This window comes from Myotis nattereri (genome assembly GCF_964212035.1).
Source record: "Myotis nattereri genome assembly, chromosome: 10".
Lineage (NCBI taxonomy): Eukaryota > Metazoa > Chordata > Mammalia > Chiroptera > Vespertilionidae > Myotis > Myotis nattereri.
In genome coordinates this window covers 73224159-73326412 of record NC_138085.1, presented here as the reverse complement: position 1 = coordinate 73326412, position 102254 = coordinate 73224159, and the positions used below count along the sequence as shown (strand labels likewise).

At 41.0% G+C, this 102254-nt stretch overlaps 1 protein-coding gene across 2 annotated transcripts; it reads right to left on the bottom strand.

The window, feature by feature from the left end:
- Positions 1-227: 227 nt before the first annotated feature.
- Positions 228-79542, bottom strand: ASXL2 (ASXL transcriptional regulator 2; the record flags this gene model as incomplete). 2 transcript variants are annotated; one of them, XM_081101279.1, is made up of 12 exons in its annotated part: positions 79226-79297; positions 60559-60641; positions 41338-41446; positions 37886-38033; positions 21294-21406; positions 18918-19044; positions 17020-17163; positions 11296-11459; positions 9476-9572; positions 7992-8097; positions 5379-6093; positions 228-2693 (listed from the first exon to the last, which is right to left on the bottom strand). In XM_081101279.1, exons 1-12 carry the CDS (start codon positions 79280-79282, stop codon positions 228-230), a joined length of 4329 nt encoding a protein of 1442 aa, XP_080957405.1. In that variant the 5' UTR covers positions 79283-79297. The 2 variants fall into 2 exon arrangements, with proteins under 2 accessions (XP_080957405.1, XP_080957406.1); XM_081101280.1 differs by lacking the exon at positions 17020-17163 and having other exon boundaries at positions 79226-79542.
- Between the last annotated feature and the right edge of the window lie 22712 nt (positions 79543-102254).

The window sequence follows — 102254 nt, the reverse complement described above, 5'->3', positions numbered from 1 at the left end:
TGTAAGTGCAAACTTGTCACAAATTCACAAAGTCTTGTGGGCTTAGACTATAAAGGTGCTCTTCCTCTAAAACGTAAGATCTGTACTCTGTATACCTGATTAAGTAACATCTGTCTCTTGACAACTGAAATCTACTTGTTTATTTCTGTGATTCCACAAGGACACAAAAAAACAGCCTGCCAACCCTTCCCTTCTGCCTCCTTTACACTGTGTTCTTTCTCGTCTTGTTACCGAACCACAAGGCAGGAGACACACAGTTTGGAGGGGCCAATGCAGTCATCATGGCAGAAGGCGCCACACCCCTTGCACATGATCATGGCTTTCAATCGGCAGTAACATTTCGAAGGCGTGTCCTCTATGCTGTTGTCTTCAGGAAATGCCTGAACAGGAATGGTCTGGCCATGGCTGCTGGGATTCATGGCTTGGCTAGCAGGGATGGTAGTGACAGTCACTGAAAAGGACATGACATCACCTACATTGCTAGATACCTGGCCACAGTCAGGCATCCCTGGTACAGCAGAGTTATGGTCCATGTCAGACGAGGTGGAGACATTGATCATGCCTCTGTAGCTGGGCCCAATCTGTGTGGGGCTCCCATACAGCTTTGGGGTTTGCAGTGGTGGAAGGAGGAGAGGCTGATGAGTGGGACTGTCTGCAGGTGGAGGAAGAGCAGTGGCACTGAAAACCTCAGGGCTGCTATGCATTGCCTTCCCTCTCACTGCATGAGCCATCTGCTGCTGCGCTGCCTGAATAAGATCTCTGGCTAGGGTCTTTTCATCAAATGTTTGGCCTCTAGTGAACAGATAATTCTCCTTACTGAAAGCGGTTTGCACTGGTGTCTCTACCTTCACATTCTTTTTAGCTAAACAATCAGTGGATAGGGCTTCTCTAATGTGGGGTCCTGAACTTGCTTCACACTTGCCAGAACTCTGGGAAGCCTGGGGCTCCTCCTTCACCATGGCCGATTCTTCTTCATCAGCAGTACTTTCCTCATCAGTATCTTCTTTGTCACTGCTATTGTCTCCCGTTTCATTTTTACAGTCTGTATATCCCATTTTCAAGGCTTCAGTGGGACTACTTAGACAAAAACGATCTTCAGGGTTTACAGAATGGGTCCTCCTAAAGCTCTCTGAACCCCGGCCATAGGTGGAAATGTTAAGTAAGTAGTGACCTGCCATTGCAGGCTTCGAAGTCCTTCTGCCAGCAAAGCCCAGCATGAACCGCTGGCTTGTGGAGATGTCTTCTACCTGCAAACCTGAGTGAGCGAAGTTGAACTGGGAGGGCTGCACAAATGAGAGAACATTATGCCTCTGGATATGAACCCTCTGGATGAGAGTCTGAAGGATCTGATCTTGGGTTGCTTTACTTAGTCCTTCTTGGTGTGTGTCAATGCTGGAGTCCCTCAGATCCTTACCTGAAAAGAGCTGAAGGGGCCTGGGAACCTGGGAGAGATGATTACTTTGCAAGGTTTGACCCAGTTGCTGTGTAGCTGGATGAGAAGGCCTCTCATGAACTTCCTCTCTGGTGCTATGTTCTGTTTTGTTGGCGCCTGTGGGTGCTCCCATCCCTATTTCCTCTTTTGCAGTCAGAGGAACAGTTTTCATTTCAACTTTGGTGAGTGGTTTAGGCAGAATTTGCTCCATGGGAACATCTTTGCCCTGGAGCAGCTGAGTGACCAGAGGATTATTAGCAGGGATACTTGAGCTTGGCCGTGAAACGGGTCCATTCATATTTGAAGAAGTTCCTGGAGTTTTAAGGCTAGAAATTGCTGGCAAAGTGCTTGAGGATGGAACTGGTCCGGAAGGTGCTACAGTTCCACTAACCTGGGGTATGGAAAGCTTTTCTAAAGTGGCTGCTATTAATAAAGATGTTAAAGGGGAGGAAGTCATATCCACTGAAGCCCTGGCAGTTGTCTCTGCTGAGGCTGAAGTGTTTGGTGTATTCTTACTACAACCTGCTTTGGGCTCAACTGTGCCATCAGCTGCAAAATGAACAGGTGTGGCATCTGAGATTAGAGCAGGACCCGCTGGAGCAGAAGGTAACTTCTCCTGCCTGCAGTGACTGGGCCCTGGTGGGTGGCTCAGAGAGGCCCCTGCGGCTGCTGCCCTGGCGGCATTCAGTTTCTCAATATTCAGTTTCCCTAACGTCGGTGTGGGTGAGTCAGTGTGAGCTAGTGATGGGACACGTGTGCATGCTCCACTGATGGCAGACGCTGGAGGCACTGAGGAGGTTTGCTGTAGTTGTGCTCCAGAGACACTAAGAGGCTGTGGCTGGCCTGGGGTCTTGGTCTCAGATTGGGGCTGAGTCTCTGAACCACAGGGTAAAAGCTCTCTCGGACCTCCCCTGCTTCCAGTTCCTGCCAGTTCCAGTGTGGGGCCCTTTCCAGGTTCTCTGACTCTGTCTGAGTCTGGATTCCCTCCTCTAGCGGTTTTCCTCTCACCACCCTCTCCTGGGCCTTGTCCACCCCCTGGGCCAGGTCCTGGAATGGTCCCTCCAACTGAGGCGGCGGCAGCAGCTGCGGCGGCAGCGGCAGCTGCTGCCCTCTGTGCTTTGACCAGCTGGGCTTTTGCTTTGATGTCGGCAAGAGTTCTGGCTCCTGTTCTGTTAGGACTAGTGATGGAGACTGGAAAACGAGCCCTGGGAGAGACCTGCGATGTAGGAAACAGCATGGGGGAGATTCTGGAGACCGGGATCTGAAAGAAGTAGGGGAGGGGGAAACGGGACAACAGAGCTTAGTTTCCATTTATAAGAATAACAAAACGTTAATAACATATTTTTAGAATAGGATGAACACTACAACACCTGTGACAAAGATGGGAAGTTTCTGATGAGAGACCAAATCATGCAGACAGCAACACAATTTTTATACACATTTATAACATTTGCAATAAAATTCAAATTTTGTTTTTCTTTTTAAATTTTGTTTAAAAGGTATTTTGTTATAAATGACTTTAAGCTTTGTCTAAGAAAGCGGGATTTGAAATAGAGTCTAAGATAAAATTATAGTTACTAAAGCAACTTCTGGTACAAATTCTTTTTGGGGGGATGAAGAAGGAGAAGAAAGTAGAAGGAAAAAAGTTAAATAGTATTAGCTTGGTGACAATGGATTTAAGTTTTCAGCATTGAGCCTCTTTGGATTGGTAAACTATGATGTAATTCGGCCTCTTTACAGATTAGGAAATAGAAAGGATAGATCTCACCATGTGTCATTGACATAAAGTAAAATCTAAACATAACTCAGCTCTCAGGTCTGAAGATTAGTTCTGATTAACATTCATTAAAAAAAAGTTTCTAGCCCTAGCTGGTTTGGCTCAGTGGATAGAGCGTCAGCCTGCGGACTGAAGGGTCCCAGGTTTGATTCTGGTCAAGGGCACATGCCGGGGTTGTGGGCTCAATCCCCAGTAGGGGGCATGCAGCAGGCAGCCAATCAATGATTCTCTCTCATCACGATATTTCTATCTCTCTTTCCCTCTCCCTTCTTCTCTGAAATCAATAAAGATATATATTTTTTTAAAAGTTTCTACTATCTTTATAAGAATAGTAAAAATAATTATCATATAAATCAGAATATCTGGCAAAGCACGACAGAATGTTAGTGGTAGAAAATTGTCAAAAATAAGGAAAGATTCCTAAGTAATGAAACCATAAATGGTAAAAATAAAAAGTAATAAGGAACATCATACTTTTAGTAATAAGAGGCAAAATGAGAAACAGAAGTCATGTGGTACGTGAAATGGGTCAAATACTAGTAAATGAATGTTTCCATAGGATATTTCCTGACAGAACTAACTCTGATTCACCTAAGTTAAATAAAAGGAGGGACAGGGAAGCAGTATTTCTATATGGCTTATTTTTCTACTTATATACTACAGTGAATGAATACCCAGTGCCTGGGCTCACAGTAGACACAATGGTTTTAATAAATACTATTAATAAAAACATATTAATAAATATTATGTATTAATTAAATAAGTGAAAGGACTGCAACCTGATATTAAGCACAAACCCGAGAAGTAATAAACCTTTAAATCAAAAGTAAAAATGTATTTGGGTTTTCAAAAGTACACTGCTGATTAGATGCAGTCTTTATATACTGAGAGAGACACTGCCATAGGAATTTGAAAGATTTGACAAATAGAAATATAAGGTTAATATAGAAATTAAAGACATATCCTAACAGTAGAGCTTAGCAAGACTATGCCATCTTACCAATGTCATTCCAGTAACCAGTGGTGACCCATGGTGGCCACACATTTCCTTAAAAGGATGGACTAGCCCAGCCAGAGTGGTTCAGTGGTTGAGAGTCAACATATGAACCAGGAGGTCACAGTTCAATTCCCAATCAGCACATGCCTAGGTTGTGGGCTCAATTCCCAGTAGGGGAGGATGTGCAGGAGGCGGCCGATCAATGATACTCTCTCATCATTGATGTTTCCATCTCTCTCTCCCTTCCTCTCTGAAATCAATAAAAATACATTAAAAAAAAAAAAAAAAAAAGGATGGACTAAAGGTAGCTCTAGAAGTACACATCACATCAGTTATAGTAGTAAGAAAAAGACCAGGGTACACTTAAATATCATGGTTTTTGGTACAAATATATGATCTTTGGATCACAACAATGGCCTCATGTTTATCATTATACTTCTTACTAGAGGCCCGGTGCACGAATTCGTGCACAAGTGGGGTCCCTTGGCCTGGCCTGTGGCATCAGGCCGAAACCGGCTCTCTGATGTCCCCTGAAGGGTCCCGGATTACGAGAGGGCACAGGCCAGGCCAAGGGACCCCGCCAGTGCACGATCAGGGCCAGGGAGACACAGGAGGTTGGCCAGCCAAGGAGGGACTGTGGGAGGGCTATAGGACATGTCCGGCCAGTCTTGCTCAGTCCCGATTGGCTAGACCCCAGCAGCAAGCTAACCTACCAGTCAGAGCATCTATCCCCTGGTGGTCAGTGCACATCATAACGACTGGTCTGCCCCTGCTGGTCAGTTCACGTCATAAAGAGCGGTTGAGCAGTCTTAGCATATCATGCTTTGATTGGTTGAATGGCTGACCAGTCGACTGGACACTTAGCATATTAGGCTTTTATTATATAGGTTTTGCTACATGAGACAATAATTTCCATAACTGTCTTAAAATACAAAAGTAGCCATCAGATATCCAGGTACCTTACTTAGTCAAATAATAAAGATCTGTAGGAATGTAGTCTAAATAGTTGTTTATTGACAATTTTATATATATAAGACCACAGTTGTCTTATATGAATATATATAATTGCTTCAGCATTAAAAAATACCACTAATTACTTCAAATTTGGTAGGCATGACCAAAAACTTAGTGTTCAGGCCACCTCTCTCTTTCAGTTCGGTAAATGCTCTTACCTTGAGAGGTGGTACTTTTCGCACTTGGATCCTGTCCCCTCTATTAAGAAAGGGCTGTGGAGAGACTTGAAATGGCTGCTGGTGCTGGCGATTCTCAGTGACACGCGGCCTTTTCTCCCAGCTTGTAGGGGCCTCTTCTTCGGTGAAAGATTTCCTCTTGAGGCTTTCTGGGCTGTGATCAACCAGAGTTGATGAAGGCTCTTTCATAGTGGCCTCCTGTGGACCTGCTTCTATTATGGGCTTCATTATTGGTTTCTCTACTCCAGGACTCTTGGGTTTGCTTGGAGACTTAACTAAAGCTTCTTGACTTTCATTTTTGTTATAATTAGATGCTGTAGTGAGATGATTCTCTTTCTCAGATTCCTGTTCAGCAGAGGCAACTGGCTTCTGCCCCGAGACATCTTCATCCTTTGGGCACTTGATGGGAAGAATGCTGCTAAGCTCATTTGCTTCGCTGGGAGAGGAAAGAAGGGGCTCTGTGGACTCAGGGTTTGGCTGCACCTTATCTTGGCTTTCGTGCTCTTCTTTTCTGACTGGTGATGGCATATGCACTACTTCTTCTTTAGATTCTACCTGGGGAATTACAGGGATTATACTGACAGGAGAGGTCTCTGAAGGAAGCATGGATTTTGGTTGCTCAGCTGAGGGTCTCTTTACTTTGGGATCGCTGGGTGAAGCTGTCAATTTCTTTGAATCCTCTAGGCTCAGGCCAGAACTAAAAGGTGGAAGAAAGAAATATTCTAGTTGAGAAATGGCCCGTGTTATTGAAAACATTATGAGATAATGGTATATGGCAATGCCTAGAAGAACCTGATGCATAATATGTATCCTTCTTATAATATCTTCATCATCATCATCATCATCATCATCATCATCATCAGTATTATTATTATTATTATTATTGAAGGTTCTGGAGCCAGAGTGCCTGGATTCAAATCTTAGCTCTGATACTGACTAGCCATGTTATATTAAGTGACTAGACTTCTGTATCTCAGTTTCTTCAAATGTGCACTGAGGTTGATCATTTGATAGCATTGCTATAATCATTAACTAAGTTAATGCATGTAAAATACTTAAGATTAGTACCTAGCCCATAATAGAAGTGCAATAATGTTCATTATTATTATTACTTCCTGTTATAAAGGGGCCACACTGTCTAGAGACATGCATCACAGACTATCCTCGAGGGAAGCAAAAGAAGGCCAAGATCGACACACCCTGAGATTGTGGGTTTAGACTGGATCACTGTGCTCTGCAGCATCTGCAGAAAGACTAGTCCCTAAAACCTAAGAGACCCTGAGGAGATAATAGGAGAGTTGGCTGTCAATGTTCTCCAGAGGATGAGAATTACAACTCTGAGTTTTTGGAAATCCTATTTAATTTACTTGATATAGCTCTGTAATCCAGTGCCTCTGAGTTATCCTGGGAGTGAAGGACAATTGGGACTACCGTAGTGTGGCCTGGCTAAGAACTAGGCTACTCTGTAGGGGTCATAGGGACTCCTTCTAATGTTTGAGAATATTGTTTAATGGGAAGCATTGGTGGTTCGGTGGTAGAATTCTTGCCTCCCATTTGGGAGACCTGGATTCCATTCCCAGCCTATTGGTTCAGTTTCTGGCCTATATATTCTAGAATAATCCTTAACAGACAAAAACAAGGCAACCCTCTTTGGTGACTTCAAATAATCAGTACTGCACTTCTGAGATGAAATGGCTAATTACAAAATTGGACAGTAATAAAAAACAGCCCTTCTATAAAAGTTGGCAAAAAGAGTTAAATACCGAAGGATCCAAGAACTGCTGTAATGCTCTATCTCCCTGAGGAGAGAATGAACAATATTTTGGAATACCTGGTATCTGTAATAATGGTCTAAATGTATACATACCATCATTTCTGTAGAACTCAAAACTCATACCAAGAACATAGAAAAATCTGTATATGAGACTCTTAACCCCAATAGGAATCATTTCCTAAATGACCATGAAGATGTCAATGAACATCACTTAGAGAAAGGGAAGAGAGCCAATAGTTCTCAAGCTGTGGTTATGGAGTCCCCTTAAGGGTTCCCATTAGTTATGCAAAAGAAAGGGAGACTAACAAACAAATAAGACTGGGTGTTCAACCCTATTTCAAACAACACAGCTCCACTGTCTCCTATTTCAATGTCCTCCATTAAGACTTCATTTGGATTTTTTGTTAGAAAAAAACTGATTTAGACTACAGCTTCTTGAGAACAGGATTTATATCTTGTTTCAGAGTGCCTCTACAGAGGAGAGGCCGTTTAATTAAACATTGGATATAACAGACCTTGTTACAGGATCCCTAGAATTCCTTAGTGATTCATATTGTGGAATTAAAATTACTGTATGAAATATATAGGACTTCAGTATTTTTATATTTTATAAAGATACTGGAAGAAAAGCCAATCTACTTAAAGAAAGAGACTTTAATTCAAGATCATTAAAATCTTTTTTTTAAAAAAAAAACCCATCCCATCCATAACCAACTCTGTGTCCTTGAGAATTGTAAAGACATAGAAGGAAATTAAGGACTAGATTTTCTGGGACGGTAATAAGATGAAGCACCACATGACAGAATCTATTTTGATATTACCTCTGACCATAGTAGCTTTCAAAGAATTGCTCCTTCCATGGCTCTACTTTTTTCTCCTTCTCAATTTCTTGTCGAATTCTCACCTGCATCTCAGGTGTAAACTCACCTATAAATGTAAAAAAAGAAGAAGATATTCAATAGGTATACTGTTTGCCACTTCTAACTATTTGTAAATCATGAAAGACTCAGGAAGGAGTCAGAATACAGTCCTGTGAAAAGAACAAAAATTTGCCCAAATTCCTCACTGTTAGAGTGCCATTAAGAGCAATAAAAATACGTGTGCACCACTCCATGCAGTTTTCAGTATGCAGCTGAGGCCAACTGGGCCTCTTTTCTGGACTTTCCTTGTAGTACCTTCCTCTTGTTCCAAACATATATTTCCCTACAGATTTCTTTTATCACGAACCTTGAATTTGTAATTGCTTCCCACTAGAAAAATACTCATGAGCTTTCAGTAAATAATGCCACTGAGCATTTGGTCATGTATTTGTGGTGTCATTCCACACATCCACTGATCTGATCGGGAAGGAAGGACAACAGAGGACTGTCCTAAAGGATGCCGGGCTTTCTTATTCTAACAGCTGTCCAGTGTTGTTGATTCCAGAGGACTGTATCTCTGTGAAAAATACAATGTTGCCTTTTTGTAATTCTATTTGAGCAAGTTGAAAGTTTAATTAGCTTTCCAACCAAGCAATTTTTTTTAAATGCTTTTAGTGATTTGAGAGAGAGAGAAATAATAAGCAACCAAGGTTAAGAACCGCTAATATGACTGATACTGTGTGCTGTCCAAATGTAATAAATCAATCGCTCTTTTATACTGTATAATTTACTCTCAGTAACTTTGTTAGATCAGAATTAAAAGCAAGGCATACATGGTAAACCAGTGACCACAGTCAGCAACTCTAAGTCATAACCTATATTTATTAAAACGCTCTGCCACTAAACTGTACACTTCTAATGGTAAGTTTTACAGTATGTAAACATTTTTCAATAAAGCTGTTTTTTAAGAAGTTCTTATTGATTCTTTTCACTGTTAGTGTTACTGAGTTTGGGCAGTAATAAAGAAGTTATCTCACTGCTTACCAAACCATAATTCATACCATCATAAAATAACTCTAATTCTATACTCTACTTTTAGGGAGCTTATTAGAATTTTAATTCCTAGGAATTCACCTAGAATTACTGAATCAGAATGTTTGGGAGTAGGGACTAAACATATGTACTCTTTAGTTTCCCAAGTGACTTTAAACCCTTACAAGAAACATATTGTTGAACTCCATCTGGAGCCAAACCTGGATACATAGGTTCTTGATACTAGTCTAGCAGTGTATTTCACACAAGATAGCTACTTTAACCCTATGGAAATACCCTGTCCTTTGCCTTCCAAAATTGCTCAAATACCCACTGAGGTGCAGAGGTGCCAATATGCCCTCATAGTGGCTCGAAGTGCATACACATGCGAGGAGACAAGGTGGAGCACTTACCTTCTGAGAGTCTTTCCTTCCAGCCTTGGGCTGCTGAAGTGAAGAACTCATTGTTAAGGGCTGAACCATTTAGCTTCATCAGACCATCTGGACCAACCTGGGTCAAAGAGTAAGCCAAGGAAAGCTTACAAAGAAAGCCAAATGTTTCAGGTGGAATGTGGCTTTTTCTTTTTAGAAAAGAATGTATGTACATTCACTTTTATAGAAACATGACTATATCATACTATGCTGCTTATTATGGACACAACCGTGTTATAAAGTAATCTTGTTTTCTAAAAAAACTTCTTTCCTTTTTACCTCTTTTCCCTTCCTCTCCTTCATTCCATTCCCCATTGATTAATTATACTAAAAAGAAAACATCTGCAAACAAAAACATAAGAGTTTTTCTTCTGAGAGATTTATTATTTTTTTTATAAAACTGTGACAAAGTTATATACACTGCTCTGAATCTCACTTGGTTCAAGAATACATTGTGGAAGTCTTTACAAGTCCACTGATACAGTTTGAGAAACTTTGTAATACCTGCATATTATTTCATTTATAATGTACCTCAATTCATTTACCAATTTCCTCTGCATATATATATACTTTGTTTCCCATGTTTTCCCATAATCAGCAAAGCTTCAATATGCATTCTGGTAAAGATGAATATACTAGTGCTTTTATTTCTGTGGGAGAGGTTCCGAGAGCAAAGAAATATTTATGTGTTACTAGATATTATTTTCTAAAACGGCTAAAACAATTCATATGTCTACTAAAAATATATGAGCATACCTTTTAACCTATAAATAATAGATGTGAAGATGCTATTTCATTTTTGTCAACCTAATGGGTTTGAAATGGTAAAAATTTCCTATATCCTGTCTACTAGAGTGTTGTGCATATTTTTGTACTTTCATTGAATATTTTTATTTGCCATCTCATAATATGCCAATTCCTATAATTTGCTCATTTTTCTATGTGGCTGCTTATTTTTATTATCAACTTGTGAGAATCCTTTACTATTCATAGTAAAACTGTCATGTCAAAAATATTTCACCCAATCTATCTATTGACTTGATTTGTGATGTCATGATGTCTTGCTAAAGGTTTTAAGATTCTTCTTTATATTACAGATTTCTTATTTCCTGTCCTGGTTTAAAAGCACAAAATCTCATTTAAGGGCATAAAACACAGTATCTGAAAAAACCTGGATGAAAAAACTTAATAAAACTGCCATTCTCCTCAAAGTTACTATCTACATTCCTATTAGAATCCCAATAAAGATTTTCTTATTAATAAAATGACCTTAATATTCATATGGAAAAAAAAATAACAAAATTGAAAAGGAGGGAAATTGCCTTTTCAATTGCACCTGTAAAATACATACCACATGTAAATATATAGAACATATAACACAAATGGTATTTCAAACTGTAAGAAAAAGACGGTTATACAAGTATGTAGTTTTGGAACAACTGGTTATCTATTCAGTAGGAAATGAAGTTGAATCCCAATTTTGGGGCAATACAAAAATAATTCTAGATGACTTAAAAGCCTAAATGTTAGTTTGAAGTAAAAAACAATTTTTTGAAGAAAATTTAAGTAACTACTTGGACATCCTGGGAGTGAGCTTGTAAAGAAAAAAACAAACTCTTGTCAAAATGTCAAGATTATAAATTACATAAAAATATTCTTATTTTTTTGTTTAGTACCTTTGATAACATTTCTTTATAGGTATAAATAAAAAGCTATTTTAAAAGATTTAAGGATTTCAAAAGGGGATGAGTGAAGGAAGCTTTAGAATGGTTATAAAACTGCTTCTGCTTGAAATCACGCACCTGTCGATCCACCTCTGGAAGAAGCAAAAGCAGTCGCTGTTGGCAATCTCCAGGAAGGACTGAAAAAGTGTGTTTGTTGATCAGTGCTCGAAGATTTGTATTAACCAGAATGGAGTCTGGTGTCTCAACATCAATTTCAGCACATTTAGTCCTTTTCATTTGCCCTACAAAAATATGAAAAAGAATCATTTGGGCCTCCTTCAAATTCCTGTTTCTATCTAAGCTACAGCATGTTCTGTAAATAAAACAAACAAACAAACAAACAAACACATCTACAATTGTAAGTATTTTAAATGTCACACTATGAAGAAGGTAACACTTAGGCTTTTAGAAATAGTGCTTCTAAGACTAACAAAGCAAGTTTTGTTCATTCATAAAGGATAAAAAAATATAATTTATCTTGTCTGCAAAAATAGAACAAGGTCTATGAAATTGAACCTTTTGCTATACTAAAAGTACATTTTATGTATCTTTGAGAATTGGTTATTTCCCAAATAGAATTGAGGAAGTTTATAATAAATAACACGTATACAAAATTTGATTTAAAAAATAGAAAAATTCAAATCTATATAGTGTATATCCCGCGTTCAAAGGTTGTTAAATCGAGTTGTTTACCCATATCTTCAAAAAAAATCACTTCTACTATCATGGTAAACAACCTGCTTCCATATTTATAATGGTCTGGCCCTCTAGCAACTTCAGCGTGAAATTATAGCTAATTTGCCTACAAACGTCAGGTGGTCATAATAATCTGGCCACTCAGTGTATAGAATACAGGATAGCTATGTATAAAACAATTTAAAATCTAAAAGATGCCATTGTAAAGATGAGGATAATTAGTAGTGAATGCAAAGATTTGAAAAAATAAACAGGACTTCCACAAATTAGAATAAAACTAGTTGAAATCAGATACTATGACTATATTAAAGAGCAGTTTAGACACTGTTTAAGGGGGGACGGGGGGGGGCTATAACCTATATATAGCCAAGCAATTTACCCAGAATATAAGAAAGATAAGATTAAATATTTTGAGAGCTTTAGCAGAAACATGATAGAATGAATGAATGATCGAATGAGATCTAATAAATGCTTGATTGAAGACAAGGAGAAAATTAAGAGAAAAAAGCAATATTTAAAGAACTGACAGTACATTTATCAAAACTGAAGAAATTATAGGAAGGATGATTATTACAGAGAGATGGGCTGGAATACAATGAAAACAGGTAAACATTTAGATAAATGTACATCAACATTGTTGTATAAAAAAATAGTAGTCTAGTGCCTGATTTGTGAGATTAAGAAGAGAAATGTCAGACAATATTATTTAAGTCCAGATATAAAATATCAGTGCTAAATTGTTATAAAGCACTTCTGTTTTGGAGAAAAATCAAGATGATTACTTTTAAGAGTAGATCTTAATGTTCTCATTACAAGCCCAAGCTGGTTTGGCTCAGTGGATAGAGCGTCAGCCTGAGGACTAAAGGGTCCCAGGTTTGATTCTGGTCCAGGGTACGTGCCTGGATTGCAGGCTCAATCCCCAGTAGGGGGCGTGCAGGAGGCAGCCGATCAATCATTTTCATCAATGATATTTCTATCTCTCCCCCTCTCCCTTCCTCTCCGAAATCAATAAAAATATTTTTTGAAAAAGAAAAACAGAAGACAAAAATCAACAAATAAACAAGACTGCAGAAACTAGTCCAAATAGATTAGCAATTACAATAAGTGTAAATGGATAAATCTCACTGAATAAATGAGATTGTCATATTGATTTACAAATTTTAAAAATTCAGCTAGCTATATGCTCTCCAGAGAGACATACCTAAAACACAAAGACACACAGAAATGAACAAAGTAAAGATATATCAGGGAAAAAAACTAATCAAAGGAAAGCTGGTGTACTTTTTATGATACGTTAAGTAAAAAACCTAATCAGTGACTGATAAAGTAAATAAACAGTGATAATGATAAAGGGTTCAATCCATCAGGAGGATTTTAAACATGAAAATATCTAATACATTTTAAAATGTGACATAAAAAATGATAGAACAACAGGGAGAACTGGACAAAGCCACCAATAAGATTTCAACGCATCTCTCTCAATTATTAATAAATCAAGCATATTAAAAGGAGCCCCAAAAAGACTGGATGGGGGGAGGAGGGAAGCTGAGCTATTTTTCAGATTGACAGGCTTGATCCAATAAACACAGAATTCTATACTTATAGTATTTATTCCAAAAACGGTCTGAATAATTTTTCTTTAATCCTCACCCAAGGATATGCTTATTAATTTTAGAGGGGGATGGGAGGAGAAAGAGAAATACGAATATGAGACAGAATATCGATTGGCTGCCTTCCATATATGAACCCAAAACCTAGGTATATGCCCTGACTCAGAAGGGAATCCACAACCTTTCAGTTTATGAGTCAATGCTCCAACCAACTGAGCCACAATGGCCAGGGCACATCTCAGTAAATTTAAAGTATTACTAGTAATAACAAAAATAATGATAAAGAACAGCAACAGTAAACACTTATATAGGGCCTCCTACGCACCAGGCACTACAATTGTGACTTTAATTAAAGATAGGCCCCCAAAGGAAGAAATTTTGTTCTATTCATTGTCACGTCTCTAAGGCCCTAAACCTGGCATATTAGTATACCTTCTGCAAGTATTTGTGTAATAAATAAGTATTTTTAATCTCTGGCAGTGGAATTAATGATCAAAGGGCATATTCAGTTTATGGCAGATACTATCTCTAAGGAAAATACAACAATTCATTACCATACCTGGAATCTAATCATATTTTTATAAATAAGTTGTCTGGGGAAAAAAAAGTTGTCTGAAATTCTATTCTCAAACGTAATAGTTTGGAAAGGTCTGGAATGTATAAATGAGTGTCGAATAGCTTTTCTTTATAATTTTGTCAGCATTTCTATACAATCTTTTAGCTTTTATGTTGCTTCAGAGATGTCTGCCGTTCCAATTCTTGAATTTTTTTAAAATATATTTTATTGATTCTTTCTACAGAGAGGAAGGGAGAGGGATAGAGAGCTAGAAACATCGATGAGAGAGAAACATCGATCAGCTGCCTCCTGCATGCCCCCTACTGGGGATGTGCCTGCAACCCAGGTACATGCCCTTGACCGGAATCGAACCCGGGACCCTTCAGTCTGCAGGCCGATGCTCTATCCACTGAGCCAAATAGGTCAGGGCCAATTCTTGAATTTTTATAAATTATTTTTTTCTCTCTGGAGGTTTTTTGTAAATCATTTCATGTCCTGGATGTTTTGAAATTTCAAAAGAATGTGACTTGGAATAGGTTTCCTTTTATTCATATTTCTTGACACCAATTATGTACTTCCAGTCTGAAATCTGTGGCTTTCAAGTCTATCGAATTTTCTTGTATTTCATCTCTTACTAGAGGCCTGGTACATGAAATTTGTGCACTGGGGGTTGGGGGATTTCTCAGCCCAGCCTGTGCCCTCTTGCAGTCTGGGATCCCTCAGGGGATGTCCGCCTGCCGGCTAAGACCCGCTCCCTGTGGGAAGTGGGCCTAAGCCGGCAGGTGGGCATCCCTCTCGCAGTCCAGAACCCCTCGCTCCTTACCGCCCGCCTACTTGCTGCTCCCTACCGCTTGGGTCATTGCTCCTTAGTGCTGCCACAGAGGCTTCTGCCACCCCTGCTGCTGCACTTGCCAGCTGCACTTGCCAGCTGTGAGCCCGGCTTCTGGCTGAGTGGCGCTCCCCTGTGGGAGCGCACTGACCACCAGGGGGAAGCTCCTGCATTGAGCGTCTGCCCCCTGCTGGTCAGTTCATAGCAACTAGTCATTCTACTGTTCAATCGATTTGCATATTAGGGTTTTATTATATAGGATTACTTACCTTTCTTTCAATTTATTTTTTATTTCTGATAGTCCTATTATTTAAGACACTGGACAGCACAGTTTAGCATTCTAATTTTCTTACCTCCTCATATGAAACTCGCCTTAGACCTACCTATGCTCTGAGAAATTTCTTCACCTTTAACGTTTTGTATTTCTATCAGAGTTTTTTATTTCTGCTACCACATTATTTAAGAACTCTATTTTCTGATATTTAATACTAGAGGCCCGGTGCACAAACATTTGTGCACTCGGGGGGGGGGAAGAGAGGGAGTCCCTCAGCCTGGCCTGTGCCCTCTCACAGTCTGGGACCCCTCAGGGGATGACCACCTGCTGGCTTAGGCCCACTCCCCGGGGGATTGGGCCTAAGATGGCAATCAGACATCCCTCTGGCAGCCCGGCAGCCCTCGGGGGATGCCCACTTGCCAACGGGGAGCAGGCCTAAACTGCAGTCGGACATCCTTAGCGCTGCTGAGGAGGCAGGAGAGGCTCCCACCACCACCGCTGTACTGGCAGCCATCAGCCTGGCTTGTGGCTGAGCAAAGCTCCTCCCATGTGAGAGCGCCCTGACCACCAAAGGGCAGCTCCTGCATTGAGCGTCTGCCCCCTGGTGGTCAGTGTGTGTCATAGTGCCAGTCATTCCCAGTCCTTCTGCTGTTAGGGTCAGTTTGCATATTACCCTTTCACTATATAGGATAGAGGCCTGGTGCACTGGTGGGGGCCGGCTGGTTTGCCCTGAAGGGTGTCCCGGATCAGGGTGGGGGTCCTGCTTGGGTGCCTGGCCAGCCTGGATGAGGGGCTGATGTCTGTTTGCAGCTGCTCACACCCGCTTCAGGGTGGGGGTCCCCACTGGGGTGCCTGGCCAGTCTGGGTGAGGGGCTAAGGGCTGTTTTCAGGCTGGCGGGTGACTGAAGCTCCCAACCTCTCCTTTTTTTCTTTTTCTTTTTTTATTCTGGGATTTATTTACCTTCTATGGCTGTCACTGGAGCTGAGAGCCGGCTTTAGCTCTGAGACCTCGGCTGCTGAAAGCAGTTATCTGGGCTTAATTTCACTTCAAAATAAATCTATCTCCTACTAGGGGGTAAGGCATCAAACTGCTTCTTACTAACTTTTTATTTTTAATTGATTTTTTAGAAAGAGAGGAAGAAAGAGAGAAAAAAACATTGACTTGTTATTTCACTTATTTATGCATTTATTGGTTGCTTTATATGACCGGAGATCAAACCCACAACCTTGGCGTACTGGGATGATGCTCTTAACCAACTAAGCTACCCGGCCAGGGTCTTAAAGAAGGTTCTTCTTTTCAAATCTATGCCTCACCCTCTCTATCCGGATCCTTTATATCTCCAATTCTGGAACCTTTCTGGTATTCTACAGCCTTAGCTGTCTTGCTTATTACTGGCATCTGCTACTCAGCTCTATGAAATACCCATCCAGTTTTCATCTTTCAAAGTTGTTGACACTGCCTACCCATCTGCTATCTCCTTGTTTTCTTCACCCTTTTGTATTTCCATATTCTCATTTTTGTGGGATTCAGAGGGAGCAGGAAAAAAAGGTTCAGTTTGCCATGTTTAAGTATAAGCCCTTTCTGTACGGTTAGAAATAAAATGTAAATAATGCCAGACAAAGCAACTTATGATCAGAAAAAGAAATAAACCACAAAAATGGCCTGATAACAGATCTTATTCTGAATAAAGTTTGGTAAGGACATGAGGGACATGAAAATGGTCAAGACCTCATAGGTGAACAGGAAGTAAATTTAAGCCAGGTAGCTGATGAATTTCAGACACTGGGTTGATAAAATAAGTTGATAAAAACATGAAGTCTTTGTAAATTAACTTACTTGTGTGGAGTCTGTCAGACCTTTGGAATGACTTCTTCCCCAAGCCTAACAAAGGGTTTTCCACTTTAACTGAAGAAGAAAAGCTAGAGTTTGAGTTCTGGGAGCTGCTTGACTGTCCATCTGATTGCTTTCCTTCCCATACTGCTAGGGAAAAATATACAAAAGACTGGTGACATTAAGGTTATAGATAGAAATCAATTAATGAAACAAACCATTCAATACTAACTAAAAGTAGTTATATATGAGGTAAGTTGACCTTGCAAATATGTTCTGAGTCTGAGAATTAAGCCTAGAAAAAAAGTAAAATCCTGTCCTGTTGGTATGGTTTAGCAGTTAAGCGTCAACCCAGGAACCAAGAGGTTGCTGGTTCGATTCCCGGTCAGGGCACATGCAAGGGTTGCGGGCTCAATACCCAGTGGGGAACATGCAGGAGGCAGCCGATTGATGATGTTCTCTCATTGATGTTTCTATCTCTCTATCCCTCTCCCTCTCTTTAAAAAATCAATAAAAATATATATATATATTTTTAAAAATATATATTTTATTGATTTTTTACAGAGAGGAAGGGAGAAGGATAGAGAGTTAGAAATATCGATGAGAGAGGAACATCGATCAGCTGCCTCCTGCACACCCCTCACCGGGGATGTACCCGCAACCAAGGTACATGCTCTTGACCGGAATCGAACCCAGGACCCTTCAGTCCACAGGCTGACGCTCTATCCACTGAGCCAAACAGGTCAGGGCAAAAAAAATATATTTTTTAAAAAGGTAAAATCCCTTATTTCCTCTCAGCACATTATTGGCTTTTGGTGGTAAATTTCCTTCCTAACATAAATGCAAAGTTCTGCAAGACACAGTTTAAATCTGGCAGGCACATATAATTAACTGGCATCAAAATGAATTGCATAATAAAACACAAAATCTATATCCAGACCAGTTTAGATTAAAAACAAAGTAAGCGACAACAACAACAAATCTAAAAGCCTCAGGTCTGTCCAATGGAAATTCAAAGGCTGCACATATTTTTAGTTTCTTTATTTTTATTGATTTCAGAGAGGAAGGTAGAGAGAGATAGAAACATCAATGAGGGGAGAATCACTGATCGGCTGCCTCCTGAAAGTTCCACACTGGGGATCGAGCCCGCAACCCAGTCATGTGCCTTGACCGGGAATTGAACCCGTGACCTTCTGGTTCATAGGTTGACGCTAAACTACTGAGCCACACCAGCTGGGCAAAACCTTTTCTTTTTAAAGGATGTAATTTGTGAAGAGTTCAGTTTGAGCATCTTTTGGAAACATCAGCTTTCTAAGGTTACTGATTAGCAGCTTCCAAATATTTCTAAGACATCTTGGAAGTTACATTACTCATAGATCTCACTCTAACATACAAATCCCACTTACGTATTTTTTAATAACTGCATGAATATTTGCATAAATTTTCTGTTTACCTTGGAAAGATTACTAGTAAGTCAATGATTTGGCAGTACAAGAATTATGTAAATAAACACAATAATTTAAAAATAAATTCTACAGTATACAAATTGGAAAACCAACATGAAACTATCAGAAAAAGAAACATCCATTGATGAAAAGATTAAGCAAAAAAAACAGAACAGACAAACAAAACCCCCCTCAGAGACAGACAATAGTACAGTGATTATCAGAGGGGAAGGGGGTAGGGAGAGGCAACAGAGGGTAATGGGGAGGATAAATGGTGCGGAAGGAGACTTTACTTGTGGTTGTGAACACACAATACAATATACAGATGATGTATTATAGAACTGTTTCCCTGAAACCCATATAATTTTATTAACCAATGTCAACCCAATAAATTCAATTAAGAAATAAAATAATAAAAATAAAGAAACTTCCATTGCAAAGACACTCCCATCTACCTACCAGATTTGGCAGTCACAGAGTCACTGGCAGCTTTGACAGCCTTCAGAGAGAGATGCTGACTGGAGGAGAGGGCCATACTTGGCCGGCATTGCTGCTGCTGCTTCCGCTGCTGCTGCTGCTTCAGAGCCTAGAAAGAGAAAACTGACTGTGAGAAACAAGACAATCATTTCAGTAATAAGAAAAAGTAAATGACTTATTAAGTGGAAAAGAGCATGCAACTTTAATGCAAATATTATTCTGTGTGTTTATGTGTATATATATATGTGTGTGTGTACGTATTTTTCTTAATATTAGTTCTAAAATGTTATGGGGTATATACTTAAAATTTTAATAAATACACCCTGGCTGGTGTGGCTCAGTTGGTTGAGCATCTTCCTATGCACTGAGGGATTGCCAGTTCAAATCCAGATCAGGACATATTCCCAGGTTGCGGGCATGATCCCTGGTAGGGGTATGCAGCTGATCAATGTTTCTCTGTCTCATCCATGAATCTCTCTCTTTCTCTTCCTCTCCCTTACTCTCTAAAATCAATAAAAACATATTTAAAAAATAAAATAAATAAAAAATTAAGTTTTAATAAATGTTACAAAATCTGTCTCCTAAGTAACTACAATAATTTATATGCTACTGACAAACTACAGTAGCCATTTTCCCACACACTTGCCAATGCTTGATATAATTAAGATTTTTATACTGATCTGAGAATTAAAGTAGTCCACTATTTTTATGTTTTCTTAACTACTAGTGAGTTTCTATTTACTGACCATTTGCATTTCAAAAAATCAAAAGCTAGTTCTTAGAAAAGCCCAATAAAATAGACAAACCATTGGCTAGCAGCATTCAGGGGGCGAAAAAAATCCTATATAATAAAACCCTAAAATGCAAATCGACCGAACAGTGGTATGACCGGTCACTAAGACATGCACTGACCACCGGGGGCAGATGCTCAATGCAGGAGCTTCCCCTAGTGGTGTGTTCCCACAGGGGGAGCATCGCTCAGCCAGAAGCCAGGCTCACGCCTGGCGAGTGCAGCAGTGGTTTTGGGAGCCTCTCCTGCCTCTGCAGCAGCGCTAAGGACGCCTTGGCAGACATCCCCGCAAGAGGTTCTGGACTGTGAGACAGCACAGGCCAGGTTGAGGGACAATCCTTGCCCGCCCCGCCCCCCCGCAGTGCACGAATGTCATGCCCCAGGTCTCTAGTACATTATAAATGAACAACACCGAAGAACAAAAAAGAGACATATAAGAATACTATGTACAACTTTATACCAATATTTGAAAAAAATCAGGTGAAATGGATCACTTTCTAAGAAAAATAAATTTCCAAATTTAGCTCCACAAGCAGAAAACCAAGAGACTAGTAAAAGAAAATAAATTAAAACTGAAATGCTAGGAAAACAATTTTAAAAAGTGAGATTTACAGAATTTTCAATAAAAAGATAAACTACTCAAAATTTCCCCAGAAACCTAGAAAAATACAGGGTGTTCCAAAAAATGTATACACACTTTGAATAATTATTAATTCCAATAAGTTAAATCTGAAAAGAAAGAAACATCAATGGAGCTATCAGCTGTTGAAGTGTGTATACATTTTGGGGGGACTACACAATTTAGTTTAGGATGTTAGAAGAATCTTGATTCCAAAACTGTTTCTGGATAGCACAAAGAAAAAAAAACTCCCAACAAAATCCAAGCTAAAATCTTTTTTTCCCCAAGCTAGTATCTTAAAAAAGAAAATTCCATAACATATTTAAAAATATGTAACAAACATACAGTTTATTTTAGAGAGCTAAGTATGGATTAGCATTAAAAAACCTAGCTTGGCTGGTGTTGCTCAGTTGTTGAACATCGACCTATGAACCAGGAGGTCACAGTTGGATTCCCAGTAAGGGCACATGACAGGGTTGCAGGCTTGATCCCCAGTAGGGGGTGTGCAGGAGGCAGCTGATCAGTGATTCTCATCATTGATGTTTCTATCTCTCTCTCCTCCCTTCCTCTCTGAAATCAATAAAAAATAAGTCTAGTCGTGGAATTTTGTATGATACTAGATTTAAAGAAAAAGGCTACCTGATTATCTCGATAAATGCTGAAGAAAACCTGAAAAATTCAACAACTATTCATAATTTTCAAAATGAACACATACACAAAGAAAAACCTGTTAGCAAATTAGGAACACATAAAATGTGATAAAAAGAGTATATACCACAAACCAATGACACAGAGATACATACATTATTAAATCCTAATTGGGAAACTGCATGAAACGTCTCCTTAAAAGAACATAATATCCTTTCAAGAAATTTTTAATGGTTGCCAGAGTCATGCATTTTTAATGTAGGAGATTATACTTCTGATAAACAGAGACTAGCATAATTACCTGCTTTAGTGCCTTCTTGCTGTGCTTCTGTGATGGAGATATGACTTTACCTGCTGGAATTGTGGGTGATGGGCAACCTGACTGGGGAGAGGATGGCTGTGACAGTCTTGATACTAAGGAGGAAAATGACAATGATAAATTTGTTATCAGAGTTGATATCAAGCACCATGCCTTCCCCAATCATATTCTGCTACCTGTATTAAGAACTGTGACCAAACACTTTTGGGAAGGATCTTCTTTTTGGAGTTCTACGGCAAACAGCCTCCCTTTTCAGTTTATTTCCTCAGAAAGCTCTAGTGAAGGATGATAGGATGGGGAAGGGGTGGGTGTTAGTATTCATACCTTCTCATTCTTTAATTTTTCAAAAGAATTGATTGAAGAAACAGGAAGCAGAATATAAACCATTAGTCACCAAATTAGATAAACTTAGAAAAGATTCTAGAGCCTGTTGGACAGTATGTATGTTCTTAAGGTAAATCTAACAGCATGATATAGTGGAAGAAACCTGGATTGAAAGAATAGGTCCCAGTTTTCCCTATCTTTAAAATAAAGGCAATAAGGCCATTCCACCTCAAAAACTCTACTACAGCTTTAATACTGATATTTCCACATCTCTTAAATCAGCGGTTTTAGGGCTACTAGGGTGAGAGGGCACTTGAGGATTTCTCTAATGGAAGCAATGTAGGTTAACAAAACATAAACCACTCTCTTCTTCATTACTAGCTGTTTTATACCCCAGAGCTTAGCCCAACCTTGGTCTTACATGAATGAGGGTCTTCCCCTCCAAGAGACTATACCTCTTATAATAAAGCACATTTGATCTTTATGTTTTATAGAGTTTAACAGTGCATTATCTATGATGAGATAAATTGTTGATTCAGACCCCTTAACAATAAAAATACAATACCTTGACCATCGCTACTGTTAGTGATGACTTTGAAGAGTACCTGTTTACTAATACCTTTTCCTTTCATAGTAGTTGGAATGAAAAGGTTTAATAGCAAAATGGAATCCCATAGTGTGGGCTAAAGAGCTTTAACATACCAAACCAAGTATGTTGGTAGGTAGCTACCTAACATGAAAATGCAGAAGCATTGTTCATTGGAATACAAAAGTTTTGAAACAGAGCATTTCAATTGTCTCTTAAATATCTTAAGAAAAGAATACACAGTAAATAACACTTTAAAGAGGACAAGAGCAAACAATATTAAAATGAGTTACCTACGTAGCTTTAGCTTTATATCTCAACCTTTATGATACAGTTCAGCGGTCGCAACCTTTCGGAGCTCACGGCCCACTAAATTCATAACCTTAAATCCCAGGGACCACTAATGTTTTTTTTAAAAAGATAAATACATTTGTAAAATAATGAACAGAGCACTTCCATTTTATTAATATGAAATGCACCTATTTAATATAACATTTTAAATACTTATTTAATCATAACAAAATCTTCAAAGGTTGTTTAATTGTAACAAATTTATTAAAGTAAGTTTAATTTTTACAAAATAATTGAAGCTTATTTAAGTACTAGAGGCCTGATGCACGAAATTCATGCATGAGTAGGGTGCCTAGGCCTGGCCAGTGATCAGGGCCAATCTGTGGGGTGACAAATGGGGTAATCGGGGGATCCCCGCTGGCACCTGCCTTAGCTGGCTTGGGGCCTGCGGACTGGGGGGCAGTGTCTGCGTTGAGCGTCTGCCCCCTGGTGGTCAGTGCGCGTCATAGTGATGGGTTGTTCCACCATTCGGTCGATTTGCATATTAGGCTTTATTATATAGGATTACACAATTTTAGAGTGTGATATTTACTCCTGTTTGCTTGAAATAAGTTTATGGATTTTTGGCTCCAATACCATTACTGCAAGATGGAGAGCCGTATTTATTTCAAGCCAAGACTGGTACCGAGTTTTAATTGCTGTGACAGATGAAAATGTTTTTTTGCACTAATATGTTGTTGAAAACTGAATCAAAATTTTCATTACTTTCTCACTCCCCAAGGGGTATTCACTTTTAATGGAGATAAAAAATGAGGTTTTGATAAGGATGACTGGAATTTAGCTTTGAACTATAGTCAGATGATAGACCGATGAGGCTTTCTTTTTCATTCATGCTTAAATTGCTGTCTTCAATGTTTGCTGCAGATGGATCTATTATCCACGATTGCCATATCTGGGATCTTCTTTCTTTGGGTAATAATGACCAAAGATTCTGTGCATGATTGTACGTGCTGTTGAACAATGGTTACCACCTGCCGGTTGATAACCTTCTCTCTCATATAGTCATCAAAGTTTGAAAACATTTGCATATCTTCTTCAGCCAATCATGACTGCCACAGTAATATTTTCTTTTGAAAAGCATCCATTTTACCTCACAGTGTGAACACATCCTTAAGTTGTCCTTGTAAGTTCATTTAGTTCATTTAATAGTGAAAAAATATCTGCCAGGTATGCAAGCTTGGCTACCCACTTATCATCGGAGAAGAGTTCTTATAATTTCAGATTATTTTGCTGCTGGAAAAATTATTTTGACTTCTTCGTGTAGGGCTAACAGTTGGGTTAGTATCTTGCCCCTCGACAGCCATCTCACCTCAGCGTGAAGAAGGTTGAGTATACTGGGAACCCATTTCTTCGCAAAGTGCCTCAAATATTCGAGAATTGAGCGCTTTGTGTCGAATTTCATTTATAATTTTAATAACATCTGATAATACTGTGTGTAGTTCTGGGGACTTTTTTTTCACCGCAAGTTGCTCAAAATGTATAGTAAAGTGTGTAGACAAAATGTCTGGGTGACCAACATTTTTCACCTTTGCAAAAATTCCTGAAAGATGCCCAGTCATGTTTACGGCACCGTCTGTACATATTCCAATACATTTTTCCCATTCAATTCCGTGTTCCAGGAAATAACTATTAAGTGCTTCAAAAATCTCAGAGGTGGTTGTTGCACCCAGCAAGTTGAGCAAACAAAGTAGTTCTTCCTGTAACTCTCCTTCACACTCAACCCTCACAAAACAAAGGAGAAGTGCCTTGTTACTTACGTCTGTTGATTTGTCAAGTTGAATTGAATAAAATGGTGAATTTTTCACCATTTTTATAACTTGATTTTCAATATCTTCAGCCATGTCTTCAATTCTGCGTTTGACAGTGTTAGCGGACATAGTAATTGCTTTCAATTTCTGGACAGCCTGCTTTCCCAAAACCTCTTCATAGGCTTGTAACATGCAAGGCTTAATTAATTCTTCTCCAATCGTAAACGGCTTTTTATTTTTCGTGATCTAAAATGCTATCAGATAAGAAGACTATCTCCAATAGTCATTTTTGTTAGAGCAATTACTTGCTTTTGCATATTTTCACGCAGTCTTTGAAAAATATTCAAGTGGTTTTATAGCTAAATCCGGGTGTTTTGATTGCAAATGTCTTTCGAGTTTTGAAGGTTTCATGGCATCATTGGATAAACTCTCAGAACACACAACACAAAGTGGCCGTGCATCCAACTCACTACCAGGTTCTTAAACAAATCCAAATTTCAAGTAGTTCGAATCATATTTTCTTGATACTTGGAGTTTTTTCTTCTCTCCGTCACCAGTTCGAATATTCTTCCTAATGGTGCCTGACGAGGACTGTGGAGACTGATTCATTGATCAGCTCACAGTTAAGTGAAGTACACATATTACTATTGTTACTATTATCATTAGCTACATTATCTTTTGTATTACTAAAGAAATGCTTTGCTTTTTTTCCCTCATTATGGGATTATTTCATTCAAGTCTAAAACCAAACAAGAAATGATAGTTATTAAAGGCAAACTATTTGATGCCATTAAATATAACAGTTAAAGAAAATACAGTTACATACAATACATAAATAAAATAAAACAATTGGATAGAATCAGTTAATCGCGGAGTGGGTGACTGCTGTAATGGTTGAAACAATACTGAAGCCACTTGCACTTCTCATTTCCCCCTCTCTAGTTACTAGAAAGGGGAATTCACTAAATGCACTAGAGCAGTGATGGTGAACCTTTTGAGCTCGGCGGTCAGCATTTTGAAAAACCCTAACTTAACTCTGGTGCCGTGTCACATATAGAAATTTTTTGATATTTGCAACCATAGTAAAACAAAGATTTATATTTTTGATATTTATTTTATATATTTAAATGCCATTTAACAAAGAAAAATCAACCAAAAAAATTATGACACGCGTGTCATAGGTTCGCCATCACTGTACTAGACTCCACAGCCGTGGGCAAACTACGGCCCGCGGGCCGGATCCGGCCCGTTTGAAATGAATAAAACTAAAAAAAAAAAAAAGACCGTACCCTTTTATGTAATGATGTTTACTTTGAATTTATATTAGTTCACACAAACACTCCATCCATGCTTTTGTTCCGGCCCTCCGGTCCAGTTTAAGAACCCATTGTGGCCCTTGAGTCAAAAGGTTTGCCCACCCCTGCTCTAGTACATTTCGTGAATTTAGTGCACTGTAAAGGCGAAAACTGTCATTCACTCACAATATAAGAATTTCTTAAAGTATTTTTTGTTTATTATTATTTATTAGGATTAATAAAACATAAAAATGCAAATAATGTCCAAACTTTTCTACAGACCACCAAAATTTTCTCACGACCACCAGTGGTCTGCAGACCACCGGTAGGCGACTGCTGATACAGTTTATATATTGGGGAAAAAACTGCATACAGTAAGTGTGACATTTAAAATAATCATTGTAAGCCGAGGCCGGTTTGGCTCAGTGGATAGAGCGTCGGCCTGTGGACTGAAGGGTCCCAGGTTCAATTCCGGTCGGGGGCATGTACCTGGGTTGCGGGCACATCCTCGGTGGGGGATGTGCAGGGGGCAGCTGGTCGATGTTTCTCTCTCATGGATGTTTCTGACTCTCTATCTCTCTCCCTTCCTCTCTGTGGAGAATCAATAGAATATATTTAAAAAATAAAATAAATAAAATAAAATAATCATTGTAATATATCACACAAAAATAAAGTTGGATAATTCTTGAGATGACTGAGCAACAAGAAAAAAACCATAACCTCAGTGCATTTATACAATATCTTTACGGAGATGTAACTTATATACCATACAATTCATATATCTTCAAAGCTGTGCAACCATCACCACAATCAATTTTCATTATCCACTAAAAAATCCTGTATGAGTTAGCTGTCACTCCTTTTTCCCTAATCAATGTCTCTATTATTAAGCAATAACTAATCTACTTTCTGTCTCTATGTATTTGTCTATTCTGGACATTTCAAATAAATGAAATCATACAGTATGTGCTTTTTAGTGACTGGCTTTTTTCACTAGCATGTTTTGAAGGTTCTTCCAGGTCAGAGCATGTATCAATCAATACTTCATTCCTTTTTTTATCTCTTGACACTATTCCAATTTACGCATATGCCCCATTTTTTTTATTCATTAGCTGATGGTCATTTGGGTTATTTCCACTTTGGGGGCATTCTGAACAATTATATACAGAATATTGGCGCCCTAGCCAGTTGCTCAGTGGATAGAGCGTCGGCCTATGGACTGAAGGGTCCGGGTTCGATTCCGGTCAAGGGTATGTGCCTCGGTTGCATGCTCAGACGTCCCCCGCCCTGGTCAGGGTGTGTGGGGGAGGCAACCAAATCAATGTGTTTTTCTCACATGGATGTTTCTCTTTTTCTGTCTCTCCCCCTCCCTTCTACTCTCTCTAAAAATCAATGGAAAAATATCCTCAGGTGAGGATTAAAATAAAAAAGAACATTCATTACTGGGATTTTGTGTTGGACATATGTTTTGAATTCTTCTGGGTTCATATATAAATTGTAACTTTATTTTTAACTTTTTGAGAAACTGCCAAATTGTTCACCAAAATGGAAACACCATTTTAACAGTTCTACGAGAAATGTAGAATTTCTTCTAATTTCTCCATATCCTTGCCAACACTTGTTACTGTCTTTTTGATTTGACCAATTTTTTTAAAGGGACATAATGAAAATAAAGTTTAAAAGTATTAATATTTAACTACGTTTATTTTGTTTTTAATGATTTGCATATATCTGAGACTATTCATTTCCTCACCTACCTCAAAGCCCTTTCTAACAAACAAAACCACAAACATATCTCAAAGCCAACTGAACTAAAGCATAAAGATTCCAGGACCCACCAGTGAAGCCAACTCAAGTATACATCAATGTGAGAGAGACACATCAATTGGTTGCCTCACACATGAACCCCAACTGGAGCCACAGATCGAACCTGCAACTCAGTTACGTGCCCTTGACCAGGAATCAAACCCATGACCCTGCACTGCACTAAATGATGCCCTAACTATTGAGCACACTAGCCAGGCCTAGGATAGCACTTTTCATTCAAAATCTGCCTAAGTGTTTGATGCAAGAGGCCAAGCTTTTGCCTATCTCAGCTTTGGACGTAGCTTCCTAAGTTTAATATTTTTAGTTTCTTACTTAAAGTAAGAGATGTGAGACCCTTCACTTGAACACTTAAAGACCACTATAGGGTTATTAAGTGGCCTAATTACAATATTATTGTATCTCAGGGAATAGGGAGGCCAAAGGAGAGAAATAGAAATGAGAAATGGCCAGTTGGTGGAGCCATTCATTTATTGGTGAAGTTCACCATCTTACATGGACACAGTTCGTGGTGCCCCAAAACAATTACAATAATAACATTACAGATTACCATAACAAATATAGTAATAATGAAAAAGTCTGAAATATTGTGAGAATTACCAAAATGTGACACAGGAAGCAAATGCTGTTGGAAAAATGGCATTAACAGACATGCTCAACTCAGGGTTGTCACAAACGTTCACTTTGTAAAAAAATGCAGCATCTGTGAAGCGCAATAAAGTGAAGCGCAATAAAATGAGGTATGAGAGAATAGAATGGAAAAGAATTCTTTTGCCCTATATACCAATGGTTAGAAATAAACTGAACTAATATAAACTCTATTAGTAGAAAAGTAAATCAAAGCTAGTATATTAACTCAGATAACTGGGTTAATATACTAGCTTAACTGGACAAGTGAATAAAGCCAACAGAAAAGACAAGAGGATAAAACCAACAGAAAAAGGCCTATAAACAAATATCTTTTTTAAAAAAATACACTTTTATTGATTTCAGAGAGAAAGAGAGAGGGAGAGAAAGACAGAAACATCAATGATGAGAGAGAATCATTGATCGGCTGCCTCCTGCATGCCGCAAACTAGGAATCAAGCCCGCAACCCAGGCATGTGCCATGACCAGCAATAGAACCATGACCTCCTGATGCATAGGTCGACGCTCAACCACTGAGCCATGCTGGGCAGGCATTATAAACAAAAATCTTGTTCCTCTTGGTATGTGGCTATGAAAATTTGAGTCAGCAGTGTTGCCATTCTCGGATCCATACTACATATCTTAATTTTCCTAAGAAATTACTTTATGTACACCTACAAACTATAAATAATGGAGACTAGCAATAAAGATTAACAGTCTGATCCCAACTTCTTTCCTCTTTTTCCCCACAAATCCCCTCTTACAGCCAAACTTTTATTCCTATGGTTACTTGAAAACACTGTATACACACTTCCACCTTCTTGCCTTTACATATATTTTCTTTCCATATGTCTAGTCTTCAAGAGAAGTTATACTCTCAAGGGAAGAATATATTAAATCTTTCTATGTCTCATATAATACTAACCATGGTAAAGCTACTCTCTTTTCTAATTCTGTCCTAATATGATAAACATAAACACTTGCTACTTATTAAGTATTTGCTAATTATCTGCTTATTTCTATATCTCTAGATATGGGTGGAACCCACACCTTATTCGAATTGTTCTCCCAAATACCTGGCAAATGGTACATAATGGAAAAAGATTAAATGTAGCAAATAGTTTAAATAGAGACGTTTCTTTAGCTTTGTAAATAAAGAATGGCCTAAACAATACTTCTCAAGATTATATTCCACTCTACTGGTTCTCCAATGTGAACTGCTCAACATATTAAAACCAGTCATTTAAAAACATATTTAGAATCTGGTTAGAAACAACAATGTTTCATATAAACATATAGACACAACAACAGATCAACAAATTCTAGTCAAAAGATCAGACATTACTTATTTGATTTAAAAACAAAACAAAAAATGTTACCCAAAAATTCAAAGAGCAACCTAGTGGAGAAAACTAAAGTAGTTTCAGAAAAACATTTAAAACTTGGTGCTCACTGAAGCCAGTTTTGCACAGTTTACTAAAGTAGTTTCAGGTTGTTGAATATTTATGTACCACTCACTGAATATATGTGCAGAAGATACTGCTTTTCAGATATATTATAGCACTGAGAATTTCCCATTTCAATGGATGGTTATTATATTGAGTAACATCAACAGGATATGAATTATTCATTCTAGACACATTTAAATTTAAAGCTTTAGTAAATAATCACTGACATTTTATTTTCTCCTAAAAACATTCAATGGGCCCCTCTGAAATATTAGATGGTATCAGAAATAATGAAGCCGTAATATAAAAATTAAAACTTAGCTTTATATAGATGAAGGATTAATGGTTAAAACAATTATAGCAACTGAAGTTTCCAAAATTGTTTTAATCTTCAAAAACACTAATCCTTCTCTAGAGGGAAAGTTCTTATTTACAGGACAGTCTTTTTTAGGGGAATTTCATTTCCAGGAGAAGACTGTTACCGTTCTAAGCCCCTTCTTCCCACAGCAAGTGTAGTCTACTCCAAACTGGGCAGACTAGCTCCTTGTGATATTCAAACAGTCCCATAATCAAACATGGAGAGGCCATACCTGAATACCTACCCTTGCTTCTGGGTACCCTAATTATCCAAGTCCTAATAGTGTAGCCATCTTTAATACATGACAGAGCTAAAACCTCCCAACTCAGCCACCAACCACTCCAGAAGAGAAAGAGAACATCTCTCCCAAAGGTCTCTCCCCACATAAGTTAACTTTGCCCAAAGTTTTTCTCCCTAGTATCCTTTTTTAAAGGAGATATTTCTACACATAATCATCCCCATTCAGCAACTTAACATATATATATATAAATGTTAGAGGACAGGAAGGACTATGGTATTTCAACTAAAAACACAATATATAGCAAATTCCTGATTTAAAATAGTTCTGGACAAGCAGTAAAATTAACATTAGGTCATGCTCCTGGAAAGAACTAGCAATTTCTTGTAGGTGAAAAGATACATTTCACATTTAATGTTTTTCTTAAGACACTTTAAAAGCAGACTAAAATCTGAAAAACTTGTTTCTTTTAGAAGATAAAAAATATTTCTGCAGTTGCTTCATGCTGCAGTACTTATATTTTATTTTGGGGAAAAGGCATAGACTTACTTAGCTATGATCCTACCAAAAAAGCAACAGAAAAAGTTGATTTTAATCATTTTTCTGGAGTCATTCGACCTTACCTTGGCTTGGAATTTCATAAAGCTCTTCTCTGAACATTGTTTCCTGTCTGAAAACTAAGAACTAAATACCACAAGCTTCTAAGTTCTTCCACTTTTACATGGAAATTAATAAACTAGTTTTAATATTGGGCTGAATTTCAAAGTTCTGTTCTCTATTCCTATTTGGCTGAAAAGTACAACTATATCAAGAGAGTTTCTATCAATTTTCAACTAGAAGTATCAGTTTTGCTGTCAGAGCTCTTTATTTTTGTACATAAAAGGAAGTGGGTTTTGATACTATCTCAATGTTCTTCCTGTCTTACAATGCATTTGAAATAAAGTGATGTCAGATTGAGAGGAAAAGCCCTAAATAAGAAAAAGGAATAGGCACAATTAGTTTGCTTTACCTTTATTAATAACTGCAACTGATTTAGAGCTGCTCTGCTGCATGCTGCTCCTATGACTGCTAACTACAGATTTTCCACTTTAATTTCACTGGACTACAAGAACATTCATAAATATATAACATATGCCTAAAATGTCCATATCTATACCATGCGTAACCCATTAATGAAAGAGTTAATCATTCTTCACTATTGGTAGCCCAGCATTTATCCATTTCTTAAGAATATCAGAGCTGCTAGAGTAAATATGAGTTCTAGATGACATCATGTGTATCTCTCATCTCCACCTTCCAAACACCACATACGGCCCATTCTACTCTCATTTTAACACACTACCTACAATCAGAAAAGATCTTGATGGAACATTTCATTGTAGTGTAAGCCAAGGATAAATATTCAATATTGTGGTAAGTTCTAGAAAAGGAATGAATCAAAGGCAGTTCAAAACAATTTATCTGAACCACAATTTTTATTTTGCTATTACCTTGCTGCTAGTATCTTCTATTATTACTGGAGGCCCAATGCACGAAATTCGTGCATGAGTAGGCCTTCCTTCCCCTGGCTACCGGCATCAGCTTCCCTCTGGCACCTGGGACCCGGGCTTCCCTCACAGCCCAGCCTTCGTCCGGAAGGTCGTCCAGAAGGACGTGCAGTCTAATTAACATATTACACTTTTATTATTATAGATGCTGAGTATTGGGCAAGGTTATGCTATCTTAATCTACATCATAAGCTAATGACAATGGGGTTCTATTGTTATTTCTTAGATCTTCCTGTATCATAATACATTTACCTTAAATTCTCAAGAGACAACTTTTAACAACATTGTACAGCCACTACTTAAAACAGCTACTGTAGCATATGTGGCTAATGAAAAGTCAAGACTTCCAAGACCATGATATTGTTTCCAGTTTATTAGTCTGACCTTTTTTTTCTTTAATATATTTTATTGATTTTTCACAGAGGAAGGGAGAGGGATAGAGAGTTAGAAACATCGATGAGAGAGAAACATTGATTAGCTGCCTCCTGCACACCTCCCACTGGGGATGTGCCTGCAACCAAGGTACATGCCCTTGACCGGAATCGAACCTGAGACCCTTCAGTCTGCAGGCCGACGTTCTATCCACTGAGCCAAACCAGTCAGGGCAGTCTGGCTTCTTTAATACTGCTTTTCCTGTTTCCAGCCACATCTAGACATTATGAATCTTGCTAACTGTTTCTCTAGCCCAGTGATTGCCAAACCGCAGCTCGCGAGCCACATGCGGCTCTTTGGCCCCTTGAGTGTGGCTCTTCCACAAAAATACCACGTGCGCGCACGAACAGTGAAATTGAAACTTCGTGGCCCATGCGCAGAAGTCAGTTTTCGGCCTGGGCGAGTCTATTTTGAAGAAATGGCGTTAGAAGAAGTGGGGGGCTATTGGTCGGTCGGGTGACGGGGAGACGCAGCGCAGGTGGGCTGTGGGATACGCAGCTGGGGAGGCATGCGCGATTCATGCAGAGTTGAGTGAGCCAGTCAGTCAGCAGTCTCATTGTGCAGTGGTTAGTGCTAGTCAAGTCCGCAAATCGCACGCAGGTGACAAAAGTACCTACTCGAAGCATAAAGCTACCTGTATTTTTCCAACCAGCTGCAAATCCTACAGGTATTTTTGTCATCAATTTAAGAATTGTAATTTTTTTGTGTTGGTGGCTTTATTATCTACACTAATAAAAGAGAAAAATGGTAATTGGCGTACGGCGATACCTTTTTCATTGGCTAATCAGGGCTATATGCAAATTAACTGCCAGCTAAGATTGGCAGTTAACTGCCAACAAGATGGCGGCTAATTTGCATATGTAGGCACAATGCAGGGAGGCGAAAGGGAAAGCAGGAAGAAGCCCCCTGCCACTGACAGTGATCGGAAACCAAGGGGGGAGCTAAGAGCTGGGGGGCAGGGCAAAGGCGGCCATGGGGCCGCCTTTGCCCTACCCCCCAGCCATGATCAGAGAATCAGGCGCCTTTGCCGCCCTGGCCAGTGATAGCAGGAAGTAGGGGTGGAGCCAGCGATGGGAGCTGGGCACGGTCGAAGCTGGCAGTCCCAGGAGCTAGGGGTCCCTTGCCTGGGCCTAAAGCGAAGCCCATGATCGCGGCGCTCCCCTGCTGCCACTGCAGGTCCCCGCTGCCTGGGCCGGACGCCTAGGCCAGAGGCGTTAGGCCTGGGCAGGGGCGGAGCCTGCAACCGCGGGGAGCTGGGGGTCCCCTGCCCAGGCCTGACACCTCTGCCGGAGACCTCAGGCCTGGTCAAGGGGCCGATCCGGTGATTGGTGATCGGAGGGTGATGAGGGTCAACTCCTCTCGCTGAGACATCAGGCCTGGGTGGGGGGCGGAGCCGGGGGTTGGGGGGATATGATGGTCCCCTTGCCCAGGCTTGAAGCCTGGGTCAGAGGCGTCAGGCTTGGGCGGGGGGTGGAGTAAGCGATCAGAGGGAGATGGGGGTCCCCTGCCCAGGCATGATTCCTGGGCCAGAGGCCTCAGGCCTGGGCGGGAGCCAGAGCCAGTGATCGGGGGGTGATGGGGGCCCCCTATCCAAGCCTGACACCTCTGGCGGAGGCGTCAGGCCTGGGCAAGGGGCCGATCAGGCGATCGGAGGGTGATGGGGGTCAATGCCTGAGGGCTCCCAGTATGTGAGAGGGGGCAGGCTGGGCTGAGGGACACTCTCCCCCCACCCTCCACACCCAGTGCACGAATTTTGTGCACCGGGCCCCTAGTAATAAAATAAAACATTTTTTAGGTGCCCTGTTTGAGATGGCTACAAAGAAGAAGCAAAGAAAAAGGGAAGACGAAAACCATGAATTTAAAAGTTGAATTTAAAGTTGAATGTACCTACCTATATAGTTTAAAAAATTGGGCTCTCAAAAGAAATTTCAATCGTTGTACTGTTGATATTTGGCTCTGTTGATTAATGAGTTTGCCGACCTCTGCTCTAGTCTGATGACTTTGCTTGTTTCCTAATCTTATATCAACAATTTCTAAACTTAAAAAGTTGAAACTGGGGAGGCACAGAGGAGGGACAGAACTTTTAATACATTCAGCTCTACCCTTCCAAAAAAGGTCCTTAGTGCATAAGGAATATAGGCCTGGACTATACCTCCTTTCACTATTGACAGGGATTGCTTTAAAAATATGTATCACAATATTAGTAACAGGTCCTGGCTTTGTCTCGCCTTTATTCCACTCATTCCCAAAATTTGAGGTCTGGGTTGTTATTCAAGTGGTTGTGATCTTAAAAACTAAAATCCTCACAATCCCAAATTTTCCCCAATTGCATGTGTCGTAACCATACCAGAGAACTCACATGATTCCACCAATTATCTCAATTCTCTCCAGGAGTAGCATACACATTAACAGAGATGAGGATAAATAAGACTTTTTCTGATACAGTTCTACATCAGTACTTCTAAAGGAACTTAAAATTAATGAGTTAAGTATTCCAAAAAACAAACTCTTAGTTTCTAGATCCAAAAACAGCTCACCTAAAACTTAAACCTAAGAGGAAAACTATTAGATGTCTATTTTGCTATGTAAAATCAGTCCAGAGTAAAAAAAGCCTTGTATCAGTCCTTAAAAAGGAATCACCATGGTTTGTTTAAAATCTGCCTTACCATGTATAGCTAAATTTATTAATATTTTGGTACAAAAACAATTTACCCTCTTCAAGACTCTGACAGGAAGCTACAGATAATTAGCAAGAATAGGTAATAATATGTATCCTTAAATGGAAAATTCATGTCAGGGAAGCTGTAGCACAAGACACTGTTCCTTAAAGAAAATTTTTGGGTAAACTATGAAGCAGACAGCAAGCAGGGGATGAGAGCAAAGGCTAGCACACTAAATTTAGTCTTTGCTAACAGAAATGAAAAGCATTCTTTTCCTAGTAAGGAGAGAGTTGTTAGAGTAATAAGTGTTCAAATTTTAGAAGAGAAGATTAATGGGGTAAATAAAATCAGAGTATCCGAAAACAGGCTATAGATGGCCAAGAGCTGAAAATAAACCCAGGTAAAAGCTAGAGCCGTAGTGTCCGATGTGGTAGCCACTAGCCATAAGTGGCTATTGAAATTTAAGTTAAAATAAAATTGAAAATTCAGTTCCTTGGTCACACTTGCCATATTTCAAGTGCTCAATAGACAAATGTAGCTAGTGACTATTTTGTTGCGTTGGACAGCATAGATACAGAACACTTCCATGACAGAAGGAAATTCAATTGGACAGTACTGATCTAAAGGGTAAGGTAAGGAGACTAACAGATTGAGGGTCTGAAAAAAAGAGGAACGGAAAATCAAGATGGCGGCATAGGTAAACACCGGAGTTTGCTGCCTTGAACAACCACTTCAAAAATACAACTAAAAGACGGAATGGACATCATCCAGAACCACAGGAAGGCTGGCTGAGTGGAAGTTCTACAACTAGGAGGAAAGAGAAAAGCATACCGAGACTCAGAGGAGGCGCAGTGCTGAAGTAAAATACTAAGGTGCAGAGTGCATGTGGAGTGGGCTGGTGGCTGAGGGCGTGGTTGTCGTTTTCAATCGGGAGGGAGTCTCAGGCTCTAAGCTCCAGTTCCGGGCGAGTCTGTAGGGACCCAGACTCATACGGGAGAAGCGGGACTGTCTGGCATCGCTCAGAACCCTGGGGCAGCTTTCTCTCCATGGGGCTTGCAGCAATTACTGGGACACTGAGAAGCAGAGCCTCTGAGGGCAAGATGGAGAGCAGCCATAATTGCTAACCCTGCTCTGTTGATCCTGTGGGACCCGCCCCGCCCAAGCCCTGCAGGGAGACTTTTGCTGGATAGCCTCAGGCAAAGGCTCGATAAGCACCTCCCTAGAGATCCAGGAGCCAGGAAGCCCAGAGGTCAGAGTGGGACCATCCAGTTTGCAGCTCCGTGGAACCATAAAAGACACACTCAGGGGGCAGACTCAGTGAGCACCAAAGCCCCATCGAAGCAAGTCTAGCCCCAGAGGGGTGTCTCCAGCACAGAAGTTCTCCCACTGCAGACACAGCTGATTCTCACAGCCAAATGGCCTGGAGGTCAATTCCTCACAGTGATAACTACAACAATCAAGGCTTAATTACAACAAGACTGTGCACAAAGCCCACAAGGGGGTGCACCAAGAGTGTCTACCTCAGGTAATTGGGACACTTAGCACAGAAAGGCACTCTATCGACACAGCAAAGCATAAAAAATGCTGAGACAAAGAAACAGGACACAAATGACAGAATGGGAGGAAAGCAAACCGCTGAATATAGAGTTCAAAACCACACTTTTAAGGTCTTTAAAGAACTGTCTAGAACAGCCGTGGGCAAACTATGGCCCACGGGCCGGATCAGGCCAGTTTGAAATGAATAAAACTAAAAAAAAAAAAAAGACCATACCCTTTTATGTAATGATGTTTACTTTGAATTTATATTAGTTCACATAAACACTCCATCCATGCTTTTGTTCCGGCCCTCCGGTCCAGTTTAAGAACCCATTGTGGCCCTCGAGTCAAAAACTTTGCCCACCCCTGGTCTAGAAGCTGCCGATAAATTTAATAAGGCCCTCGAAAAGACTGGTGAGACCGCTGATAAATGTAGTGAGATCCTCAAGAAGACTGGCGAAACCCTCAATGTTGTGATAAAGAACCAACTAGAAATTAAGCATACACGGACTGAAATAAAGAATATTACACAGACTCCCAACAGCAGACCAGAGGGTCACAAGAATCAAGTCAATGATTTGAAATACGAAGAAGCAAAAAACACCCAACCAGAAAAGCAAAACGAAAAAAGAATCCAAAAATACGAAGGTAGTGTAAGAAGCCTCTGGGACAGCTTCAAGCGTACCAACATCCGAATTATAGGGGTGCCAGAAGAAGAGAGAGAGCAAGATATTGAAAACCTATTTGAAGAAATAATGACAGAAAACTTCCCCCACCTGGTGAAAGAAATAGACTTACAAGTCCAGAAAGCACAGAGAACCCCAAACAAAAGGAATCCAAAGAGGACCACACCAAGACACATCATAATTAAAATGCCAAGAGCAAAAGACAAAGAGAGAATCCTAAAAGCAGCAAGAGAAAGAAACTCAGTTACCTACAAGGGAGTACCCATACGACTGTCAGCGGATTTCTCAACAGAAACTTTGCAGGCCAGAAGGGAGTGGCAAGAAATATTCAAAGTGATGAATACCAAGAACCTAAAACCAAGACTACTTTATCCAGCAAAGCTATCATTCAGAAGTGAAGGCCAGATAAAGAGCTTCACAGATAAGAAAAAGCTAAAGGAGTTCATCATCACCAAACCAGAATTATATGAAATGCTGAAAGGTATCCTTTAAGAAGAGGAGGAAGAAGAAAAAGGTAAAGATACAAATTATGAACAACAAATACACATCTATCTACAAGTGAATCTAAAAATCAAGTGAATAAATAATCTGATGAACAGTATGAACTGGTGATTGTAATAGAATCAAGGACATAGAAAGGGAATGGACTGACTATTCTTGGGGGGAGGAAGGGGTGTGGGGGTGAGGGAAGAGATTGGACAATAATCGTGCACCTATGGGTGAGGACAGTGGGTGGGGAGTGAGGGCGGAGGGTGGGGTGGGAACTGGGTGGAGGGGAGTTATGGTGGGGAAAAAAGAGTAACTAATGTAATAATCTGAACAATAAAGATTTAATTTTAAAAAAAAGAAAAAAAGAGGAACTACTAACAAGGCATTTATCCGACAGTACTTTATTAATCATCAGGTGCATTTACCTTTCCTTTTCCACCTGTTCTTTTTCCCCTCCTTGTTGCTGCCATCACTGCTGCTGCTGCTGTTCTCAGAACTCTGGGAATCTGACTGGCCATCACTGCTTTCTTCTGAACCTTCTGAGAGCTCTTTCACCCCATCGGGCACATCTTTCTGAAAATGTAAGCATCCAATTAGGATTAATCATTACCAATTCAGCAAGCAGAAATTAAATTAAGTCTTTGATACCCATTGTTGCAACTCAACTGGGTGGATTAATTTTTTTGTATTAAAGGATTCAACAGCAGAACCAATAATATTTTCTGAATCCCGGTCATCTCTTTTTTGGATCAAAGTAGCTAAATACTTCAATCTATATCCAAAGGTAAAAATTTTACATGCCAATCATATGTAGGCACAACACAGAGACTTAAATTCGACAAGAACTTCGTGTATGTGTGTGTGTGTGTGTGTGTGTGTGTATATCTATATATATCAGATAAATATAAGTTGAGGATTAAAAAAAACCCTATATAATAAAAATTTTATAAAGCATGTGTGCATGCATTATCCATGTAATATATAATACATATATATATATTACATATATATATATATATACATATATGTATATTTGTGTATATATTAATACCATTATGTATTGTGAATTCAATCAAGAGTCTGGGTAGCAAAAGATAGTCCATTATTTGAATCTAATTCTTTCCCAAATATTGGTTAGTAACCATCAAGACTCAAATACAAAAGAAATCTTTATTTATTTTTAAATCACATGAATCTTTGGTTTCTACACTGGATTGTGGAATGTTAGTCAGAAAGGATATCTGTGTCAGCACAGTATGTGAGAGATAAATAGGACAGTTGTAAGATCAACAACTAGGAACTTAAGACTTTCTGGGTTTGAATTCTGGCTTTATCTTCTCCTAACTGTGTATCCCTTCATCAAAATCTTAACCTCTCATGCTTCAGCTTCCCTGTCTATAAGATAGGAATAACAGTACCTTCCTTAAAGATAACTCTGAAATTAAATGAGTTAATAAATGAAAAACTAGCTGCCTCCTTAGCGCAGTAGGCAGCGCGTCAGTCTCATAATAAATGAAAAACTGTGCCTGGCATATGATAAGAGCTCAGTAAATATCAGCTTTTATGAATTTATGTGGTACATAAAAATATACACATATAAATAACTAATGTTATTTCTAAGTTATAAAATTACATACAGATGGTTCTTTTTCCTCTCAATATATTTTTTATTTTCCCATATAATTTATTTTTCTAATCAGATAAAAATAATTCTGACATGTAACCCACCTACCTACAATTGACACTCGAAAACTCTGATCTAGTAAAGAACTGCTCTTTTCCACTTATGTTTATATCCTAGTGCCATTTCTCAGGTTGTACACTTCGTTAGAATACACACCCCATATTTTTCTATTCTTTCCTTCAAAATGCAGGACAAATTTTACAGTTGTCAGCCATACTTTTTGACCTACAGGTTCATCAAGTATTTTGAATACAAATATAACTAACTTCTTTGCCTCCATCTCTTTCACTACTCTTGTATTTCAGGCCAATCATTTCTTTCAAACAACAATAACGTTATTTTTTACACATTTTCCTGCTTTACCCTTAAATATACCCTATCTAATTATCTTCCTAAATATAGATTTGATCATGCTATTGTCCTGAAAAAAACTCTGCCATCTTCTTAACACATATACTCACCTCTTCCCCACCCTCCTCAGGTTTTCAAGAGCCTCCAAAGTCTGATCATTACCTAACATTTACCCTACCCCTGACTCCTATCACTAGTCCACACACAGATTATGTCCTAACCACTCCAACTTACTCTACTTTCAAATCCATTCTGAATCCTTCTAGCTGTGCCTTTGCTTAAGCTAGTCCCTTATCCTGGAAGGCCCTCTACATTACTTATCTGCCAAAGTTCAACTCAAATCTTGTAAGTTTAAAAAACTAAACAAACCAACACAAAAAAACTTTCTAGATTCCTTTATTCAAAATTAATCTTTCTCTATATCATCACAATACTCTTTTTTAAAAAAATATATTTTATTGATCTTTTACAGAGAGGAAGGGAGAGGGAGAGTTAGAAACATCAATGAGAGAGAAACATCGATCAGCTGCCTCCTGCACACCCCCCACCGAGGATGTGCCCGCAACCAAGGTACATGGCCCTGACCGGAATCGAACCTGGGACCCTTCAGTCCGCAGGCTGACGCTCTATCCACTGAGCCAAACCAGTTAGGCTCTTCACAATACTTTATAGTACAGTACACTTTATGTCACAGTTAAATTTTGTCAATGTACAATTATTTCAATAACTATGTGAACATCAGAGCTCAGGGATCACCATTTATCCTTCTTTATTGCCTCTACAATGTCCAACATGGAGTACGTTATTAACAATACGGAAAGTCTAGAACACTAAAACCTAAAAGAAATACAAACAACTCCATATGGTACTATAGCCCTGTAAACCCAGGAAGTTAACAAAGTGTATAAAAAGGAGGTATTATAGATAAATTAGATCTTTTTAATGTTAATGGGCGATGTATAATCACTGAGCATACTATGATTATAGCATAAAGTTTAAGAGGTAAGAGGTATACACACATGAGCCAAGCCAAACTAATTAAATAATTAAGCCAAATCAAAACTAACTGAAGTCTCCTGCTTTAGTTCCTGGGACTCTTTCCTCTCCAGACGTACAGCCTGCAGAGTGGAGTCATGTACAAAGAGCAAAGTGCCTGCCAGAGAGCGAAGCCAAAATAAAGTGGAGAGACCTGTTAACATCCCTGTTATCTACTGTTACCAATCCCTGATATCATTTGAGCTCCTGAATCAAGGTTGAGTTTCCCTAGAATTTTCAGTTATCTAAACTAATAAATTCTGTTTTACTCAAACTATTCTGTTTTACTCAAGCTCATTCAGAAAAGGACACTGATAGGTCAAGGTCCCTTCTCAAGTGTAAGAATTAAAAATTACTAAGCCCGCTACGGTAAAAAGAACATGGGCTTGGAAACTCAGTCAGATCTGGGTTCTGATTCTGATGGTATTTGGCCAACAAGAAAATCCCATCTTTTGAACTTTGGCTTTCTACATTATAATAATAACCATAACTCTAAATTGTAATGGAGAATTAAATGAGAAAGTACTACAAAGCATCAAGGCTGTATCACTCATTATTCAAATGTGAGGCCCTTGAAAAAGTTTCTGAAGGACATTTTCATTTCATCCTTCCAAGATAATATTATCATAAACAATAAAAAATAAACTGATTTCTCTTCTCTGATCTACCTAGATGGTTAAAGAAAATATTTTGAATACAGGGCCAAAAAGATTACCTCTTGAAAAACAGAATTCTGTCTCTATGACGCAAATATTTATATGTAGTCACTTCATGATTTACTTTTTAAATGACTCCAAAAATATTTACCTTCAAAGTATATACTCCCATTCTGCCTGGAACCTTATAGAAGATGCCCTCTTCACCTCGGGAGTTTGTGTGCAGCATTGCGTTCAGGCATGCAAGAGGGGAAGTCCCACTGCAAAAAACACACAATGATTAGTCTATCTCTGAATATCCAATGTAACACAGACTTAAGATAAAATTACCTGATCAACACAAATTTAACATTAACACATTTTATAAAACTATAAAAAGTCCATCAATCTACTGAGAGGCTAGAACAGAGAAAATGGATGTGAGGCTCATTCTCATATTATCTAAACAAAAAATAATTCCTTAAGTTTCTTAATCCTCATCAGTATCTAACATATAAGCCAAGAAAAACTGATCTCATGAAAGTATCACAAATAATGTGTAAAGAGTCAATTATAACTCACTAAAGCTGAATTCTTTCTAAAAGACACTATTTCATTTAGCACAAACTTTACCATAACTGTCCAAAAGTAAAATAGAGGGGAAAAGAACACACACAGATTCAAATGAAAAATATTAATCTCCTTGCCAACTGCTGCACCAGACTAAATCTGAGATGTGAAACAAACACATTTCCATGGTCTCCTGTATTTTCCCCCCAATATAATTGACACATAGTTTCAGCTGTACAACACGATTCCATATATGTATATACTGTGCTGATCTCTTGTATTTGGACCTATTATGAGATCACTTAAAAGTAGGCTTTGGAATATTTCTCTTTTTTTTTTTTTATAGGTATGTTTGAGAAATGTTTATTTCTTTTTTCTTTTTGAAATTTATTTTTATTTATTTTATTTTTCCATCACCATTTATCCTCTCTATGCTCCCTTCCATCTCCACCTATACCCCCGCCCTTTGCAATCACTTGTGTCCATGTCCATGAGTTCTCTTTTTCTTTCTATTTTGCTGTCCCTCCCCCACCACCAGAGTTGTCTGCTTGCTCTCTATGAGTCTGTTTCTATTTTGCTTGGTAGTTCAGTTTGTTAATTAAATTCTACATATGAGTGAAATCATATGATACTTGTCTTTCTCTGACTGGCTTATTTCACTTAGCATAATGTTCTCCAGGTCCAGCCATGCTGTCAAAGGGTAAATTTTTTTTCTTTTTTACACAGTAGTATTCCATTGTGTAAATGTACCCAGCTTTGTCATCCACTTATCTATTAATGGATACTTGGACTGTTTCCAAATCTTGGCTATTGTAAATAACACTTCAATGAAAATAGGGGTACATATATTCTTTCGAATTAAGTGTTTGGGGTAAATTCCCTCAAGTGGCATCGCTGGGTCTTAAGGCAGTTCCATTCATTCATTCATTCATTCATTCATTTAAATATATTTTTATTGACTTCAGAGAAGGAAGAGGGAGAGACAGAAATATCAATGATGAGAGAGAATAATTGATTGGCTACCTCCTGCACCTCCTCCCCCCCGCTCCACACACACACGATGGGGTTGGAGCTGGCAATCTGGGCATGTGTCCTCACCAGGAATTGAACTGTAACCTTCTGTGGTTCATAGGTTGCCGCTCAACCACTGAGCCACACCTGGCCGGGCCCATTTTTAATTTTTTAAGGTAACTCCATACTGTTTTCCACAGTGGCTGCACCAATCTGCATTCCCACCAACAGTGCACGAGGTTTCCCTTTTCTCCACATCCTCACCAACACTTGTTGTATGTTGACTTATTAATGATATCCATTCTGACAGGTGCGAGGTGATAGCTGATTGTGGTTTTAATTTGCATTTCTCTGATGATTACTGATGTTGAGCATCTTTTCATATGTCTATTGGCCATCAGTATGTCCTCTTTGGAGAACTGTCTAGTCAGGTCTTTTGCCCATTTTTTAATTCAGTTGCTTATTGTTGTTTTTGGTGTTGAGTTTTATAAGTCCTTTATAAATTTTGGATATTAACCCCTTCTCAGATGTATCATTGGTGAATATGTTCTCCCATTCGGTGGGTTGTCTTTTCATTTTGTTGATGGTTTCCTTTGCTGTGCTAAAAACTCTTTAGTTTGTAGTCCCATTTGTTTATTTTTTCGTTTTTTAATCCTCACCCCAAGATATTTTTCCATTGCTTTTTTAGAGAGAGTGGGAGAGAGAGGGAAAGACAGAGAAATATTGATGTGAGATAAACACATCAATTGGTTGCCTCCTGCATGAGCCCTGACCAGGGCTGGGAAGGAGCCTGCAACCAGGCCACGTACCCCTTGACAAAAATTGAACCCGAGGCCCTTAGGCCCACAGGCTGATGCTCTATCCACTGAACCAAACCGGCTAAGGTCCATGTGTTTATTTTTTCTTTTGTTTCCCTTGCCTCAAGAAATATATCAGAAAAAATATTGCTACGAGAAATGTCCCAGATTTTACTATGTTGTCTTATAGGATTTTTATGATTTTGAGCCTAACATTTAAGTCTTTAATCCATTTTGAGTTTAATCTTGTGTGCAGTATAAGAAGAAAAAACTAAAAGACATCCAAATTGGAAAGGAGAAAATAAAACTGTCATTATTTGCAGATAACATGGTACTATACATAGAAAACCCGAAGACTCCACCAAAAAACTTCTAGATTTAATAAATGAACTCAGAAAAGTAGCAGGGTGCAAAATTAACATCCAGAAATTGATGGCATTTTTATACACTAATAATGAACTCTCAGAAATAGAAACTAAAAACAAACAAACAAACAAAAATCCCATTTACCATTACAACAAAAAGATACCTAGGAATAAACTTAACCAAGGAGGTAAAAGACCTGTTCTTAGAAAACTACAGGATCGGACATTAAAAAAGAAATAGAAGATCCATCTGACAGCCCCCTTCAAACACTTTAAGACTCTTCATAAAACCCTGAAGCCTACTACTTTTTAAAATTTGGGTTTCTCATCACTGGCATTCCTTCCTGCAACCAATCTAAAGAAATTAATATAATGAACTTTTATAGTCCACCCTCATAATTCACCAGTGTCTTCTAATATTTATAACCCCCATCAAGCCTTTGATAAAGAACTTCATTGGTCTAACTTATTTAATCCTAGAGATATTTTCTCTTGCAATAGATTACCCTGCCTAATCTCTACTTTAATCCCAATCTCTTGTTCATTTTTTTTCTGTACTCCCTCCAATATAATAGCTTTGTCAAAACTAGGCCTTCATTAGCTTCCCTATCTCTGACTGAACTGTTATGCACTATATCCTTCAAAGCTCAACACCTTGAATTTCAATAGGGTTAAAGACTCAGACTTTCAAGATTAAAAGAAAAGTGGAGTCATCTAGTTCCCCTTACAGATGCTTGAATGCATTCTTTCAGGTGAACTTTAAATGTAAAAAGATAATCCTATCTAATAAAAGAGAAACAGGGTAATTGGCGTACGACCGCTACCCTTCCCATTGGCTAATCAGCGAGATATGCAAATTAACTGCCAGCCAAGATGGCAGCCGGCAGCCAGGCAGCTTGAAACTAACATGAGGCTTGCTTGCTTCAGTGACGGAGGAAACCAACATTCCCCGCCTGCCTTGCGGGCCTCTGAGCTTGCAGTTTAAGAAACATAGTTACAAATAGAAAGCTAAACAAAACCCCAGAAACAGATCCCCAGCTCTGGGATCTCAGAGCTGGAGTTGATACAGAGTTTCGATTATAGAACCGAAACAAACCAGATACCTGCTTTCAGGAGCGGAGGCCTAAGAGCTGAAGCCTCAGAGCTAAAGCTGGCCCAGAATTAAAAAAAAAAAAAAAAGGAGCAGTTGGGAGCTTCAGTCCCAGCCTGAAAACAGCCCTCAGCCCCTCACCCAGACTGGCCAGGCACCCCAGTGGGGACCCCCACCCTGAAGCGGGTGTGACCAGCTGCAAACAGCCATCATCCCCTCACCCAGGCTGGCCAGGCACCCCAGTGGGGACCCCCACCCTGAAGGGTGTGTGACCAGCTGCAAACAGCCATCATCCCCTCACCCAGGCTGGCCAGGCACCCCAGTGGGACCCCCACCCTGAAGGGTGTGTGACCAGCTGCAAACAGCCATCATCCCCTCACCCAGGCTGGCCAGGCACCCCAGTGGGGACCCCCACCCTGAAGGGTGTGTGACCAGCTGCAAACAGCCATCATCCCCTCACCCAGGCTGGCCAGGCACCCCAGTGGGGACCCCCACCCTGATCCAGGACACCCTTCAGGGCAAACCAGGCAGCCCCCACCCATGCACCAGGCCTCTATTCCATATAGTAAAAGGGTAATATGCCTCCCAGCACTGGGATCAGCGGAGCCACGAGGCCTCCCAGCACCAGGATCAGCGTGACAGGGGGCAGCGCCCAAACCCCCTGATCGCCCTGCGGCTCTGTGTGTGACAGGGGGCGAGGCCACAACCTCCCTATCCGCCCTGCTCTGTTGTGACAGGGGAAGGCGCCCCAACCCCCTGATTGGGCCTGCTCTGTGCGTGACGGGGGTGGTGCCGCAACCTCCCCATAGACCCTGCCTTGAGTGTGACAGGGGGCAGTGCCCCAACCCCCCAATCGGCCCTACCCTGAGCGTGACAGAGGGTGGCATCGCAACTTCCCAATCCGCCCTGCTCTGTGCATGACAGGGGAAGGCGCCCCAACTCCCCAATTGGCCCTGCTCTGAGCCTGACCAGGGGCTGCACCTAGGGATTAGGCCAGCCCTCTGCCACCTGGGAGCAGGCCTAAGCCAGCAGGTCGTTATCTCCCAAGGGGTCCCAGACTGCGAGTGGGCACAGGCCAGGCTGAGGGACCCCTCCACCCCCACCGAGTGCACAAATTTTTGTGCACCGGGCCTCTAGTAAACTTATAAGTCTCACTCACATGATACACTTACACATATACCTATACACACCCACCCGTTATCATTATCCACATACAAACTAAAAATTCAACACAGATAGCTTTAAAAGCTAGAACTGATTTTTATGGCACACTTACCTAACAGCACATAGAACAAAACTGAACTCAATACACCTTTATGTTGGAAAATAGTGAGTTTAAGGATCACTAAATTAATGAATAGACTTAATAGGTTTTTGATTCACTAGAAATCTTTGTATTATTATAAACTCTTTCATTAAAACCTTTTCCTAGCTTTTCATTGAACTTACCACCTGCAATTCCTCTAAGAAATCCATTTGGTTAACAACTAATCTACTTTTTAAAAAAACAAACAAACTGCCCTAACCGGTTTGGCTCAGTGGATAGAGCATCGGCCTGTGGACTCAAGGGTCCCGGGTTTGATTCCAGTCAAGGGCATGTACCTTGGTTGCAGGCACATCCCCAGTGGGAAGTGTGCAGGAGGCAGCTGATCGATGTTTCTCTCTCATCGATGTTTCTAACTCTCTATCCCTCTCCCTTCCTCTCTGTAAAAATCAATAAAATATATGTTAAAAAAATAAAAATAAAAAAGTAACATTAACATAGATTTTAAATTCAAAAAGTAGCATCTGACTCACCCACACTTTAAAGAATTAGTTTCTTCAAACTGTTTTCGTCCATAAACATACCATGAAACATATGATAGTGAAACCATTGGAGAAAAGGGTATGAAGGGAAATTTTCAACAGGCATTTTTGGAAAAGCCCCATTGGGACCCCACAATGAGAGGTCTGTACTAATAGGCCAGTGAAACACAACAAATAAGAGAGCAATCTAGAAATAGCCTGGAGAGGGAAGTCATAAAAAGAAACCGAAAAAAAGTTCTTTGGAAAATTGCTTGTATACTATCTCTGTCCTCTTAATACTTCACTGTAAATCTTCACTCATTCTCCCATTATTGTCTTTTTTTCCACTGTTATTTTTTAAAAAGCATAGTTTGCCTACTACCAGTAAGATGTGAGCAAAACTATTTGGAAGAAAAAAAGAGTCCAGTGATTATGTTTTATTTTAAAGTAAATATATGGAACAATAAGGTTCAATTTTTAGATAATCACAAACTCTAGTTTTAGCGAGTTTAGAGAACACCATAACTTTTCACCTGAAGTGAAATACAAAGCAGTTCAAGAACCTTACCCAATGTCCTGATCCTACTCAAAAGTGAGGCAACAGAAGCAGCACTTATGTTTCTGAGTCAGACAGATGAGAGTTCAAGTTTTATCTCTATTGGTTATGCAATTCCTCACTGCTTCAACGTCTTTATCTATGAAATAAAGACTTCAGATGGTTTCTTTAGGTTAAATAGATCATATGCATAAAGTACCTGAATCCTGCCTCAGTCCATAACCATTTCCGTGATTAGTTCACTAAGAGCATCTTTCATTACAATCTTTATAAGAATCTTATAAGAATAAGACATAAAAAGAAAAAATAGACTTAAGAGAAATATAATGCTCCTAAAAGGTCACCTTGTAACTACTGCATATAAAGAAATATTAACTGCCTGTATTCCAACTGATCAAGATGCTAACACTTCTTAACTGGATGGGTCAAGTTCCTAAAAACCACATGTCTCTGAACTAAAATGGTGTAGACGGTTGTATATGAGGACACATTATTTGGGCTAAAAGAAGTATTGGTGTGGAAAACAAAAATAAAATATGTGTCAATATAAGCTATGTACATAGTTCTGAAATAAAGAGCTGGAGAGAGAATAGAATTTAACAGATTTAAATACATCAAAAATTAAGACTTTGTTGAGATCTTATATCGTTGCCCTATTTGGTATTTCTTGTTCATTTAGTAATAGTTTATACATCTAACAGCAAAGCTATTTATTCCAATTATGTTCTGTGTCTGAATAATAGCTGTCAGTCTTGACATAGCCACTTACGTCAATATTCAGAGCTTTTAAGGAGTCAATTGATCCTTTAATTTTACCAATTTCTGGCATTTTCCAACTCATAGAAGTAACTTAAGAGTTACAGTAAAGCTTATATAATTAAATGGCTTTGACTGAGGGAATTATCTTACCTCAAGCAGCAAAAATAAAGACAAAAATAGGAGAAGCAAGGTAACACCAGCAAGTGGGATCTGATCACAAGAAGCAGCCCAGCCCAGGAAGCTTCCTTTGTCCTTGTGGACCTGGGACTACCAGCCCCCAAAATGCTAAGCAACCCCGTGCACAGCAGGGGTCCTGTCACAAGCACCTGACTCAGGAAGCCTCTCTGTCCCCATAGGCTGGAGACTCCCTTTTCCCCACATCTAGAGGCGTAAGGCAGCCAACTCCGCCCCCCTCAGAAAGCAACTGCAAAGATCATTGGGAGCCTCTGTGTCACCAAATAAAACAAGACCACAGTCTACCTTAAGAGTCCAGGACTGACAGGGTAAACCTGAGCAGTGTGAATGCCTGCTTAAATAAAAGATTTATACTTAATAGGACCTAACATCTCATAACACAATAGCTAAAATATCCAAGAGTCAATAAAAATAATGGTCACCCATCATACTAAGAACCAGGAAAAATCACAGCCTAAATGAGAAAAGACAATCAACTGATGCCAACAGTGAGACAGATGTTGAGATTATAAGACAAGAATTTTAAAACAGCTGTCATAAAAATGTTTCCATAAACACTTATACATTCTCTTGAAACAGCAAATATAAGCAAAGAAATAGAAGCTATAAACAAATAGAATTATGGAACTGAAAAGTATAAGAAATGTAAAAACTTGCTAGATGAAAAAAAAACACACGAAACTGGCGAGATGGGCTCAATAGTAGAATGGAGATAACAAAATAGAATCAATGACCTTGAGGACAGATCCATAAAACTTACCAGTGTGAACAACTGAGAGAAAGTAACACTGAAAAAAATGAACAGAAACTCAGGGAGTTGTTGGATAATAATAGATGATTCAAAGTTTATATCATCAGAGTCCGAGAAGGAAAGGAGAAAAAAGATTTAAAGAATTAATGGCTGAAAACTTCTTTTATTTAGTGAAAAAGAAACCTACATATTCAAGAAACTCAGGGAATCTAAATAGGATAAACTCAATAAAGTCCACACACCAAGACACATCATAATTACACTTCTAAACACTAAATAAAAATTTTTTTAAATCTTAAAAGTAGAAAGAAAAAAACACATTGCCTACAGGGAAACACTAATTCAAATGACGGCAAATTTCTCATCTGAAACCACAGAGACCATAAGGAAGTGGCGTTAACATTTATAAGTGCTGAACAAAAGCAAATGTTATCTCACACATTTCCAATATCGTAAGTATTTTCATTAATCTGCAGGATACTAGGTATTCCAATGCTAGTAAGTCAAATGATAATTTTAATAAAATTAAATATAAATTGAGTTGCTAAAATTATGACAAATAATGCCTGTAAACTGCAAGAACAAAAAAGTACATATAATAAAACATTTACATTGTAATATCACTCGAAATTTCTAGACTAATTATATCAATTTATAAAGGAAAAATCATGCATCCAAAGGTAAGTTCAATTAAACTTGTAAAAGAGTGCTTTATAGTTGTATAATAATTCTTTAGAATAAAATAATACTTCTTACCTTCTGGAGTTGGAATGCACCCCAAGAAAATGAAAGGAGGGAAAAAAAGAGCTTTTAATTTCTCTTTATAAAGCAACAATAAAGCCAAAATATAAACTCTCCCTTCCCCTCCCAGCATTGTCCACAATTTTTCAAATTAGCACCCTCCCCCAGCTCTGCTACAGAAAACATTAATTTCTTCTTCAGAATTTACCTTAGACCAAAATATCACTGTGTCTAACAATATACAATTAAATTCAGCTATATAGCCTACACCACTTCAGATAACAGTTGCAGTATTTTATTTATGTGGCAGAATAAAACTATTACAATAATTTACACTTAAATGTGGGTATAATGAATATTCCCCATTCTTTAATATTCTTCCCATGCATTTCAATTTCCAAGGAGCCATCATAAAGCCATCAGCTATGGACCCTAAGGTTTAGTAGCTTCCCTTTGATGCATAATGGAACTCATTGTGAAGCTCAAGAACAACGAATAGGAATATTTTCTGCCAATATCCCAGCATTTTGGTTTTTTTGATGTTGCTTTTTAGTCCTTTCGACATCCTTACAAGGTCTGTGGGCTTGAAAGCAGATTGCAACTAGCAGGTAAAGAAAATGCAAGCTAAACTCAAAGGTATCTAAGCCAACCTTACATAAATATGGTACCAATTTCATAATGTTCTTCATTCTTAAACTGAGCTCTTTCTAATGAAATCACCTCAAGGCAATTTAGCTTGGCAAATAGTCAAATTATCTGCTTTGGGGGTTTTCCCCAAAGCAGATAATTTGACTATTTGCCAAGCTAAATTATCTGCTTTGGGGGAATAATAATTTCCCCCAAAGCAGATCATTTGAGAATGTTGACTTTATTGTCCTTGCTGTATAATTTACATAAGAGGTGGGGGAAAGTTAGGTGATGGGATTAGTTATTGGTGTAAGTTGGGCTAACACATACTTAAATACCATGTGAGAGAGATTATTTTGTTCACAAGTAAATGTATTAACAGTAATACAATGTGCAATGGGGACTCCTCCAAAAAAGTAAATTTCAATCTGACAAATGTTTATTGAGTATGATCTTTGCTAGATGGTTCCCAGAGTTCTTTACAATTCCAACTTGTTTGGGATACAAGACTGAAACACATAAGAATTCCTTGTTAGGTAACAATTTTGAGCTCTGCATGACAACAATATAAAGATCTATTTAAAAGCTGTTAAGGTGTCCAGCCACATGGCCCAGTGGTTGAGTGAAGACCTATGAAACAGGAGGTCACAGTTCGATTCCTGGTCAGGGCACATGCCCGGTTGTGTGCTTGATCCCCAGTATGGAGCGTGCAGGAGGCAGCCGATCAGTGATTCTCTCTCATCACTGATGTTTCTGTCTCTCTCTCCCTCTCCCTTCTTCCCTGAATCAATAAAAATATATTTTAAAAAATAATAAAAATAAAAGCTGTTAGGGTAAGTTCTTAAATGTACTGCCTGTTTCAGAAACTAAGTTGTTAGTAAAATGGCTGTAGTTTAAATTTCAAATTATTCCAGAAAGTAATTTACAATTAGAAAGCAACTAACCTGTTATATGTCAGCACATAATATAGAATTGATTTGAAAAATAATCGAGCACACATGCTAATCACAACGGCAGAGAGAACTATGGATATAGAGGCGGTACGATATACTGAAAAGAGCAAAACCAGAAGCAGTAAGCCTCCGCTTCTAGTTTCACTGACCTAGCTGTACGACCCTAGCCAGGTCTCAATCTCCATGGGCCTTAATTCTTCAATAATAAAATGAGACATAACCATAATATCCCAATTTTCTTTTCCAGTTATAAAATTCCATGACTAAATTATGTGGTTTGAAAAAGGGGTTGCAGAAGGAGGAAAGGAAGAGGAATGTAACAGAGATTACCCACTTGGGGAATAGTGTTAATCAGGGGCATCACACTGTACTGTAACTAAACTTCATTTACAAGGAATGCGTGGCCAAGTCACCTGCTTATTCCCAAATCTGTCAGTAATACTATATAAATAGCACTTATTTCTTCCTTTCCAGGTCTTTTTCCATAAAGGACCAATGCTTTTATTTTATTTTATTTTTTTTAAATATATTTTATTGATTTTTTACAGAGAGGAAGGGAGAGAGATAGAGAGTTAGAAACATCGATGAGAGAGAAAGATCGATCAGCTGCCTCCTGCACATCTCCCACTGGGGATGTGCCCGCAACCCAGGTACATGCCCTTGACCGGAATCGAACCTGGGACCTTTCAGTCCGCAGGCTGATGCTCTATCCACTGAGCCAAACCGGTTTCGGCAAGGACCAATGCTTTTAAATAGTTCTCAACTTCTTTCAGAGGTAACAAGTGATGATCACCTAATTTAAAAGCTAAGCCATTAGCCCTGGCCAGTGTTCCAGTGGTTAGAGCACCACAGTTCGATTCCCAGTCAAGGGCATGTACCTGGGTTGCAGGTTGATCCCCAGTCCTTGTAGGGGCGCATGCAGAAGGCAGCCAATTGATGTTTTTCTCTCACTCCCTCTCTTTCTCTGCCCCTTCTTTCCTCTTTCCCTCCCACTCTCTCTAAAGATCAATGAGAAAAAAATTTTCTTTGGGTGAGGATTAACAAAAAAATTAAAATAAAGTAAAAGCTAGGCAGTTGGCTACACTCATTAACTGCATTCTAACTTACTGTTCCTCACCAATCTTATGGTGTAAAATATTCAAATTCATGACTCACCAAAATTACTAATTATTATGTGTCATGAACCCGGGGACCACTCATGAATGGTCTAATTCAGAAAATACTCAATCTGCAGATGATGACTTCATGAACACTAGAGTCTTCCTAATTTCATTTTCCTCTTCTACTCATGAAAGATAAGAAACACTAATAAGAGAATAGGATCTCAGGAAATGAATACTCTTCTTTCGGTTCTTTCCTCAAAACTCTCTGTTAGCTGTTAATAATAAGGATCAAGATTATATAGCTAATAGGATGAGCAAAGCAAGTTAAGACTCCAGTGGGAGAAGCATTAAAAGCAATGGCTACTTTAGAAGGAAGGCCTGCAGTCCCACACACTTAATGCTATAAAAACACATTTATAAACATTAATGGCAGCCACAGCTGATGGAGGGAAGAAACCTGCTGTACAACAATCTAAGAGGAGAAGTAGTAATGAGCTGTTGAGACCAGTAAATGGTGAGCAGGAACAGTCCCAAAGTATACATAAGCACTTTGATCTAGTACTATTCTGTGTATATGTTTAATCAATATTATGTATGCTTACTGTCTATATTAATTGCTCTTTTCTGATAATAATCCAGAATATCCAAATTGCACACAAATAGTCTCTTGAGTTCTTAACTGTTAGATACATACTGGAATGTTGGAAGGACTATTTATAATTTATAGTGGGCAATGCATACTTTTTAATCTGGAATTTTCCAAAAGTAAACCTTTATATTTAAAAAACTGTTTTCAGTACCTGACTTATAAACTTAGGCTGTAACATAAGTCAAAGTATCTTATCACAAAAGAAAAAGGATATTTAAATTCTGTAACACACCAGGAACTATTTACTCATCAACATCCAAAACAAATTAAGCAAGATTCTTCAAAATGGGAAAGCAGACAAAAACTACAAAGGGAGCCCTGGCTGGTCTGGCTCAGTGGATGGATCGTAGGCCTGCGGACTGAAAGGTCCCAGGTTCGATTCCGGTCAAGGGCATGTACCTTGGTTGCAGTCACATCCCCAGTAGGAGGTGTGCAGGAGGAAGCTGATTGATGTTTCTCTCCCATCGATGTTTCTAACTCTATCCCTCTCCCTTCCTCTCTGTAAAAAATCAATACAATATATTAAAAAAAATAAAACTACAAAGGGAAAAAGAGTTGAAATCCATGTATTAAGGACTGGGAAATAAAAATAAAACTGTAAAAAAAATAGCACATCTTCAATAAGCACAGTATCCATTTCATTCTATAACCTGTCTAAAAACTTTAATTATAATATTACCATTTGACATATCACAGCAACAAGAGAATAAGTTATAACTACATTTGAATGTGATCTTCCAACTTATATTTCATATGTTAATAAATAGGTTTTCAATATCAGTTATATGCCAAGGACTATGGAGGAGGGGAGAGGCAGGGCGGGGCAGGAAAAGCAAACAGTGTCACTGCCCTAATGGAGCTAGCTTAAACTATAGAGAAGCTACATAATATCACAAAAATATGTAATTTTAAACCTTAAGTGCCATCAAGAAATAACACAGAACACTATAATAAACTAAAAAAGGAAAATGTAATCTAGACCAGAAAGTCAAAGTTTTCTGAAAAAGACATTCAAACTGACACCTGAAAAATAAATAAAAGTTAAGTGAGGGAGCCGAAACCGGTTTGGCTCAGTGGATAGAGCGTCGGCCTGCGGACTGAAAGGTCCCAGGTTCGATTCCGGTCAAGGGCATGTACCTGGGTTGCGGGCACATCCCCAGTAGGAGATGTGCAGGAGGCAGCTGACCGATGTTTCTCTCATCGATGTTTCTAGCTCTCTATCCCTCTCCCTTCCTCTCTGTAAAAAATCAATCTACACTAATAAAAGAGAAACATGGTAATTGGCGTACGACTGCTACCCTTCCCATTGGCTAATCCCCCTGTCACTCACAGAGTAGGGCCGAGATATGCAAATTAACTGTCAGCCAAGATGTCTGCCGGCAGCCAGGCAGCTGATGCGAACAGGGAGGCTTGCTTGCTTCAGTGACGGAGGAAACCAACGTTCCCCACCTGACTTGCCGGCCTCTCAGCTGCAACTCTCAGCAACTATGTTGCGAATATAGAAGCTAAAAAAAAACCAGAAACCTGCTTTACTCAGTGGGGCTTCAGCCAGCTGGACCGCAACGTTGTATCAAATACAGACGGTAAACAAAGGCCTTCGGTTTTCAGCAGCCGAGGCCTCAGAGCTAAAGCTGGCCCAGAATAAAAAAAAAAGAAAAAGAAAAAAAGGAGCAGTTGGGAGCTTCAGTCCCAGCCTGAAAACAGCCCTCAGCCCCTCACCCAGACTGGCCAGGCACCCCAGTGGGGACCCCCACCCTGAAGGGTGTGTAACCAGCTGCAAACAGCCATCATCCCCTCACCCAGGCTGGCCAGGCACCCCAGTGGGGACCCCCACCCTGATCCAGGACACCCTTCAGGGCAAACCAGCCAGTCCCACCCATGCACCAGGCCTCTACCCTATATAGTAAAAGGGTAATATGCCTCCCAGCACTGGGATCAGCGGAGCCACGAGGCCTCCAGGCACCGGGATCAGCGTGACAGGGGGCAGCGCCCAAACCCCCTGATCACCCTGCGGTTCTGTGTGTGACAGGGGGCGGGGCCACAACCCCCTCCCCGCCCCCACGGGCCCTGCTCTGTGTGTGACGGGGTAGAGCCATAACCTCCCCATTGGCCCTGCCCTGAGTGTGAGAGTGGTGGCGCCCCAACCCCCTGATCGGCCCTGCTCTGTGGGTGAGAGAGGGCGGCGCCCCAACCCCCTGATCCGCCCTGCTCTGTGGGTGATAGAGGGCGGCGCCCCAACCCCCTGATCCGCCCTGCCCTGAGTGTGACAGGGGGCGGTGCCCCAACTCCCCTATCGGTTCTGCTCTGTGCATGACAGGGGGGAGCTCTCCAACCCCCTGATTGACCCTGCTCTGTGCATGACAGGGTACAGAGCCCCAACCCCCCTGAATGGCCCTGCTCTGTGCATGACAGGGTACGGAGCCCCAACCCCCCTGATGGGCCCTGCTCTGTGCGTGACAGTGGGTGGCGCCGCAACCTCCCCATCAACCCTGCCTTGAGCGTGACAGGGGGCAGTGCCCCAACCCCCCAATCGGCCCTACCCTGAGCATGACAGAGGGTGGCATCGCAACTTCCCAATCCGCCCTGCTCTGTGCATGACAGGGGAAGGCGCCCCAACTCCCTAATAGGCCCTGCTCTGAGCCCGATCAGGGGCTGCACCTAGGGATTGGGCCTGCCCTCTCCCACCCGGGAGCAGGCCTAAGCCAGCAGGTCGTTATCTCCCAAGGGGTCCCAGACTGCGAGAGGGCACAGGCCGGGCTGAGGGACCCCCCCTTCCCCCGAGTGCACAAATTTTTGTGCACCAGGCCTCTAGTAAAATATATTTTAAAAAAAAAAAGAGTTAAGTGAGGGAAAGCACATTCCTCGCTAAAGCATCAGCAGGTATCAAGGCTGCAGTGGGCAGCAAATTGCCTACATATTTGGGAACTGACAAGCCAAAAAAAGCATTTAAAGCTATGAGAATGGACGAAAGTACAGGTTAAGTTGGAGAGAAGGTAATGAGAAAAAGAGAGAAGAAAAACTTAGAGAGGAAGGAAAGCAGGAATGTTTGTGGTCACTTCAGGCAACAAAATAGTTTCAAGAAGGAAGTAGCAGTCAGCTGTGATAAATAATGCCAACAAGAGAGGTGAGAACTAAAAGTCCCAAGGAGTTGGCAAAATATAAGTCACTGATGACTTAAAAAGAACTGTGTTGTGGTCACGTAACTGCACCACCATATAAGTTCTTCCTTCTGTTCTTTTTTTTTATTTACTTTCTTTACTTAATTACTGTTCTTGCCTACTCCCTGGAAATGATAAGTTTAAAGTCACAGAGCCTTACTATGTTAGAGCTGGATGAACCTGCAATTGGCATTTTGACCTAAAGGACTGGTGAAGTCTGATCTCTACATACCATATTTCCTGACCGATTTCCCCAGTGTGTATCATCAAGTCTAATTTTATGAAAAGAAATGAAATCTCTAGCTCATCCCATTCTATAAGACCCAATAGTGTTAAAAACAGATATTAGAATACCTTAACTTAATTTATTCCTTAGTCACAATAATCACTTATCCTCTTCTCCTATAGCCTTATACAAATTGATCTGTGATTAAATGGGTATGGTGCTTTAACTTTAATCTAATATGACTAATTCAAATAACAACTTGAAATTATATCGATACATTTTAAAATAATTTACAAAAAATACGTTTAAGAGCTAACATATTTCAAATACATTTTAATGTTTTAATTTACAAATGTTCACACAATTTTTCAGGGGCATACATTATATAAAGCAAGTTATACTAATTTATACTTCATTGTTTTATATTAATAAAGAAAACTTATTTTATTCCCAACCTACTGACATTTGGCCACAAGTCAAAAGTTTTTAACTTCATTAGCAAAGAAAGGTAATAAAAAAATCTCAAATTGAATTTCATGGTAAAGAAAAGAAAATGAGAATGAAAATCTACAATATTTTGTTGTTTATTTACAAGTGTATCAGCATAACTCACTATTTCTCAATAGGAATACTACTGGCATTTGAGGTGAACAATTTTTCAATGGAAGACATTTAGCATCCCTGTTACTTTCTAGTCATTGTGGCAATCAAAAAACAGCTCCCCTCCCCCCCCAAAAAATAGCTCCCCAAAATTCTGAACATGTTCCCTAAGGGTGTTAAATAATACGGCCTCCCATCGAGAACAACTAGTAGCAGTTTTAAAGCACGAGCTTTTCTATCTCAATGAAAATATCTCTAATGCAAACTCCCAGATTTTTGCCTTAATCTACAAATTATGTTGAACATAATTTTAACATTTTTTTATGACAAGGGGTCTTAATTATGGACAGTGACTATTATATGCTATCCTATCTAAATTAGAAAAAAGCCCATGGCCATAACACCATAACGCCCAATGACTGGTCACCAGGAGGTGCATGGAGCACCTCTTGGTCCCTCCCTCCCTTGCCCGTGAATTGCTTGCGGTGGTGGGGTGGGGCTCATGGTTCACACGGCACAGCCCACAGGCTCCAGCACAGACTACAGGCTCCGATCGCACCAAGGCTGGTGGCAAGGCGTGTGCGGGTGGGCGGAGCTGCGAGGGCATGGGTGGGGTGCATGCGGGTGCGCAGGGCTGCCAGCATGGTGATGCGTGCAATGGGCAGGGCCGTGCAATTTCGCGCACTGGGCTTCTAGTATATAATAAAAGTCTAATATGCAAATTGTCCCCTTGACCAGAGTTCCGCTGGGAGTTCGACCGCTCGACCAGTCGCTATGATGCACACTGACCACCAGGGGGCAGGTGTTCCAACTGACAGGTTAGTTTGCTGCGGGCGCTAATGGGCTGGACTGGAAAGTGAGGTGTGAGGTGAGAGCTGTCAGGAAGCTCCCAGGGTTTGGCCCAAGCCTTGGGCGAGGAGGGTGGGGGCAGGAGCCAGGAGGGTCCCAGTGGCGCGGGAGGCTGGCATGGTCATTAGCAACCTGTGGTGTTCTCAATGAACAACTTAAAATCTTCTGAGATGCTTCTTTTTATTTGTTAAGTTTCACTAACTACTCCAGGAGAGTGGATAGCACCATTATGGGGGGACAGGCCAGACGCACCTTGGCCTCGGAATCCCAGGGTTCAGTAGTGTGGGGGGCGGGGCTGAGTTGGAGAAACCAAGTCCAAAATTTGAAAGGAAGCAGGAGGCAGTGAGGGGCAGAGGGTGACAGCTGCGCGGGTGCCTAGAAAAGCTGCTGGGTGGGGGCAGCCGAGGAGCCCAATGCCTCTCCCAGGGGACAGGCTCCACGTCCCTCCCTCTCCCCCCTTAACCCCCCATGACCCGTCACACCAGCTCTCCTCCAAGGCCCCACCTGGGCTCGCCCTGCACAATCCACCCCGCCCCACACAGCCCTGCCCTGCACAGCCTCACACCCCCCCCCCCCCCCCCCCCCGAGAGCCTTTGGGGAGCTCCGCCCCCGGAGGAGAAAGGGGGAGGCTGCAGATAAAAGGTCATAGGAGGAGGGGGCAGAGCAGGGCCCACCAAGTCAGATGGAGGGGAGGGAGGGAGAGACCCCACAGGACTGGGGACAGAGATGGGCGGGGAAGGAGGGCTGTGCAGAAACATCGCCCTTAGTTGAAGTAGAAATCCTGACCCCATTTTACAGACCCCAGCAGTGTATGTGTGTGGGGGAGGGGGGGGGCGAAGACAGAAGAGGGTGTGAGGGGACTGGATAGATGGAGAGCAGCGACGTTTAATTCATGGCCTATTTATTTTTATTTTTGTTAATATATTTTTATTGATTCCAGAGAGGAAAGCAGAGAGAGCGGGAGATAGAAACATCAATGATGAGAGAGAATCGATCTGCTGTCTCCCACATGTCGCCTACTGGGGATTGAGCCCACAACCCAGGAATGTGCCCTTGACCAGAATCGAAACCAGGACCCTTCAGTCCGTAGGCCGGGCTCTATCCACTGAACCAAACCATCTAGGGCTATCGATGGCCTATTTAAAACCGCTGCAGTAGGCTGAGTAGGGTCTTACCACGATGGTGTTACCTGATAATGAGGGTGTCTCTCCTTATGTTGGGGTAATCAGAACTGCAGCGAAGTAAAGACACACCCATGGAGCCTGCAAAGGGTTTCCACGCACACGATGCAATTTACTTCGTGTGGCAACCGAAGAGGGTGAGCAGAGCCTAGGAAGGACATGAGGTCTCCAAGACCAGGGGCTGGAGGGAAAGTGCGTGCTGAGCATTCCACATTGTGAGTTACAATCTATATATATGAAAGCCTAATATGCTAAGTGTCTGACCAAGCAGTGGACCAACCAGTCGCTATGATGTGCACTGACCACTAGGGAACAGATGCTCCAACCGGTAGGTTAGCTTGCTGCTGGGGTCCAGCCGATCGGGTCTGGGTGAGATGGGGCTGGACATACCCTGGAACCCTCCCATGGTCCCTCCCCAGCCACTGGCCCTGATTGGCCCCAACTGGGACTGGGCAAGATGGCCCTGATCGGCCCCAATTGCCGGCCAGACAGAGGGACTCGACCCATGCACAAATTTTGTGCACCAGGCCTCTAGTTGTAATATAATTAAGGCTCTTAAAAATTAAATTAAAGTATGTTTACCTTCAATCCTATATTAACACATTGCGTACCGCATAGAAATCTCTAAGACATACGCCAGGGACCACACGTTTTTGGGCAAACTGCACGTTATTTAAATCATCATAACACACTTTAGGTGTTGTTTTTCAGTAATTATAACATTTTTATTTACAAAAACAATTAAACAAAGTTCCTAGTACTTTTTTAACGTATGGTACTGTGTAAAACATTTTCCTCTATGAAGAGGGACCAAACAAAATTTACATAAGTATCTAGATTTGCTCCTTTTTCCATGGGCGTGAAAAACAAGAACACTCGTGAGCGGTCCTTAACACATGGCGCGCGAAACATGAGAAAACTCCTGAGCCGTACGAAATGTGTTAATTTACCCCAGGCTGCTTTATTTGAATATAATAAGACTAATATCTGAAATATATACTCCTTATATGTATCTTTTCCATTGTATTCTTTGTGGCCAAAGTTATTTCTTCCTAGACTGCCTACCTCTAGCACTCTCCTGGCACTAGAGTACTTTTTATCTGCTAATGACCAAACTTACTAAATCAAAAGCCTGAATTGATAGATGAAGGCTTGAAGATGGCTCTAGGCCACATAAGAATTAAAGTGCATGGGTGTAGAGATAGTTACCTTCTAAGAATTTATTAAAACTTACTTTTGGTTTTATAACTATGCTATGATTGAAAATGCCAAAGATCTGACAACTGAATAAATAAAAAATTAACAATGCAGTTATCACTAAATAATCTTCAGGATTGAAATACACTGCTATATACTATAAAATACTAATCATGGACTATAATTATAATATTAATTTGGACTATACTAATAATAGTTAAATAACTCACCTGATTTCTTTTAGTCCTTCTCTCTGGATAACTTGAAGAATTTCTTTATGACTCATGGGTGTATTGGGGTATTTTTCTAAGACCTGAGAAACAAGTATATAATAATAAATTATTTTTCTTATTGTAAGTTCTTATTCTTATTATAACTATATATTTAAGTATATTCCTTATTCTTATTAAAAGTATGTATTAATTTCATCCAGCACATACATATCCAGAGATTTTTCATCCCTTATATTTGGGATGATAAGAAAATTGGAAAGTTAATGAAATATAAATAGGATCTTCTCTCCTTTAGTCACAAACAAGTCAAACCTGAAGCAGAAATAGATAAAAAGGGCATGATTAATAACTCAATTATTATTAGTGCACAATATGAAATAGTGTTTACTTTCTGTCTCTACCCCTACATCACAGGCCTGTGTACCTACTATAAGCACCTTAAAGATTATCCATCTTCACATTTCCACCAAAGCCTAATACAGCATGGATGCTCAAAATTGCATAACCAAAACAAATTAATAACAGTTATAATGAAATTAAAATGGTATCTGTGTTCTGATTCTGATAAAAACAGAATAAGCACAGTTTATCCTGTCTCTCCCACTGAATATATACAACTAAAAACCTAAACAGAATACATGGAGCAGCTATCTGAGGACTCTAAAATGGTAGTAGTTGGCTTGAGGGAGGAAACCACAACTAGAAGTACCATGGGACTACTTAGCCTGGACTCAATGGCAGTCCAAACTCAAAATTGCACTCTCAGTGCCGGCAGAAATGATTTCAAAAGAGGACTTTTCCTTTTTGGTCTGAAGAGCAGAGGGAGGACCCTCTGGGATTTTGTTTTGTTTTCCCTTTCTCTTGGCCCCTGTCCCCAGGCAATCTAAAGGCAGCAGTTGTGGCAGTGATGATGACAGCAATGGATAGAGAGGGACCTAAACCTCCAAGAAAGGTCCCATGAGTGTGAAGGGAATCCTCATGGCTTATATTCGTTCTCTACCATCTTGCTGCCTGGCATGGAAGGCAGATGTGATTGTGGAAGTGTGTAGCAAAACAGAAATGACAACTCCAGTTATCCAGTGACAGGACAAGGGAGAAGGGTCTCTAGAAGCAGAAAGTGCAAAAAAAAAAAAAAAAGGAGCTGAAGAAAGAGGTATCATAAAGTTCTATAAAAACTCCTGAGGTCACCCCAAACTATGCATATGGGGCTCCGACCCTCAACATACTACTTATCTGGTTTTCAAATTAGCCACTAGGAGGCACATATGCAGAACAGACCCAAACAGTATGTACCTGTCCAATTTTTCCAACATCATTTATTGAAGAGACTGTTCTACTTTATTGTATGCTTTTGCCTCCTTTGTCAATAAGAGTTCTATTTTCACACTAAATTTGTTAAAACTTATACTGTCACATTTACTGCAAATACTTTTACCGCCTATTTTTCATATTTTCATTTCTGTTGTTTTTCCATGGAGATTTCTATTCATTTCATGTATTATAACTGATTGGTCGTTTTTCTTTAAAGAATAATTTATTTCCCAGCTGGCATGACTCAGTGGTTAAGCATCAATGCATGAACCAGGAGGTCACAGTTCAATTCCTGATCAGAGTACTTGCCCAGGTTGCGGGCTCAATCACCGGTGTGGGGCATGAAGGAGGCAGCTGATCCAATGATTCTCTCTCATCACTGATGTTTCTATCTCGCTCTTCCTCTCCCTTCTTCTCTGAAATCAATAAAAACATATTTTTTAATTAAAAAATAATAATAGTGATTTTTACAAAGAGAGAGAAATATCTACGTGAGAGCACAACATCGGGCGGCTACGTCCTGCACACCCTCTACCAGGGATGGACCCAGCAACCCAGGCATGTGCCCGCGACTAGGAATCAAACAGGCAACCTCCTGGTGCACAGGACAACACGCAACCAACTGAGCCACACCAGCCAGGGCTCTTTTGGTTTTAACATATCTACATTTAAGTATACCTTTCCTCCCTTCAATAGCTTAATATTTTTCATTTTCACTTGACTCTTTTAATTTACTTATTTTTAATAGGAAAATGTGCAAAGACAGAGAAAGAGAAAAATGTAGACACACACTAGAGAAACCAAAGAGGAAAAAATTGAAGAGAAAACAACATGGCTACATATATTTCTGAGCAAAAATACAGTATTCCATTACATTACTATTACAATATTATCAGTGTATTGCAATAATATTACTTTTTTTTTTACCACAGGTTTAATATAAATGAAAACACTAGTTTTATAAAAACATTTAGCTTAATTTAACCACAGGAGGGCAGTGTTTATCAAACAAAATATTCCACTGGAACTGTTTATGGAACCACATAACACAATTTTTAGAAACTACTTTGATAATCTGAATAACTGCACAGCCCAGCTGGCATGGCTCAGTGATTGAGCCTCGACCTATGAACCAGGAGGTCACGGTTCGATTCAGGTCAGGGCACATGTCCAGATTATGTGCTCAGCCCCCAGTGTGGGGTGTGCAGGAAGCAGCCAATCAGTGATTCTCTATCATGATTGATGTTTTTATCTCTCTCTTCCTCTCTAAAATCAATAAAAGTATATTAAAAAATAAAATGCACAGATAAAAAAAACATGAATCTTTATAGATTTACTTCAATGTTTTACGGCTTACTTGCTGTCCAAAACCTTGAATTAGGCTAATCAATGCCACAGTAATGAATGAGGTCACCCAGGAAATACACAGAATGACTGATTAGAGCCTAGGCCTCAGAGCCAATATACCAATGTTTACGAGTCAGAGAAGGAAAACTAGGAAATAAACTAAGGAATGGCCAGAGAAACTGGAAGAAAACCAAAGAATATGGTGCCTCACAAAAGACAAACACATTCTAAGAAGGATGAAGTGGTCAACAATGTCAAAAACTGCCTAGAAGTTGAGATAACAACTTCAAAATTCACTGGACTTACGTAGCAATAAGAAGCCTTTTAACTAGCTTTACAAGTTTAGATTCCATTTCATCAGGAAGGAAGAAATCAAATTTGAGGGGGTTTAGCACTGCATGGGAAGTCCAAAGTTGGCAGCAGGGTGTTAAAACAACTCCTAGAAAAGTGAAGGAAATCTGAATTGGAGGAATTTTGTTAAATGGATTTGAACAAGTTTCACTGGACAAGAATAAAAGGAGACCGAAGTATCCTTAGCTACCTCAACTTTCCCCATCCCAACAAGAGGCAAATAGATGCAGACACAAATGAGACAAATCCCTTAATTACCCAAACTTGTGCTAATTTGACACTCAGAAACAAAATTAATTCAGAGGATGCAGTATCCCACACCTACCAGACTCACTATACAAATACTCATGGTGTGAGTTCAGGAACTGAACCAAAAATAACAAGGAATACATGGAATTTAGACAGAAGAAATAATTTATAGAGCCAAATATTAGAAAAGGAAAGAAGGAAAAGGACCTTACCTGGCTGCTTAGCAGTATCTCTTGATCACTACCTCTGTCCTGAGATGCACTTCTCTGTTCAGCTTCTGTGACACCAGACTCTCCTTGTTTCCCTTCTACCTCCTTCACCAGCAACTTTTCATTCTCCACAATCTTTTAATGTTGATTTTCCTCAGGATTCTCTTGTCTCAATTTCTACTGCCCTTGGGCATTTCATCCTCCCATGTTTCAAAAGTATTTATGCTCCTGCAGCAGCACTCTATAACACCCCCCCGCCCCCCGTAGTACTAACCACACTGTATTTATTATAATTGCACTTTAAATCATCTGTCCTGCCCACTGGTACATAAGCTCAGGAGGGCTGGGAGCATCTGTCTTATTCTTCAGTATCCCCAGTGCCTATCTATGGGAGGTCTAAAACCTGTGATGACTGACTGAGGAATCAGGAACACAGGCTTTAGACAATACTAAAATTGCTTCTCTCTCTATATTTTTTAAACAAGAAAGGTGAAAGGTAAGTGCAATTGCAAATAAGTTTGTAGATTCAGGGGTAGAAACTTGAATATAAGAAGTGGCTGAGAATATTTAAATACAAATCTATACGGAGGCAGCTTAGGAAAACCAGAGATTACATAGGCTGGCTTCGTAAGTCCAGGGGTAGTTTTACCTCAATTCTGAACAGCTCTAATCAAGTCATTCTGATATAGTTCATTCCTAGCTTAGATTGTTTTTATCTGATTATCCAAGAAGTCCAGATGTTATGTACACTCCCTAGTTTAAGCAACAAAAAAGTTCTCAAAACCTAATTTTCTCAAAATTCTGAAGAATTAATAATAACACTTCATGTTTTTCTAGCATTTAAGTGTCAGGTACTATCCTAAGTGCTTTACATTTATTAGCTCATTTAATCTTTACAACAAACCTATGAGGCAGGTACTATTATGACATTTTTTTAGATACGAAAACTGAGGCACAGAGAAAATAAGTCACTTGACCACGGTCACATCAGCGAATACGTGACGGAGAAGGAAATTCTTTGCTCCTAAGCCTTGTGCTACATATACTCCCTCTTCATCAGTTACACATCCACACTACTCCCAAAATTAACTCTTATTTTAATGGACATTTACTAAGCACTCCTTACATGTCAAAAACTGGGGATACTAAGATGAATAAGAAACAAGTCCTGTTGTTCACAACTAGGGTAGAGAGAAGATGGGAAAGGGAGAGATAGACAACTGTAATATGAGAAGAAATACTACAAAAGACATAAAGAACTACAGAAACAAAGGTAAAGAACCTTTAATTCTTCCTATAAAAATTATGCAATATTTCAAATAACAGTAACTACAAAATAATAAGACACTTATGTACCAACTAACTAACTCTGTCAAATCCACAAAGGACCAGCGTCAACCAGAAATTCTCAATGACAACAGGAGTGATACACACATAGTGCTTTTTGTCAACTTGCAACCAATATTTATGGAGCAAATGTTACGGTCAGCACTGTGCCATATGCTGAAATACAACAGTGAATAAGATAGATTTAATTCTCCTAAGCTGGTGGGGAACCAGATGCTTAGTCAAACAACAAATAAATAAGATAAAAACTTCTAAAAAAAAATCCACAAAGGAAATGGAAGAACTTTCTGAAAAGATAGAAAGTTAGCAATTCTAATGGTAGAAACAGACAATAAATATGTAAGCAAAAAAATATTTTTTAAATAGTGGTTTAAGTGCAATAAACAAAATAAAACAGGGTGATAAGGTTTATAGTAAATGAGAAAAGAGGTAATTCTGAGCAGTCAGGCCTCAATGACTACCCAACATTTAAGCTGAGAACTATATGACACGTAGCCAGGCATGGTAACAAGAGTGGGCTTAATATGGAACCCTAGCTGTGTAAGTAATAAACTGTAAGGGAGTGTCAATATCCTGCAACACACACTGCCAACATCCTACCTTTGCTCATGCCATTCTCTGTATCTGACTTAACTTTTCCACTTCATACCTGAAAGTCTATCTGTCACCTAACAAAATAGCAAAAATTTTCAAAAGTGGAAATATTCAATCCTTCAAGGGTTCAGTAAAACAGGCCCACACACATTACACAGCTGGGACAGTAAAGTGATACACCTTTCAGAAAACAATTTGGTAACATGTAACTTTAAGGGCCTTTCAAAGATTGACATCCTCTTACCCAATAACTTTCCTCCCAGCAATCTATAAAAGCAAAATAACAGAAATACATACAAGATCTAGGCACAAAGGTGTTCACTGAAGTTATTATTTGTAACAGTTATAAAAATAAACAATCAGCTCTAGCCGGTTTGTCTCAGTGGATAGAGCATCGGCCTTCGGACTGAAAGGTCCCAGGTTCGATTCCGGTCAAGGGCATGTACCTGGGTTGCGGGCACATACCCAGTAGGGAGTGTGCAGGAGGCAGCTGATCGATGTTTCTCTCTCATCGATGTTCTAACTCTCTATCTCTCTCCCTTCCTCTCTGTAAAAAAATCAATAAAATGTATTTTTTAAAAATAAAAATTAAATAAACAATCAAAATTCCCAATATTAAGATAATAAATCAATTTAACTCTCCCTCCCAAAGAGATCTCTAATTCAATAGCAAAGCGGAAACCACAAGTCTCTTTATCTTTATGGTAATCCAATTAGACAATGCCTGAAAGACAGGAGGAACTCAATAAATTATTTCTAAATTGAAAACAGTGATACATTATGTTGTCATTAAAGATATCTTTAATCAGCCCGCCTGGCATGGCTCAATGGTTAAACATCGAGCTATGAACCAGGAGGTCACGGTTTGGTTCCCAGTCAGGGAACATGCCCGGGTTGCAGGCTGGCATGGTTGGATGTGCAGGATGCAGCGGATCAACAATTCTCTCTCATCATTGTTTCTATCTCTCTTTCCCTCTCTCGTCCTCTCTGAAATGAATCCTATATAACAGCTAATATGCAAATGATCATCACGCTCTCGTGCTCTCACGTGGGGGCCGGGGGACCTGAGACCGGGACGCCACACCCCCTGCTCTGGCGCTGGGGGACCTGAGGCCGTGCCCCCGCCACAGCGGGGCTTGACAGGGGACCTGAGGCTGCATCCCTGCCCAGCAACGGTTGATGGGGTCCTGAAGCCACGCCCCCAACCCCGGCGCCAGGGCCAGGGGACCTGAGACTGGGCTGGGGGCCTTAAGGCCGCACCCCCTATCCCGGTGCCCTGCAGGGCTGGGTCTCATGCAATTTTGAGCCTCACATGGGTGGTCAGGGACTTGACTCTGGATCCCGCGGTGCGCCCCAGACTCTGAAAGGAGGGAGATTTTCATATACATTTTACTAATTTTCTTTCATCTCTGACATTTCTATTATAGAGAAAGGCCAAATAGCAATATTAAAATATTTCCTCTAATTAATTCCCTTTTAATGTGCACAAATTTCATGCACCGGGCCACTAGTAAAATATATTTTTCCAAATGGAAAACTTGGTACTACATATATGCACATGCACGCCCATGAACAAAAGCAAAAGAAAAACTAGGAAAAAAATGGAAAACATCACACACAGAGTAAGTTGTTATAAATCAATGAGAAAACACCAACAATTCAAAATTAAGAACTAATGAAGGATATAAAGAGAAACAGAAATACAAGTGGTCAGTAAACATCTAAAATGATATTCAACAATAGTCATATAATCACAAATATAGAATCGAAATCAAACCAGCTTTTTTTTCACCCACTGAATTGACAAAGGTGAAAATGACTAAAAGTTTAGGATGTGGGGAGCAAATACTGTTATTCACTGCTGTAAAATAATACAACCCTTTTTGAAGCACAATTTGGCTTAGATGGATATATCTTTGACTTAACAATCCTATTTAATAAAAGCCTAATATGCAAATTGACCAAAGGGCAGAACGACCGGCAGAACAACCGGTCACTATGACACCAACTGACCACCAGGGGGCAGACGCTCAACGCAGGAGCTGATCCCAGCCTGCAGGTCCCAGGCAGGGCCAAGGTGGGTGCCAGTGGGGCCCCCTTGATCACCCCACCAGTCGCCTCACACATTGGCCCTGATCACTGGCCAGGCCTAGGGACCCTACCCATGCACGAATTTCATGCACTGGGCCTCTAGTTCCAATATAAAAATTATATGACTTCTACAGGCCCAGTGCATGAAATTCGTGCACGGGGGGGGGGGGGGGCCTCTCAGCCTGGCCTGCGCACTCTCACAGTCCAGGAGCTCTCGGAGGCTGTCCGACTGGTGGCTTAGGCCCGCCATCAGCCAGACATCCTTAGTGCTGCCGCAGAGACAGAAGAGGCTGCGTTGAGCATCTGCCCCCTGGTGGTCAGTGCATGTCCTAGCGACTGGTCGTTCAGCCATTTGGTCTATTTGCATATTAGCCTTTTATCATATAGGATATTCTCACAAGGACACAAATATATATGCACAACAATATTTACTGAAGCTATTTTTGTAACTGAAAATGGCCTGAATTCCAACTAAGTGTCCACTGACCAATGAATAAGTAAACAAAATGTGGTATACACACACACACAACATACACACACTTACAAAGGAAATTCTGCCCTGGCCAGTATTGCTCAGTGGTTGGAGCAACAGCCCAAGGACTGAAGGGTCCCAGGTTTGATTCCAGTGAAGGGCACATAAACTGGATTGCAGGCTTGATCTCTGGGTGCTTCCTGAGGTGCATGCGAGAGGCAACCAATAAAGTGTCTCTCTCACATCGATGTTTCTCTCTCTTTGTCTCGCCCCCTCCCTTCCACTCTCTCTAAAAGAAATCAAAGGAAAATATACTCAGGTGAGGATTAAAAAAAAAAAAAGGAAATTCTGACACATGCTATGACATGGTGGAACCCTGATGACATTATGCTAAGTAAAATAAGTGAATCATGAAATGACAAATATTGTATGATTTCACTTACATGAGATATCTAGAGTAGTTCAAACTCATAGAAATGGAAAGTAGAATGGTGGTTGCCTGGGACTATGAGGGGAGAAGGGAAATGAAAAATTAATTAATGTCTACAGTATTTCAGTTCTACAAGATGGAAAAAGTTCTAGAGATTTACTGTACAGTTCAGTAGTATTAAGTGTAATAAAATGATTAAGATGGTAGCCCAGCCGGTGTGGCTTAGTGACTGAGCAATGACCTATGAACCAGGAGGTCATGGTTCAATTCCTGGTCAGAGCATATGCCCAGTTGCAGGCTCAAACCCAGTGTGGGGCCTGCAGGAGGCAGCCAATCAGTGACTCTCTCTCATCATTGAAGTTTCTATCTCTCTCTTTCTCCCTCTCTCTTCCACGCTGAAGTCAATAAAAAATATATATATATATATATATATATATATATATATATATATTTTAAAAATTGCAAACACCCAGCACAGCATTTCCTAGCTATCCTGCTTTATTTTTCCCCATAGCACTTGAAAAAATCAATAAAAACATTTAAAACACACACACACACACACACACACACACACACAAAACATGTTTTCACTATGAGAACTAAAACAAGAAGGCAGAGCATCACCTTGCTTGACCTTAGCAGGGACCTCAGCTGGAAATGTTGGCATCAGGTGACTCAAAATAAAATTGGGAGGAAGAATTCCCAGCTTTTTAAATGAGGCAGCATTATCCTGATACCAAAACCCAGACATAGTCCAAGAAAACTACGATTAATATCCCTCATGAACATAACTGTGAATGTCCTCAACAAAATATTAGCAAATACAGCAATATATAAAAAGCATATTATACCACAACCAAGTGAGATGCCACTCCCTCATCCCCAGGAACATAAGGCCAATTCAAAATTTGGAAACTAATGTTACCTACCATATTAGTAGTCTAAAAATTAAAAGCAAACGATTGCATCAATAATTCAGAAAATGACCCATAAGATACTTCTTAATACATAAAAAAGCAGATTAGAAACAGAAAGAGATTGATTACAACTACATAGAAAACTGTATCAAAGACTTTAAGTCCCAAAATGTTAAGCTATATTATGTCAGATGATAGTGAGTTTTTTCTCTACTTTTCCAAATTCATTTAATTTCTATAATTTAAATAATTCATGAAATTTTTGTGAAATAGGAAACCTATGTTACAAATTACTATAACTAAATTTATTTTAAATTCAACATCAGTAGAGCAAAAAATAACACACCAATCCTAACCTAGAACCAGCCAGGGCCCATCCTTTTAATTCAAAGAGTCCTACTCTAACCCTCAAAAGCTCTCTACAACTAATCTTCAGTCCTCTACAATAAATCCCACAAATGGCCCAATTAGATTGAAACACAGATGTTATCACCTGCATAAAAACTCTCTATGACTCCTAGAATAAAAATACTTGTCAGCCCGACTTCTGTGACTCTCCACATTTTGGCCCAAACCTACCTTTCCTGGTCTTGTTTTTCACTACGCTTCACAATGCTCCAAGGTAAATTAACTATGCATCAAACATTTTTCAGTCTTCCCTCTGCCTGGAATGCCTTTAGCCATACTCACCTCTAAATGTTTTATCCATCATCCTTGACTACCCAGGTCAAACCTCCAAGACCAACCCTGAAAGAGCCCCCCGCTCCTCCACCAAATTTCAGGATTATTACTATTTTGCTATTATACAGCCCCAATACAAATTTACTTTATGATTATGTTTTATTACAAAACTTAGGTGAAAACAACTCAAATTTATCTCAGTTTCTGTGTGGAAGGATTCTGGACATGGGGTAGTTACCTGGGTTTTCTGTTCAGGGTCTCACGAGGCTGAAATTAAACTGTCAGCTCAGACTGTGAAATCATCTGAGGTTTGGGGTTCTTTTCCACGCTCACTACCAAGCTTATTTGTTGGCAGGTTTCAGTTCCTTTCTGTTTTGCTGGCTCTTGGCCAGCAGTCACTCAGCTCTTAGAGGCTGCCTGCCATTCCTTGCCAAAAGGTGTTCTCAGAAGCAGTTCCCAAAGTATAAGTCAAGAGAGTGGGGTTTGGTGCAGAATCTCCTAAAGCAGGAAATAGATGGGTTCCCAAACTTGTTTACAGCTAGTTTAAGCCCGTGTGGTTACACATTGACCTTCAGAAACAAGTAGCAAATGGTATCCCTGAGGTTACAAGGCTTTTCATTAGTAGTCTCAAACCTCTGTGACTCTTTGCTAAGAAATAACATCTTTACAGTATATAGTTTTATCATTCAGAAATATAAAATAATCCATATTTATTAATTTTTCAACAATATTAACTGTGTTCACAACATACTAGTCATTATAAAAAGAACTTTTCATACATTCTCATCTAACATTCCAAATGCTAAGTTCTACTAATATCTCTATTTTAAAGTTGGGGAAACAGAAAACTCAGTATAAATCTCTACAACTCCAAAAATGGTCCTTAGACCAAAGCACCAGCATTACCTGGGAACTTGTTAGAAATGCAGAATTTCTGGCCCGACTGGTGCGGCTCAATGGTTGAGTGTCAACCCATGAACCAAGAGGTCACTGGTTCAATTCCCTATCAGGGTACATACCCAGGTTGCAGGCTGGATCCCCAGTAGGGGGCGTGCTAGAGGTAGCTGATTAATGTTTCTCATCGTTTCTATCTCTCTATCCCTCTCCCTTCTTCTCTCTCTAAAACTCAATTTTAAAAAAACATTAAAAAAAAATGCATACTTTCTGGCTACACTGCAGACCTATTGAATAAAAATCTACATTATAGCAAGCTCTCCAGATAATTCTAATACACATTAATGTTTGTGCACTGGTTTAAAGAATCTTCCAAGATGGCATAATAATGTCAGAACCAACATCAAATCCAGATTGTTAAGGTTATTCCCAAGTTGCTATGAAAAATTGTTTTTTATTCCCCATTATGTCTTTCATGGGTAATTAATATTTATAAAACTTCTTTCCATTATATTTTTTCTTGTATTCCATTTATTTTACATCTAGATGCATGTGCGCGCACACACACACACACACACACACACCCCACACACAAAATAAAAGAAAATATTTCCTACATATTAATATATTTCATGGTACCATCTGCATAAGCTTACAAAATTTGTCAGAACCACTCAAATCATATAGAAAACTAACCACTATAAATCAACAGCAATATATTTAAATTTTACATTATTATTTAGAAATAAGTCACTAACAACATTAAGCACTTTGAAACTGAATATGGCTAAACCAGCTATTAAATAATTCAGATATCAGTGGGTTAAAGATTCAGAATGATTTAGGCCATCCCAAGCTGTGAACTCCAATGAAAGTCCATTCTAAATGTAGTACCAACTACTAAATGTCAGTAAACCAAAGAATTTTCCAATGAAACATCTTTTACAACATAATTTTTACTAAAAGATGGATCAAATTACTCAGAAGACACTATAATTAATAAGGTTTACAGTGTCCCCTGAAGCCCAGGACCGAACATGTGTATTCACCATTTAACCAGTTCTAGTTTTGTCAAGCAAGATCAAAAGTAAAATAAAGGGTCTTCGGAGGCAAATACCCAGGTGGGACTTGAAATAATTTTATTTCACAAACAAGACAGAGATACTCAACCTGTTTTCCTGGCAAACAACACTTAATATAGTTGACTAACTTTACTCAAATTGTATTCTCTTGAAAGTGAGAACAATGTCTTCTTTTACCTCCAATTAAAAAAGATTAAGCCCTGGCCAGTGTAGCTAAATTGGTTGAGTGTGCCCTCTGCTCTGAAAGGTCACCAGTTCAATTCCTGGCCAGGGCACATACCCAGGTTGCAGGCTCAATTCCCAGTACCAGGTGCTCGGGAAACAGCCAATCAATGATTCTCATCATTGATGTTTCTATCTCTTTCTCCTTCTCCCTTTCTCTCTGAAATCAATAAAAATATATTTTTAAAAAATAATGAGTTTATATAACTTTAATAGAAACTCAATGTTAAAGCAAGTAATACTATTGTATTTAAGTCATATTTAAAGAGTTCAAAACTGCACCTATGTTCATCTTTGTATTTTTAAATCTAAACTTTCTAAATAATTTTTTCCTTTACAAAAATAAAAAGTTCAAAAACTTGGTACATTCAATTACCTTTTAAAACACTAAAAATAGCCCTAACCAGTTTGGCTCAGTAGATAGAGCATTGATCTGCGGACCAAAGGGTCCCGGGTTCGATTCCAGTCAAGGGCACGTACCTTGGTGGTTGCAGGTTCCTCCCCAGCCCAGACCTCGGTCGAGGCTCATGCAGGAGGCAAGTAAATCAATGTGTTTCTCTCACATCGATGTTTCTGCCTGTCTTTCCCTCTCTCTTCCACTCTCCCTAAATATCAATGGAAAAATATCCTTGGGTAAAGACTAACAAAATAATAATAATGTAAAAAAAAAAAATTAAAACACTAAAAACAGCCCTGGCCAGGTAGCTCAGTTGGTTGGAGCATCATTCCATACACCAAAAGGTTGCAGTTTTGATTCTTGGTCAGAGCACATACCTGGGTTTTCAGTTTTAAAAAAGTTACTCATGGTAAATAGATTGATATCTCTCTCCCTCTCTCTCTCTACAAATCAATAAAAAAAATCCTATATCCTCAGGTGAGGATTAAAAACACACACACACTAAAAACATGATAAATCAAACTGCACTAAAAATACTAAATTTCACAATACTAAAAACTATGAGGATGGCCTCTATGAGACATGAAAAGAAAAAATACAGAACCAAAGGGGTTTCAGAGTTTATTCTGTAAAAAGGACACAAATAGCAGGTTTTAGAAAACCCTACTGGTCAATTCCCTATAATTGTATCTTCCACATACTGGCCTCTTTCCAGACAGTGTTTGTAATGAAAACATAATGCCCTTTCACCGACAGCAAAATTGCACAGCCTTTTAAGGGTGGATAGATTCTGTGGATGATGAAACAGCAAGGACTTCTGCAAATCTGACCTTATTTTCTCATCTTCTGTCAGGATTCTAGGAGATAGAGCAGCGGCATCTTTCACAAAGAGGTTTAACTTGTGTTCAAAATAAGATTTTGATTTTTTTCTTCAATGAGTTAGGAGCATTGTAGAACACAAAAACAGGACAGAAGGAGGGATGAACTAAAAATAATATAAAATTCAAGAAGCAAAACACAAGGAAACTTTACTTCATTTTTATGGCAAGATGTAAGATCACTAAAGAAAGTGTTACATCAAATCATCTAGCACAGACAGACTTGCAGGTAGCAAGTTCATAAATGTTGAAATATCTTATAATTTTATGTCAGTTATACCTCAATAGAGTTGAAATAAAACATGCAGTTATTGTTTTAAAAATCATGGATCAGCCCGGCCAGTGTGCTCAGTGGTTGAGCGTCGACCTAGGAATCAGGAGGTCACAGTTCTATCCCCGGTTAGGACACATGCCCAGGTTACAACTCAATCCCCAGTAGGGGGCGTGCAGAAGGCAGCAGATCAATGATTCTCTCTCATCGTTTATGTTTCTATCGTTCTCTCCCTCTCTCTTCTTCTCTGAAATTAATAAATATATATATTTTTAATAAAAAATAAAAATCATGGATAAGAGCAGTTTCTCAATCTTTTTTAATTTTTTAAAAAACATTTTTTTAGACTTAGCTGGTTTGACTCAGTGGATAGAGTCAGCCTGCAGACTGAAAGGTCCCAGGTTCAATTCCGGTCAAGGGCACATATCCAGATTGTAATCCCCATTTGGAAGGCAACAGATGGATGTTTCTCTCTCTCTTCCTCTTCCTCTCTCTAAAATCAATTTTATTTTCCATTTTCTATACTTCCTACATAAAAGTCTTACTCCTTCAACAGAAATTTTTTATCTTCCATCTTATTCCCCAACATTAAATAACTTTAGGTAAATGACAAAAATAAAAATCTATGGCCCTAACTGGTTTGGCTCAGTGGATAGAGCACTGGCCTGTGGACTGAAGAGTCCCAGGTTCAATTCTGGTCAAAGGCACATGCTGGGGTTTTGGGCTTGATCCCCAGTAGGTGGTGTGCAGGAGGCAGCCGACCAATGATCCTCTCTCATCACTGATGTTTCTATCTCTCTCTCCCTCTCCCTTTCTCTCTGAAAGCAATTAAAAAAAAATAAAGAAAAAAAATCTATGTACATTGAAAATAATATTAACATGTAAATGAAGTCTATATAAATGCCATCCAAAAAAAACCACACCACTTTTTCTTCAGTCTACAAACCATGTGCTACAAATCTACACTACAGACTGCTGTGCTCCTCAACTCTAACACCCACACTTCACTTATCATACTTGGACTACTTTACTCCCAAAAGATACCTCTAGTGTACATGTCTAAGGTCTGTGTCTGTCCCTTCCACCTATAATCACAACAAATCTGTCCTCTTAGGTTGTTTTCTCTTTTGATGCTTTCCTAGTTGTGGTGGGTGACAAGAAAAAAGTAAAAAAAAAAAAGAAAGAAAAGAAAAGAAACAAGTTTAACAATATACTATTTTGAAAGCTCTGCTTTGCAAAAACAGCTAAATTCCTCAGGGATGTCATCAAATATTTAGATGATACCGTGTCTTTTTTTAAATAAGCATAAATGAACATTAGAGTCAAGTGCAATGGTTCTCAATATCTGTCTTACTATAAATTTTTCTATTTAAATTGCAGCAAACACTATTCTACAGATCTCTCACCTGAATAATGCATTTTATAATAGTGTATTTTTATAATACAAATAGAAATAAGATCAGCAGGAAGACTCCCTCTATCCAGTGTCCTTAGTTACTGGAACCTGTCTATACACTTACTCAGCCTTTTGGCAAAATGGCATGATTTTACTATTATATAATAGTTATGAAACTTATTACTTTTTTTTTATTTTATTGATTTCAAAGAGGAAGGGAGGAGAGAGAGAGACAGACACATCAATGATGAGGCAGAATCATCGATTGGATGCCTCCTGCATGCCCCACAGGGAATGTACAGAAGGCAATCATTGATGTTTCTCTCTTACATGGATGTTTCTCTTTCTCTAAGCATGTCTTCAAATGAGGATTTTAAAAAAAAATTTACTTTTCCTAGTTTTCTTGATCTTATAAATATACTAGAGGCCTGATGCACGAAATTCGTGTAAAAGTAGGCCTTCCTTCCCCTGGCTGCTGGCACTGGCTTCCCTTTGGCACTCAGGACCCAGGCTTCCCTCACAGCCCCGGCTTCATCTGGAAGGTCATCTGGTGGGGCGTCCAGCCTAATTAGCATATTATGTTTTTATTATTATAGATGCACCCCCCTTTTTTTTTTTAGTGATCTTAGAGAGAAAAGGAGGGAGGGAGAAGGGAGAGAGAAACATTAACTTATTGTTCCACTTATTTATCCATTCATTGGTTGCTTCTTGTATGTTCCCTAACAAGAATGAACCCCAAACGTTGGCATATCAGGAGGATGCTCTAACCAACTGAGCTACTCTGCCAGGGCACTATTTCTTAATTTAGGTCAAAGTTACTTCCATTTGTTAAATCACCAATTCTCTGATCTCATTCTACAGTCTAAAATATTAAAGATCTACTTTTGTTTATTCCTCTTACATTTACTTCTAAACTTCATACAAGCAGAAACCTTTTGAGCACTGAAGTTTACTTTAATTCCTCACTTTATAGATGATAAAATAAACCAAAAAGGGTATGTTATTTTCTAGATTTTGGCTACTAGAAGGAAAGTATTAGTGCTATTTCTAAAATTCATTTTTACTTAGACTGAAGCCTTATACATTTACCAGAATAAAATAAAGACACCAAACCACTAATACACTGATCCCTTCAAGTACTCACTTAGAACTCTATTAATTACTAGTCTTGCCCAGCCCTTGTGGCTCAGTGGACTGGGAGTTGTCCTGTGGTTGGATTCCGGTCAGAGCATATGACCCAGTTGTGGGCTGAATCCCCAGTGGGGGGTGTACTAGAAGCAGATGATCTCTCATTGATGTTTCTCTCTTTCTCTCTCTCCCTCCCTCTCCTTTCCTCTCTCTCCAAAATCAATAAAAACATTTTAAGAAACAAAAACTAGTCTTTTCATCTTTAAAATACTATTTTTCACACAGCTAGCTAGAGCATGAAATGTTTATCCTATATAATAAAAAGCTAATATGCAAATTGACCGAACAGCGGAACGACTGATTGCTATGATGCACACTGACCACCAGGGGGCAGACGCTCAACACAGGAGCTGCCCCCTGGTGGTCAGTGTGCTCCCACAGAGGGAGCACCACTCAGCCAGCAGCCCTGGGCCGGGCTCACAGCTGGTGAGCGCAGCGGCAGTGACAGGAGCCTCTCCCACCTCCGTGGCAGCGCTAAGGCTGTCCAACTGCCAGCTTAGGCCCGCTCACCACAGGGAGTGGGCCTAAGCCGGCAGTCAGACATCCCCCCCAAAGGCTCCCGGACTGAGGAACCCCTCCTCCAAGTGCAAGAATTTCGTGCACCAGGCCTCTAGTTATAAATAAACATACTAATTCATTACAGGTAAATATAAACAGATGTAAACAAATTTTCCCTATTTGTCACAAATCTCCCAATGATTAGACTATTTCATCCAAAGAAATAATACTTCAAAAAATACTAAGATTCTAGAGACAAAATTAATTAACATAACTAGGGTGAGGGCCTGCTTATCTAATAGTTAAAGTTTACAATTAAAATTTACCATCCTCCTTTTAATAAAAGGAAGAGGTCTTGAGGTATTCATCAAGTAGAAAAAAGTATAACAGTCTTCTGCGAAGGGGCAATTTCCAGACCACCAAGAAAATCATTTCTATAGAATGTTTTAAATCTTTTAGAGGGTAACTACCAGCAGTCACAATTATGAAGACAAACTGTATGTAAAAACACTCAATAAATAAAATGGGCTTTTTCACATGTCCAGCTGAAACTGTGTAAGACTCATCAACCCCCTAATATATACCAAAATGTTAACAGATATAGCCTAGGGGTGAAATAGGTGATTTTTAAAAATTTCCTTCTTTGTAGGTTTCTATAATCTTCACAAATTTCCCAGAGTGAACATTTATTACTTTTCTATCCCGAAACATCTCATTCAAAAAGAAACCAATCACATAATAAAGGCTCACTGAGAAGGGTTCCCCAGGTAGTTCAAGTATTACCGTATTACCGACAGGATCCACCATTAGAGATAATGCCCCCACACCTTCTCACTTCCCAGCGCTAACAGGCTGTTTCAGGTCCTGTTACTTTCCTGCTACATCCTCACTTCCACACGTATACACACACTTTAAATTTTTTTCATAAAACATAAAAGTTCTCACTAATCCTAAACAGTCCTATTTAAAAAAAATCACACACACACACACACACACACACACAAAAAAAAAAAAAAAAACAAAAAAACCCTACCTCTAAATCTCGTTATAGAAAATTTAGAAAGGGGGAAAAAAGGGGGGGGGGGAAAGATGGTTTTACCCCCTAAGTACAACTTCGTGAGGCCACCTCCATCACTTTAACTACGGAAAAGTCAAGGCCGGGCAAACTACACGTCCCGCCATGCATTGCTGCCTTGTTCAGAGTAGGTCTCTACGGAAACAGAAAAAAAAAAAAAATTCTACAAGTCCCACCTGTTACTTGGTGTCTAAACACCTCCTGCACTTTCAGCTCCCACAGCAAACAAAACGGGCGCCCCGTGACCCCGCGTTGGGTCTGGGCGCCCCGAGGAGCAGGGAGCCCGAGGTGCGGCGCCCTGTCCGCTCCTGCGGGGGAACTCGACCCAGCTCTGTGCTCCCCGCTTCTCCCCGGGGCTGGGTGCACGCACGAGCCTCCTCCCGTCCGCATCCAATGGGGGATCCTCAGCCGCACCGGGGAGGGGAACCGGCTGCTGTGCAAGCACAACAGACTCCCCCGCGCCGGGGCGGGGGCGACCACGGGTCGGGGCCGAGAGCGACGCGACCCCGAGGGGCAAGCTTCCCAACACGCCGAGGACTCGTCGCAGCCGCGGGGCGCAGCACCGCGCCGCGGCGACCCTCTTCCGCGGGGCGCCTCCATGCCCACGGGGATCACAGCCCGACACGAACCGCCGCCGCCTCCCGGCGCGGTTTTGTGCCCCCCTCCGCCGGGTCGCTGGGCCAATGACCTCCCTTCCCCTGCCTCCGGAGGTCGGCGAGGGGACCAAATCCTCCCGGCCTTCCCCTTCGCTCCCTCCCCCTTACCGTCTTGGCGGCCTCCGCCCAGGTCCTGCCCTTCTTCCTACGGCCCTTTTCCCTCATGTCGGGTCTTGAACTGACTGGGAGGCTCCCGTGTCCGGGCTCCGGCCGCCCTCCCTGCCTGCTCTGCCCTGCGCTGCTTTTCCCGCGGTGCCGGGAAAGGTGGGAGAAAGGGGAAGTCAGGCCGGAGGAGCACCCGAGCAGAGGAAGCGGCGGGGGTGGTGCGCGGAGGGGGGGCTCTAAGGGGCGGCCGGTCTTGCTGCCGTTGCCACTGCTACCGCCGCTGCCATATTGGGTCCTTACTGTACAGGCAGCCGCTACGGTCATGTGACCGCTCCCGCGCGGCCGTCACTACTGTACGCAGCCGGCAGCGCGAGCGAGCGCGCGCGCGCGCCCCCGCCCACCGCGGGCGGCAGCCGGGAGAGCGAGCCGGCGGTGGCCGCGCCTCACCACGCCCCCTCTGCCCCGGAGCATGCGCGTGAGGACAGTCCGTCGCCAGCCTGCGCGTGGCGTCAGGCTCTCACGCCCATCCCTGCGGAAGCGGAAGTTGATCCGCCCCGGAAGGCTCATTGAAACGGACTGCGACCCTGTGCTGGGCGCCGCCTTGGCTGGAGCGTGGAGACTTGGAGTAGACAGTCTCGTCCCTCAAGGGGCGACCCTCCCAACTCTCATCTTCAGTAAACCTCGTACTTAAGTTTTTTTTCATAAGTCCACGTGTGTCTTTACAAAAGTTACCTTTTTGAAGACTTGGGACAGTTCTCCTCCACTTTAATGCACGAAGCAATTTGAAATTGAGTGATTTACCAAGCTCACAAGTCTAGGATGTAGAGAAAACAAAAGTCAGATTGCCAACCCAGAGCCCTTTCCATCTCCCCTGAATGCATGTCAAACTTGGGGAGCTCGGCTCCGGCACAATGCCTGTGTATATCAGGCGCCCAGTAAATATTTGCTGAATGATTCAGCTGTGTCTGAGGTCAGAAACCATTATTTGCAGTTGTCCATAACAGCCTCCTAAAAGATCAGGAATGCGACATCTTCGGTCGCATTATCCACATCTTAATTCTTTGCAAAGTAAAAAGAATGTGTAATGACACCTACTGATCTCCTAAATCCACCTGCTTCCAGAAGCAGCTTCCAGTTTACTAAAGTTACCGTGTTCTAAAATAGACCTGAGTATTGGGCTGCTTCTTGGGAGGTAAGACAGGTGAGAGCAAGACTTGGAGTCCACGGCAGGTTTCAGAAGTTCATGGACTCCCTAAAATTATGGACAATAACTCATATGTGCTAATTGTTCATTTTTTGAGAAGAGGATTCAAAACTTTTCTTCCAATTTCCAAAAGGGGTCTGTTACACTAAAGAAAAGTCTCCATAGGGAGTTTGAGAGGGCGTCTAGTTCAGGGCTGGGCAAACTTTTTGACTCGAGGGCCACAATGGGTTCTTAAACTGGACCGGAGGGCCGGAACAAAAGCATGGATGGAGTGTTTGTGTGAACTAATATAAATTCAAAGTAAACATCATTACATAAAAAGGTACGGTCTTTTTTTTTTTTTTAGTTTTAGTCATTTCAAACAGGCCAGATCCGGCCCGCGGGCCATAGTTTGCCCACAGCTGGTCTAGATACTCATATTTCTCTTTAAGTCATTTGATCAACAGCCTTTGATAAGGATATATTTTCACAAACTCCTTTAGTAACTCATAGCACTATCCATAACACGAAGGTATGTACCCTCTTTCTGTAAAGCCTAGGTCTATAGTGAGTTCAAGAAACACCTGTCCATCCCCAGCTGTTGACTGGGGGCTTGTCATGCAGCCCTGTTCACTAGGCAGTCTCCCTCATCTTGTTTTCAGGCATACACCATACACGGATATTTCAGTCAATGCCTGACTACATATATGATAGTGGTCCCCTAAGATTATAGCAGAGCTGAAAGATTATTACCTAGTGACATAGTAGCTTTTGTAATGTAGCACAGTGCATTACTCAGTGTTTGTGGTGATGCTGGTGTAAGCAAACCTACTGAACTGCCAGTCTTATGAACATAGTAGAAGCCCGGTGCACGAAATTTGTGCACTTTGGGGGGGGCAGGGTTCCCCTCAGCCTGGCCTGCACCCTCTCGCAATCTGGGAGCCCTCGGGGGATGTCCGAGTTGGACATCCTTAGCACTGCCAGAGGCGGGAGAGGCTCCTGCCACTGCTGCTGCGCTCGTCAGCCATGAGCCTGGCTTCTGGCTGAGTGGCACTCCCCCTGTGGGAGCGCACTGACCACCAGGGGCAGCTCCTGTGTTAAGCGTCTGCCCCCTGGTGGTCAGTGCATGTCATAGCAACCAGTCATCCCTCACTCAGTTGATTTGCATATTAACCTTTTATTGTATAGGATAACACAGCCTGGCAAGTATGGCTCAGTGGTTGAACACTGATCTATGAACCAGGAGGTCGAGGTTTGATTCCTGGTCAGGGCACGTGCCCAGGTTGCGAGCTCAGTCCCCAGTGGGAAGCATGCAGGAGGCAGCCAATCAATGATTCTCTCTCATCATTGATGTTTCTCTTTCTCTCTCCCTCTCCCTTCCTCTCTGAAATCAATAAAAATGTATTTTTTAAAAGTGTACCACATACAATTATGTACAGTAGGTAATACTTGATATTAAATGACTGTTACTGGTTTATGTATTTTTACACTACTAGAGGCCCGGTGCACGAAATTCATGCATGGGTGGGGGGGGGTCCCTAGGCCTGGCTGGTGATCAGGGCCTATTGGGGCCGTCTCATCAGTCCCAATCAGGGCCAGGCTGGACGTCTCACCCAGTCCCAATCAGGGCCTGCCAGATGGGGCCTGCTGGACAAGCCTGCCTGATGAGGGGAGGGACCGCGAGAGGTTTGCCAGACACGGGGAGGGACTGGGAGAGGTTGGCTGGCCATGGGAGGTTGGCTGTGGGAGTGCACTGACCACCAGCAGGCAGCTCCTGTGTTGAGCATCTGCCCCCTGGTAGTCATTGCACATCATAGCATCTGGTTAACCTGTCGTTCCGGTTGTTTGGTCATAACGGTCACTTAGGCTTTTATATATATAGATACTTTTTTGGTTTTTATTTTATTTTTATTATACCATAGTTTTATATTTCTGGAAGGATACACAAAAACTTACTAAAAGTAATTATCTGAGAGTAGTGGGACTGGTGGTTGGAGATTATGTAAAGAAAATTTTGTTTCTTTTTTAATAAGAACTATTAATTATGATTATTAGTGATAGCTAATAGTTTTTTTTAAAAGAAGGGAAGAGTATATTCCTCCTTTTCTTCCTAGGTTTTCTATGCTGCTGCATGGAAGCTATCTAAAATTAATTTGATTAAAGTGTTTTTAACCCATGGGGAAAAACACACTATAGTACCCCTGCTAAAACATCACACTATACCCCAGAAGTAAGATGGACAAATATGGACAGTTTACAAAAGAGGGAATTCATTAGGTAATAAACACTGCAAAACAATATCTACTTCATGAGTATCAGTGAAATCTAAGTTAAAATATAATTAACTAATAAAAGAACTTATTTAAGAATCCTGATTAAACATACTTGTATGAAAATTAACAAGTTCTATCAGAGGCTGGGGTAGGGGAGGATGGGGAGTTATTATTTAATGGGTACAGGGTTTCAGTTTGGGATAATGAAAAAGTTCCAGTATGAATGTACTTAATGCCACTGAATTGTACTTAAAAATAGCAACTGGCCAGTGTGGTTCAGTTGGTTGGGCATTGTCCCATGCACCGAAGGGTTGCCAGTTCAATTTCTATGTATGTTTCACTCTCAGTTTCTCTCTCTGTCTCTCCCTCTCCTTTCCTCTCTCTAAAAATCAATGAAAAACGTATATTTTTAAAGCATCCACTCTGCTCATTTATGGATAATAAAGACCATTATAAACTGATGAACAAAAATAGATACAGAGGCAGAGCAGCATCGAACAGACTGTCAAACTGCAGCGGGAAGGCTGGAGAGGGTTGGGGGCGGGAGGGGGGGTAAGAGATCAACAGAAGGACTTGTATGCATGCATATAAGCGTAACCAATGGACACAAGACACTGAGGGGTAGGGGAGGCCGGGGGAATGTCAAAGGGGAAAATAAAAAGGAGACATATGTAAAACTCTTTATAATACTTTAAGCAATAAAACAAAATTTTTAAAAAAAAGCATCCACTCTGATCTTTGTTATTTTCTTCCTTCTACCAACTGTGAACTCAGTTTGTGCTTCCTTTCCTAGTTCCTTGTCGTATAAAGTTGGGTTGTCTATTTGAGAGAGGTTTTTTGTTTTTTTCTTAAGGTAGGATTTTATCGCAATAAGCTTCTCTCTTAGAACTGCTTGCTTTATCCCACAAGTCTTGGTATGTTGTATTTCCGTTCTCATTTGTCTCAAGATATATTTTGCTTTCTCATTGATTTCTTTGACTCATTGGTTGTTCAAAGCATGTTGTTTAATCTCTGCATATTTGTAAATTGTCCAGTTTTCTTCTTATAATCAATTTCTACTTTCATATCATTGTCACTAAAAAAGATGCTTGATAGATAAGGGGTCAATGGGGGGAAAGGGGAACATATGTAATACTTTCACCAAATAAAGATTTAACTTTGAAAAAAAGATGCTTGACAGTATTGCAAAATTCTTAAATTTATTAAAACTTGTTTTGTGGCCTAACATACGATATGTCCTGGAGAATGCTCCATGTGTGCCTGAGAAGGATGTGTGTTCTGATGCTGTTGGATGCAATGTTCTGGGAATGTCTGTTAAGTCCATTTGCTCTCACATGCCATTTAAGCCCAATGTTTCTTTATTGAGTTTCTGCCTGGGTGACCTACCTATTACTGAAAGTAGGATATGGAAGCTCCCTACTGTGTGTTGCCACCTATATCTCCCTTTACAGCTATTGTATTTGCTTCTTATATTTAGGTGCTCCTATGTTGAGTGCATACATATTTACAAATGTTATATTCTCAATGAATCGGTCCCTTTATCATTATAGAATGACTTTCTTTGTCTCTTGTTGCAGTCTTTGGCTTAAAGTCTATTTTGTGTGATATAAGTATAACGATACCTGCTTTCTTTTGGTTTCCATTTGCATGGCATATCTTTTTCCATCCCTTCACTTTCAGTCTATGTGTGCCCTTAAAGCTGAAGTGAGTCTCTTATAGGTAGCATATGTTTTGTTTTGTTTTGTTTTTTAAATCTAGTCAGCTACTCTATGTCTTTTGATTGGAGAAAGAAAAAAATTTTTTAAGGTACTTCTGTCCATATGTTAAAAAGATATTCAAGTACTCTTTATATTTCTGTGTTATGTTTTAGTCTGGGCCTAGACTAGGTAAATAATGCATGTGGTAATAAGAATTCATTGCCATTAACTTAATTAAATTAAATAAATTAGTTTAATTAAATAAATTAGTTTTTAGCTTTCAGACATGAACCAAATACTGAGGACCAGAAAGGAATGCAAGACTACAAAGCAATGAGGACAGGGACTATATCTGTCATGTTCATTATTATACGTGCAGTGCCCAGGATAGCACCTTGTAAGAGAAAGTGCTCCGTACATTTTTGTTGAATGAATAAATAGATAAATGAATGAATGAATAAGCAAGACACAGTCCCTACTCCAAATTAGCTCCTTATTTATTTATTTTTTAGAAAGGAGAGAGACATCGATTTGTTGTTCCACTTATTCATGCATTCATTGGTTGCTTCTTGTATGTGCCCTGACCAGGTATGGAACCCACAACCTTAGCGTATCCGGATGACACTCGAACCAACTGAGCTACCTGGCCAGGGCCCCAATAGCTCATATTAAAGTAAGAAACACCTATAAACAAATTAAATTCTATCTAACCATAAATATGTATGCAAGATCCTAAAGTGACATAGAGGAAAAGTAATAAACCCTATGGAGATGAGGGCTGGAGAGAGTGTCCAGCAAGGCTACAGGGAGGAGCTTCTAGATTACGGTTTATGATGACAGCCAGTGAAGAGAGTGGTGGGGCAGGGAGCATAAGTGACATTAGAAGGAGGGAGACCAGTTAGGAGGGCTTTGCAGCACTGCAGGGAGTATTATGTCCTCAAGTTCTATATCAGGGTTCCCAACCTGGAGTGCAGGGGAATGTATGTGGACGTTAGCTTAGACACAATTATGTTTTTATTTTCACTACTTTTAAACTGATTTGTCACCTATGACTTTGTCACTAACAGAAATCACAGCTATCTTTATATTGTATTACAGTTATCACAATTTCAATATTTTAGACCTGCCACTAGATTTTGTCATGTGATGCATTGAAAATGAAGCACACCCAGCCGGTGTGGCTCAGTGGTTGAGCATCAATCTATGAACCAAGAGGTCGCTGGTTTGACTCCCAGTCAGGGCACATGCCCAGTTACAGGCTTGATCCCCAGTAGGGGGTGAGCAGGAGACAGCCAGTTGATGTTTCTCTCTCAGAGACGCTTCCATCGTTCTCTCCCTTCCTCTCTCTCTAAAAATCAATAAAAACATATTTTTTAAATGAAGCACATATATTGCCATATCACAGATTGGTTTTTCTCATAAGCTGATCACTGTATGTCAATATAAATGTCTTTGTAATCTTATGTATTTTATTTACACATTGAAAGAGATTCTGGAAAGGGGTCAATAGGCTTCAACAAACTGTCAAAGGAATTCATAGCAAAAACAAGCCAACAAGCAAACACAAAGCAGGCGGTGAAGATGAATCCTGGTTTCACCACATAAGCATGTGACTTCAGACAAACTTTTAAAAAATCTTTCTTGGTCTCCGTTTTCTCATGTGGAAAATGGGCGTGATATTGCTAGTATCTATTTCATCACTTCCTTATAAAGATCAAATAAATACAAATAAAGAGCTTAGAATAATGACAGGTATACAGCAAACATTCAACAAATGATAATATTACAACCTGTTTAGATCTTGGTTTCTGAAGAAAATCCAACAAATGATCTCTTACATTCAGCATCTCTCGAGGCTCTTGCCTATTTGTGAAGATTTTCCTAAATCTATTTAAGGCAACAGCCAAAGAGACCCCCCCCTTTCCTCTCCTTTTCCTTATGAGAATCAATGAAATGTCAACCAAGGTTCTCATTTTCTGCAGAGAAATAAAAAGGCAACTTCCTGAGAATTAAGGCTGATGAATAAACACGGATTTAGAATTGATAGACCCCTTGGAAACTATCCTATTCCGGGTCCTCTAAAGCATGAATCTGGATGCTATTGACAGGCATGAGCTAGCTCACTTCATGGTCACGTAGGGAAAACCAGAGCCGACTTAAACGGGCCTGGCCTGCAGGTGGTCAGAGACTCAGAGATGTCGGAAGCAGGAAGGAAGGCGGGGGGATGGGAGGCCAGCCAGGAGCAAGCTGGGAAGAGCGAAGCTTTGCTGTGCCTTAGTTACCACTGGCTTTGTCCAGCCAGATGTCCTCAGCATCTCCTTGGTTTTCTGCCTGAGGAATGTGACTATTCATTCTGAAGCTGTCTTCAATGCTGTCCGCATTCACAATAGTCCTCAGAAGCCAAACACATTGTCAAATGTTCATCCTGGCAAGAGATAGTTTACATCGATGGGGGCACAGCCGGGATATAAAAGGATTTAGGTTCAAGTCCCAACTTTGTTACTTACTACTTGGATAAACGGAAACAATTTATTTAGATGGCCTAATCTTTAGTTTCCTCATCTGCCAAAAATTGGGACTATGTACTCAATGAAAATTCATTTTGAGCCTATCTTGGGACAGGCTTGTTAGGACTGGAGGGCGATACAATCCTTCACAGCCATTTTGCCCTCATGCCGCCTTGTAAACCTATTCTCAACACCCAAGGCTCAGATTTGGGTGCTGAGAATACAGAAGTAAACCAGATAGGTAAAGTAGGTAACGTCATGCTGTCATGGAGCTTTATTCAAGTGGATAGAGGAGAGAAATAAATAGGCAATATGAGATATTGATAAATGCTCGAAAGACAATAAAACAAGTAGTTGTGCAAGAGAATGGCTGAGTTGGGAGCATCTTCAGATTACAAGGAAAGCCTCTCTGAGAATTTGAGCTGAAACAGAAAACAGAAGAAAAGCAAGAAGGAACTAGCCTGGAGAAGATCAGGGTGTGGAGCATTCCAATTAGAGGGAAGGGGAATTTCAGAGGCCCTGAAGTTGAGGAAAGAGTGTGGTATGTTCGTGAAATATAAAGAAGATCTCGAATGGAGTGGGGTGGAGAGGGATCTAGGAAGAGGTGGGCAGGGCTGAGGAAGTGGGGGAGGATGTGGGAGATTTGAGGAGAGCAGAGGATGTGTGAAATAATTGTTGTGGAAAATGGGGAGAGGACATACTAAGGAAGTGCAATAGGTTGCTTGGCAGCGTTGAGAGACTCCTTTTGAAATGTGTGGTCATGAATTTAAACTAGAAGTAGTTGGCTTAGTGGATGTTGTTCTGAGGATTAGATCAAATGAATGGCAGTTTTTGATACATGGTAGACAAAGTTAAATAACTATCGTAAGAAGTAGAAAAAAACTCATTTATTGTTGCCACCATTTGTCATTCATAGAAGAAGTAAATAATACACCATATATTTTGATCTTTGGTTTAAGGCTAAGGTTTTCTTCTAAACTTAGTTTTTCATTTGCATCTGGATATTTTAAACCTGGATGTTTTTTGCATGCGTAATACTAAATGCTGTGATATTTACTCTTGTGGTCTTTTTTAAAAGAAAAAAAAATTTTTTTTATTTATCTCAGAGAGGAAGGAAGAGGGAGAGAGAGAGAGAAACATCAATGATGAGAGAGAATCATTGATTGGCTGCCTACTGCACGCCTCCTACTGGGGATCAAGCCCACAACCTGGGCATGTACCCTTGATCAGAATCGAACCCGGGACCCTTCAGTGTTCCTGTATATGCTGACAGCTCCTTCCTTCAGTCCACAGGCCAATGCTTTATCCACTGAGCCAAACCTGCTAGGGCGCTCTTGTGGTCTTAATAAACTGGAAGTAAATTTCTTTGGTCAGTCCCTTGTAGAACCACTTCCTTATATTCCAAATACAGGAACACAGCTCATCTTGGTGTACACACAAAATTTGCCTCACTTTACTGTTTGAGTGTTCAAACAAAAGAAAGATTTTCCTATTTTGAAATGTTAATTACCAACATTTGTTACCTGGGAGCAACTCTGCAGCCTAGGATATCACATCTATTGCAACTTTAAATATAATCTCCCTACAATGCTGGAATGGAGATAATCACACCTGAGGTTTCCTGCAATTTCATCTGACCAATGAGATTCTTTTTTATGGTTCCATCCCTTTTATTTTATTTTTACTTATTGACTTGAGAGAAATATTGATTTGTTGTTCCACTTATTTGTGCATTCATTGGTTAATTCTTGAATGTGCCCTGACCTGGGATCAAACACACAACCTTGGCGTATGGGGACAACACTCTATCCAACTGAGCTACCCTGCCAAGATCCGATGAGATCTTTTTTCACAAATCCTTTTTTTTCAGACTTCTTAAGGTTAGAAAGGCCTGATATGGGAAAAACACTGATAACTGACATGGGATATAGCAGAAACGCTAAATGAACTAAATTTGAACAGGACAGGATCTGGAGTTGGTGAGGACCTCAGGGGCAGTGGCTGGGAGACAGGTAGATGCTGAGAGGTGAGAATGACAATAGATTTGATAGGAGACTAAAGAGAAATCCAGCAGGAAGAGTAAGTGAGCTCACCTGCTAGGAGGCAGAAAACAATGTAAGATTCTATGAATGCAGTCTGACAGCAGGGTGTGAGGACTCCAGCTTCTATACAGTCAGAGAAGATGAAAATGATGAAGTAGGCCCCCAATCTCAGTCTTTGAGAGTCCAACTCTATGTTCTGCAAATTTTTCCCAGGTGGCGGTGCCTCCCAGAGGCACCGTCCACCCCAATGTCCTTGGTTCCGCAAAGAAACCTCCTCTTACCCACCTCCCACCCCCATTCCACATATGGTGTGTTTACAAGTTGGAGAAAAAGGGGTTCTGAGGTTGTAGCAAATGTGGCTGGTTTCCGACACATCTGCTCAGCACTCAGTGTTCCTGTATATGCTGACAGCTCCTTCCTGCAGGCATCTGGGACTCTCTGCCCGAGAGTTTTCCCTGATCACTGGAGCCGGCTTGACTCACGCACAGGGCAGACCAAAAAAAGCCAGGGTCTTACTGCCCGCAGGAACGACCGTCGAACAATGATTGACTGGAGTTGGTGTAGAAATACATATTTCAGTTACTTATTGCTGTGTAACAAACGACCCCCAAACCAGTGGCTTAAGACAACAGTGATGTGTTATTTCTCATGATTCTGTGGGTAGGCTGGGTGGTTCCTCTTCTGCGCTCACTCACATAGCGGTATTCACTGCAGAGTTAGCTGGACTGAACGCTCCAAGCTGGCATGACTTACATGTCTTGCAGTTGACCTTGACTGCTGGCTTGGGACACTTTGGTATTCTTCCACATTGGCCTTCTTTCATTTACTGGGCTAGACCAGCTTCCTTCCCAGTGGAGATATCAGCACATCAAGAGGCCAAAGGCAGAAGCTGCAAGGAGTCTCAAGGCCTAGACTTTGAGGCTGGCACAATATCACTTTTTCCATTCTTATTGGTCAAAGCAGGTCACGAGGTCATCCCGATTCAAGGGGCAATGGCTATAGACCATGGTGCTCTTATGAACAAGATAGACAGGTAGACAGTATAATTTGCTTAAATTATATACTCAAAACAAGATCAAGCATGAATGTGACAGACACAAAGACACACTCTTGGTAGACACACAGACACACTCTCGAGTGAGCCCCCTTCCTCCATGAGTCACACTCATATGTGATTCTCTCTCCTTGAAAACCCATGCCTTGATTATTGCCTGTAGATTATGGCAAAGGTGACGGGATAGTCACTTCCTTAATTAGGTTATGTCATTTAAAAAAAAAACTCCATCTTGCCTAGCCAGTGTGGCTCAGCGGTTGAGCTTGTCAACCCAGGAACCAAGAGGTTGCCTGTTTGATTCCTGGCCAGGGCACATGCCCTGGTTGATCCAAAGTGGGAAGCATGCAGGAGACAGCCGATCGATGTGTTTCTCTTTCATCAATGTTTCTATCTCTCTATCCTTCCCCCTTTCTCTCTCTCTAAAAATCAGTAAAAACAGCCTTAGCCGGTTTCACTCAGTGGATAGAATGCTGGCCTGCAGACTGAAGGGTTCCAGGTTCAATTCCAGTCAAGGGCACATACCTGGGTTGTGTGCTCCATCCCCAGTGAGAGGTGCACGGGAGGCAGCTGATCAATAATTCCTTCTCATCATTGATGTTTCTCTCTCTCTCTCTCTCTCTCTCTCTCCCTCCCTCCCTTCTTCTCTGAAATCAATAAAAATATATTTTAAAATAAATAAATAAAAATCAATAAAAACATATTTAAAAAACAACAAAACAAATAAAACCCCTCCATCTTAGTCAATGGAACTAAAAGATCCCCCTGCTGGCCTTGAAGAAGCAAAGTGCTAAAAGTAAACTGCCCATAAGAGAGAAGATCGTGTCCCTTTGTCCTACAACTGCAAGGAACTGAATTTGATCAATAGCCATGTCAACTTGGAAGAGTACTCCAAACTCCAGAAAGGAGCTCCAGAAAGAAACATAGTCCACCTGACACCCTGATCACAACCTTGTGAAACCTCAAGTGGAAGATCCAGCTAAGATATGCCTGAACTTCTGACCCATGAAAAATGTAAGATAATAAAACACATTTTGTTTTAAGCTCTTAAGTTTGTGGTAATTTGTTATGCAGCAATATACAACTAATACAAGTGAGTAGGAAGCTGAGGTCAGCCACTGTGATGGAAAATCACAGTCCCTCATCCTGTTTCCAGACCCGAGCCAGTTCTCACATGCAGAGCCCATCAGTTGATGAAGATGCTGACTAATGAGGAATGACCCTAAAATGCTGCAATAAGTATATACAGTAGTGACTCTCTTGATCCTGCCACAAAAGGATTTATGGTATTTCCTGGAATAACTGAACACTGGGGGAAAGGGACTACCCATATTTTTTTTAGATCTCTGAGTTGACAGTGATACCAAGTGACTCAAAACTCCAGCATGGCTCCCTATTGGAGGATCCACTGAATTGGACCACTTGGTTCTCACCTGAGGGCTCAGTAACCTCGAGGGTGCAGGTCTGATATTCCTCAAAGGTGGAGGTGAGCAACCAAGACCAGAAAAAAGGTTGGCCAAGGATGAGGAGGATCCAGAATGAGTGGTAGAAGAGGGAGATGCTAAGTAGGAGAAGAGGAGTCAGTAACAGGATTGAGGCTGGTTCTACTATTAACTTGTTCGTTATTGCCACAGGCTACCACCTTGACGAGTCAGCGCCAAAATGGACTTCATGTGGGATACAAGTAGATCGGAGTGCAACCAAGTGCGTTGGCACCCTGCGCCTATCCCCTTGGCATAGACCTCTCTCCCCTCATTCTGATGGCTTTTTCCTGCCAATACCTGCAACCCTGTGCCTGCTGGCTTTCTCTGGCCCGAGGTGCATATTTGGCCCACACTTGCTCTCAAGCAGGGCCTGGAAGACGTTAGTGTATACATACCCAGCCTCTTTGCTTCTCTGGGGACAGCTCGGAAACGCGCCGGTGGGACTGAGTCCTGTGCTCACTAACTCCTCTGCCAGGCTTCCTCTTTTTGGAGTTTCCTTTCTTATTCCCTGAAACTTTCAGGGAAGAGCTTTCTTCTGGGAGTTAAAAAGTTTGAATTCAAGCACCTGTAGCTATGAGATCTGGGGGGGGAAATGAAAAGAATATTACCTGCTAGCATAGTGGCCCCTCATGAGAATTGGATGAGATAAGGCAAATCAAAATGTTTTGTTGTCCTGGCTGGTGTGGCTCAGTTGGTTGGATTGTAGTCCCGCACATCAGAGGGTCCTGGATTCAGTTCCCGGTCAGCAAACATGCCTGGATGGCGGGCTTGATCACTGACTAGTAGGGGGTTTGCAGAAGGCAGTTGATCCATGTTTCTCTCCCTCTCTTTTCATATCTCTCTAAAATCTATAAAAACATATTTTTAAAAAAATAGTTCAGCCCCTGTTTGAGTACTAGTATTTCCATTTTCCATGGAGACTTCTTTTGGAGAGAAGCCGTGGTTATGGTACATCGTAGGCCCAAGAGTCAGGGGTAGGGAGCTCCTGCGAGGCTTCACTGAAGTTCCCCGAGGAGCCTTCCCTCGCTTGGGAACGTGTCCTAGCTGCAGCGTGTGCAGATTCCCCAGGGTCCTGCCTGCCCGCCTAAGGCCTAAGTTTCCTTCTTGTAAAGAATAAAGGCAGGCCCTGAGGAGGCTGGCCTTCTGCTCCTCTGTGAGGCCAGGAGCTGGCGCTTCAGCAGAGCCCTTAGCAAGTACTCTCATCGTTCAGGTTGGCTTTCAGCAGGATGCCCTGGAAATAAACCTGTGCACAACCATAAGAAATGTCAGCTCCTTTGTTGTTGTTGTTAATCCTCACTCGAGGATATTTTTCCATTGATTTTTTTATAGAGAGTGGAAGAGAGGGGGAGAGACACAGAGAAACATGTATGTGAGAGAGACACATCGATTGGTTGCCTAAGGCAAGCGCCCTGAGTGTGTGGGGGAGGTGGGGGTAGGAAGGAGGGTGCCGAGCAGATTTTTGTGGATGACCTGCTGCTCTCCCATCCTGCCGGCAGTATTGGAAGAAAGGCTCATACATGATTCAACCCAGTCTTGTTTAATTGGCTCAGGCAGTGACAAGCAGCCTGGACCCATTGGTTGTCCAGTTTCAGCATCACACTGAGAACTTCTAATAGCAACAATCAAACAAATCAAATACCTTCAGATAATGGCAAGTGCTATGTGTTTAGAAAATAGAAAAAGGGTGAAGGAGTAGAAGTTACCTGGTGAGCCTGGGGAAGCCTATCTGGGAAGGTGACATTTGATTTGAGACCTGCGTGATAAAAAGGAGCCAGTCATCTACAAGCCTGGCGGAAGGGCATTCCAAAAAAAAGGGACTTAGCAAGTGCAAAGGGCCCGAGCAGGGAATACGCACAGCATATTAAGGAACAAAATTAAAAGTGCCAGTGTAGCTGGAGTATCCTGAAGGGGAAAGAGTGACACACAATTGTCGTAGAAACAGATAGGAATCAGATTATGTAGGACCCTGTAGGCCATTAAAAAAAAAGCCCAGTTTCTAAAGGCCACTGTGAAGCCATGGGAGGGTTTTAAGCAGGGGACTCATGTGATCTTATTTTAACACATTTTAAATATAATTTATTTGCTATGAAATATCTCTTTGGCTATGGTGTGGAGAATGTACCATGAGGTGCAGGAGGGGAGGTCAAAGAAAAGGTAGACATTGAGAGGCCAGTTAGGTTCTTGCAGCTGCCTGGGCCAGATTTGGTGGGGGAGGGGATGTAGCCGTGAAAATGGTGATAATAGTAAGCTATGCAGAAGTGAGGACTTGTTGGTGGGGTAATATTAGCATAACGCCTTGCTCCTTGTAGGTCTTCAGCAAATAGTCATTAAATAAATGAATGAATAAAGCTCCCTTCCTTTCTGAAGTGCCAGGGTTATAACCCTCACTCCACTGATGCGATGCAGAATCCTGTCAGTGATCATTCCCAAGCCGAGTTTCATTTTGTAGTTGGTAACAGGGGGTTTTGCCAGCTGAATTCTGATAGATCCTCCCTTCCCCCAACTGGTGGGCGGAGTATGACGTAACCTGCAGCCTGGAAATACCTGAGTACCTAACCAGGCACCTTATATGGACTATACATTGAACCACCAATCCACACCTGCCAAATACCCTAAGCCCTTGTTCCTATATGGACCATACATTAAGCCACCGATCAGCGTGCGCCGAGTACACTAAGCCCCCATTCCTTCCCATTCCGCCCCCCAAAAGGCGTGCCCATCCTGCATGAGTGCTGTCCTCCCCTTGCGAGACAGCCTGGCAGGTCCTTCTCCTCTAATAAAGCCTGTAGTCCTGGTTTTCGGCCTCTGTCTGATTTTTTAAATTCTAGCTCTCTTTTTAAAATATTTTATTTGCCATCCTCCCCCTTTTTCAGATAGAATTCTTTTCCACTTCCAAAGCAAATTGAGTGGGGGTGAGCTATTTCCCTGGGAGGTAAGGAGTAGGTTGGTCTCAGGGGCTCTGGTTGCTGGGAGAGGCTGGGAGGGAGGAGTGATTTTTCCCTACTGCACTGAGGGCAAAAAAATCAATGTGTTCCTTTCTGTCATTTTCACCAAACTGTGTCATTATCCTTTGCACTGCATCCCATCCTACTAGGACAAAATGCAATCAAAATATGGATTTAATTTGACAAGGGGAAAGGGCCACAAACACTGCGTTGTCAGTCCTGTGACATACGGCAGCCCTGATCTCTGCAAGAACAAAGATGAGTCAAGCCACTTTTGCAGATCAAAGGGAGCTGCCATACTGCGCCACTGACCCGCTTGTTAACTAATGGAAGAGAATGTCTGGAGCACACGTCCCTCCTCAAATGCTCGCCAAGCCTCTAGAATTCTCTGGTTCTCCATAGTTTTAACATTAGGTTTCAAAAGTTGCACACAGTCATAAAAGCAGAAAACCCGTTTTTCTTTGCAGAGGTGATAGTGAAATTCTTGCACCAGTCGAGAGGATTCCAAGGTCAGCTTTCACTTCCTGTAGCTCCCAGGACCCAGGAGGGCCAGAGCCCCGCTGGAGCACAAAGCACTTCCTGCTGAGCTCCTTCCAGCCCCCACCACGCGGTGCTGTTTGCGTATTGTCCTTTCTGAGTGTGACTGTGTTTTCCAGATGGCATCCCCGATAGCTCTCTCACCTCCTTATCACTTTTCTGCAAACCCATTTCCTCTCTCTCTCTCTCTCTCTCTCATATGTATTTTAACCAACCAAATACAAAGCCAGCCCAACTGCAGAACTGAAGTCGGTCGTTTGTATGTTTAAGTATTATTTTATGTTCTTCAGTCTTATGTTCTTAATGTAAAATGCAGAGAAGTAAAATATATTATCATACTACTCAAAAATAAAAGAGTGTGTGTGTGTGTGTGTGTTTTTATCACAATTTCCCATTATGTGGGCTTCTGGCCCCTGGGAGAAAGAGGGAGAGAGGGAGGGAGGGAGAGAGAGAGGGGGAGGGAGGGAGAGAGAGAGAGAGAGATCGAGAGATCAAATTATTGAATTGACACCCCCTCCCCTGGTAACTGACCTTTAGATCACTTCACAACAGACATTCCCTTTTGCTTAGCACTGGCTAAGACCACATTCCACTTGCTAAGACCATTATATTTCCCCTCAGGACCTGCCCAGAGAATTCTCTACCCAGAAAAAAACCCCACCTAGAGTCTTTAAAATCTCTAACTCCCCCTCCCTAGGTGCTGGCCAGAATTCATAATTCTTTACCCCTTTTGGCCTTGTGCATTCCTCCTTTGGCGACCCTAACAGTAGGGAGCAAAGAAGGAAGGAAGGAAGGAAGGGAACATGCACTTGAGTTTCCCCTGGGAGAACAGCTTAATTGCTTCATCAGACTTTATACCTATTTTTAAATAAAGATGTTCTTTAATCAGCTATATTCCAGAGTTGGCACCAGCTCAGGAAAGGGGAGGTCACAGACTAGACCTCAAATATGACCATTTGATACAGTTTTTGAAAAGTGACTGTCTGAGCCCTGGCTGGGTAGCTCAGCTGGTTAGAGTGTTGTCCTGATACCAAGGTGGCAGGTTCGATCTTCAGTCGGAGTACATACAAGACTAAAAAACTTAAAAAAGATTCAACCAATGAATGCAGGGATAAGTGGAACAACAAATCCATGTTTCTCTCTCCCTTTCTCTCTCTCTCCCTCTCCCTTCCTCTCTCTCTAAAATTCATCAATAAAAAAAAGAAAGAAAAGAAAATGTCTCTTTGTGTGAATATGTGGGATGTGGGACTCTGGAAACTGTTTATCTTCTCTTCTGTGGAGACCAAATGCCTGGCTATGTGAGGACGCACGTGTCTGAAAGCCAGGCGTGTGCACAGTGAGCAGTAGGTGACGAGCAGGCTGGGTTTTCACGTGCAGCATTCAGAAGGAAGTTCTCCCTGACTATTTGATTGGTAAGCCCCTGGAGTAGGGGCAGTTCACATCCTTTCTTCCTCCTCTTGTGCTTTTCTAAATATGCTTCAGCACACAGAGAGGAATATCAAATCGGGGAGGGTTCCTGTTTCAAACAGAATGTCTCTCCCGACTCCCCTCCCTTTCTTTCTCCCTTCCTTCGTAACTCAGTCCAAAGCCATGAGGCACAGCCCTGCATTGCAGGGGCCTGGCAGAGTCAGTCCGTGCCCATGTGAGGAGGCCAACTGAGCAGGGTGGCAGCTCTGTGTGGGTCAAGAAATTGGCCATCGGCTAGGGCACTTGGCAAACAAGGAACTACATTGAAGTTAATGGGATCCAGGTCTCTCAGCTGTCAGAGAAAGGAGTTGTAAGTATGAAAACAGGAACACTGGAATAAACCCTGACACTGGGTGGGAACTGGAGGGAGCAGTATGAGCTCATGGTTAGATAGGTAGAGGTAAAGTAAACATAATTATATCGTGTGTGTGAGTGAGCAAGTATGTGTAGCCTCTATATATTCATCCTGAGCTCTGTCCACTGAGAGAGCCTGGGAGTAGAGCCAGTCTTTAGCAATAAACATACCATTCACCACTAAAGGGACTCCTTGGATGAGTCTGTAACATCTTTTTGCGCCATAAAGTAAGGAAGTGCTCAGAGAATAATGGGAACATTTCAGAAGAACTCAGAAGCCAGCTTGAAGGCACAGTCACTAACCAAATCTGGCATAATTTGAACATCAAATAATAATAATAATAATAATAATAATAACCCATTGAATAAAATAGGAATGCATGAGTCCACATTGATATAAACAAACAAATAAGAAGAGAAAGCAGTTGCTCACACGCTAATGTCAACTAATAAATGTAGAAGAAACAATGAAATTAAAAGCCACCATTTAGCAACCATATAGTAATAATTCAAGCCCTAGCTGATTTGGCTTAGTGGATAGAGTGTTGGACTGCAGACCAGAGGGTCCCGGGTTCGATTCCGGTCAGGGGAACGTACCTCAGATGCAGGCTCCTCCCTGACTGGGGTCCTGGTTGGGGTCGTGCAGGGGGCAACCCATCGATGTGTTTTTCTCAGATCGATATTCCTCTCTGTCCCTCTCTCTTCAACTCTCTCTAAAAATAAATGGAAAACTACCCTTGGGATAAATAATAATAATAAATTCAAGCAGGAAACACCAATGAGTATTCAATCTAGTAGATGAAGTTTAGAGGAGGAGGGGAATAGTCACATAGTTTCACAGTATCTCCTTGCCAAAGAAAGCCTGAGAGGCACCACTCCAATAAATAATCAAAGTTAACATGATCGTTAATAGCACAAAGCAATGTCATCGTGTTCCCCCTGACGAGAAGACCACAGTGCAATGCATCACCTGAACCTAACCACGAGGAGACTCTAATCCAGGCACAGCCCACACATTAACTGGCCTTTAATATTAATGAGTGTTAAGGGCACCAAAGTCAAGAATGGACGGAGGAAGACTTCTAGATGGGAGACTAAAGAGATGTGACAACTAAGTGCAACAGACGATCCTGGATTGGATCCTGTTGTGGTGAAGGTCATTTTTGGGGCAGTTGGCAAAACTTGAACAGGATTTCCGTGCATGTGGGAGTTCTTAGTATGATTATTGCAACTGTTCTGTGAGTTTAAAATTACATCAAAAATAAAAATAGCCCAGCCGACATGGCTCCGTGGTTGAGTGTCGACCTATGAACCAGGAGGTCATGGTTCAATTCCCAGTCAGGGCACAAACCCTGGATTGAGGCCTTGATCCAAGTAGGAAGCATGCAGGAGGCAGCCAATCGATGATTCTCTCTCATCATTGATGTTTCTATCTCTCGCTCCCTTCCTCTCTGAAATCAATAAAAAAAAAATTATAAAATAAAAAGAAACACACAACAAAAAATATAAACAGTGTGTCTGACTAGTAAGTCCTTGTTCCTCCCAGGCCCATCTCCCCTGATCACCATTTGTGTGCCTTTGGAAACCACTTTCCTTTTCTGGGTCTTCTTTTCCTTATTGCAACCGGGAGCTTTGGGTGTGAATAAATAATCACTTTTTTTTTTCAGTCCAAACAAGTTAGCACCCTGTCCCCTCCCTCCACCCAGTTGTGAAGAAGCAGCATGTGGTTGAGCACAGGGACCCTAGGGTCTCTGTGCCCTCAGTGGCTGTGTACCCTCTGCCTCTACCATCCTTGAGCACAGTCATGGTGTCTACACAGGCAGGGGGCCCTGCTGCTGGGGCTTGCTGAAGGGCAGGCCCACTGTGAGCATGACTCAGAACCACAAATGGTAGAACTGAGCTCAGCCTTTAAAGAGGTTCCTTGGAATGAGTGGAGGTGCTCATTTCAAATGCAGATTCCTGGCAAATCTTCTGGCCACTGGCTAAAAGGGGTCTGTCTGGCACCATTATAAGTGCATAAGTGGATAGGCCCAGCTTGGCACAGAATCACAAATCCCATCAGCAACTTGGGTCTCCTTGTGTCTCTTCTCCATCAACCTTCACATGCTGTGCTTATTGCCTCAGGGTTGCAATATGGTTGCTGCTCCCTGAACAAACCTGATCCAGTCTTGTCTACATTTGCATTTGTTTTCCCTCTCCTGGAGTCCTCTTCCTCCAGATATCTTCATGGTCCTCTTCCTGACTTCCTGCAGGAATTTGCTCAGATGTCACCTTCTTAGTATGGACCTTAAAACTACAACCTCCCCCTCACCTTAGTACCTGGAATTCCCTATCTCCCTTCTCTGCTTTATTTTTCTTGACTATACTTATCACCATTATGTGTACACTATATATGTGCAATATGTTTTTCTCTCTCTCCACCCTAGAATGCAAGCACTGTATGGATAGGGCTATCCGTCCTTCTGTTCACTGCTGCATCTCCAGCACTTAGAACAATACTTGGAGTGTATGGGTAACAGATGCTAGTTTTTTGTTCAATGAAAGAATATACTTCCAGAAGGTGCATTTGAGTTCTAGGCAGGAAGAAGAAAGGGGAAGAGGAGAGATGGGAGATACCTAAATCAAGGAAAGCAAAATAATTTTCCAGAAATCCCTAGCCAACTTTCATTTACATCACCTAGGCCCATGGTCGGCAAACCGCGGCTCGTGAGCCACATGCAGCTCTTTGGCCCATTGAGTGTGGCTCTTCCACAGAATACCACGTGCGGGCACGCACGTGCAGTGCGATTAAACTTCGTGGCCCATGCACAGAAGTCGGTATTTTGTGGAAGAGCCACACTCAAGGGGCCAAAGAGCCGCATGTGGCTCGCAAGCCACGGTTTGCTGAGTCGCAGTTTGCCGACCACTGACCTAGGCCAGAACCATGTCACATGGCCACCCCCTGCTGCAAGGGAGTCTGGAAAGAGTATTTCTAATTGTGTGCACTGCCCTCCTTAAACAAAATTATTTGTAAATAAGGCAGATGGAAGAATGGATATTGGAAAGGCAACCTATAATGCCCACCACATGGATCTATCCTGGACCTAATGAAGTGGAATCTCCAAGGGTGATAATTTTGATGCGGGTTAATTGTTGTAAGAAAAATGAACAGAATAATAGAATGAGCCATCCTGGGTGATGGACACACTGGTCATGGACATCTGTTTGGTTAACTGTTAGAGCATACTCCACCCTCCCTGTTATCCTCATCATCTTTTTTGGTGAAATACCTTTATTTGCACCCCTGCCCACATATACATGGTTATGGCAGGAGGACTCTTGGAGATGTTATTCATATATCATGTTCCCACCCACCTGACCCAAAACACTGAATCAGAATCACATTACCATGAACTTGGCACTGGGACTGAGACGCTAAGTGTCTCCGGATGACTGGATCATGTAAACAGAGAGCTGCTGGCAGACATATCTTCTTCGTTGTGAACTGGAGCAGCTGAGGCAAGAGCAGGAACTCCACCCAGAAGGAAATGTGGTGAAAGAGAGAGGGTCTTTGTGGTGCCTGAGTCCCTGGTAGTAGGCCATTCCTGAGGCCTGGTTCTGTTCTCACCCTTGGCGTCCACGGCACGCTTCTGTACTCTCATTTTGTTCGGGCCAGCTTAAGCGAACCTTTAGTCCTGGCTAAGAGTCTGCACACACACTCCCCACCCCCAGGCAATGAAAACAGAAGGAAGTAACTCTGGAGATCAGGTGCTCAGTCTTAGGGGAAGAAGTGAAACATGGCAGTTTCTTTATCAACAGTCAACAAAGGACTGGGCCACGGGAGAGTTCTTCCGGCTGCTTCGTGGAGCTTTAGAAAACCACCCTTGTCAGCCACACGGGTGAGCCCCCTGCTAATGGGGGGAGTAAGTGCTTCTAAAATAGGGCTGGAGGTTAAGGGTCTGCAGATTTGGTTTTATTTCCAAGCACTCTGCCCACGGCTTCCACTCCCTGTAAGACATGCAGGGTGCCTACCAGTTCTCCTGAGGGACCGATGGCTTGGACAGGTGGTGTGGCACAGAAGAAAAAATATGGGTTCTAGCGTCTCCAAGTCCAGCGTTATTACTAACGGTCAGCCAAGGCTCCGCACACCCCGTTTTATTGCGCTCCACTTTACTGTGCTTCCTAGGTGTTGCGTTTTTTTTGCAAATTAAAGGCAAGACCCTCCATGACAAAAAAGATTTGAACTCTCTTTATGAGAGTAGTCTGGCACTGAGCCCATAGTATCTCTGAAGTATGACTCTAGTCAGTTGCCCCAAATGCCACCTATAAACCAGCAGCAATTATTCCCACTTGGGAGGATAAAATGAGCCTAACACACACCTGGCAAATCCTGCTCAAAAAGCAGAACCCCCCCCCCCCCCAAGCTGGAACCGTGTCACAGGCAGGGCTGGAGCCTGGTGTGGAGGCAGGGAGCCCCTCCAGGAAAACCGTCATTGCCAAAACAATGGTTGACGGCTGTGTTGTGCAACAGACCAACCTCGTACTCTCCTGGGAGTCAGGGGCTCTGTGTTTGTTTTCTTAGCAGCAACTACTTTTCATTTCCTATGAGACCTCCAGGCTAGAGGGAGCCAATCGCTAGAACCCAAAAGGGAGGGAAAGAGGCCCTGGGAAGAGACCAAAAGGGAAAGGTAGTCTTTATTTTAATCTGACACCCACCATGTGCCAGGTGCATCTATGTGCTTTACCGTACACAAATCATTCGCTGTTTTAGCCTCTCTTGGCTGATAAATGGAGGCGTAGTTGGGGCAGAGCTGTCAAATGCTATTGACAGTTTATCTGGACAGCATCTAGGCAGTTCTGAAATCTGCTAATAGTTCAGAATTAACGGGGTGGGGACGCTACCAGAACATGAACAGCTGCTGCCTTGGCTCTGGCACAGACTTCTGCCTGGAGCCTGGGACCTGCCTCTCAGCCGTACTGGGCAGACGGGTCCCCTTTTATTAACTGCAGCTGGGCTCCCTGTGCCATTGAACCCACATTAGGAAAACAAGGGAGCGAGAGATGGGAGAAAATAAAAATGGGAGTAAAAGTAGAAAGAAACAAAGGGAAGAGAAGGCTGGCAACCAACTCGGTAACGATACTCATTCCTTTATTATTGACTGTTAAGTTGAACAGGGCTGGGGCCTGCAGGCTGCTGGCAGCACCAGGGTGCAGGTGCATTTCTTGTCATCTAAGCCAAGGAGATAGAGGGCAATGTTTTATATATATATATTTATATATTACATATGTAATATACGGGCCACTGCAACAGCTGTTGTCCTAAATAAAGACCATCGCAACAGACATGGAAATTTGGTCCTAATCAGGGCCCTTACTTTGTCAACCAAATGTCTGATACATCGAGAGAGAGAGAGAGAGAGAGAGAGAGAGAGAGAGAGAGAGAGAGAGAGAAACAGAGAGGCTGAGATCCAACCACCCCAGTGGCCCTGTTCCCAGCATATCTTACGCCGAGC